Source organism: Mya arenaria, chromosome 7, assembly GCF_026914265.1.
Source record: "Mya arenaria isolate MELC-2E11 chromosome 7, ASM2691426v1".
Taxonomy (NCBI): Eukaryota; Metazoa; Mollusca; class Bivalvia; order Myida; family Myidae; genus Mya; species Mya arenaria.
This window is the reverse complement of record NC_069128.1, coordinates 44,955,526-45,099,704: the sequence shown is the minus strand read 5'-3', so window position 1 is coordinate 45,099,704 and position 144,179 is coordinate 44,955,526. Positions and strand designations below refer to the sequence as shown.

Below are 144,179 nucleotides of genomic sequence, written 5' to 3'. Positions count from 1 at the left end.
TATTTTACTTATGCTACCAGAAGCATGTGCATATTGAGGAAGATGGTATTCAAGGAAACATGAGACAAACAACACTCAAAATTTAAAACATTATAATCATACACATGAGCAGCTCGCCAAAACAAATAAGAAGGGTACTCGATTCATCGATAATAATAGCGCTTTACTCATTGACTTCGCTTAGTTCCGATTGTAACGATTGTCATAATCCTACGAACATTCAATTTTGTTTGAATGGCCGCGTTACGTCATCAGGAAATGACGATGTGTTCAAGTCCGTTTAATAAGTACCGTTTATCTTTGTTCTTTTTTGTGCTGTAACATTTCATAATTGTTTTGGTATTAGCACCATTTGATTATTTTTCTGATATATGAACACAACTATTCTTATTTTGCTCGATACAGTAAATTCTGTAACTTTTGACTTGTTTCGCTGGAGAAGCCACCCCTGACTTCGATATGCAAAAGTACGCTACATGCTTCACACGCACAAGTCATTGTATGTTAGGACATTTGACAGAGGTGAAGTTAAATAATTATATATTGAAACCGGAATATTAAAAGGAATTCATAGATAGGTATATAGTAAATTGAATTTTATTATATGATGCATTATGGGTGACCGGTTATACGTCCCCTTCAGGGAGTTACCATGTATTCGACTCGACCCGTCTCGACAGATGCGTGTTTGCACTATATTTCATTTCCTTATAATGCCTGATGTGATTTTAAATAGTTGCTGTACCTTAATATCGGAGTTTCAATCGTGCTTTTCGATGAAATACAGCGTTTTATCAGTTAAATAAACAACAGTAAAAATTTCACTGCAAAAAAAGTGAAAATATTAATTGTATCTTTTCTACGTAATATAAGAAAAGCATGGACTTAATATATTTGCCCGTTTTACTCAGACTTTTATAGTGTCATACATTTATTCCCCTACTTGTCAAAAAACTGTTATAGAACACTTACCCATTCTGATTTCTCTATGTCCTGTTTCACTTTCAGTAACTCTCGTTCGAACTGCATTCTTGTCTGAAAGCGGCAAAACGGCAGGATATTATTACGTTAGTAGTTTTAATTGGACTATCACAACCTAAAAGACAATGCAATGCGTCCCATCGAATTTTTCATATAAAATGACTTATTATTCATATAAACATTTGTTTCGTAATAAGGGTTTAATGATGTAAGAGGTTCACTATTCTGGCTTTCCCTGTAAATCTTAACGAAAATATTAAAAACAATGTTCGTAAAACTATTACCTTTTCTGAGAGATATAGGTCTTGTTTCACACGTTCCAGCTCATCACGCAGTTCCTTCTGTGTCTGGAACAGTGTTATATAACATATCAGTATGTATTGCGATAACTGTTTATATTGACTTCATTTAAAGCCTAATACTATGGCCAACAACTAGAACATATATTACCGCCTGAAACCAAAACATCATTTTTTTACAGTTACATTAAGAGTCAAATCGGGAGGCTAAAGGGCTTCAGCTTTTTGTTGTGGAAGTATCACGAGAAGAGCTACAACGATGTTTAATTCTAAGCGTTTTATAAAGGTCCAACTAGCGTGTTAATGTTTTTGACATAACGAACTATGAAATAAAATATTTACAATGGTAACGACAAATGTAACGGATAAGCATACACAATTAATATACATATATTATGCAAATAATTTATATAAAAGGGATAAATACAATGGCGGACAGTAAAACAGTTTATAAAATGTTCTTGGTTTGTAGTAAGCTTGAGAATCAACTTATATTGTAATGATAAAAAAAAACTCTCCAGAGAATACCCGCTTGTAACTATTTACATGTATTTACTGCACAAAGTCGCATTGCTTACTTACAGAATCTCCCAAGCCCTCTCGCATATTGATTTAGGGAACCTTTCTTTTCTAAGAGATAATATATATGCACACACTTATCAAACTACATGGTTAAAACGATAAAAAAATGCTTATGAAAATGAATCAGTGTTTACCTACTTGATATACACGATAACGACATACGTATGCAGACGTTTCATATGTCCTGCTACCCGTCAATCGTATTTGACAACTGGTTTACCCGTCAATCGTATTTGACAACTGGTCTACCCGTCAATCGTATTTGACAACTGGTTTTCCGTCAATCATATTTGACAACTGGTTTACCCGCCAATCGTATTTGAAAACTGGTTTACCCGTCAATCGTATTTGACAACTGGTTTTCATAATATCATAAAGGACAAAACGATGGCCTTTATCGAAACAAACCCGCTTGAAATGTTTTACTAAGTTATTTTCCGCTTTTCAATGCAAATGAATGATTGTTTTTTTAATAATACAAGAAAAGCAACCCAAACAAAACTAAATCTACAAAGAATCAGTTGAAAGGCAAAGGTTCAACAAATTTTAAACGAGATACGAGAAACACACATCGAGTATAACATCAAAGACATACCGTATATGTATACAGAAACTATTCAATTTAAAAGATGATTTCGCTGTGGGTTTAACCAGTTTATAATGATAAAGCTTTACTTTTGTTTCGACTTTATCAAAACATTGTTTACATATTTGATTAAATGACCACAATCGATGATACCACACACATAAACGCAAGGTGAATGTTCAACTTTTTTATTAAGCGAGAAACCATTAATTTCAGTTAACATGCTGTCTACTGAAATATATCAGGGTACCGCCTTTCATTAGTTCGTGATTACTTAACATTTCACTTGAACAAAGATGCTTCGATTAATGCAATATTAATATGAATACATAGATAGGTTTATAGTTTATGGAATATTATTATATGATGCATTACGGGTGACCGGTTATACGTCCCCTTCAGGGAGTTACCATGTATTCGACTCGACCTGTCTCGACGGATGCGTGTTTACACTATATTTAATTTCCTTATCATGTCTGATGTGAGTTTAAATAGTTGCTGTACCTTAATATCGGAGTTTCAATCGTGCTTTTCGATGAAATACAGCGTTTTATCAGTAATATAAACAACAGTAAAAATTTCACTGCAAAACAAAGTGAAAATATTAATTGTATCTTTTCTACTTAACATAAGAAAAGCATGGACTTAATTTATTTGCCCGTTTTACTCAGACTTTTATAGTGTCATACATTTATTCCCCTACTTATCAAAAAACTGTTATAAAACACTTACCCATTCTGATTTCTCTATGTCCTGTTTCACTTTCAGTAACTCTCGTTCGAACTGCATTCTTGTCTGAAAGCGGCAAAACGGCAGGATATTATTACGTTAGTAGTTTTAATTGGACTATCAGAATGTAAAGACAATGCAATGCGTCTTTAGAATTTTCTATATAGAATGACTTTATATGATATACATACAAACATTACATATACAAACATTATGTAAGAGGCTCACTATTCTGGCTTTCCCTATGTGTCTCTTTGCGAGAATATTCAAAACAAATAATTGGAAGAAGTTTTACCTTTTCTGAGTGATTTAGGTCATGTTCCACTCGTTCCAGCTCATCATGCAGTTTCTTCTGTGTCTGAAACCAAAACATGATTTTCTTACAGTTACATTAAGAGTCAAATCGGGAGGCTAAAGGGCTTCAGCTTTTTGTTGTGGAAGTATCACGAGAAGAGCTACAACGATGTTTAATTCTAAGCGTTTTATAAAGGTCCAACTAGCGTGTTAAAGTTTTTGACATAACGAACTATGAAATAAAATATTTCCAATGGTAACGACAAATGTAACGGATAAGCATACACAATTAATATACATATATTATGTAAATAATTTATATAAAAGGGACAATACAATGGCGGACAGTAAAACAGTTTATAAAATGTTCTTGGTTTGTAGTTAGCTTGAGAATCAACTTATATTGTAATGATAAAAAAAAAAGTTCTCCAAATAATACCCGTTTGTAACTATTTACATATAATTACTGCACAAATTCGCATTGCTTACTAACAGAATCTCTAAAGCCCTCTCGCATATTGATTTAGGGAACCTTTCTTTTCTAAGAGATAATAGGTGAAATTGGAAGCATAGTTGTATGTCCAGGACGATTTAAAACAAGATCTAAATAGTAATTTAACTCACAATTATATAGACTATCATGAATTAAACACAGTCAATTACTCAGACATACTGTCATTATCGGCACAATTTTACACGTGCAAATACCAGCCAAAATTAAACACACAAAATATCATTGTATACGATTATGTCGCTAGCCGTATATGTACACACTTATCAAACTACATGGTTAAAACGATAAAAAATATGCTTATGAAAATGAATCAGTGTTTACCTACTTAACCTACTTGATATAAAAGTTAATGACATATGTATACACACGTTTCATATGTCCTGCCGAATACAGCTGTTAATCATATTTGACAACTGGTTTACCCGTCAATCGTATTTGACAACTGGTTTTCATAATATCATAAGGGACAAAACGATGGCCTTTATCGAAACAAACCCGCTTGAAATGTTTTACTAAGTTATTTTCCGCTTTTCAATGCAAATGAATGATTGTTTTTTTTAATAATACAAGAAAAGCAACCCAAACAAAACTAAATCTACAAAGAATCAGTTAAAAGGCAAAGGTTCAACATTTTTTAAACGAGAAACGAGAAACACACATCGAGTATAACATCAAGACATACCGTTTATGTTTACAGAAACTATTAAATTTAAAAGATGATTTCGCTGTGGGTTTAACCAGTTTATAATGATAAAGCTTTACTTTTGTTTCGATTTATCAACACATTGTTTACATATTTGATAAAATGACCACAATCGATGATACCACACACATATAGGCAAGGTGAATGTTCAACTTTTTTAATAAGCGAGAAACCATTAATTTAAGTTAACATGCTGTCTACTGAAATATATCAGGGTATCGCCTTTCACTAGTTCATGATTACTTAACATTTCACTTGTACAAAGATGCTTCGATCAATGCAATATTAAGAAAATAAAAACCTTATCGAAGCCAGCATCAACTTAAAGACACCGCAAATCAAATACACTCAAAAAAGAGTTATATACAAAATACAAGTTCAACGATCATATAAAGATATTACATTTCATTACCTTAAAGTAATCCTAATTGTAATTAATATTGTAAAATAAGTGTGAAGCAGTGTGTTTTGTACGCTGTATATATGTCGATTAGTGTTTGATAGGCCTGCGAATTTTACTTGTGTCACGGTACCGAAACCGTGTGTAAGCGGTTGGTTAGCTCAGTCGGAAGAACTCTCGCCCAGATAGCGGGGGGGGGGGGGGTCCAGGTCCTGGTCTGGGTGCACACACTTCTCACATTTGGCGCCCAACGAGGGAGCGTGTTGGCATTGTTTGGCAGCAAAACGCGCTTTCAGTGTTAATTATGTATATTCCGTAGCCCTGGTGTTCGTCAAATTCGCGGACGAATTTCCAACTTGCGGTGAAGTATGTAACGGAACCGATACCTACACATGTGGTTTGGAGGGGTGTAAGCGGTCCGGTACTCAGTCGGTAGAGCACTCGCCCTGATAGCGGGAGGTCCCAGGTTCGAACCCCGGTCTGGCTGCACACATTTCTCACTCTTTGACGTTTACATTGCATACAGACATCTTTCAAAAATGTGTTATCATTATTGTTGGACTCAGTTTAAACATGAAGGGTGTAAAAAAAACGGTTAACGTAGTAATTTTCGATGTAACAAATACGTGTTATTATGCAGTCAAGGTGTTCATGCGAAGTTATAATGGCACTAATAATACGTTATCATATTTATTATGTATAATTTGTATCGTATTTTTAAGAACATGCTGCGTAATGCTTCATCAAAACAGACTTGTACAAACCTTTTCTGATTGTTCCGAATTGTGTTTGGCTTGATTCAACAGCTGCCTGAGTTCCCGCCGTGTCTAAAATCAATCATATAACCTAAAACATTATATGACCTTTAAGTATATTACACGTTTTAAAATGATTTTTCAATCGCTTAGTCAGATTTGGTTTTATTAGGATATTCTTATCAAAATAAGCAATGCAAATATATATAATTATACTTTAAGCCAAAATTAATAACCATTTCAATTTAATGCTTGATATCATTATAATTATTATTAATACGCTAATTGGATAATCATTGATGATTGAACAAGTAAACAACTTCGTTAATTTAACATTCGTCATATGTGTTGATAGTGATCTTGGAATTCAGATAAAATGTGACATTTTGTTGGTAAACATTTTTAGGGTATTTTGCACTTAATTAGCTGACAGCAAAATCGTTACCTGTTTTATTTCTATGGGTAATGGGGCATCATCGTCGGAATCGTCGCTTCCAGTTACTTCCTCCAAGTCCTCGAACAAACACTTTAGTATAACTTTGTTTTTTTTTAAAGTCAACCCGTTTAAAAATATGTTTGCTTTTTATTTCTGTAAGGTCAAATCTAGCGTCCGAAATATCTTTCTCGAAATGTCGTCCCATGAGGTACAAGTAACCAGCCATGTTGTTGTCAACAAAATCATCAATTTTATTTTCTTCATTGGCACACCACTTGTTTTTCTTATCACACGTTTTAGTAATAACGGAATGGGCACTGACGTTTTTGGCATGTCTAATGGCTATTCCGTCTCTAATATTACTGGTCAATTCATCTACACGTTGTTTTATTCTATCGCGTAATTCCATGCATTCCTCCACGCATTTTTCAGCATTATTCTTGTGATTCTCCTTACTGAGTTCTGCATCAACTTTCAACAGCAAAATTTCAACTTTTAACTCGTTGAACATTGATTTCATCGTGTTTACTTTATCGCAGTCAATTTTAATATCTTCGTGCAGCAGATCAACGACTTCCTGCACGCAATGAGGATGCTCTAAAAGGAGGCATATTCCACAAATCATCGATTCATGAGTTTTACAAAGAAAGATAGTTCTTTCCTTTGGATGTTTGTTACATCGCTCTTCAGTAATGTCAATCCTAATTGCTGCTTGGCCTTTCTTGTTAATAATGTGAGTTCGAAAAAATCTTCCTTTCTGATGAATACGTAAGCAAGCTTCACCGACAGGCCCACATGTATCGCAACTTCTCACAGCATTTTCCTCTAAGCACATTTCACACTGAATCGGTTGTAATGCCATATTTTATATGAAATGACTCTTAGTAGATTGAAACGTTCTTAAATGAGATGTGCACATACGATCATATGTTATCAGCATCGTCATATGAGTACATGTAGTACAGATAGTATCAGTATTTGAATAACAACGAAGATTATGAAGATAACTATATAATACGAAGAGAGTTATAAATCAAACTCTGTTAAGATAAATTTAAAGGAGTACTATTAAAGATTTCAACTACGAAGCACTCCGTGAACAGCAAATGACAACAAAGGCTCTTTCATCTCTTTTTTCAATTGACTGCATTTGATGCTATATGGGTAGCAACGTTCATGCTATCGGAATGGAACATACCATGTTAATTTTATGATGGAAAATTCACATATTATGTCCGGTCTTTACTTTCGAATTTAACTAAATAATCGAAATATAGTTTTTTCTAAACATGTACATGACCGGATATTTTGGAGAGAGTTCTGATACATATGTAGCACATAATTCTATACACATCCAATTATATCCTATAAAGGATACGATTTGTGTATATCAAAATATTAAAAAAAACAAGATGTGATTGATGCTTGACCATAGATGGCCAAGACCAAGATAATCACGCAATCATTGTTAAAGAGATTACGATGAAACCAACATGTTTGTTATATTTCTAAAAGAACATAACACAATTGAATACGGATGAATGTCCTTTCCTAAATGCCATGCTAGACATTGGCTGTAAAATACTTGACAGGTGTTAATGTAATCACTTGAAATTGAGGAAATATCGTATTATAATAGTCCTTAAATGACAACGAAGTTGTCAAGCATCCTATAATATGAACTAAGGCGCTGCCTCTACGGGCTTGAAGTGTTATTGCCGGACACATTAAGTTTACTTAATGACTAAGTGAAACATACTAGGAGTAAAAGGGAAACGTTTTTTTGTATATGTTAATAACACTTTTTAAATAACAAGCAGTTCTGTTGCTGTTAGCAATTTATTTAGTGTATACGCAACAATCTTCAATAATAGTGTAATATTATATATAATGCATTACTTTATATTTTATATGAAGTTTAGAGTTATTCTTCTTTATTAACTTAAATAAAGCTACTATGCATTTGAGATCAAGTACACAAACGCATTTGAGGAATATGTTACAAACAGAAAAAATAAAAACAATAGCTGTCACAGAGACAGAGCGCTCGACCATTCCGCTGCTTTTTGGTGTATGGACTGAAATGTTTTGGCGAAACATGCATTGATCACTGTTATATTAGATTGCAATGCAATAAATGATGTGCTGAGATTGACATAAATTGAATTGGAAAATATTTGAGGTGGTACGAAAACTTTAACATAAATTGTAAGTGGAAACAGGGGTATAATTTTGTACAAATGCTTGATAGAGTTACCTCCTCCTGTGTATAGGTTGGGGGCATTATGGTGAACAAGCGTGCAAAGTTTCAAAGCCAGATGTCAATGGACTTTGAAAATATATTAGGTGGTACGCAAACTTACACGTAAATTCTAAGTAAAAAAGGAGCATAATTCTGTCAAAATGATCGATACAGTGACCTTCTCCTGTTTACAGGTTTGGGGCAAGATGATGTACAAGCGTGCGAAGTTTCAAAACAATATTTCAATGGACTTTGAAAATATTTGAGGTGGTACGCAAACTTTAACATAAGTGGTAATGCTGACGCTGACACTCGGGTGATTACTAGGATAGCTCTCCTTAATCTTCGAATAGTCAAGCTAAAAATGATCACATATCACTAATGTTGCACTGAAGTATATTACAAGCAGGGGTAGTTATAATTTTAACTAGAATTGAATGGGCAAAAAATTATTTAAATATGATGGTAAAACATGGCAAAACATTTAATCAATTACTAATAATTATGATTGTATATGAACAATATGTAGCCAAGCAGCTCTGACAAATTGTCTGCAAAATATCTCAGTGAGAATACAGAATATATTCTTATTTGTTTGTTACAAAAACATACACCCCACCCCCGCCAAAAAAGTTGCAAAATGTTAATTATGAACTAATGTGTTGTTTAGATTTTAAGGGCAAATACAATTCTGCTTTAATTACAGATTTATCTAAACGATCCTTTCAATAAACTTTAAAATAATTTGTATTTGCAATGACAAATCTGACAAACGTCATGTCTAATGATCAAAATTATCTAAATTTCAATTAATGAATATTGTAAACAGCTTTGCTAAAATCAGGTATAAGCCAAAAGACCTGTGACAGTTAAATATGCAGCAAAACATGTACGTATTCTTTACAGATCACCAACAGTGACCTTTTTGTCCTGCTTTTTGATAAAAAGGTTGTTGTTTTTTTACATCTGGTGGGAAATAAAAGTGTATGAATAAATTAATGTTAAACTTTTCCAACTTTTAAAGGCCCAGTATGTTATGTCCTCTTATGAGGTTTATTCTAAATGAAGCATGAAAATAGTCAAAACCAATTGCTCATATCATGGGACTTTCAAGACCCAGTATATTAAAGTTTAAACTTATCAAGGTGTAATTACAAAGATAAGACTTCTAACCCTCACATAATTTTTAACCCACAGGGTGATTTAAAAAGAAATGATAAATTGCAATTACAATCAAAATTCAACAGAGCTGAAAATATATTCTAAATGTATCACCTATATAGAATATACAATAAAAATAATCAAGTCTGACAGTGATATTGTTTGAACACACCCAAATAAGAACTCAGTGAAAAACTGTCAGCTGAGCTCACTTAGTACTATTTCATATATTTGTTTATATTTGTTGAGTGTACCTGCCAAAAAAAGCAAGACCAAATTTCAGTTCTAAATCCATTTATATATGAAAACAATTGAAACAATTAAAATGATTATATTATATAATTTATACAGAATGACATCATAAGGCTATTAAACTATTCACATATGTTAATATGCACAAATTAAGGCTACAGTCATCTACTATTAATTTATATAGATTTATCTGAAAAAATGCTTGCAATATGTACAGTGTCAAATTATGTTGATAAAATTCAGTGTTCTCAAAAGCACAATCAATGTTTTCTGTGGTGACAGCTGGATCTTAAATGTTTAACATTTATATATATATCAGTTCAACAACATACAGTGATCTTGGATTCATTGACAGTTAAAACACCATAACTCCTATACAACGAACTGATGTTCTTGTTCAAAAAATCATGAATAAAAGAAACCGAACAAATTTTTTTATCTGGTTTTAAATGCCAAATATGGCACAAAATTAACAGAACAGAGTTTTGCAATTGTCTATACGTTACTCAATTATTACATATTTGCTGTAAATGTCACATTTTGTATTATTCACACACAAACAAGTTTGACAGGGGTGAATAACATCTGCATTCTCTTGAAATATGGGATTCTGTGCTGCATCCAGTTTCAAATTGTTTGACCACTTCAGGCTGCTGGCACATCCGAATCTGCAAATAACATAAATGCAATGTTTTTAACAGAATAAAAGTAGTCAGTACTAACTACTACTGTGAAGGTTAACCATTTAACAATCATTTGAGGCATACTCAATTCTTTATGTAGTCATAAATTTGATATAATCACATATGGTGATAATTAAAGAAGTCCAGCTTCAACACAAATTATTAATTTATGAAACAACGTTTCGGCCATTCGGCCTTCATCAGAATGTATGTATATAATAAACTGGAAATGACGTCAACATTCATAACGTTGATATAGTCACATATTGATAGTCATAGTGTAATTTGACGGATTCAAAGATTAAGACAAAATATGAAATATATTATGTTTGAATATTTTGCAATGAGTACCGGTATTAAACAACTCCAAGGTAATTGACTACAAAGAAGCATTTTAGAGGAGTCAGAAATGCACTTGCTTAGAATCTCTTCTTACTTGAAGACATTTTCCATTCTCTGGAGGTGGTATGGAATTTCAGACAGAACTATCTTGAACAGGATTTTTTGTCCATAAAGGTCCTCTCAAGCTTCAGCAACCAGGTGGCTATAAAAAAAGAACCAATACATTTGTGCTTTTACAGAATGTTGAAATGTATTAAGAAGTATTGAGGGATAAGTCAAAAACCTGAAATTTATAAAAAAAGCAAACAAAATAGTTTTAAAAAATTGACAAACACGCAGAGGTTGTTGTTTCAATAGAAAATGATATAATCTCATGGCCGTGACCGGAAATAATTTACAACCAGCATGAAACAATGTTATTTAGGAATGAAACAAACAGAAAAGATCAAATTAATAGATTCAAACCCGCTACTGTTTAGATACATTTTCATAAAGTGATTGTGAAATACTAATAAATTACCGCATGATGTCTACTCCAATTTAAGTTCGGCTGGCTGGTCTGTCACCATCCCCATCTCCAACCTGTTGCAAACAATAGCAAATTAATAATTAGTTATTAAGAAATTGGATTACTAAAAAATGTCCACTATACCTGGTTGATGTAATTACTAAAAATCATATTTTCAAAAGGACATTCACTAAAGGCTTTGAGTTGGCTTGGTGAAGCTGGCATTTATGCACCAGTCAATTGTAACCCCCCCCCCGGTCCGGGGAATAGCAGGGACTTTGACTTCCGGTCAAGCCAACCCTGGCTAAAATCTCCGCCCTGCGGGGACGAACAAATGGTAAAATCCCTGCCAAATGCCCCCGCACCCCAGGGACTCTTGGTAGGCCCGTTCCCCGCTATATTTTGCGCAAAGACAAAACCACCGCATTCATCCGGCACTGTGCAGTCAACTATTTGGAAAGCCAAACTATAAATAACAACTTTATTTTATAGACTATTGTCATTTTAATTTGCTAAAATAGTGTAATGATTCATGTACACTGAACTCCTTCTCATTGTGCTGTACCATATAAAGTTTTATTACATTCCATCCGGTAGATTTCAAGTTATGCTCCAGACAAGAAAAGGGTAACAAAGGGAAATAATTCTGTAATTGGCTGAAAAAGCATTGCGGTTCCTATAAACTGCACTTCCTCTCATTATGATCTATCACTGTATGAAGTTTTATTAAATTCCATCCAATAGTTTTCAAGTTATGCTCGGGACAAGAAAAAGTAACAAAGGGCAGTAACTCTGTAATTAGCTGAAATAGAATTGAGGTTCCTGTACACTGCACTTCCTCTCACTGTGCTTTACCATTGTATGAAGTTTCAATAAATTCCATACAGTAGTTTGCAAGTTTATGTCTGGGAAACAATTGACAGCAAAACAAGAAAAAAAGGCAATAACTCAGTAATTAGCTTATGTAATGTTATGGTTCTTGAACACTGCACTTCCTCTCATTGTGCTTTACCATTGTATGAATTTCTAATGAATTCCATCCAGTACTTTTTAAGTTATACCCCAGACAAAAAAAAGTAACAAAGGGCAATAACTCAGTAATAAGCAAGAATAGAGTTATAGTTTTTGTACAAAGCATTTCCTCTCATTATGCTCTACCATTGTATGAAGTTTAATCCAATTCTATCCAGTAGTTATGCTCTGGACAAAGTTGCAACAGACCGACCGACAAACCGACCGACAACAGGGAATACATATTATTAAAAGTTAGAAAAAACAACAACATGATAGTATTTAACAGCTTTTTTTCCATTGATTTTTTAATTGAATTGTCCCTGACATGAGGAAATAGTCACTAGAATATTTTTTACTTCTTATGCACCAGTCAATTGTAACCACGGCCCCCCCCCCCCCCCCCCCAGGTCCGGGGAATAGCCTGGACTTTGACTTTTGGTCCAGCCAACCCCGGGTAAAATCCCCGCCGGGCGGTGACGAACTGATGGTTAAACCCCGGCTAAATGCCCCCGTACCCCAGAGACTCTATATAAGGCCCAATCTCGGCTTAATATGGCGCTATGACAAAACAACCGCGGTCACCCGGTATACCCCCGGACCTGGGCTGGGGGGGGGGGGCGTGGTTACAATTGACTGGTGTATTATATTGATACTATTGTTCTGGGTGGTGCAAGTTATATTCACAGATTTCCTAAACAAAGACGAAGTTTACAAATGCAACCTCACATTTTACAGTTTAGACATTATTTAGTTTTTGTATTAGATGAAAGAATCAGCTGATTTTTGTATCATTACAAAAACAGATCTCAAGTGTATGAAAATGTCCCTTGAATTACATTTTTCCTAAAACATTATTAAGTAACAGGGCTTTTTCTGCCCAATTTGGGAAGAAGACCCAAGACATTTTGGATAATTTTGCATCGTGAAAATGCTGAAATTGGGAAATTTGACTGTTAAAAGAAAAAGCGGTCTAGTCTCATGCGAATTAGGAAATGATTTTATAGTAGTTTAATTCCCTTTAATAGAACCAAAATGGCTGAAATATCAATCCTTGGGTGTAAATATCTATTGCAATAAATCAATCATGACAGATAATATTTCATACAGATATATCTGAATGTGATGAAAATCAATGATTTCTGCGTACAATTATCAAAAAACTTTACATCACATAATTTATAAGGATGTTGAAAATGAACCAGTACATCTTAAAAGACTTTCTAAAAAAAGAAGATTTTTTTTTGTTTTATATTTTTGATTGGGATTTTTTTCTGAAGGTTGGGAAAAACATCTTATATTTTGCTTTGGGAATGGGTCAAATAAATTCCAATGAAACTGTCCAATATGTATCTAAAACTCACATTGGCAGCTTGATGGTTTATGAAAGGGCTAGACACCAGATGGTCCAAAAATCAGCAAATATATTACATCACAGTTCATATTGTGAATATTTAGCATGTAAAAGTGACTTGATAAGAACAGACTCATATACTGACAATTATTTTTAAATCAACCGGTATTTATATGGTACACCAACACAGTTAATTTTAAATTGGTAAACCACAAAAAAAAACAGCGAAAGAAACATTGCGCCATTAGCAAAGGTTTTCAATAATTCTTTTTTCTTGCAACTGTACAACTGTACAATCTGGTTTCCCATAAAGTTGCACTCCCACATATTTAACGTTTTGACAACTTTCTTATTTTTGTCTTTTAACAATCCAATTTTTGTGTAAATGCATGGAAACAAGTTATATAAGACTGCTGACAAACATTTTGATCGCAGATATGTATATCTTATTTAAAAAAAAATGATTTTTTTATTCATTTTTCTTAAACCGTTAGTAACGGTTTAAAAACATAAAACATTAATGCACCAGTCAATTGTAACCACGCCCCCCAGGTCCATGGAATACCGGGGACTTTGACTTTCGGTCCACCCAACCCCGGGTATAATTCCCACCCTGCGGGAACAAACTGGTGGTAAAACCCCGGCCAAATGTCCCCGCACCCCAGAGACTGAATATAAGGCCCAATCTCCGCTAAATTGAGCGCTAAGACAAAGCCACCGCGGTCACCCGGCCTTGTGGGGCCACCTGGAAAGTAAAAACACGGCCCTTTTCCCCGGCATACCCCCGGACCTGGGGGGGGGGAGGGGGCGTGGTTACAATTGACTTGTGCATAATTTAAAGGAAATATAAAAATCTGCAATCAGATCTTTTTTCAGCAATCTTTTATAATTCATTGGTTTGCAGATATTTACACAAAAAATTGCTCTTTCCAAGGCAAAATAAAATAAAATGTAAAAACGGTAAATCTGTGGGAGTGCAACTTTAAATTCAATCACTGAGAAATGAAAATACATGACATGAATAGGGTCATAGCTCCACCTGCTAAATTGTCATTATTTATTGTTAGAATTTGATTTATCCATTGAAGTACAATTGGGATAGAAAAATGTACAACAATTGCTGGCCTGGAACCCGGGACCCCTTTGCTAACAGGGCAAGTTCTTCACCAACTGAGCTACTGAGATGCATTCACATTTTCTGACAATCTAAATAAAGAGGATGGTACCATGCCATAACCTATGTGCAATAACTTAAAGAAAGAATAAATAGTGAATTTGTTTTGTTTTAGTGTAAAATCCTGATGTAAATGAATTTCACTGAGTGAGAATCAAAAGCTATATTTTAAGAGTAACGAACTGAAATATTTTGCATCTATCACAAACATAATAATTTAATTTTAGACCCTAAAAGTGTATAAAATGGGATTCAATTATAATTATTGAAGTAGGGCAACAAATTATAATTTGTATACAAAGGTTACATTATTTTGGTAGCTGGCTTTAGTTTCAAACAGTCAAAAATATATCAATATGTTTGAAACAGTGAAAGATTGTTTTTATTGTTGATAAATGTCTATAAATCACCACAAAGTATATATAATAAAAAAGTTTTGAAATTTGCTATGCCTATGCTTTACTATTTTAGAGCTGTCATTGTAAACGTCTTGTTAATTTTACACGAACAATATTGCTTTTTTAGTAGTTCATATAGACTGTGTTTTAAAAACAAATTGAGAAGAAAATATGTATCTACCATATTCTATCTCATGTCAAAACAACTGGAAGGAATAGTAAATTGCACACCTACAAGCATGTTAAAAACTTCTGAAATATATTGCAAAAACCGCCACTGTTTTTGTACTGAACTGATGACCCCGCATTTTCTGATTTTATGCAGGAGAAAAAAGGTTCTATCAACATTGCTTGTCGGGAGGGGAAACCCCTGCCGAACCCACCCCATTTATATAATTAATAACTTAACTGTCATTTTTTACTTAGTAGGAAAGAGTTTGTCTAAAACTGTCTTGCATGCTTATACATGCCTTCAGCTGAATAATTTTGAAAAGAGGTTAACTTAAAGAAATTCTATGCGGAAATGTGCCAGTTAAAGCACGACAACTTAAAGAAATTATATGCGGAAATATGTGCCAGTTTAAGCACGACATGTCAATACATTTCATCTCGCCTAAAGGTATCCTTCTGAAATCCTTTGTAAAAAAATCACCAGTAAGACACTGTAGCTCTAGTGTTATCATGTAATTCTGCCAAAAAGAAACACTGCCTTTTATGCTGAAACCTCCCCTGGGTTCATAATCTATAATACTCACATTATAATGCTTGTTGAAACCAGGTCAAACATGCCAAATTTGATGGTTGAACCCTCCCCTCTAAAACAAATTATGAATTACTAAACATTTGGTTTCATTATTTGTGCTGAAGTGTTTTTCGGTAATTTCATTTTTACATCTTTATCGCTTTAAGTATTCGCGAGTCATCTGCCCCATTCTGCCATGACAACATTTTTTATTCAATAAACATTTTAAATTTTTAAACTGGGTTGAAGTGTGTTTGGGTTAGGACCAGCTGGGTTAGCTCTGAGTAGCTATATAGAGTTCCGGCTGCAGTGTTGTGTTTAATCACCTCACTGGGCATAATTACACTCAGGTTACCCACAATCGTGGCATCAGTAAAAGAGCAGAAGTGCCTACGTGTCGGCCTAAATGGTTAAAGGGACTGTGTCACAGATCTATAAGCACCAAAAAAAGTTTTTTTCTGTAACGAATCTCAGGACAACGACTAGCTAATCACGCTTTAGGAATGAATTCTACCTGGTATTTTTTTTTAATGGAAAAATATGAAATATCTCCTGAACTTAAATAAATTGTAAACTATATGATACTTCAGTAAGTAAGTTTCAATGCATTGTACACATTGATGCCAAATTTATGATATTTTTCGACAATTTTCATTTTTTTCGCTATTTTATCATTTGTGAGACAGCCCCTTTAATGGGCGGACGAGTCTAGTCTGTGTGAGTTGAAACCAGCTGCCCATTTAACTCAGTTGGCAAGAGCGCCGTGCTAGTGTTTCTGCGGTCGCGAGTCTGAGCCCCACACCAGGCTCACTTTTCTTCTCAGGTTTACCATAAGCATGCACAATGATTTTTAATGAAAAAGGAATGGGTCTTTTTGTTTAGTTTTCACTACTTAAGTTTTAACATTTTTATTCAAAACTTTAATTTTACAATACAATAAACGAAGCACACAATCGCTATGTTAACAGTTAGTTTGGCATGTACAGTATAGTGATGAGTCATAAATCATGAAGTGAAGGTCATATCTGGATACCGGTTGCATCAACTTAGCTTGTTCATTATCGTAAAAACCAACGTTATGTCATTATGGTGTCCAAACAGTAACGTACGAACGATTGAATTTACAATAACAAGTATAATTCTTAATACAACTCACCGTGAAAGCAACGTTAAATCCGTTATTGCATCATGATGAAAGTTTCAATATAATAGATACATTGAAGGAAGACGTCACGAGCACCTGCAATATCATTGTTTACATCAGCTGTCGTAAAATGCGCATAAATACATTTAAATTAATTATTTAGATATCCAGTTTAAACGGTATTTTTTAAGATGTGGGGTAAAAAAACACAATTGTTATGACAAACCCTGTTCGTTTTGTATTATTATTGCAGAGTTACGAAATATAATTTCTGGTCAAAAGAAGTACTCTTTAGACGTGTATTCATTAGATGTGTTCTCCACTCCTTTTATGGAAGTGCCGAAGGTGGATTGTACATGTACCTCGGGTATTTCCGTATTTATTTTCATTGATTAACGGAGGTTAAACCCCGCCCTAAACATGTACAATTTGCTTGCCGGCATGCACGCGCTTTATATGAACAATGTATGACGAGCTTTTCTGGTTCTCATTTTCACGGTTCAGTGGTGCCCAAATTTTTTAATGCCTATCACTCCGGCAAAAAGGAAGTAGTCCCTTGCATACACGTACAAACCGTAAGAGGGCTTGTACATACAAACGCTTCGCGTTTGTCTTCAAGCCCGTATTATATCATCCTTTCTTTTCCTGACCTAACTTTTCTATGGGCATTCGTTCAAACCAACATGGTCGAATTATTTACGATTTGAAACCGTCACAATAATACAATGTAGTAAGCAAAACAAAATTACAATTTTGACAATATCATAAGGATGAAACTGGTGAAATAGAATACTAAGGATTTAAGAAACAAATACAATTAGAAGTAGCGTGTTGATGCCATAAATTTACTTGTTACTTGTCATACATTGTGCGACAAAAGGCATCCGTTATTAATAAAGATCATTATTAATTAAAATGAAACGATTGATTGTAAACAGACGGAAGTTCATAAATAGTGCATCATTACCCGCAGAAATTACTGTGTTCATTTTTTAAAACATATACATTATCTCTAACTGACTTTATACCACAAATCTATAGCGGCCAATGAAGGTCAGTCACACATGAATTAGTACTGGTTGCAAAATAATACAGTAGGAAGCTTAAACAATAAATGTATGAAATGCTGTGATTAGACGTTTTATTTATTTTGTAATTAACCCTTCAAAAGATATAAATTGAATAATACATCTCTTGTATGAACAGTTATGATGATAATTACAAACTTTATTCTTCTGTTCCAATGCTTCGCTCTGACTTGTTTAGAAGAGGAGAGATACATATAATGGCAAATACAATTGCCAATGTACTCATGCGCGTAATATAATTGATAATAAGGAATGTTATATGAGATGAAATGTCAGATAAAAATAAAGCTTAAAAGCCTTTGTGAACGGATTGCGCACAGTGTAGGATAATGTATTTTAGGTTAAATATTATAGAAATGGACAGAAATGTATTTGATCTTAACAGTGATAGATTATATCAAACTATTAACATTAATAAGTGTTTTGATTAGAATTTACTTTATTTAGCCAATAGATGAATCACTGAGGTTTGTTCAAGCTATATTAAATACTCACATTGGACGACCGTATTCTGGATAAAACAGACCTTGCGAGATGTAAAAAACGTGATAGATAAGGCAATATTTATGTAAACAAATGGTGATATTGTACATGACATTTCCGCTTATTATTGTTTTTAAATGATTATAAGTGTTAGAATAATGGTCAGAGGTTTTATCCAAAACAATGCACGCGATAGATCTCTGATTTGAACAGTACGAATAATTCAAATTCTCAAAAGAAAGGTTTATCTCATATTTTTCTGTGAAATTGTCACATTATTAGGATACAGTTTTGATATGTTCACATTATATGAACTGGATAAAATAGTTATGTGTACTAAGTATAGCAGTATACGTATACTAAATATTAGTGATCTGTGGATTTTTCTATACTTGTTGTGTAATAGTAATAGCCATTAGTGTATGAAGAAACATTTCAGCATTAAAAATAATTTCTTCAAATTAAGTAAACGAGGTCAAATATCAAGTACTTTATGCCTCAAATGGAATGCAAATAAGTCACGTTGGGCATACAGGATCTTCTTGGATTCCATGATCAGTGCTCTCCCCTGTTTTAAACGAATATAACTAGAGATTCTCAGATATTTATACGAATTCATAAAATGATTTGAAACATAAAAATTTGACTGACAGATAAACAAACTCCTGCATTCAGAACTTACTTTTTGACATTTACAAGCTCCAGTATTAAACAACTGTGTTTAATCCTGCCATTAAACGATAACTTACTAGTTTGAATGTGGTTCATGGCTTTAACACCAGGTTACTCATGTTTTAAGTCAAGAACTACAGTTATGTTGATGTATGTACCAAGATGTTTTTTTATGCTAAGTTTACTTATAATTCATTGCGTCAAACTATGTGCAACAAGAATGAATCTTACTTTTCTTGTCAAGATGGTAGTGGTTTTGTCTCGTTTGGCCTACTTTATCTGACGGTGATCCACAGTAATACTGCTCCGGATTGCGGTGTAGGAATAAGTATACTATATCGTGAATGAGTATGTCATGCATGACAATACGATTGAGTTATACGTTGCACATTGAATATTTCATATGATCATATTTAATTCTTGCACTTTTGAATTTTGTATATTTAGAATATTTTACAATTAATATTGTTACTTACTGTTACCTAGTGCATGCACTTATTTGTGGACCAAATGATTTTTATTCAGATTGTAAAAATCTATTGTGAGGGTCAATTCACTAACGAACTGTTTTTTATAAAATTGAATTGTATACTTATATTGAATCTTGTGCCAAAACGTATCATTAGAAACACGACACTACTTACCACGTGACTATTTTTCGTCAACCTGGTATTGTATATTAATAAAGATATTACCTCGAGAATTGTAAGTCAATTTTCTGTGTTTTTGTCATTGATAAACTCGCCTTTATAACATTGTTTTCTTTCTCGCGAGGTAATTTGTATTTGTAACATATTCATTGCTCCTATATGTCAGGAAGTATGTTCCAATAAAAGCTGTTTTTAAACACGTCATCAAAACTTACACCCGCAAAAGTTGATAAGAAGATTTTCATCTAATTTTGACGTAATTGACTCCAGGAACCTTGTTGTTTTTTATACTTCGGAACAGTTTTTTTAAGAAATTATTGAGAACAGGCCGTTATTTTCTTCTTTTTTAATCCCCGAGATGAGTTTGAGTGGCTGACGTGGGAAAATAGCGAACGAAATTAAATGGATAGTGGATGTCATGATAACAGCAGAACGAGACTTGATGATATATCGTGTTACCTTTTGAGATATAATCATTTTACATAAGAATATAGCGCCCTGCCGTTAATGTGCTGGGAAAGGAGGCTTTAAATGATGAATGGAATTTACTTCGTTTCACTATCATAAACTATTACTTACTTCACTATATACTTTGTAACTGTTAATAGGTAAAGAACGATAGTAAAAACAGGGAATATGGAATCTATTTCATTACATTAACTAGGAACATGGTTAGCACCAGTATACGTTATTGAACGTCCAAACACAGCGAATTACTAGTGTATATAGTGTTGTACCTGCTAACGCTATTTATATACAATCTCGATCAAACCGAGTCTGCTTTGTTTATCATAACCTGTTGTAATGTTTGTTTGTGTGAAGTATCAATCGACTAAAAAATTGCATTCATTTTAACCTATAATGATTACCATGTCATACCAACTTAAGAAAAGATGACGGCAATAAAACACATATCAATATTTTTGACAAAGAATAAATTCATACACTGTTGATGTCAGTGTAACCGAGGTGGACACGGTGCCTGTGTATATATGTACTACATATTAGGAAAGTAGTTCAACGTATAAAAGATATTTGTGTGACGATTATATGAAAACATATACAACTATTATTTACAAATAAATTGTTTGAATACGTTTAACACGCGCTTCATATAAAAAAAACTCGTTGCTTTAAATGGAATTTATTGATGAAAAATGTAATAAAAATACGTCAATAAACTGCGGTTTCCTTTAATCACAACAGAATATTATCAATTATGTATTGTTACCAGAGCAACCAAATTGAAATACCGTGATCGAACGATGAGGAATGTCATGATACATTTATAGCACATACTAGGATACACACGTTCGATGAAAAGTGCGATTGATGAATATTTAAATATCGAAATGAAGATGTGATCGATGGTTATTGGCAGCGGTAGATATATTGAATCATTCATTCATTGCTTAAGAGTCAACTAAGAAAACAAAGTGTAGACAAACATTCCATAAGGTGTTTACACAATTCAAAATGAATAGATGTTCTTCGGAAACCTTCCCCGAATGCCATGCGAGATATTGGCTGTGGAAAACTGTACCGGTTTTACTTTTTATCACTGGAACTTGTGAAAATTTCGTCAACATCATGGTCCTTAAACGGCCAAAAAACCGTAAATGTTCGACCAGTATCTATTTAATCTGTCTTTCGTTTTCTGACCTTACTTTTTTATGGTCGTCTGTTTTTACCAACATGATTGACTACACAACTACAATCCGAGTGAAAAACTTGCATACGGTGTTTTTTAAGACAGTAACATTGGTAACCTACGTGGCTTTAGGCTATTCCGTCTGGTTACTAGTCTTGTTAACGACGGAAAGGCTGTTGACGGTCAGATGCCCAGCTTGGGCTAAACGAAACTCACATAAAAGAATGCCGTGATTGCATCGATGATTTTGCTAGTGTAATGCTTCTTGTTCCCAGCTTGGTACACTGTTGGCTATGAACTAAAGACTATAGTAGTTGATAATGTCACTGACCTAAACTGTTTGTTCGCCTCTAAGGGATTTGAATAATTTTATTTGGTACAATGGAGGGCACTGATACTGATGGTTCTTACCATTATCTCAATGTTGATAATAGTTTCCGGAAATGTAACTATTATTGTTACATTATTTGTTCAAAGAAGGAAACTACGTCGGACGTATCCCCAGAATGCCAGCTCAATAAATATCACGACGTAGGATTAACTCGTTGACTAAGCTACTTCTCTTCGTAAGCGGATTTTTCGTCTTAACTACCCTACCATTCACTATTATACGGTGTGATAATAAATCGCCTGGATACGTCAACACCAAAAGCATTTGCAAGTAAGGGCCTATGGACTTCGGTGTTAGTCATGCTAGTGAACTGTAACTTCATTTTTAACTTTATATTCTATTTCATTAGTAGTTCAATGTGTAAGGAAGAGTTGAATGCTATGGTCAGGGAGATATTACAGTGTGTGTCTGACGTTTTGACCACAACAAACGACATGGCTACAGGTGAGGGGGCATCAATATCGCTGAACACGTTGCCAACAAACACACAGCGCAGTTCTCGCCACCAACATGAGGCATTGTTCTGAATACTTTACAACTTATCGGGCCGTTATGAGATACTCGGGTCAATTATAACGCATTGAACCGGCGCCAAAAAGGCATTCCTTGGAAGGAATGCGCTAGCGAGTGAGCAATGTCGATATTGGAATATAGAGTACGTTAAGTCTGGATAGATCGTACATGTAAAACATTAGTCGTTTAATCACTAGGTATCTTAACGTCTCACTTTGATATTCATGTACATATATGTCTTGCGTGACCAACCTTTTCTTGACATCTTATAACATCTGGTAAAAAGTGTGATTGGTTGAATATACATTTTGGCTACTTTTTGATATGCTTAGTTTAATTACGGCATTTTAATTGAAATACGTTACTACATTAAGACTTGTTTAAGGCATCGTTATTATGTTAAATTTTATTCTAAAGAAATTTTCATACTATGTACATCATATATGTTAAAACTATAGTCCGAAACCATGTAAAGAATAAAACAGTCTTTCAATCTCAATTTAATAGATCGTGGACTTTTCACCTTCAAGCCAAAACATCAAATGTCATTGAATTATGTTGCTTGATTGTCAAGCTTGAAATACTTATCATAGTTATTTAGTTATAATACAATTTTAAATGTCGTTTTACTATAAAGTAGTTGGTTTTCGATTCGTAAATAAGGATACCTCCTGTCACTTGCATACAAATCGATCCAGTAACAAGGTGCCGTGTAAATTTTGCTTTATTACGTTAGTTGACCACATGGTTGTTATCTACAGTAATTTTGTAATGTGACCACTATAACGGACTGCTCGTTAAATCTAAAATAGTGTAGTATTCTGTTAGTGGAAAAGAACAAGCATTGGTCCAGAATCATATTAATATTCCGCCAACAAATGGACTCAACAATTATTTGCTCCGAAAGTTTTATTACTCAGTAGTTGCATGATGCTGACACTGACAGACAAAATCGGCCAGAAAATTTACATTTACCCTAACCCCACCCACTTATGCTGAAGAAAATGTGAAGCGTTTAACGACAGTTGATTCTATTTCTGTGATAAATGGCAATATCTGACTTAAAACAAAAAAAAAATTATTTATTTTCTAGTGCAGTTCTAAACATCTCACATTTAATTATTTAAAATCACCATGAGTTAAATCAATTGAAATTGATGGCGATTGTTAACAAATTCGTGATCTTGACCTATGACTTGTGAAATTGTTATATGATGAAATTAGTGTTTGGTGACCGGTCCAGATTTATGTACTTTAAAGAGCTTTTATGTTTTGAATTGATATTGATTTACTAAAATACGTATACTTTGACTATAAATGTATAGAATATATTTGAATATAGTTGGTACTATTTTTGGCATACTTAAATACTGCATCAGTAGTGTCTTGATCTTAATAGCGAAAAAAAAACTGTTGCCCCCCTTTTTAATTATTTAAAGGTAATGGATGAGTTCTGTATAAACAAAGTTACATGATTAAAAGAATACTAGGTAAGTGGCTTGGATGAAGCATTTTTATCTGACTCAAATACGGAACTTGATGATAAATTCCCACGCCTTGCATGATAAACCTTCTTCATCAACGGTACTTACCTATTATTTGGCATTTACACGACACTTATAATCATTTTGCATTTTGTGTGTGTTGTTATAGTTATTTATGGCATAAATGTTTCGAGTTTTACTTTCAGATATTACATGTTTCGAACATGTTGCATGAGATGAGTCGGTTCCCAAAAAATATATATAATTATATAATCCTTTGTTTGTGCCTCAAATCCTGCGCTCCAAAAATACCAATTTGTTTCAATGCAATGAATAAATAACCTTTTTAAATGGTCAAAATTGTATAATAATATCTTAATGCCATGTGTTATTCGATGAATTGCAGGTCCCGATTAATGGTTTTACTCATTCGGAAACTCACATGGTGATCCACTAACGGTCTGCTACCATACCGTTATCCTCAAGTTTTTTTCCAGTGCACTATATTGTTACAAGTTATACCCCTACACCGAATATATTAGAATATAAACTATGTTTATACATACTTTCCTTTTTTCTTAACTGTTTTTGTCTTAGCGGTGTTTAAAAAGCCGACCCTTTAAATCCTTAAATTAGGCTCCGTATGATAATTTTGGATAAAGTAGTTTTCTACGATATAATAAAATGCATTTTTGGCTGTATACTGACATGTAAATTACAGCCAGTTTGTATGTTTTACTATCCTGTTTCATTTTTTTTTAAGTTTAAACTACATGACTAGCTTATTTTATTTTTATTTACTCAAGACAAATGAACATGTGCATAGGGATACGTGATGTTGTACAAATGAATGCTTATTTCAAACGGGGCTATTTGCTAGAAATTAAATGAACAAACATTAACAATGTGTGTGTGTGTGTGTGTGTGCGTGCGTGCGTACGGGCGTGCGTGCGCGCGCCTGTGTGTGTGAGCGTTCGTGAGTGCATGCTCGGGTGTGTGTCCGCGTATGTGGGTGCGAGCAGTAGTCATTCTATGCTACATCAATAAACATAAATAAAGTGTTTTTAATTGAAAGTATTCGCGTTCAAGCGCTTAATACATACAACGCCATCATATGTATAGCGCATAATAACAACACTACAATTGATTCGTGAACAACAATCTTCAAACGGGTAACGTGTTGCATAAGTTACCGTTTTGTTATATGTCTGGATTTTATTTTCTTCATCAAGAAAAGAAAACAAAGTATGAAAATAGCATGTGCCACTCATATCATAAGAGTACACGTGCTAAGACATGGAAACTGCAATTTAACAGTTCAGAAACAAACAGCAACACAACAGCATTCAAATTTTATAAACCAACTTTTGACTAAAGATGCAGTACATCATTCACATAATTACATAAAACATGCAAATCTTAGAATTGGATATTTGTGAAATATTGAATGGTCGTATTGAAAGTATAATGGTGTTGGCTAATTCAGACAATCCCTCTGATATTACGTCCATCCGGAGGCGTCTCTTAACAATCCAATCTGCCTTCAGTCGCATTCTCCATCGCCAAGTTACACAGAGAAGGCCGTTAAGTTCGAACGAGGAACACGAAAATGATGCTGATAAGCACGCCAGTTTACATCCGTCAGAGTCTAATCCATGTAGTGTCTCGTGGTCCTTGTAATTCAGCTTCATTTCTGTTATCTTCTGGAAAGTATCTGCGAACGTTTGGCAGACATCAACGCAGTTTTCTGTCTCATGGGAATAGCTTTGGTGGGTTGTCCCGCATCCACTGAAATTTCCCTCTGCTGAACAAGTCGTTAGGGTGGTTCAAGAGCCTTCCACACATTTCGTGTAATTTCCCCCATTCATTGTAAACCGAGATTCCCATTCCAGTTATATACAGGTCCCACTCAGGAAGTATGGTTGTGCTATCAGACGGGATGTATTTAAGTTGGTAACTATACCATTCTCAATCAAATTACAAAATTTACAATAGTAGTGTATCTAGAATGATTAAGTTCACACATGCATAATCACAAAAAACCAACACCGACCACTGACCATCTGTTAAACACTATACAGTCTATTTTCCGAAACCCGTAATTTTTCAGGATCACAAACTATTTTCCTAACTCCTCCAACACCAACTGAAATTTCATTCACACTAGCATTAGCGATATACGTTTCTGGAAAGATTGACAATCGGCTATGAGACTCCACAGAAGAGCCGTTAAGTGAAGATTTCAGTTTGCCCAAATGTTATCTCCGACTAAAATTGAGAGAAGTACACGCCTTTCTGAGTGTGCATTCCGTGATACACATTTGAAAAGAGACCGGATATAGTGTATTTATCAAGTGCCCTTCGAGACATTTTCCGAGTTGAAGTTCTGGTTGAATTTGACCTTGCACAGCGCAAAACAGTAGCAATGCGTGCAGTATCCATATTTTAATATATCCCCTCACAGTAGTGTTCATTACATATAAAGCCTATTAAAATTACCAATGTACTAATGCGCGTTATATAATTGGTAATACGAAATGTTATATTAAATGAAATGTCGGGTGAAAATAAAGATTAAAAACCGTTGTGAACGGATTAAGCACAGTGTAGGATTATGTATTTTAGGTTAAATATTATAGAAATGGACAGAAATGTATCTGATCTTAATAGTGGTAAATTATATCAAAACATTAGCATTAATAAGCGTTTTGATTGGAATTTACATTAATTGCCAATAGATGAAACGGAATCACTGAGGTTTGTTCAAGCTATATTAAATACTCACCTTGGATGACCGTATATTGGATACAGTAGCCCTAGCGAAAAGTAAACAACGCGATCTCAGATTTTTTTCTGTCAAAATTTCTCATTATTAGGAAACAGCTGTTATTTGTTCACATCATATGAACTAGGTATAGCAGTAAACCTGTACTTGAAAATAGTGATCTGTTGATATTCAAATACTTGTTGTGTAATAGCAAAGCCATTAGTGTATGAAGAAGCATTTCAACATTAAAAATAGTTTCTTCAAATTAAGAAAAAGAGGTCTAATATCAAAATGTAATGCAAATATATATTTCTAATTCATGTTGGGATTTGATGTGTTACACGGCCATACGGGATCTTCTTGGAATCCATAACTAGTGCTCTCCTCTGTTTCAAACGAATAAAACTACAGATTCTCAGATGTAAATACGATTTCTTAAAATTACAGGAAAACTTGACTGTCAAATACACAAACCCCTCCATACTTTTTGACATTCACAAGCTAAAGTATTAAAAAATTGTTTAATCCAGCCATTGAACAATAACTTACTAGTTTAACTGTGGCTTATGGCTTTAACACCAGGTTACTAATGCTTTAAGCCATGAACCACACTTGTGTTTATGTATGCATACCTAGATGTCTTTTTAATGCTATACTTATACTTCATTGTGTCAAACTTTGGTTATTTGCAACAAGAATCTTACCGCCAAGGTAAAGATGGTAGTGATTTTGTCTCATATGGGCTACTTTATCCGGTGGACGGTGATCCTCAGTGATACTGGTGCGGATCGCGTTATAACAATTTGTTTACTATATCGTGAATGAGTGTTACATGTATGATAATAAGATTGAGTTAAACGTTGTACATTGAATATTTCCCCTGATCATGTTTCATGCTTGCATTTTTGAATTTTAGTCTATAGAATATTATCCAATTTATATTGTTACTTACTGTTACCTAGTACATGCAATTATTTGTGGACCAATTGAATTTTATTCAGATTGTAAAAATATCGATTTATTGTGAGGGTCAATTCATTAACAAACTGTTTAAATTAAATTGAATTGTTTAATTATATTGAATCTTGTACCAAAACGTATCACTAGAAACACGACACTTTCCACGTGACTATTTTTCGTCAATCCGGTATTGTATATTAGGTATTACCTCGAAAACTGTAAGTTAGTTTTCAGTGTTTTTGTCATTGATAATCACGCCTTTATTACATTGTAATGTTGTTGTTTTTTCTCGCGAGGTAATTGGTATTTGCACAAAGGTTATAATAAACCTATACAATAAATGACGATTTATATGCATCGTTAAAAAACTTATCGCTTGGTTACAAATTCGCGACCTTACAAATTGCACTAGTTGTTAAATAATGCATTGCTCAAATATGTCAGGGCAAATGTTCGAATGAATAGCTGTTTTAAAACACGTCATTAGAACTTACACCTGTAATGTAGATTTGCATTTTATTTTTACGTAATTGACTCCAGGAGCCCAGGAGTAAGGTGATTCCATTTTATTCTTTTTATACTGGTGAACAGTTTTTTTTTTCAAAGACGTTTTTGGCAGCACGTCGTTTCCTTACTTCTTTTTTCATTCCCAAGATGAGTTGGAGATGCTGGTGGGAGAAAATAGCGAACGAAGTTACATGGCTATTGTTCAACAGCAGAACGAAACACGATGATATATCAAACAAACCGAGGCTACTGTACTCATCATACCTGGTTAAATTGTGTGAGTCCGAAGTATCAATCGACTGAAAAACTTCATTTATTTTAACCTATAATAAATATCATGTCATACTAACATAGGAAAAGATGTCGGCAACACAAATCAAGATTTTTTGACAAAAATTGAATTCGGACAATGTTGATGTCAGTGTACCAAAGGTGAGTGTTATGTGTGTGTTATATATGTATTACATAATAGGAAAGTATCCGCGCTGTCAGAAATCATACTTTAACGTATGACAAATATTTATGTGACGATAATATGAAAGCATAACAATTATTCACAAATAAACTATTTAAATACATTAACTACGCGCTGAATATAAAATAAACACGGTGCTTTAAATGGATTTTTTTATGAAAAATGTAAAACAAAATAGGTCAATAAATTGCTGTTTCCTTTAATTGCACTAAAATCCTATTAATTATGTATTGTTACCAGAGCAACCAAACTGAAATATCGTCGTGATAGAACGGTAAGAAATGTCCTAATACATATATAGCCCATACTGGGATACATCCGTTCCTTGAAAAGTGCGATAAATGAATATTCAAATATCAAAATGAAGATGTGATCGATAATAATTTGCAACGGTAGAAATATTGAATTATTCAGTCATTGCTTAAGATTCAACCAAGAAAACCAAGTGTAGACCAAACATTCCATAAGGAGTTTACACAATTCAAAATGGATAGATGTTCTTCGGAAACCTTCCCCGAATGCCATGCGAGATGTTGGCTGTGGAAAAACTGTACCAGTTTTACTTATTATCACTGGAACTTGTGGAAATATCGCCAACGTAATGGTCCTTAAACGGCCCAAAATCAGTAAGTTTTCGACAAGCATCTATTTAATCTGTCTTTTGTATTCTGACCTAACTTGTTCATGGTCGTCTGTTTTCACAACCAGGATTGACAACACAACTACAATCCGAGTGAAAAACCTGCATACGGTGTTTTGTAAGAGAGTGCCATGGATATAACCTACGTGGTTGCAGGCTATTCCGTCTGGTTACTGGTCTTGTTAACGACGGAAATACTTCTTATGGTCAGATGCCCAGTTTGGGCTAAAACGAAACTCACACAAAAAATGCCGTGATTGCATCGATGACTTTGCTGGTGTTATGCTTTTTGTTCCCCGCCTGGTACACTGTTGGCTATGAACCAAAGACTACAGTATATGATAATATCACTGTCCTGAACTGTTCGTTCGCCTCTAAGGGATTTGAAGAATTGTATTTGGTACAATGGAGAGCACTGATACTGATGGTTCTTATGGTAATCCCAATGTTGTTAATAATCTGCGGAAATGTAACTATAATTGTTCCATTATTTGTTCAAAAAAGGATTTTATGTCGGACGTATCCCCAGAACGCCAGCACAATACCGAATGAGAATGAAGAAATATCACGACGTAGTATGAAATCCTTGACTAAGTGACTTCTCTTCGTAAGCGGATTTTTCGTCTTACCTTCCCTACAATTCACTGTATACGGTGTGCTAAGAAATCGCTTTGATACGTCATCACCAAGAGCAATTGCAAGAAAAGGACCTATGGACTTCGGTGTTAGTCATGCTAGTGAACTGTAATTTCATTTTTAACCACATCTTCTATTTCATCAGTAGTTCAATGTTTAAGCAGGAGTGGAACGCTACCGTCAGGGAGATATTCCAGTGCGTGCTTGACGTTTTCACCACAAAAACAAACGACAAGGCTACAGTTGAGGGGGCATCAAGATCGCTAAACACGTTGCCTACAAACAGACAGCGCAGCTCACGCCACCAACATGATACATTGTTCTGAGTGATTTGGGCCAATTATAACGCATTGAACCGGCGCTAAAAAGACATTCCTTGGAAGGAAGGCGCTAGTGAGTGCGCAATGTTCATATTGGAATATAGAGTACGTGATGTCCGGATAGACCGTACATGTAAAACATTAGTCGTTTAGTCACTTGTATCTTGATATTCATGTATATGTCTTGCATGACCAACCTTTTTTTGCATATTATAACATCTTATAACATATGGTAACACGTGTGATTGGTTGAATATACTTTGCTCAGAAAGCTTCATTACACAGTATTTGCATGATACTGACACTGGCAGAAAAAACGGCCAGAAAAATTACATTTACCCTAACGCCACCCACTTATGCTGAAGAAAATATGAAGCATTTAACGACCGTTGATTCACTTCCTGTGATGAATGGCAACATCTCACTTCATTATTAATTTCCTATTGCAGTTCTAAACATCTCACATTTATTTCTATATTGCGATTAATAACACATTCATGATCTTGACCTATTACAAGTGAAATTGTTATATGATTAGATAAGTGTTCGGTGATCGATCAAGATGTATATACTTTATAGAGATTTTATGTTTTTAATTGATATTGAATACCTAAAATGCTAATACTTTGACTATAAATGTAATGAATAAATTTGCACATATTGGGTACTATTTGTGGCACACTTAAACACTGCATGAGTAGTGTCTTAGTAGTAACTCTTGCACCCCCCCCCCCTCCACCCTCTTTGTATTCTTAAAGGTAATGTGTAAGTTTGTAATAACAAAGAAACACGATTATTAGAATATTAAGTTAGTGACTTGGAGAAAGAAAATTTATCTGGCTGGAAAACGGAACTAGATAATAAGTTCCAAAGCCTTGCCTGATAACCTTTCTTAATCAACTGCACTATTCTAGTATTTTGCATTTACACGGCACTCATTATCATTTTTTAATTTTGTGTGTGTTGTAATATTCATTTCTTGAATTATTATTTTGAGTTTTACTTTTGATTAATACATGTATCGAGCTTTTTCCATGAAATAAGTCCGGTGCAAAAAATAGATATTTCATCCCTACTCTAATTTTGTGCTTCGAATCCTGCGCTGCAACAATACAAAATTGTTTCAATGCAATAATTAAATACCTTGTTTTAAAATGGTCAAAATTGTATATTAATATTTTATTGCCATGTGTTAGTCGTTGAATTTCAGTATCCAGATCATGGTTTAGTCCTTCGGAAGTTTTTCTTATGCACTAAAGTGTTTCAAATTATCTCCCAAAACCGGATTAATTGGAATTTAAGCTATGTTGAGACATACTTACCGTGTTGTTTTTTTTGGTTAAATGTGTTTTGTGTGAGCGGTCTTTGAACGCCGACCATTTGATTTCTTACATTAGGCTCTTTATAATATTTTTGGAATAACATATGTTTTCGTCGATATCCTAAGAGCATTTTGTAAAGATTTTCCTCTTGATCTTCCACACAAACTCAACCAAGCGTGCTAGTCATGCCGTCTGCTGTATTGGAGGTCCAGCTGCTGGAATAGCAGTCACTAACGTGTGTTAGTTTTTAGGTCTACTTCCTCTATTTCTGAGACCCAAGGTAGCGTCCCGTGGTGTTTCATTCTGTTCAATCTCCTATTGGTTGTATGCATTGATGAATGCCAATAATATATCAACGTATTTTATAACGATACACGTAGTTTTATCATAGTCATTTTTCCTCCCACTGCTGCTTTAAAACTACAAAGTTGTTTTAACTGATTGTACTTTTGTGCAGACAAATGGCTTATTTAATTTAAATAATCTACGCTGGCGCTCATTAACACAGTATGAACATTCTCGCTAACATAAATCACGTGTATATACCTTACGTAATTATAAATCAATACCCGACACGGCACCAACATCCCGAGTTAATGGTATTTAAGAGGACCACCTGTCGCAAACAACGTATCAGATTAACACCATGTTTCGAATTACAACGTTCGATAAGTAGCGAGCGGTATAAGTGATTATCTTTTGTCATTATCCGCCTTGTATTTGAAGTTTAGAATAAACCTTTCCATTATGATAGAAATTTTGTAGACAGAAACCTAGAAAACACTCTCAACATAAAACAAAACATGATTTCAAAAACGTGTATTTGCTTTAGGATATTAAAAAAAATCAACTCGTAAGATATATACATCACTTATTATCTGTTAATGCTAATCAGTTTTGAGCTTATCAGTTTGAACACATTTCGTATCTTCTAAAGAGAAAAAAAAAAAAGTCTACGACGCTCTGTCTAAGCAAGTTTGCTGCATTATAGCTTGACGCCACGGTGTAAGCATCCGACTTGAAGTATGTTATGAAAACACACAGATTATATCCCTTATACCAAAACAGTGAACATTTGTCCTATGTTAAATAAGTAACGTGCGCCAATTTCTACAATTAATGTTATGGCAAATTTGTACTCTGTTAAGCCTTTTACGAGTACGCAATTTTTAACCTCTGAAACCTAAATGAGTCGAACTTGATGTTACCCAGTAACGAGCACAGCAAGATTTACAACCTTACCTAATAAGATTAAAGTGAGTACACAAGCAAAATTGTCCTAGATTCTCCTAGATATTTGCCTCTAAATTATAGAGGCAAACCTGTCTTAGAAAAAACAACAGCCAGGTTTAGCCAGTAAAACAAGATACAGATCATTGACCTCTTGTAAGATAATGAGTGCAGAAATATTCCTATGATTATTAGTGGCATGGTTTACAATGTCACTTTCTTAAAACCAATATGGGGGCAAACACGAACTAGGTTAACTTTAAACATTATATAGTTTACCACTATTGTTCAGTAGAGTAGTAAACCGGTTCTTAGTCACACTCGTTGGCGCGATGTTGCGCGAGAATGTTGCTTGTTTGTGTGTGGAACCTGAAAACACAGGAAAATCCCTCTTTTCCGGCTTGGTGACCACTAACCAAACTTACATACGGAAAATCGAAAATTGGTAGCCTTGGTCAGAAGCGTGTGCGGACTCGATCCCGGCCTAGGCAAACCAGGTATGGCACTTTCTAAACACGTATGAGGGCAAATGTGATATACACATTTCCAGCTAAGCATGCTATGTCTACCCCCTCAACAAACACGTGCTGACGCATATTTAACCAATAACGAGTACGCTATGTTTAACAATGATGTTCTCTTATTTCAAAACGAGAGTTATATTGACCTGGGTTATGAACTTAACAATACTTCACGACTAACAATGTAACCTGTCAACAAAGCAAAACCGTTTAGATACAGAGCAAGGAAATGAGAAATATATATATATATATATATATATATATATATATATATATATATATATATATATATATATATATATATATATTTCAAATAGTTTGCAAAGAAAATGCAATTTCTATTTGAATGTAAACATGGTCAGCATTTTCGTCTTTATTTTCCGATTAAAATGTAGAGTTACAATACAAATTCAATACAATTTAATGTCTTTTATTTAAACAGTGACACAGTAATAATACGTTGATTTCTTCTGTACGATAACATATGATGTAAGGACAGAACGGACCATCACCTCGCGGGGCTACCAAACCTAAGTTAACAAGACAAGATAAGATAAGATACATGGTAGACGAAATATTAAGTGCGTGTTAATTAACGTTGTCTAGTTTTTTTAGCCAATGTACTGCGGACATTTAGAATAACATTACAATAAGCTATAATTTAACAAATTCCAAGAAATGTATGTATAACGCTTAAATACAACAAATAGTACACACATATCACAACAGAGTCATTGGTAAATATTTTAGTAATCGTCCTTACCCTTAGTAAAACGAAACTTAGTACATCCGAAACTGTACATACCGCGATATATAGCTCGCAAGCAAACAATTATAGATCTGTTGAAAAAGTTTACATTAACACCTTTGCATGTAACGTTTTAATACTGCAGTTTGCGCTAAAATTAAAATGAATCATTACTATATTTCTGAGACATTATTAAAAAATAATAAGACTTTATTGTAAATATAATAATTTGCTGTTTATGTTGCGAAAGACGTTTTACAACATAGACTGAAGTGTATTTATTTTCAAACTTGTGACCATCATCATTCACATGTAATACATTTTCCAATCGATTATGATATTGTTAGAAAAACGATACCAAACTGCTGAGCGTACGTTATAAAAAACGCCATGGGCAGTTTATGCTTGCCTTGTCTCCTTGATCAAATTACTACGACAGTTTGCTTCCATTTTACCTTCGCATTAAATATTACTATTCTGAATGTTTGTTGGTCGACAAATGCAATAATCACAAAATGCATTTATTTGTCACCGAGAAAAACAACAGTAAACATTATATGAAATAAGTATAAGTAAGACAACTCTGTACAATACAATATACAACAAGTGTGATATGTTTCAACATAAGGGTCATTGGAGAGGGAATATCAACAACAGGTACATAAGGAAATTTATGGCCAATGAACCGTAAACGTGTGTTTAAAATAATCCTTTCGAATGTACATACGGCTCTGTGATACTCTGTTAACTTCATTATCCGCACCTTTAGGAAAGTGCAGATTTGAGCCAAGATAAACCTGAAATAACAAACCGTATAAGGTGTATTGCAAACTGAAAGTATAATAAATGTACATAAACAATGCTCAATCCCCGTACTGAAAAGACACATTGTATTCTTTAAAGCGATATAAACGTTATAAACGCAACATGCTACTATATAGATGATGAAATAATGTGGTATTGATAAACACACCTAGTTATTTTATATAGTGTATATGCACTGTGATGTTTGTGCTGTTGTTCCATATTTCTTGTTTGTAATTTCTTTTTTTTTTCTCTTTTATGTCTGTGACGTTCTTTGTCATAAAACGGGGTTTATGTTAAAACTTTTGGCTACTGAGCTTGTTTCTGTAGTTTTTCATATGAATATGGAAATGTAATATTTTGCTGACGACAAATATTATGAAACAAAACCAACACGGTCAACAAAATTGCATTGGGTAATATTGATAATGTAGAACAGATTGAATACCTACATAACGTGTTTTGATAGTAATTCTGATTGTGTTTACATTAACCTTGAACAGAAATTGTATACACACATATTGTATATTCAAACAACTATGCACTATTATGATATGGAAATTTTATATACGTCGGCATGTAATATATAATACATTATACTTATAATTAGTGTAATCATTGATTTTGAAAGGGAACACATTTTGTGGCAGTAAATTCATTGGTTTTAATAAATTAAATAATATTAAGGACAAAGCAACAGAAAACAGCATTACGTTACTTGGAAAATTTAAACTGTTTATCCTTTATATGAAACAGTTGGAGACGTATATTGATATTTGAATTTTACATTTACTGTTCCCTTGTAATCATGCATCCAAACTGGAATTTAGTACGCATATCCGCAAATTAAATTAAAGTAGGAAAACGACAGTTGGGCATACCAATTCATATGCAACACCAGAATACATATCCTCAAAAGAGGAAGAATATCGACAACATAATACTAATAAAAGTCACTGACCATCGAGAGTGAACGTCTCTTCCAGCTTCTCTTTCTGATCTATGTCCGCCTCTGTGCTGCCTTTGGCAGCCAGTTCCGCTTTCAAAGTCCGTGTGTATTTAACGTATGAACTTTCCCACAACCTTTAACACATATAACTTTAACTTTCACTCGATGAATATCTTGCCTAAATACATATCATTCGTCAAATTTTATTTGTGTTAATATAAACAATAACACACTTTCTGCTAAGTTCAAAACATAATTTTATCATTAAGCTGAGATGATAATATACCCTCACATGCAGACGGTATAGAAACCTTATCATTATTAAACAAGAGAACTGTAATGGGATGATCTACGCTCGTCCGTTTGTGTTCACTGTATCAGAGGGCATGACTTAAACGCTGTAATCCCAAATGCCCTAGTTCGAAATGAACATGAACAATTATGGAGTTATAAGGTGTAGTATGTGAGTACTTTCAGTATCTATGTCGTTAAAGATATAATTAACCCATCTGGTATGTATCTTACTGTTGTTCTGGCACATTTTCCTTTAACACTGAAACTTGTATGATTCATATCAACGACAACGGAATCGGGGGACTGAAATATTCTACGTCAGGCGGAAAACCCAATTGTCTATACAATGACGAGCCAGTGAGAGTTAACGTAAAATTTGACCAACGGTATTTGCAATTTAACCGAGATTCATGATCTCCCATGGAGCACGTAAAAATACGTCATTTACGCAGAAAAATACATGTTAATTATTCCATTATAACGCATTGTATCATACCACCTGCTACTAAATAAACACTTTTTCTATGACCGTATATTAATTTCCAATTCCATTTATTACTTATGTCTTGATATTTAGGAGTTGACTGAAAACACACTCATTAATCTATGGCGTCAGTTGTATTACGTCATCACTTTCGAGTTTACCGTGCGTGTTTTTATTATATATGAGTTCATTGACTAAAATATATTAATTACAAAAAAAATCATTTTTGCTTCTCTTACTGATTCGTTTCGCGTCGTTATTACTATGAAAAGGGTGGAAAACAAGTCAAGATTGGTAATGCAGGATAATCAGGAAATGATTCTACTGACGTTACACACTGAATGTTACGTTACGGATATGGTCTTCATTTTAAACAAAGTATACAATAATTTTCAACCTCATGGACGGTGAAGTCGTGCTTCGTGATCCTCGTATATTGTTTTGTATACTATAGATTCCATTATAAACAAAACATGTTGAAAAAACATTGCATTCATCTACTAGATCATTTACGATCTGATTTTCGATAAAAATAATTATATTGTATGAATATTGTATGAATAATTGTATAACAGGTCCATTTATTACGTTAGTTTGTCATCATCCGCATAGTTATCGACATGAAATATATATGTCTAATACTGAATATTACATAAGAAATTGTTCAGTACGTTATTTTTATAAGAGCCGTAACTAGTATCCATAAGTATAAACATACTCGTATGTGATATCAATACTTCTAAACGCTTTATTCTATAGAAGAACTATACTGCATTTTTTAAGAATCCTTAGTATACCTTCTTTACCACGCTTCGTCGGTGAGATGAGTGAGTGGGGTATTTTAATTTATCACTCAATTGCTTTGTGCATTTCCCGGGAAGTTCGTATTACAAAGTAAAACAAACATGACAAAAGACTTTTGTTTATTGAATACATGCTAAAACAATAAAGCAATGTTCAACCAATCGTTTCCGTTGTTTTTTATGAAATGTTTTGAAACCAAAACGTTCGAGACTTGGAAATTGACATTTCCCTAATTAGCGATCAGTTGTGTTTGTTTTCTAAAAATACCTTTATTGAAACATATGCAATCTGTCTTTACGATAAATTATTATGTTTCGTGAGTTTCAGATTCTAAAGTGCCGTAATTATCCAGGGAAGTTGATACAATTGCTTTGAAAGTAGTTCTTGAATTTTGTTTTGTTACTCCTAAGCTTGAAATTCTATATCAAATCTATATTTCAACCGCAGTTCTTTCACTGATAAAACTCCTTATTTTACCGAAAACATGAAAAAAATCATACTCTGCTTTAGTTTTACGGCATCTAAACCTATCTAATTGTACTTATATTGAACTCCACCCCTGACCTATGAACACTTTATAGGCTATCAAAATTGGTTTACTGACTACCACTTATAACATGCTATATATATGTGATGAGTATAATTACTGTACATTAAAAATAATACTAGCCTAAAACGTTCATACATTGATACCGTAAAGAAACGAAATTCTTAACATATTTTATTTACTTCACAACAGTTAACACCTGTCATCTCCTGAACACCCTTAGCTGACGCTCATTATACATGTTATATTATTCTTACCGGTTCACTGAACCATCATACAATGAGACGCCATCCAGGACAACTTTTCCTTCCTTCCCCAAGATGAAAATCACCCCTTTTCTAAACGCCGCCTTAAACATCCGACATAGCAGCTCGCCCTCAGAGTTGCGTCGCAAACGTGCTGTGAACGTGCCGCCTTTAATCGGGTTTCCCGGGGACGGATGGTGCGACTGTAAGTAGGGTTGACAAACGTTGTATTAGACGTGATTTTATAATTTATTCAAACCAAAGTTAAAAATATAACTGGATTTAATAAGTATGCTAATGTGTGTTCTTTACTAAAAAGAACATAGATCGAGCTACATATTACAACAAAAGATTGCACTGTGCTACACTAACATGCAACAGAAAGAGTTTCTATGTTTATCTATACAACCGTTCGTACATAAACATATACGTATAAGCATGATTGCAACCTAATATTTTGAAATGAGCATGATGTAATCGCGATCTCCAAATTGGAACCTTTATATAAGAACGAAATGTTGTGTATGCCTTCAATACACTGTGATATAAACATCGTGAATATGATGCTTGTGCTGCTCAGAAATATAGCGAATAAATTTGTTGTGAATTTAGTCAAATATCTACTGCAACAAAGGTTTATACATTTATGAGTTTGATAAATATGTTCCCGTTGTTATACTTATTGGATTATATTTCAATCATTTTACCAAATAAAAATTGATATTCATGCTGTGTTAGGTTTAAGGAATATATACTAACATTCATTATGTAGTATTATGACGAACGTTTTCTACGTAGAACACCGCTATTTCGAACACCGATAAACCGAATTAATTGGTATTTCGAACTTTTCCTTTCGGTCCCGATTATTTTCCTTATTTATTCAAAGTAATAATTAATGTTTAAACCGAACATCACTATTTCGAATAAATCGATTTTTCGAACTAAATTGTCGGTCCCAATTACGTTTTTCACATGTATTTATCAATTTCGAATTCGAAACTGTGCACAAAAAATAGTCAATGTAATTATTGAATCCGCTAGCAGACGGCCCATGCTCCTCGCTTTGTTGTGATTTCACACCTACGATGACATCGGCGTGACACACCAATTAACGTTATAATAAGGTGCAATTATCGCGGTTTAAGGAATGCCTTGGGTTAATTGGCGCGTGTATGGAGCAAACAACGGTATCGAATACATAGAGTGATTAATGTTGAGTGATATTATTTGTATATAACGATGTTTTTTTCGGTAAAATCGTCATTCAGAATTTTATTAAACATCGCTTTTCATTGTGTAAAATACAATGGTATAATGCAGGCATTTGAAATTTTACGACACAAATATTTTGTGACGCCGGTAGAGTAGAATTCGGATGCGTCGGCTTTCGGAGACAATCGTTGGTGGCACTTCGGATTATTTCTCTCAATGTTTATTTCGAATAATCGTTATTTCGAAGTATTTAGCTGGGTCCCGACGACTTTGAAATAGCGGTGTTCTACTGCATATGCAAGTAAAACATGACAATTTAAATCTTCATAATCAGTATAATGTGTTTTATAAACATATTATGAGGAAAGCTTACAGCTATCTGAATGGCATTTAATTAATTAATGTTATTGCGAAAATATATCAATATTGGTTAAATTTGAACGGGTATACTTCCATATTCTTTTTATATTTTGTACTTTTGTCAACTTGTATTGATGTGGTTATGATATAATTTAAATATCTACGTTAAAGTGTTTGTGTATTAAGGAAATATATTAAATAATGTTAACAAAGTCAAGATTTGTATTAAATTCAATAAACAGCTACTACCAACAAATATTTTCAACTAAAATAACAGTATCACGCATGGAACAAAAAGTCCTTTTTTCTACGCCTATATCCAAAAATTCAACTAATTATTAATGGGAATCATGTCATTCATTTTGTTTGTGCATCGTAGTACATGCAAACCTAGCATTCACTCATTTCGAGTGACTTACAAATGGTTAATTATATTCTATGTAACAATACATTAATAGTATCAACTATCTTAATGCGGATTTCTACATGATATGTGACCTTCTTATGCATGTTAAATTTCCCGTGGCAAAAATAGTCGTATTGCATGTCAAATTATCGGCGTATATTTCCCCCCATCAGCGAATATGGTGAACGGTGTAAAATCGTATACGTGTGACATATACCATTCTTTGTGTTTTGTGTCGTCTAGTGTCTTCTTAGCGAATATGGTGAACGGTGAAAAATCGTATACGTGTGACATATTCCATTCTTTGTGTTTTGTGTCGTCTAGTGTCTTCTTAGTGTGACCTTTCACATTTTTTTAATATCTTCATTTATGATAATTCAATCAAAATTAGTTAATTGTAACAGATATATTCCGTTTATGCTTTCAATATAAGTATATAATTCATTTAGTATTAATGCAAATGTAATTGTCTGTATACCACAACAAAACACTTACATTGAAATTCGTTCAAGGATCATATTAATGATTTTTTTTTAATTTATAATTTCTTATAAAAACTATTTTCGGAGTGCTCCCGCTCCATTCTCCTACACCCGACTGACAGCCCTTTATGCTTGTGTTTTACATTAACCATTTTAAAAATAGTTTAAGACGTATAATGTTTGCGTGTCATCTAATTAAGATAACGAATATACTTAGGTTATGATCTAAAACACTTTTCTGTATATTTACCCATTAAAATACGTACGTTTGCGTTAAGGGTATTGTATAATGTATATATCCATGTTTGAATGCACTTAATGTTTTAAATGGAAATACACAAGTAATAACAATTTTGCCAACATCATATATTATATTCTACGTTGGAGTAAAATGAATTTGAAGAAAATTAGTTGCCCTTGTTTACAAAGGAATAACCGCCAGATGGAGTTTTATAAGCACGAATGATGCAAACGCACGAGTGTTTCGTGCGCATATGAATGTAAAGGCAATCAGCTTTTGGGAATCGACACGTTCAAGTCATTAGAATTGATTGATAAATTTGAGATCGTACCGGGCAGTAGGCAGGAGTCCGTGTTTACAGAAATGACCGGACAAAGCATGATTTTAATCCTCTTACAGGGGGTAAAACGTATTGAAAATATGATTGTTGTATTTATTTCAACTGACGAATACATGTATTATCATGATGATTCAAACTATGCAGTGGAGAAATGGAACATGTAGAAATTAGGAGTTAATTCAGTTCATACATAATTTGTAACCAGTGAGAAATGTTTCTTTTGTTTTTAAAGGCATCAATAAAAGTGTGTTAAAGGAAGTTATTTTCACCACTTTAATATTACGTGCTTTTAGTTTTACTTTGAAAGTGATTGTTTCGTTGAAATACTATTAAAGAATATATAGGTGACATTTTTTATTTTGTTTTGCGAGAATCACGTAGGAGAACGATTCAAAACATTGAGGTCGGTGCTACACGGAATCCGCGTTTCTACCACGTGGCTGGAACCACATGAGCTGTATCACAGATGTTCTTCGTTGACATCACTTCCTGTCCAAGTGCCTGTCAGCATCAGCCATAGTTTTAGCCATATAGTTAACATATAAAGATCAGTATTATAAATGAAATTTAATCGTATCTTTTAATTGAACGAGAAAGATTTGAAGCAATGCTGAATAATTCGGGATTTTTTTGGTTTAGAAGATTTCAAATTCAGAATGCATAAAAATACGTTTTTTTAAAGAATACTTATTTAAATATTTTATAAGTTGAGTTGTTAAGAAACTGAGAGATAAAAAAGAATGTCTTATGTAAGTTTCAAGGATTTGATCTGTATCTGCTAATGAATACAGATATTGTTTTTATACTTGTTTTATGATTGAAAGTACATTTGGCTAGGCTGCCATTTTACAGATGAATTGCCTGTCTTGGCTGACAAGCCGTTATAATATGTGTTCCTTAGAAAAAGTTGGGATTAGTAGATTGTGTTTAGTTTTGTAACATTTTGAATGCATTTGATCATTTCTTAGGATATTGTAAAGATGTGTTATTCAAAGATCGTTGTACACAATTATGATACGCTTAATGTCACTGCACTACATAATTCTTGCATTATTAAGGAAGATAATCTGAAGATCATATGAGCGGCATCGCTGATTCACGGCGGAAACGCCAGAAATGAATAAGTAATACTTAGATGATATGAAGTAAATTTGCAATGATTAAGAAGGGGCGGAGTGAGTTTCAATTCCATTGGTTTACCTATTGTCATTGCTGCAGGGAGTGTGTATTCAATGACCACCAGTTACGGTACTAGTAAATATTGTTATAAAGTTATAAAATTCGGCATTGATGATTTATGGCAGAATCGCCAGAGATGAATTATAATGTACACTGAACACGGTTGAATCACCAGTGCTAGTTTATTTATTATATTGTTACGAAGCGAAATTAAAATAGCGGCATCGCTCATTCATGGCGGAATTGCCAGAGATGAATCGTTAAAGTATACGGTGACATCACCAGTACTAGTTTAAATGCAAAATTGTTGTTTTATTGCATGATACGAATTTAATAATTCTTCGTCATAAGCAATGACTGTTAACCAAATTGATTTAAGTGAATACGTTATAAATGATGTTTTTTTGTAAAAACATGTTTGTGTATACTTTTATTTTTGCACACGCACAAAAAAGAAACTTTACCAGATGGATCGGCGGGCAAAGTGGACCTACTACAGAAGTGGAAGGCCACAAGTAGTATTTATCAATATGGAAGTAGTTATTTCAGTTAGAAAGTTGGGTTTATCTTACGGTGTAGGGAGAATGGATATTTTGCCTGCTAAAGTTTTTATACTTTTGCAATATATTTATTTTTATTAATACGAAGTGCTAAAAAGGTAAGTGTTTTGTGACTTTGCTGGTTTCATCTATCCTGGGTTTTGTATAGATTTTTTTAATGTTATGCAGTTGATACAAAGATATGAAACAAAAACAATTCTTACATATATAGAGACATTTCGATGATTATCATGGCTAGAATTTCCAAGTTGTGTCAAGTTTAAATAACGATTCATTTATCTTAAATCAAGGATGAGTGTATCCAAATTTATATTGTCTATACATGATTATGTATTAGTGTTTGTCCTACATTGTCAGTCTATGAGGGGCGCTAGTTCTTTAAAATGTTTCGTTTCATATTTGAAGAATCGTACTTATTTTTGAAGACGACTCTTCAAGATTAAGTCAATTACTATGAATGCGCATGCGTATATAATCACGCCTACTGTTTGCATATGCAATGGCGCATTTTCAGTGTCAACACTGATTTAAATGACGTCACAATATATGGAATTGATTGACAAGTCGTTTTGACAGGCGCACGGCTTAATTTTAAAGCTGATGCAATTTGGGAGAGGCTAACGCTAAGTCGGTTAAAATTTATGAAGTCATTTTTTCTTGAATAAAAATCCACGGTCGCTTCGCTGCGATCGGCTTCCTTGGGTTACTTATTCGCGAAGAAATCACTTAATAATCTCCAGCCTATACATAGATACAGTACGAGTTTTTCTTCAAAAGAGTCCTCTTATAAACGTAAGAAGCCGTTTCGCTAGGATATTGTCCGAGGAGAAGCCGTGGATAAAACTGGTGTTCTTCCAAGCGGAACAGTTCAAACGTCTGTAAGAGAACACTTTTGAAGAAAAAAACGAGTAACTGTATCTGACTTATACGACGATAAGTGTATTGCATATATTGCATGGATTCATGGATTGTGTTTAAGTGAATCTAGTGAAAATAGATATGTGTAAAGGTTTCTTTAATATTTGTCTTCGGCATTAAGGTATTAGCCATGTAATACAACTCGGGAAACATCGGGTAACATCGACATATATCGCCACTCGCCGTAACAGATCGCGACGAACATCGGGCGTATTCGGCCTGTACCGGATGTTGCTATTTTTAGAAACAGAAGGTATTTCCCGGCTATTCATAGGTCAATAATGGAATTTCTACATCGTAGGATTTGGAAACATTGTGATGTTTTTCTCATGAATATACGTTTAAAATAAATAAACACTAAAAATACACGCTGACAGTTGATTACGATACATCCAACAATTTGAGTCATTACAGTTAAACATGGATTATAAGTGAAATATACGCGTAAGAGAAGATTTTCTCTCGAAAAAACGAACTGTCAACAATCGGCATGGAACTGGGATATTCGTATCAAAGGGCTCTGAATGTAAGTATCCTTGAGAAGTTTTGTACGTTGATGTGTTCAAAAACGTTTGTTTTTTTAATTTATTTTTGGAATTCTTAAATCATTTTTATTAGCTAAATGTTTAGACAGCATGTTCATATTTTACATGTACTTATGTACATGTTACATATTTTTATATGTACTTATGTACATAACTTATGTTTAAGATATAATATGAGTATGTAATCTTTAAATTGATTGTTTTTTCTTAGAAAAATATTAGACTTAAATTTTTGTTTAAAAATGATGTGTTTTGGTACGTGACCTATTTCTAACATACCACAATACATGCACATACCCGTTATTTGTTTACAAAATGCATCTTTTCAAAATTAACCTGTGAAAAAAGTTGTATGTGGTTTGGGGCTTGAAGCCGCATCTGCTAGGACACTATTGACATTCATTGGCTTGGTGTAGGTCTCGTTAAAACCCCATACTGTTGTGAATCATTATCAACCATATGCACAACAACTACACATTTGTGCCTACCAACCCTTACTCTTGGCTAAAACAGATATTAGTGCAGAATGTATAATACTTGTGCATTTGTATTTTATGGTGGTAGTTTCTACTGGTTGATAATCAGAAGTCTAATTTCTTCCGCAGGAAAATGACTGAATATTACTTAGTCTACAACACTTGGTTATGAAGAATTCCAGCCTGCATTAAATACTCTGTTGGATCCTTGAGAGCGGATTTGACATCCATGTCCATCCACAAGGCAGTCGCATCTGATCGAGATGATGTGAGTGTTTCATATAAAACATATTTGACTTGGTTTTTGTTTTTATAAACCTACTGTATTCAATAATCAAGTGGTGGTGGTGGTGGTGGTGGTGATGGTGGTGGTGGTGGTGGTGGTGGTGGTGGTGGTGATGATGATGATGATGATGATGATGATGATGATGATGAATTTTATTGATAAATTTAATAATTTTCTTTATATATATACATGTATGTATCAGCTTGTTGTTGTTTTTTCAAAATAATGTCGAGAAATATTAAACTGTTTATATTTTATTTTGTATATGTATGGCAGTATAATTATCTATACTAATTAGTTAGAAAGGCTTTAAAGTACAACTTTTTTCCTTTACAGCACTAAACATTCTTGATGGGTAAAGTACCTGAAGGTGCATGAAAACCAAATCAGCATTGACTCAGCATTGAGTAGTTATCATCTGTGCACACACTACAAGTACAAAGCATGGGAACAGACCAAACTTCAAATGTTGAAGAGTGAAGAATTATTGTGAAAAAAACTAATTGTTAGAATACCAATGACAAAATAAAACAGATATACATCAAAATACCCACAGAGATTGTTTACATGTTATAATATTAAAAAAAAACATTAGTTGAGAACTTTCACTCTGATATTTTTGGAGGGGCGAGCCCACTTAGTGTTCTTGTTTCTTCACATATTTTAGTTTAAAAGTACACTCATTTGTTTTAAACTCTGTATTCTGAGTTAGTATCATAAGTAAATTTCATTTATTTGAAAGAGTACATTTTATGAATAAGTCCAATTAAGCTTTATATTTTTTTACAAGAAAAAGGTTGAATTTTAAGCATTTTATTAGCTATAAAAATGTATGGTAACATGACATTATGTATATTTTCTTCAAAACTGGACGATAAACTATCATAAATTGTCTTTTAAATTGTTCAATAGACATCATAGTTAATATCTAAAATGATTTCAGCAGCTTGCCTTATAGTTAACTATTTTTTATGAATTTTATTAAACTGCTATATATTTTCAAACATCGAAAAACTGCTCTTTTCCGAAGAATCATAAGATCAATCAAAATGATTTTTTTCCATGTGTATTAATAATGTGTTCGTTTGAACTTTAGTTTTCTGTTAACTGAAGTTTATTTTACCAGAAACTGTTGTGTTTATTTCATAATCTCTGATAATGCGGAAAAAAATTCAAATATAGACAAAATATTTACTTGTCGCTCTTTGTAGCCCTTTGAGTTTGGGGGTGGGTGTAATGAAACATAAATAACTTTTTTAATTCACGGTAAAAAATCTTCAAAATTTGGATAAAAGTCCCATAGTGTACCGTGATTATAACTATGTTGTCGGTTAAAGCTTTTAAAAAAGTGTGTATTACGCGGCTAATACCTTAAGTTTGTAAACAGTAGTTCAAAATGTCATCAACAATCAACAATGGGTAGATTTAAAAAAGATCATCATATTAAAATAATTGATTATTTATAGCGGAATTCCCGTTTTTTTAAATTTGATTGGTTTCCCAGGTGCTTCTCTGAGACTTCAAAAATAATAATATTGAAATAGTATTGTTGTTGTTGTTTTATATAGGAGGTTATATAATGGTATTCAGTGAAGTATAATGTTCTACTTTTGAAGAAACGAATTAGAAGAAAACTAATTGACCTTACGACAGGATTTGATTGACAGGTCCTATCAGCCAATCAGAATGCAGGGCTGATAAGCCGTGTTGCTATCCGCCATTTTGTCCGTCAAACTGACCAGAGTCCGTCATATACATGCGCTGGCAATTCCTCGCCTTTTTAAGTATTATGGTAAAAAGGTGTTGTCATGGCACTTGTAATTCGGATACAAGGTAGCCAGGCCGACTAAAGATGGCTTCCAATTCGTTCCGTATTCGAAACCAGCGAGTTATTTAGAAAAATACAAGTGCTGTATCAGACTCTGTGGAAGACCTCATCAACAGCTGAACTTGGAAATTTTGAAAGATCGTTCAAAGGCGAAACATCTATACGTCTGTACAAAAGTATTTTTTTGAACAAAACTACTTATTTCAATCCGCTCAAAATTTATTTAATACTGAAATTGTCCGTGCATGACCTAAATAAGTGTTACTATTTTTAAACTATAAACATCGTACATTTATGCTTTGGCTTGTGTTGTCAAATCGGCATTAATGGCCATTTAATATCAGGTTCAACATGGACACGATTGATTTCATTCAAGATAGAGGTAATTTTGTTGATACCGTTATGTAGTTTTTATAAACTGCTTTGCTTTCAAAGTAAATCAGGAAATATCGTAAATTAACTAAATTTTTGTCTGAACCATCGCATGCTTCCGAATCTCATCTACTCGTATGGTTCCTATGTAAACAATGGCTTTTGTAGCTGTCATTCCGACACATTTCATAGATTTCTTATTTTCATATCAGCACTTTGTCGACGGGAAATCCAATCAAGAAAACCCTGACCCTCAAGCAGCTACTGTATTTGACCAGCTCACACCAGCTAGGCCTCCTCCAAAACTCAGATAAATATTTGAGCCACCAAAAAAAAAACGAGAACAGATCGGTCTGAATCGTTAAGGTATTATTTTCTGTATAAAACAATTTATTTCACTGTCCATTTAAATCAATTATTATGTTCATTAGAACTTGATTCTGCCAAACATGTGCTGTAAAGACTTAGACTTATTATGAATAAAGAACAAGTCAAACATGTACATATTTTCATTGTTATTCTTATATTTTGGGCCATTTACGTAAATCTACAATATTTAATGATAGTTCATCCAATGTTCAGAGTCCGGATCACATGCACACTCGATTAACAGTATTCTTAAAGTTGCACTCTCACAGAATTCTAGTTTGACACTTTTTGTCTCAGAATCGGCTTATTTTGTCATTCTTTAAATTAAGAACTAATATATAAATCACAAAGCAAACTTCTCCGAGCCAAAATATGATAAATGCAATCAAATCCTGTGTAAGTTGTCAAAGTGATCAATCTGTGAAAGTGCAGCTTTAACAGTGAAAAATAACTTCTGCTAATGCTATATATTTTAAAATATATTTGCCATTGCAATAAAGAGATATTCACCTACAATATCATACATAAACACCAAAGAAATATCAAAGTTTAAGTAATGTTTGCAAAACAACAATGTATTTAATAAATCTGATATTAAATATGCAACAACTGGTGTTATAATCCAGAACTGAAGCTAACATCATAGAGGTACATCCTTCCAAGAATCCATCAAAACAACATGCTGAACAACTTCAAGAACTCTCTTCAAAAGACCACACTTTCCTGAAATAAATAAAAGATGCCAATATTAAAATAAATCAGTTACATGTATTGTTAAATATTTTAATACTAGCTGTAAATGCTACTGCCTTTGATGTTTGCTTCCTACATGTATATCATAATGAAATACTGACAAGATAATAGCTAATGTTTTGTGGTTGTTGTTTTTCTCTGGACAAATAGTCCATTACATTTGTACAGCAAAGTAAAACTAAATGTTATAAAAAGCTTTAAAATAGGTCCTACCGATTATTTGTAAAACTTGTCATCACTGGTTTTCTCTTGTGGTTGACATTGCCTGGACTGGCAAATATCGTGTGGGGGGGGCGGTTTCCGGTCTTATGCTAGGTCCCCTGTTGCGGTAGGCTTGTTGAAGACAATAATAAGGGGACTTCCTTATATTCATCAATCAGAATACTTTAATGGTGTCAACGGTAAAAAGCAGGAGACCCTCCACCAGCCTTAACCGGTGAATGGGTGGAGGGTAGTGTGTGTGGGTTAGAACCAGCTGCCCGGTCAGCTTTAATAGTTGGTTAGAGCGCCGGGCCAGTGTTCTGGTGGTTGTGAGTTCGAGCCCCACACCGGGGGCAATTTTCCTCCCAGGTCTTCTTTTACAGCCAGAGTGTGTGAACATGTTCCACAATTTCTGTAAGAACAAAAATCAAAGCATGTGAATGTTTGAGCAATGCAAAAGTTACAGATTGGTATCACCCACGATTGTCACTTGTCAACTATTACATTATTATTCATAAGGGGGAGTGTTCAATCGCTTAGAACTGGAACTTTGTATGCATAACTCCAATAAACCATTTCTGCTCATACTATAGAATACAAGGTTATACTGTATAGCTGGCATGTATAACTGTTATTTAATGACACTTCCGGGTTCCCCATTCGGGCCATTTATGATTTACTCATATTGTGCGATGATTTAATCTTTGTTTCAACAATACTGTAAGAAGGACCGGTGTTATTAAAAGTTAAACTTACCCTTGTTTGCATTTACAGTATCCGTCACACACACGCTTTTCCTTTGTATCGATGTCAATGTTGACAACATGGCGGCTATCCGATTTTCTCTGACTTGGATAGATTTCACCCCGTCAATGTTAGATATCGTCATTTTATAAAGATATATCGTGCCTTCCGATGTAGCAGCCAGTTACAAATTCCTTTGACTTCTATTTTTTTCGCATTGTAATGTCACATTTATGATAATTTGTCAGGAATATCGGAAAGCGAAACGACGCGAGACGCCATTACTTCCTCGTTTGTTTGACGGACATAGACAGAGTTCGCTCCCTTGATATCAGGGGGCGTGGCTTAGAAGCCGCTGTCGTAAGGTCAATTGTCCGTGTTTATAACGGAATAACCGACGTGGCGTTTTGTAAGCACGAGTGATTCATATGCAATACTTCGTGCGCATATGAATGTAAAGATATTCAGTATTGGGGAACCGATACGTTCACATCGATTCAAATTTTTTTTTATTTTATAAGAAAATGTTTAAGGTTAAAGTTGTCTGTTATTATGCAAATTATTATGTAAATGATATATTTGTTTTCACTTGTCTGCAACAAACAAAGCGATGTAATACACACTTGTACCACTTGATATAGTTCCTACACATGAGCATGTAAATGACATGTTTTCTATACATCAATTTAAAGGAGCTTATGGGTGATAAGGCCCGACATCTAGTGGTACAAGACAAAGTATGTAAATATGGATGCCAAACGGGCAGACGTTTCTGAGTTTTCCCTTGAAGGAGGGTTTTGTCTCCGTTTTCCCTCGGCCAGTCGACCACGTCTGTTTTATTGTTGTCAAGCATGTTGTTATCTAGAAATACTTTGCTTATGTTGCAAATCCATACTGTATGTGTTTATCGGTTGCCCAAGTGCTTCTCTGAGTCTTCCAAAATATTATCATTAAAATAGTATAAATTTCGTTTTCGATAGGAGGTTACAGAAATCAATAGTATTCAGGGACATGATTAATCGATTACACGTTAGTCCTTAAACCAATTTTAATATAAATCTATCTTACTGGAGATTTATGTCATTTCTACATTTTATACATTTATTGTTTTATGTTAAAAGGCTACTAGTACATTATACCGCATCCCATGCATGCACTGGCGGCTATCAACAGATGTGATTTAATAGATTATAGTGTTGTGTCTAATGTTATTTTTTTAAATAATCGACATATGTTTTCAAATAAAATGACACATTTAGAGGTGGCATTTTAACTACAAACATTTCTTTTTTTCAACTTACAACTACACAGGGCAGTTTGGTGATGTATACAGATGATTACGCGATTTCATTGTAAGATCGTATCTTATTTCTCATGTTTCATAGAAAACCATCTTTTCACTAGTGAAAAAATACAGTCTTATATTGAACTCTTAAAAAATATGTTTGTAATATTCATATCTGTAATTATGGTTATTTTTTGTAGTTTTATTGGTATTTTATTTATTTATATTTTTTTTCTAATTACTCCGTTTTCTATTAACCTTGTGCTACACCCCACGGACGTCCCTCACGCAAACCTTTGCTCGATAATGACATAGACGGTCAATCCTTTATAAACATTCATTAAATCAAATTTTAATGCATATATAATCATATTTATAACAGTTTATGCACGAATAACAAAGGGAAGGGACACGTTAACAACATAACAGAGGAAACCAATTATGAGTGGTTAAACATTAGATCAAAAGCCGTTCTACCAGTTGTATAGTTTGTTTCGTGATAGAACATGGGTTTATGATACGTAAATATCAACTCACAGTCATTTTCAAACATTATTCTTCTTCGTTTGTATAAGGGTCATTTCCAAGATGGGGTTAGTACCAGGCTTCATTGTTGACATGCCGTGTGGAGGCTATTCAAATGTATTAGTTAATTATTGTGTTAATTCCAATGGAGTTCGTTCAACAAAGTCAGACAGTTCGAAAACATAGTAAATACGTGCTAGACCATCGAATTTATGTTCAAACAAAAGTTTTCGTCCAATGTTTTGTACAAATATTTAAGAATTCAGCTACAAGAAAACGATTTAAAATGGAATTGCCATTTTCCTAATAAACGGTAAGTTTATTCCCAAAACAAATCTTTATGCAAAAGTATGCGATTTTTTTTTAAATCAAATTATTATTTAGCACATTGGATGGTAAAAATGACATATTCAGTTTTGTTCAAACGGAAGTAATATCAACGGTTCAAAAGCATATATTAAAGGTTATTGTTCAACTCAAAACAATTATTCATATACATATTTGTTATTGTTACTTTATTCGGTATAGTACAATTCAAGCTACTTAAACAAAATTGCACATCATTCTCTTAACTTAACCTTGATATTGTTTTATATATTTTGTCCCTTTATATATAGTCAACTATTTTTGAAAGGGAAGACATCTAATTTGTAATACATCAAGACATGTTTTCGTGTTCATAAATTTGTTAATCAATCGTCCATATAATGCAACCATAAACGCATATATACGCAATGTGTTTTGATAACTTTAACTGTAAATATTAAAAACTACAGTAGTATCATTTTACTAAGACTATACGTTTGGTTATTCATTTAACTTTTTCACAGGTTTAAGATTTCATGGTGGAATCTGTACATACGGTGATTACTGCAATTAATTTGAACTATTAACATCATTAAATTTCTATATTTCATATAAGCTTTTCGTTTACGTCGTTTACGAAACATTCCTCTTTATAGTGCAGGCCAAAAGTTATAATGTTAGATTTGATGGCCGGCATTTCGGTCGCAAAGGATATGTCGTTATCGCTATGCAATAAAGATAGGAATACAATTCTTTTGACTATGTAGCATGCATGTTCATTTAAATTTAATTTGTTTGTTCGTATATATTCAATCTAGAATACTTTAAAAACAAGTGGTGCAAATATTTTTATACTCTTCTACTGTTGTGCACAGTTCGATCAACGTGTGCTTTAAAGTGTATTTTAATTAACACAGTGCTGTTTTTATAGGGCATGATGCGCTAAAGTTAAATGGAACATGCCATTTACAATAAAGCATTCCAAATAGGTAAGCGGGGCTACTGGTAAAAATCTTCTTCAATATAATGTAATGCATAAATAATTGGACTTGAGATATACAGCTTCTTTTACTTATATACACATGTCGCAATCCTTTTTTGCCGAGTATAAAATATATATATATATACGTATCACATGTTATAACTTGTTGTTTCCCATTTCTTATTACCACCATTTCTGTTTTGTTTAAATCTTTTATAATCAAGCATGGCTCATTCTTCTGAAGGTAAAAATAATGAATAGCACTCCGCACGTTTTATAAATATACAATAGGACTGCTTTTGCATAATTGTCTCTATTTCAGAAAGTCATACCCTTATATCTCATTTTCGTAATTGATCAACATTTATTAAATAGAATGATTCATTTGTCATCTTAAAATAAATATATTGTTTGTTTTGTGACAAAAGTTTGAAACGTTTGGTACTTGATATACCTAAACAGGAAATGACGTCATGAACTTACACAAAGATTAGACGTCACTTTCTAAATGAAAGCAAATTTCGAGTGTTGAATTAAGATATTGACTGAATATCACTTAGTATGCATTATACATATAAGGGCAGTAAAATGATCGGATGAATCTAATGTATAATATGCATTTTTAAACATTACATGTCCAATCCTTGTATGCATAAATTAAAATAAGTCTTCGAAAGTACTCATATTACTTATCTCTAAAAGTGATTTACATACTTACATAAAGCTTTTCAATAAAAATCTGCTTAACAAAGACAATATAACACATTTTGTTGTTATATTATGTTGCTTAACATATACATTTATGTATTGCAAAATCCATCTATTGGTGTGTATGTTTTGAATGTTCGATACTGCTGTCTTTGAAATGTGTGATGTTTAATCCGTAAAAACGTTCACTTTACTAGGATTTCTATTTTGTATCATGTATGCACTGTATTACAAGACGTTCAAGTTTTCTTTTATAGCATATCAAATTATTAAAGCACATACCTTAAAAGGTAATCCTCACATGCTAGAATTACGATGTCATTTTAAATGTTTATTTGTATTTATTTGTGTTGTTTTTTTCTCACGGCTCATGTGACTTATTGAACCTGCATCCACAAATAAACTGTGTCAAGTTTCCTCAACTATTTGAATGAATTGTTACGTCTCGTGACAAAACTTTTAAATCAAAACCATTATCTAAGCACATATTCCTGTGTATGGCTGTATTGTTTTTGCATATTGAAGTGTTCAAACCAATAATATTACATTAAAATTACGTTTACAAATTGTAAATTGTATTATTAAAGTTAGGACATGACCCTGATTTGCACAATATTGTATCTTTGACATGTATAACTAAGGTTAGAATGTGCCTTTTATGATTTAACGCTAGTCGTGTTAGTTGAATTGTTCCCACTTCCCGGCATCTGCCTTGGTGCCAGCATTTGGCCGATCTTGTTTTTCGATCAAATTAACGCTTTCCTTAGTTTGGGATAACAATTAAATATATATATCATTTCATTTTCTGGCGTAGAGATTAATTCTGATAATGGCAGTATAACAATATAACGTAGATAAATGCTCACACGTATAGGATACTATATGTTAACAGTATTATGTTGTGATTGCATGAACTTCTTGTTAGCTTCAAACACGTGGTTATAAATAAAGAAATAATACACAAAATGAATACCGTTTGAATGCCATCTGGGAATGTAAAAATCAAATTGATGAAACCAAAAATCCCCTGACTGATCTTGACATCAACTGTTCCAGTTGGTTGAGTCCCTAAGAAACAAAATGACATAACACATGTTAGCTCAACAACGTATTTGATCAAATTCTGCTAGAAAGGAAATGTTTTTTAAGAAGCAACAGAAAACTTTCAACAACTCGGCCCGGGTGTTAATATACATCGCCAATTGTATTGTTTTAACATTGATCATATTATTGACCCACAGAACAACCCATTATCTAACTACTCGCAAAACGTTACACAAATGCATGCAATGAATAGAACGTAACAACGTTTTAAATATTTTCTTTGAAATAATCACTCTCTACATTTTGAAATGAACTGTCCAATCATTTTTGTTTTGTTACCCATTCAATACGCAGTTAATAAAAGATAACTTACGCTTGATATTGTCCTTCAGGGATGAAAGCTGTGAAGTAACAACCGCTCGTTCCTTAAAGCAGACAAAAATGGATGACTTAAACGTTTAATTAATGATATAAGCAACGCATTTTAATCAATATATATATACATTAGAAAAGGTATACTAAATATCACGCCTATGTTTCTGCTTTGGATTCGATACGAAAACGTCCCTAAAATAACAGACACCAGTGCGCCTACCACTTGCACAAAACCAACGCGACTAATCAAACATGTTCACCCTCAACATTACTACTAAAAAAGACCAATGGGCTTGATATCAAGCCTATTTAACCTCTCTCGGGGTTCAAACAACTAACCCTTCTAGAAGTACTTACACCGGTGAGCTAACATGATATCAAGCCTATTTAACCTCTCTCGGGGTTCAAACAACTAACCCTTCTAGAAGTACTTACACCGGTGAGCTAACATGAACGCTTTTTGAACAACTCATTGGTTCAAACACCTTTCCTTTATACAATAACCAACACTGGTGCGCTAACATAAACGCTTTTTTTACCTCCCGGATGTTCAAACACCTTACCTTTAGACAATTACTTACACCAGTGCGATACCAATCCCACCAAGTTAACTTCCCGGGAGTTCAAACACCTTACCATTATACAATTACTTTCAACATTGCGATAACAATTCCACCTATTTAACCTCCCGGGAGTTCAAACACCGAACCCGCCTTTGATTATTCAAACTACGTATTTGCTTTCACGCCTATATTCTCGCTCGGATTTTCGACGCCAATCTTTCACATAAATCGCAAACAAGTGCGCTTTTATGTCCCGCAGGTGGATTCGAACCCCAACTTCCATCAATTAAACAAAAACACAACGTTTTATGTCGCACCTTTGTCCCCGCACTTGACTGGCATCCAAGTGTTTTCTTAAACTATAGTGCAAAAGTAAAAGAAGATAATGATCGAGAGAGTATGTTCAATAGCAAGTCCTTCCATTGATTTAAAATTGAAAATATATACTGTGCAATTTTATTTCATAAGGACTAGTGGAGCACCTTCCGTTATAAACCAAAAAAAAAAAAAAAAACTGTCATTCATAATGCTAAAACTATATAGATAAATTATCTTTATATTTTTATTAAATCTTACAAATAAAGAAACATCAAATAAGAATAATAAATAATAAAAATTGGGGTATATAAGAAATGCCCGAATCCATTAATACACTTAACGGACAATTTTCTGTTATTTCTGGGTATGTCGTTCTTTATTATTTTATTTAAATACTGAAATATACAATTAAGCTAACAAAAACATTATCTGTTATTAGTAAATGTTTCTACAGAGGTTTTATTTAATTCATGAATACTTGTCTATTTAATGTTGTTCGTAAAAAAGTTGCTGTACTAAATATCACAGTAGTATGGCTACTTGCAATGTACATTGAATTACTTTGCAGTACAATGATGTTCTATATATTTATATAGATATAAACATATGATATAATATATATTGTCCAATAATATGAACCTCATATATGTAGGTTTATATTATTGGACAACTTATTGATTAATATATTGTTGTTGACTAATACCAGCATGTAAAGAAATCAACAACAACAACGAACACAACACTGTTTCTTCCAGATGAAATCAAACAGCCAAATTTTACGCCTGTCCTCTCCTTAAACATTTACTAAACCATTGTATATACGTCCCGCTTACAAGCACGCCTTTATTCTCAATTATAATGGAGGCTCTAGCCACAACCTCCACACAATTGCACAAAAAAACTCTAGTGCGCGTCCAAGTACACCTAAGTTCCCTGTCAGGTTTGGAGCACCAAACATCCAAACAATACACCAGAACAAGTGTGTCAATTACGCCGCGTATGTTCAACCACTCTGGGAGTTTCCCCCTCAAACAAGTCTCACAATAGTCAATGCGCTCACTGTCTCGCTCATCTTTTCATCAGCATTAATTTGTTTGCAATATTCATTTGATCTGCAGCAATGATTATACTATCACACAAAAACTTAATACTCTAACACAAGGACGATACTGAGTTTAAAAGTGCACTAAAGGGTCTGCTTGTCGCAATAGCTCAAAAGCTACGTCTGAATAATCAAAGATCAGATCGGTTACAAGCAGCAATATGATCCGCATGGTATGGAGAAAAGATCGTTGCTCAGTCAGTCATGCTTTACTTCTTATTGTCATTGAGGTCTTTATTTATACACAAATGTAAGTATTGTTCACATTCCTTGTGTTTCGTATTTTTAATGGGTTTGCCATTTGTTGGAATGCTTAACAGTTCAATCAGCTGCATTTAGTTAGTTATGTTACGTATTTTTTCGTGACATTTGCACTTATTGCATTGGTAGTTTTGTAATGATATGTTTGAGTCCAATTCCATAACTAACACATGTGGGATTATGTTAAATTTGATAATCAGCATGAATATAAAACAGCCACCGTGGGAGAGCGATTCGGATCTAAAGAGAGTTCAAATCCTTAAATGAACTAGACACGAGTTGTTACGCTTCATATATTTATCGACACTCAACTCGTGTCTTTAACATGTTAACAAAAACAACCTTTATGGCTTTCGTTAAAGAGAACAACATTGCTCAAACGCTAATTGACAGGTTATTTTGATTGAAACGATCACGTGAACTGCAAGGTGTTCGGAAAAAGACATACTGCGCAACGGTCAACCATTCCGCACAATTTGTTGAAAGGGAAAACTCAGCTGAGACAGCTTTAGAGTGACATTATTGTCTCTTTTTTATTAAAAGCATGTAAAATATGTATACTCGACCGCACATTAGCTCAAATTGACAATTATATGGTTATTATTGAGAAAATATTGTATTTGCCGATTTTAGGAACATCTATTGTCTAGTCCATTAAAACTGTGAAGACCAATATTTATGTAATTATTTGTTTAATGTATATTGTATTTTGATCAACCCATAATTTGAGATTGTTGACGATTTAAGAGTTTAAACTGAAAACACTAAATCGCCGAACGTATTTGTGTTGTATATTCGTGTTTCCATTCTTGCAGCGATGAATGGTATCCCAAACAAGATATGATTCTATAATTAATCTTGGCCTTTATCTTGATATTCACATACGTAAGAAAAATGTAGTTGCGTTTGTGCAATGATTTAGTTTAACAACAACTATCTCTATGAAAACCGCAACTCCTCTTCTGAGTTAAAAAAAAAATAAATAATAATAAAAAGCAGGTGAGTTTTAATTATATATACTTACGAACAAACTATCGTACAGAAACATGCAGACATTGCGTTGTGCCTTATATATCGTTCAAAATGGAATCGCAATATGTTTTGGTAAACATACATATTGGATATGTACTTTACGGATAAGCATTTGATCTACATGTTCAACAATGCATTTCAAATGCGCGGAATTGAAAATATATAATGTATAATGCTTATTCAAAAAATGAAGACAACAAACAACTTCTAGATAAATACCAATGTCGATAAACATAATATTTAGCAACAGTTCAAATTATTTCATATTCGGAATGACGTTTATACTGTATGAAAACACGAAACAATGAGAATTAATCTTAGTAAAAATATTTTCGAACCGTCCCACCTTTCCCGAATTATAACGGTCTTTTTAACGTTGTGTAGCTAATGGCAAGTAACTCATCTTAATGAAATAAGAAACATCATTTGCATATTTTTTTTTTATTTTGAAATAAAAAATTTCCAAAATTTTACAACAAGTACTTCCCCTATCTCCATGAACGCTTTGATTCATAAAACATTTTTGTAAATGTCTCACCCTGTTTATTCGTCAAGGTCATGTTTTACTTTTATCAGCTCATCAAATAGCTCGTTCCTTGTTTGAAAACGTGTCGGAATGTTCTAACATCCCTGATTCTCCTAAGTCAGGCTTATTAGCCTGTTCTGTTCGTTTTTGACTTGATATATGAATAGCAAGGATTTAAAAATATGCCCGTTTTACATAGGTTTCTATTATGTCATGTTTATGCAAATACATGTAAAAAACTTATATATGATAATAGATAACTGACCTTTTCAGATTTATCTATGTCCGGTTTTGTTTTTAGTAAATCGTGTTCGAATCCCTTCCTTGTCTGAAAGCAGCAGAACTGTAGGATAGTACCTAAATAGTTTTATTTCGATTATCAGACCAAAAAGACACAATACAACTTTATTACACTTTATTGGATTGGCTAACTGATTACTTAAAAGACCGAAACCAAAAGGTCTTCGTAAAATCATCCTTTTCAGAATCAAGAGTATTAGGAGGTGGTGTCCCTCAAGGATCCGTGTTAGGGCCTCTACTTTTTCTTATCTATGTAAATGACATAGCAGATTCTCTACTAAGCATAACTCGTCTTTTCGCAGACGACATTTCTTTAGCTGTTTCCTCCCGTGACGTAAATATGATAGAAGACACAATAAACCACGATCTAAATTTAATCTTAGCATGGTCTAAACAATGGTTGGTTAACTTTAATCCCGCTAAAACAGAAGCTATGTTTCTGACATACTGTCAAAGAAATAGTCCAAAACTTCTTTTCGATAACACCGTTGTTCAGTTTGTTGATCACCACAAGCATCTCGGCTTAACACTCAGTAACGATGGGTCTTGGCACCAACATATCACTAATATCATCGCAACAGCATCAAAAATTCTTGGAACAATGAAAATGATGAAATTCAAACTACACAGAAAAACACTTAACCACATATACCTATCATATCTCCGTCCGCATCTAGAATACGTATCACTTCTATGGGATAATTGTGCCCAATTCGACACTAGACAAAATTCAATATGACGCTGCTCGCGTAGTTACCGGTCTTACACGATCCGTATCAATAATCAATCTACTAAAAGAAATTGGCTGGGTGTCCCTTACGGATAGAAGAACAATTCAAAAGCTGACATTAGTATATAAATACAAACACAACATGTTACCACCATATCTCGAACAATTATTTCCTCCAAGTGTGCAAGCTTTCAGTAACAACACGTACTATTTACGAAACTCTGATAACTTTCAAACATTACCTAGAAGAACTCAAATTTATGCACAGTCTATACTTCCATCCGCATTGAGGATGTGGAACGATCTTGACAACTCAATTAAAAATGCAGTATCTTTGCCCGCGTTTAAAGGTAAAATGAAATCTATGTACACTGTTCCCAAAGTCCCTACATTTTATATCGAAGGCGAAAGATCCGCTTCAGTCCATCATGCTCGAATGCGTAACAATTGCAGCAACTTAAATTCTGATCTTTACAATAATCATATCGCAACGTCTCCTAACTGTGTTTGTGATACTGAAACCGAAGATGCTGAACACTTTCTTTTCAAATGTAGTCGTTTTACTACACAAAGGCGTCAGTTATTCCTTCAGACTAGGCAATATCACCCACTGAGTGCCTATAAATTACTACACGGCTACAGTAATTTAAGTGACGAACATAATTCATATATTTTTCAAAGAGTGCATACATATATTGTTGCATCTAAAAGATTTAAGACAACTGAAGTTCAATAGGATGCCTGTCTACTAAACACTTGTAGGTTTAGCCAAAGTCTCTCTCTCTCTTCCGCTTACCTATTTCTTAAACCAATCTCGTACTTATTCGAACTTTAAATATAGAACCATTATAAGTTACTTATGTATTCACATGCATATAGACATTGTCATAACTTTTCAATTCTAACAATAGTCTGACACATTTCGGGGAGGGCCAATTTTTAATGTTGTCATAACTTGTGGCCCAACCCAATTGTACAATAATATTGTTTGTCGAATATATGTATACCAATTGTGTTTATTATTTACAATAAAATACGATTAAACTAAACAATACAACGCATTAATCGAATTTTATATATAAGAACTATATACAATGTACTTTTAAACATTTGTTTCATAGTCAGGGTTTACAAATGCTATAGGCTCACTATTCTCGCTTTTCCTTTAAATCATTGCGAAGATATTCAAAACAAATGATTTTAAGAGGTTTTACCTTTTCTGAAAGATCTAGTTTAACTCGTTTCAGCTCATCACGCAGTTCCTTCTGTGTCTGGAATAGTGAATGAATTTGTAAGATTACATATCAGTATGTATAACGGTTACTATTTTTTATTGCATACAATTAAACCATAATATAGGGGGCCAGTTCCACGACAAAAATAAGACGAGAACATATCTGACCGTCTGAAGACATTACATATAATAAGAGTCCAATCATTTTTCTAAAATGGCTTCATTTCTCGCTTCGTAAGTATTCATATGTACCGCCGAGTATCGCTTGACTCATATCAACACAGGCTATGGATCAACATACTCTAAGCCAGAGACACACCATGTGTATAACACCACATACATACCGTATATGCAAACAGAAGTTTTTTTTTAAGATGATTTCGCTGTTGGAACTGGTTTATAATTATAAGGCATCACTTTGGTTTCGACTTTATCAACAAATTGTTTAGATATTCGATTAAATGGCCACAATCGAAGATACCACACACCTATACGTAATATAATTGTTCAACAATATATGAAGTGAGCAACCATTGATACTCAGTTTACATGCTGTCTTCTGAAACCTATTAGGGTATCGCCTTCCGACGGCCAAACAAGCACAATATTACACGGCGCTTGAAAAGACTTGCCATATCTCTATTCATCTACTTGTAAAATAACTTATATAGATAACCTACCTTTTCATAATTCACTATGTCCTGTTTCGCTTTCAGTAAATCTTGTTCGAACTGCTTTCTTGTCTGATGCGGCCAAACGGAAGGATATTACAACGTTAGCAGTTTAAATTGCACTATCAAAACAGAAAGGAAATGCAATGCGTCTATCGAATATTATATACAATAACTAAATATAGTATGCATCCTAAAAGCTGTTTTATCGTAAGGGTTTACTGATGTAAGAGGTGCACTAATCTGGCTTTCCCTAAAATTCCTTGCGAACATATTCAACAAATGATTAAAAAATCAAAAGGAAATCATAGTAAGGTATACATTAAATAGAAAATTATGATTTGACGCGCATTATTAGTGACCGGTTACAAGTCCCTTCCGAGGATTTAACACGTATTCGACTCGACTTGCAGTTTCGACGGATACGTGCTTACACACAGAACTCGATGTGAAACACGTCCTTAGAAAAGCGTCAAATTATAATTTCCATTATGTCTGTTGTCAGTTTAAATAGTTGCTGTACCTTAATATTGGAGTTTCATTCGTGCTTTTCGATGAAATATGACGTTTTATCAGTAAAATAAACAACAGTGAAAATTTCACTGCAAAATAAGAAGTGAACATTTTAATTGTACCTTTTCTACTTGACATTTGTATAGACTGGATTTAATTTTGTTTGCCCGTTTTACTCAGATTGTCATACATTTATTCACCTACTTGTCAGATAACTTTTATAGAAAACTTACATTTTCAGATTTCTGTATGTCCTGTTTCGCTCTCAGTAACTCTTGCTCGAACTGCTTTCTTGTCTGAAAGCGGTAAAACGGCATAATATTATTAGTTAGCAATTAAAATTGGAACTATCATAACAGAAAATATCAATGCAAAGCGTCTATCGAATTTAATTGTTTTGGTTTAACAATTTGTTTATTTTGCTGATATATAACAAAACAATCTTATTGTTTTGCCCAATAAAGTGAATTCTGTAACTTTTGATTTTTTCGCTTGAGAAGCCTCCCTTAACTTCAATCCACAAAAGTACGATACATCTTCATACGCACAAGCCATTACATATTTGGACATTTGAGGTAAATTTATATTATTACATATTGAAACCGATAAAATGAAAAGGAATTCACAGTAAGGTATACATATTAAATCGAACATTAGGATATGACGCATTACCCGTGATGGTCTATATGTCTAGTACGGGGAGTTAACACGTATTAGACTCGACCTGCGTGTCAAATTCAATGACATCAACTTGATGACGCCGCAAATCGTTTTAACTTATACAATGAATTACATGCAAAAATACAAGCACTCAACTATCAGATACAGAATTCATATTACATTACCTTAAAGTAAATCCTTACTGTACAAACTGTAAATATAGTTTGATGCAATGTTGTTTGTACGTTATGTATCTGCCGTTTAGTGCATGACTTGTCAAAGCATTGTGCCTTTACACAGGGCCTCTGTTAAACATTTAGCTATGTTCAGTGTAGCTTCCATTCATAGTAGGACAATGAGGTATATTGGACAAAGGGCGAAACAATAACTAAGACATTTTCTACAAATTAATTAAATGTATTCATATAGACATCTTTCAAAAAGGTACTATCACTAGTTTTTGATTCAGTTGAAACTATAAGATCCATTTTAAAAGGTTTATGTAGTAATGCGATGGAATTATTTTTTTTTGATCGGCTTCAATTGCTTACGAGAAGAAACAAAACAGTGTCATTCTTACCCCAACATTTGTTTGACGATAATATTGGTGTGATATTTAACCACAACGTGTTATTCTGTGTCTGTTAAAGTGATCATGCGAAGACAAAACGGCCCCGATGATACTTGATCATAGTTGCTACGTTATATTGTATCGTATTTAATACAATGTTGTGTAATGCTTTACACGATCAGATTTGTACAAACCTTTTCTGAGTTATCTAATTCGTCTTTGGCCTGATTCAAGAGTACAGTGAGCTCTCGCCGGGTCTGAAATCAAACATGAAAACCTTTAACATTAAAGAAATTACACGTTTGAAAAATGATTTTACTATCAGTCAAATTTAGTGAAATCAGAATATTCTTATACGTATTAGTACGATGCAATATGGTATGTTTTCACGGCCAAAATAAATGATAATTTAGATTTTATGAATGAGTTCATAGAACACTACATGTTTCAATAAGAAGACAATTTCGTGATGTAACGCTCAATAAAATTCGTTGATGTTACCATGCAACAGAGATAAAATGCGACATGTGGCTGGTAAAGATTTAACAGCAACCGACATCATACGAGATACCTTGTTTACTTTCGGGGTAAATGCGAAAACATCGTTGGCATTTCCATCGTCGCTCCCAGTAACTTCGTCTTGTTGTTCACAAACTTCATCCAAATCCTCAAACAGGCATTTAAGAATAACATTGTTTTCTTTGAAGTCGAAACCTTTAAAAGTATGTTTGTGTTTCATTTCTTTCAGGTGGGATCTGGCATCCGAAGCTTCTTTCTCAAAATGTCTGCTCATTAGGTACAAATGCCCAGCCAAATTATTGTCAACAAAATTATCAATTTTACTTTCCTCATCGTCACACCACTTGGTTTTCTCATCACACAGTTTAGTAATATGGGAATGAATGGTCAAGTTTTCGTTATGTTTGTCTATTATCCCGTCTCTAATGCCACTTGTTAGTTCATCTACCCGTCGTTTAATTGTATTACCTAACTCCATACAATCTTGCACACATTTATCTGCAGTTTTCTTGTAGTTGTCTTTGCTTTGTTCTGCCTCATTTTTCAAAAGAAGAATTTCATCTTTTACCTCCATCAACAATGACTTCATTGTGTTGACTCTCTCGCAGTCAATGGTAATTCCTTCCTTCAACAAGTCAACAACTTCTTTTACACAAGGAATATGTTCCGAATGAAGGCATCGGCCACATATCATGGACCCATGCACATTTCAAAGAAAAATAGCTCTCTCTGTCGGATGCTGCTTACATCTTTCTTCTGTGATGTCTTGCATAAAGATATTTGGTTTAACTCCACCATCCTCATGCATTTTTACAGCCTCATACAAAACGACAGTGTGAGTTTGAAACAACTTTCCTTTTTCGTGAATATCTACACAATTTTCTCTAACATCTCCGCAGGTTTTGCAATATCCAACTGCGTTTTCCTTAAAGCACATTTCACACTGATTCAGTTTTGATGCCATGTTATCTGTTAATGCAGCTATGGTGAAGATATAGTGAATAATACTAGAACGTCCTTTAATGCGCAGGAGCGATATTAGTGATGTTTTTGTGTAAATTTATGATTTTATTGTTGTCACAATATATTCATATGAGAACATCTGTCTCTGAAAATAGGAATATTTACATGTTAAACAAGATAAAAAGATAACAGTACTTTAATAACGAGTGTATTATAAAGCTGACGATCAGAAGCGTGGTTAATGACATATGTTTAAAAATGTTATTAAAAACCTTACCCCGTACCTATATGCGTATAAATCACAAATCATAAAGGCTTAATGCACATGCATGAGTTAAAATATTTAAATTGTGGGCTGTGTAACGACATATTCTTTCATATTTGAATGCGACATATATTAATACACAATGCATGATTTAAGAGAATCAGTTATGCTTTGAATAAAGAAATACAGTGTTTCGCACTCTAAAATGTCCTTAATAGATATCGCATCAACACTTAAAGCATCCTATAAACTGCAAGCTGATTGTTACAGATGAGGTCAATGGACAGAAAAAAAAGGATACTTAAGACTTAAAGAAACAGCTAAAAAATATACGTTCCCTTATATGTTTTAAGTAAATACGTGTTTTTGATCAAATGACTGTCAAAGATGGACATTCGTAATGGGGATACTAACATTGTCCCAATTGGACGTCTGAATCAAAGAATTATATAAATTGGGCATCAAATTAAGCTGATGATTTCGTACATATTTAATTTGGAATAGTTGTTTGAAATGTTGAGGTTTTAGGAGAGAACAATTCTTTTTTTTAAAAACCTCGCGGCTTTGTCAAAATACGTTAATTCAGGTTAAGTTTAAATAAAAAACGTGATGGGAACTTACGGTTAGTTGCATTATTTGTGTACATAAGATGTTGAATAATGTCATCACGAGGTAAGAGCTTTTCGCATTATTTTTTGTACGCATTTGTACAGAACATTTTGGTTAATTCAGAAATGAAATGAATGTTTACTATCAAATGAATGAGTGACACATGAGCCTATACCACGATAAGGAAAACAGATTTATTAGAATGCATTTTAAGGAGCACTTATTGAATATCAATCATAAAAAAAAATATTCTACACAATAGAATTAAAATGATTAACATCTAGACTTACATTTGAGAAACACTGTTCAGAGTATTTAACTATGACCTAACTTATTATTTAAAGTTGCACTATCACATATTGAACATGTTGACAACTTTTTTTATTTTTTGTATAAGACTGCTGGCAAAAAATAAGATCGCAGACTTTTATATTCAACTTCAAAAAATGATGTTTTATGCATTTTTGTTACGTATTGTACTGTGCTGACAATCATCGATATTGCTCAATGCACTGGCAAACAGGTCATATATCTCTATTACGTCATGTGTAAACATTATTTTCCTCTAGCTGGCAATATATCATGCCCTTTTAATCGAGTAGATGTTATTAATACGAAACGAACTAGTAATTGTCAATGTCAGTGTACTTAAGGTTTATAGTAAGAAATAATTATCGACATGTAAACCTTTTGCGTCGGTCTTATTTGATAAAGCAATAATTTTTCTAAAATTCAGACATATGCACGAGTCATTTCAGCCGTCACAGCTTAGTGAAATGTATTGTATTATGTAAATTAATGAATTTTATTAAAGGGTTGACTTCAAAATCATAATTTCACTTTATGTACTCACTAAAGAATGGGAAACAAACCAGCATTTTATTCAGCAAAAAAAAAATCCTTGTTTAAATTAGATCTCAATCTCAGCTTTCGTACGCTTAAAACATATTATCACCATTCAAAACACAATAATCCAAATATAGAACACTGTCCAAATGTGAATCTGTTTTCAACATATTGATAATAATTAAATCGGAAAGTCAAATGAAAGCATATCAAATTAACACTTATGCTAAGTCGATGCCAAAACTTACGCGTCAATCTTATCTTAAGTAACAATACCTTTACTAACATCCCACGTGAATTCAAGTGAATTTTGTCAGCTAAGCTAGGTAAAATACATTTTAAAGTATGAATCTAAAAAATCCAAAATTTGAATTCATGAAACGAATAGTGTAGATTAATCTGCATTGTATATAGAAGCAATTAACAATATTGTTTCAGTCAGATCTTCTTTATTGTTCTGTATCGCTTAAAGCACTTATTATGACCATTTAAAAACACATTTATCTAGATTTAAAACACGCTCCCAAATTACCTCTCTTTAAACCCTTATTTACAATTATCACAACGGTTAAACACAAGCAAGCTTAATCAATATAAACACCTGTCGTAGATTACGAAGGGAGCAGTCAAGAGTTTTGGTAAGAGTTGATAATTAGTGTCTTCTTGATATTAAAGCAACGCTTTAAGAAATGATTATAACCCCGATCGATAGTAAATTGCTTTATAAAAGGGAAGATCTAATAGTATGTAATCGTATTGTATAATCTTTAGGGGGAAAAGCCAGTAGGCAACTTAATGACAAAGACCCTTTCTAAAGAAGATCATGTATGAAGAAAAATATGTATAATGCAGACCCTCTATAACGAATACAATGAATAATGAAGACTCTGTATAACGAATACCATGTATAATGAAGACTCTCTATAACGAATACCATGAATAATGAAGACTCTTTATAACGAATACCATGTATAATGAAGACTCTGTATAACGAATACCATGTATAATGAAGACTCTGTATAACAAATACCATGTATAATGAAGACTCTGTATAACGAATACCATGTATAATGAAGACTCTGTATAACAAATACCATGTATAATGGAGACCCTGTATAACGAATACCATGAATAATGAAGACTCTGTATACCGAATACCATGTATAATGAAGACTCTGTATAACGAATACCATGTATAATGAAGACTCTGTATAACAAATACCATGTATAATGAAGACTCTGTATAACGAATATCATGTATAATGAATTCTCTGTATTGGTTTAGTATTTAACTGTCCGAGGTCGGAGGGTTTTTTTCATCGTTTTCACAACAGTTCACAGTGATCTACTTTCGAATTACAGTTTTACAACTTCATAACACTGATCTTTGGTAGGTGCCATAATGCTAATAAGCCCACATGAAATTACGTCATTGATGACGTCATGACGTTGCCATTTTCCAGTACTTTTACATTAACGAAAAAATATCATTCTATTGCCTAAAATGATGCTTTAGTAGTTTGATTATCATGTTAATTGGCAATACTATGACAATTTATTATGACAGATATAATGAAACACCCTGTGCCATCACAATACTCTTATCATAAAACTTCGACCGTTTGAACCTTAAATAGTGTTTAAAAGCCAAATAAAATTTGACTAGCTAGTTTAAACACTTTATATCTTACAACAATTGTGAAATTATTTTAACTTATATTAAATGAATATTGTTACGATATTACGCGAGGGTCAACACCATTTTGTCCAGCTTAGTGACCACTTATCAATCTCACATGCGCCCGTACAAACATTAAATCATTGAAATATTAATATCTCATTATAAAGAATAATCCAATCTAAAAAACAAATAAAACTGTGAATTCAACAAGGCACTTCCATGTTGAGTATAGACGGTCTCGTGAATTTGCTGTTTTGAATTGATGAACCTCTCTAGACGCTAGACGAAAGTACGATTGATACACAACTACAGTTCTTTAGATAATAAACATTTTTTGATGTACTGTATATATTCCATTTAACATTTTCATTGACATTAGTAATGCTAACTTAACTTGAAGGCTGACCACGGCCATCAAACTCGATCGTCCTTAGATGTCCTGATTGAAAACCTTGTAACCAATCTATAACGCCAATATCAAAGAACAATAATCACATTTTAATTATTCCGTTTGATACATTTTATTCATTTTTTTGTCTTACTACAAGTTAGATACTAGTATTTATCCTATATCGCAAAAAAGTGTTTATGTATTATTGGTACGAAAGACATACTGATTTTTTAATTAACAAAAAAGAATACAAAGTTTGACATCCATTAATATTTAAAATATATATGGATACAAAATGAGACGACTCCAAAAATGTTTAAATCGTTTACAGAATATAATCAATGTAGGGGCAACTGTGAACGCAGCAATACAAACTATAAGCCACAACATATATTGAGGCACAGGTAAAATGTCATGACGAGTGACCTCACAAATCAGTCCTGATGAAGTAATTGTTATTTAAAGCGAAGGATAATAATAAACAGTCGAAAGCAAAAAAAATGTATCAATTATCAAGATTTTTATTTTCTTCTGTTGTAAATCCGTAATAAATGATAAGAAATATATATGCAAGGAAAACATTATTTGATCTAATTAGAATAAATGAAAAAAATCTCAATTTGTGATGAACTTTGCTTTTATTCCTTTAGAAAAGAATCTATTAAAGCATTAAACTGGGTTACAACATTTCAATAACTGATATAATACTGATTATATAAGATAAGACTAAGCCCCTTTAATGAAACCGACACCTAAACTAAATCAACATGGTGTGTACTCAATACCGGTCTTAATTGGATATAGGAAGGATGTAACTAATCGGATTACTCGATATATAATGGAATTTAAGGTGAATGGAGTCAATGGTGATGACTATAAAACTGACTCAAGTTGCATATTGACTATTACCCCTAAAACAGCACTCCAAGGTAAATATGTTGCTCTTAAGGAAACATATGTTAATCGGGGAAGTCAAAATATGCTGAAGTAATGATAAACAGATACGCACAATGATTAATACTTATTAAATCTCGTTAATGCTAAAGGCTGGAAATTTGTAGTAATCCATGAACGTAATGTCACAACTACATGTACACAAAGTTAGAACTGGGATAGAGTTTTACTACGTGCGTTGAATATTTACATAAAAGTTTAAACCTTTTCAAATGGTGTTTAAGTATTTTAGTCGTATTTTAGGCAATTTAATTGTACATATTCTTGCAAAAGGGTTGATATTTAAATAACAATAAGATAGGTCATAAAGCTGTTTAACATAACTATTCACACAAATAAAACAGTCGTTTAATGAGTACGGTTGTCCTGTTTGTTCTCATATTTTAAAACCATTAATACATTAAACAATTCCTGTGTAACTGCAATAATTGCTTACATATTTAGATAAATATTCTTAAGATTGATATTATATGCATCAATATAATTATACTTATTTAAAGGTGTACACTCAAGTTCCTGGGTACAATGTAGTACAATAGTCGTTTACAAAGCGGAGGGAGTGGCGATTGAGCCAAGTATATATTGTGCGAGAAGCTGTCATGGTTATCAGCAAACCACGAGTACGACTTCACAAGACACTCAAGCATCAATCAGGATAACTTGCATGTATATGTATGAAATAATTATATAAACCCATTTTTTTTAAGAAACTTTTCATATAGCGTGTGCTTTCTTCACTAGACACTCAAGCATCAATCAGGATAACTAGCATGTTTATCAGCAAACCACTCGTACGACATTACTAGACACTCAAGCATCAATCAGGATAACGTGCATGGTTATCAGGAAACCGCTCGTACGACATCACTAGACACTCAAGCATCAATCAGGATAACTAGCATGTATATCAGCAAACCACTCGTACGACATCACTAGACACTCAAGCATCAAACAGGATAACGTGCATGTATATCAGCAAACCACTCGTACGACATCACTAAACACTAAAGCATCAATCAGGATAACTAGCGTGTATATCAGGAAACCGCTCGTACGACATCACTAGACACTCAAGCACCAATCAGGATAACTAGCATGTATATCAGCAAACCACTCGTACGACATTACTAGACACTCAAGCATCAATCAGGATAACTAGCGTGTATATCAGCAAACCGCTCGTACGACATCACTAGACACTCAAGCATCAATCAGGATAACTAGCGTGTATATCAGGAAACCGCTCGTACGACATCACTAGACACTCAAGCACCAATCAGGATAACTAGCATGCATATCAGCAAACCACTCGTACGACATTACTAGACACTCAAGCATCAATCAGGATAACTAGCGTGTATATCAGCAAACCGCTCGTACGACATCACTAGACACTCAAGCACCAATCAGGATAACTAGCGTTTATATCAGCAAACCGCTCGTACGACATCACTAGACACTCAAGCACCAATCAGGATAACTAGCATGTATATCAGCAAACCACTCGTACGACATCACTAGACACTCAAGCATCAATCAGGATAACTTGCATGTATATCAGCAAACCACTCATACTACATCACTAGACACTCAATCATCAATCAGGATAACTTGCATGTATATCAGCAAACCACTCGTACATCACTAGACACTCAAGCATCAATCCGGATAACTTGTATGTATATCAGCAAATCACTCGTACGACATCATTAGACACTCAAGCATCAATCAGGATAACATGCATGTTTATCAGCAAACCATTCATACGACATCACTAGACACTCAAGCATCAATCAGGATAACTTGCATGCATATCAGCAAATCACTCGTACGACATCACTAGACACTCAATCATCAATCAGGATAACTTGCATGTATATCAGCAAATCACTCGTACGACATCACTAGACACTCAAGCATCAATCAGTAAGTTGTTAGGGATTAGCCTATTTTACGTATGTCCAAAATAGAAACCCCATATGCTGTTGTTCAGATATAGCCGGTTGTTGATCCGGATATTGATTATCACTCTGGGTTGTGCCCCAAGTGACATTCTCTTTAACGTTTAGGCATAGACCCACTTGTTCTTAAAACATCCCTATGTGTTTCGAATTAATTAGGCTCGACACAACAAAAGTATAATACATCAAACAGGAGACATTGGAGGGGATTACCTGGCTTGTTATATTTTACACTCCTATAATAATGTACCGAATGAGTGGTGAAAATTGTTCTAGTTCTTACCAGTACCGAGTTCGCTCAGTTTTAGTATGCTGCATCGACAGCAAAAAGAGTGTAGTTTTATATTGACGTTGATACGAGCTGTTTTTGATTAGGAACTAAAACCTTTACCTTTGATATTGGACGCCTAACAACGTTGCAGCGCTTTCAAATCAAAATTGTTCAATGTAAGATAAGATATAAAAACAACATCAGATTGATCCTCAATAGATATTATTTATATCGTATTAAATTGCAAAGCAGTACGTCTGTTTTATATAACATATTTTGTCACGTTTTTTTTTTACATTTACTTCACAAATATTTACAAGTACGTATTGCTTCATAACTAGACTATTTGTTACCGTACAACGTGTGGACGTAGTTGGTATATCTTAAGTTTAACAATGTATTCTTGCGAACGTTAAAAAGACTCGTTTGATGTATCCAATCCAAATTAAAAGTGATGTACACGATAATAGATGCATTAAGTGTGTAAGAACTTTGTAAAATCACAGTGTTCAACGAAAATCTCTGACAAATATACATACTAGTATTGCTGTAATCTCTTACGTAACACATCTACACCTATGCATGTAGTGTGATACTACTGCAGATACGAGATACACAAATCATACCAACATCACAGTTTGACTAATTATGCATTTAAAACGTAACTGATACATGTTAGAATTACCGCTCTTGAACGGTCAAAAAGGCAAGATGACTGGGGATTTAAGCTTTCTCATGCGCACACAACCTACAATTTGAAACAACACGTATTATTACATATTAATTCAAAGCCCCACGCAAGTGGGGTAATACTTCAAAACACATTTTGTTTGAATCACTTGGTCGGGCATGTTACCTGGAACTATCGCACTCGATGTTGTATATCGTTTTGGTCAAGCATTTAAAATTTGGCCTGACCCCTTTCCGATAAACTCCTTTTTGCTGAAATTTTGAACAGATGTGAACCCATCATGTATTGATATTGAAATATGTATGTAAACAAAGCTAACTGCTGTTTTGTAGCGCTATGTTTATATGTTTTGAAACAAGGTCAAAGTTGAGGTATGGACTACTTCTCACGTGACTGTAGATTCCATTCAATCCCTGTTATTAAACAGTTTAGCTTTTTCTAAATGTGAGCATTCTAAGCAGGACAATCTAAGCATGTCCGATATGTTTGTGTGTATAAACGTCTTCTACGAGGGAAGAAAATGAGTTTTGTTATATTTATTCATGACTGTTAACATTAAAACATATTAACACGCACACATACGGCATGGGCAATCTTAAACATTCTACAATTAAATAATCATATAATCCTTTGTCAAAGACAAAATATAATACAAAATATAATTGAATACAACCATTAAGGAAAACACGGTTATTATAAGTTTTTATAAACTATAAACTATGGAGAGAAGATTGAACAACGACATAATGTATTGACGTATCAAAAATACAATGGAAACTACAAACGACTGTTTTCAAATTTTCTTTAGGTTCAACAAGCGCCTCTGTTATTCCCGTGTATGTCAACTTGCTTCATATCACCTGAAGTAATGAAACATTATAAATGAAATGCAAACATCAAAGTGAAAATCATGGACATGGTAGAAGCCTTGTCTGCTTACTGAACATCATATTGTATTTTCTATAACTGTTAACCGATAATAAGTCAAAGGTACTTCATTAACCATGAAATAATGTTTCGTGTTTAACACTTTTTGGACGATATGTATTCATACAATACATATATTTCACGATGTTGAAATTATTTAATGTAATCTGTAAAAACGTTTATTCGTTTGTATTGAAAAAAAAATCATGCCGTTATGTAAAGTTTAATAACCATTCCTACACCATAGTAGACAAACAGTTAACACGTAAACTCGATAAAGAGACAAAAGTGAAACAGATGGTAGATAGAAGGATTCCAGACCGGCAAACCATGCTATATACAACACAAAAATACATATGAAAGGGCATTATCATTCGTATAAGACCATCGGTATCATAAGACTAATATAAGTAACCGACCATCGGCAGTGAAGGTCTCTTCCAGCTTCTCTTCTTGATCTATGTCCGCCTCTGTGATGCCTTTGACTGCCAGTTCTGCTTTCAAGGTATGTATGTATTCATCGTAATCCGAGTGCTTTTCCCAATAGCCACCCCTAGAAATTAACAAAAACAATTGATGTGTTCAACGTAAGCTGAACTTTATCCGCAACTTAAAAAGATAGAAGGTAATTTTAACTATACAGACACAGTTGATTATTAAAAGAAAATTCTGAAGTCACCTCGTTGTGTCCGCTTAATTGAGGAAGGACTCGCGGGCCATATTAACTGGATAGTTTCGTTAATACCATACACGTACAAGTTACTGATACTCTCAATGTATTCTATTAAGATTTAAACGTATATGCAACGTATGAATAAAAAGATAATAGCAAACTGATTTTTATATACAAATATAGATTTTTTTCTTACTCCTGTAAATGTGACTACATTCTTTACAGTATGCATGTAGATGTGTAACTGGGTAAAAAGCTTTTACAATTATAATATGTGTTAATCTAGTTGAGCCTATCTAAGCACTTAGAAACATTATTTGGAGAACATTGAATTAAATTAAATTAAATCAGAGCTACGTTACGGTTTATTTATTCAGGGAAGTTTTTTAATTGGATTCTGCAGTGTTCAACAATGTTAACTGTCACACCAATTGCGTAAGGGAAATTTGTTTATCCACAATAAGATTAACTAAGATTCACAAAAAAGGTTCACATCATGCATGCATTAATTTGTCACGGTTTCAATCAAATTCATACATTTCTTATTTTTGGACTCGTTGTAAACGTTTCTATAGCGGCCTAAATTCGGACAATACAGAGTACTGTAATGGAATGCTCAACGCTCGTCCGTTTTTGATCACTGTAACAGAGGGCATAACTCAAACACAAAGTGGTGGTGGGACATCTAACACAAGTTAATAATGTTTATGTGAGTATGTGAAGAGTATTCATGCCCATAATTTCTGAAGTTTTGACTTACAATGAAATGTGCCTGTCAAATAGTTCTAAATTAATTATGGCACAGTTAGTACTAGAAAGAAATAGTGTAAACACTTCATTGCAATCAATCGTAATATGTAACATGAAATCAGACGCACACATGTTTTATGTTTGATATATGATTATCGAGTTGAACCAACATGATTGAAGAAGTGACATTGATTTTTTGTCAACAGTTTTTCTTGCTTATAAAACACTTTCCATATTTGCACATATTTTGTATTATCAGATCGTGCACCTGATCCTGGATAGTAACCCTGTGATTGTGTTAATTAAATTAATTCTGGTAGGGCTGTTCAATGCAATGAAAACTTGAAGATATAACAATCGAAAGAAACATAATATCTATTTGAACTTCAATAACGAATCATAGAGATGACGAATGTCTTTCTACTTATAAAACATGAACAATTATGGAGTCATAAGGTGTGGAATGTAAGGAATTTCACTATCTGTGTTCTGTCACATGTTCATGAAATATACTAAAATATGTTCGAAACCTGTATGAACGACGAGGAAGTGGAGGACGAAAATATTTACCCGACACTCTGTTCAATGATGAAGCAGGTTAACGTACGATTTGACCAACTGTATGTTCAATTTCAACATATATAATATAAGACAGCCCGCGAAGCACGGCAACATACTTCATGTATGTAGAAAGGAACATGTTAATTAATTTCACTCTTTCGCATTTAAGCTTAGTAGAAATATCATGGAAAAGAAAACTGATTTTAATGTAACGATATTTGTAAAACTGTGTATTTATTTCCAATTTCATTTTAAACAAATGTCTACATATTTAGGATCGGACTGCAAAATTATCTAGAATCAATGGTGTCAATTGTAAGGCGACATCACTGCCGTGTTTAACATGGGCCTTTGTATTATATATGCTGCAAATGTGAGTTTAAAAATAACAACATTTCATGGAGTGCTTTTCTCGTAAATACTTTGAAACGGGCGGAACACGTCAATATTGGTGGTGTAAGAAAATCAGTAAGCAATTCGACTGACATTTCAAACTGAATGTTACGTTAATAATATGGACTTTATTTTATACGAGCACATCCTCATGCATGTCGACGCTGTGCTCCGTGTACACTATATATGATTGTATTTCAAATATATTCCGTTATAAACAAAACATGTTGATAAAACTTTGCATACGTGTATTATACAATTTGCAATTTCGTCTTGGAACATACGAATAATATTGCAGGAATAATCATAATAAAAGTATAATCATTACCATAGTTTGTTATCATCCGTATACTTTCTGACATACATATTCTTTCTTTAATGCAGAATGTTACAGGCGAAGTCATTCAGCACGACACTTAAAATAAGAGACTTAACAAGTATCATTTTATGTAAAACTAATCTTAATTATTTCTGTAATGAGCAATATGATATCAAGAATTCTGAACACTGTATTTAAAGTAGAACTGCATTGCCTTCTTCACCGCGCATCGTCTGTGAGATGACGATTGGTGATGAGTGGGGTAGTTTAATCAATCAGTTAATTAGTTTTTAAAAGAAAACGTTTAAGAATTAGGATTGTCATTTCCGTAATTAGCGATCAGTTTTGTTTATTTCAAGGAACATATTTATTGAAACATCGTTACGATCAATTATTATCTGTCATAATTTACAGGTTCAAAAGTGCTGATTTCATTTGGGTTAAAGGGACGTTAATACATTTGCTTTTAAAGTAGTTCTTGATATTTTCGCTCCTTAGTTTAAAGTTTAATTTCAAATTTATATTTTAGCTGCTGTAAGTTTACCGATTAAACTCCTTATCATACCGAAAAACATAAAAGAAACATTCATACGCTGCTTGGGTTATACGTCATGTAAACTTAACTATCTTTACATATATTGAACTTAACCACTGGCCTACGAAAATGTTATATGCTATCACGGCTTACCGTGACTACCACCTATAAAATGCTATATAAATGTGATGTATATAATTACTGTACCTTAAAAAGTAATACTAGCCCAAAACGTTCATGCATGGTCCCTATAACGAAACGGCACTCAGAACATATCTCCCATACTTCACAACAGTAAACAATTATTCCCTCCTTTACACCCTAAGCTGACTCTTATTATATATATTATATATATATTCTTACCTCATAGAATACACTGGACCATCATACAATGACACGCAATCCAGGTCCACTTTTCCTTTCTTCCCCAAGATGAACATCAGTCCTCTTTTAAACGCCGCCTTTAACATCCTACATAGCAGCTCGCCCTCACGGACCCGCATCAAGCATCCTTTGAACGTGCCACCTTTTATCGGGTTTCCTGGAGACGGATTTTGTGTCTGCAAGTAGGGAAGACAAACGTTGTGATGGGCGTGATGGAATGAATATAACTACTAAGTACACATACACCATACCTTACATTGAACATGAACATTAATTGGACTGGAGAATATAATACCAGATACAACGGAACAAATTGGATCTTAATTAAAGTATCCATGATGTTTCTGTTCTCAAAGTATGCTGTTTTGGCATAAGCGTATCTCTAAACTGTACAGTTAAGGCGGGGTGATAAAAGGAAGAAAATAAATAATTTAATAAAGATATACACATAAAACGACCTCAAATTTATGTTTGCAAATCCTAGATTTCGCAAACTCAAGTACCCTTTAAATACGGTGTAATCGAATACTGGCCTATAATTTAGTTAGAAGGTTTCATTAAGTTATGATTTTGGTGTGTTTTGTTTGCGAAATGTTTTTGGAAGTTTGTCTAATTGACCCGCCAACTTCGGGCCCCAGCGGGGTTTTTGCAGAAAAACACGGGGGTTTTCACTATCCCGCGGGATTTTTCTCCCGTTTTTCAAAAGATTGGGAAAAATCCCGCGAGGTTTCAATAATACAATATTGAAGTTATTTAAGCTCAAAACAAAATCTTATATCAAAAGGAGCATTATGCTTCGACACCGGAGGTGAAATAACGCGAAACAAAAAAAAACCGCTTTTCAGTACGGGGTTTTTCTCCTGCGGGATAAAACTCCAAGATTTTACCGATAATGCAGAATCCATAAAAAAACATTTCTGAGCTAATATATTATTGTTATGATGTTAATTATCACCTTTTTAAGGATTTTGAAATACTTGCTTTTTATTTAAAGAACAACAGAAATTTTGTGTGTTTTACGGAAGAAAAACCCAGCAAAACCTGTTTTGACTATTTATGATTTAAAACGCAATTATTGCACTTCATTTAAAGCAAAAACAAATGTTACTACATATGTATCTTATACGTTTAATATAACAACCATGTTAGTTATGTAAATAATATTATTAAAGGTAATTTAACTAATTTCGAAACTTATGAAATAGTGTAATGTAACCTTTTTTAAAGATAATCTTCCTTTTTTAACCGACATTAAAAATACTGCAGGAATGAAAATTATAAGTGACGTTAACGAGTTTTAACGTTAAAATGTTAATATTGCTTAAAATTGTTTAATTATTGGTACTTGAATCTGACTTTAAACCGGTTTAACACAAATATACAATTACAATAATCAATACTTATCATATTTATTGCTGGAAAATTACGAATGTGTCAGACGAATTATTTTGTCTTTCATAGAAGATAATCAAAATCATCGAGCTTTGCAGAACGATGAATCAGAATGACTGAATGACACTAAGTTTTTTTTTCAAAATGGATATATCCCAAACTTCCATGGTAAGTCATATATTTTATTTATTTGCATTTTTGTTTGGTTTGTTGAATATGTATCAGCTAAGAATACAGGTAGATCTACTTGACATAAACATTTTTAATAAGAATATCTTAATACACATATCCCATATATATGGCGATTTTTGATTATGTGACTTGCGCCTGTGGCTAAGAAGTAGGACAACTCTTGGTTACGCACCAGTCAGTTGTAAACACTCCCCCCCCCCCGGTCCGGGGAATGGCGGTCAAGCCAAGCCCGGGCAAAGGCCCTTTTCCCCAGCTATCCCCGGTATACCCCCAGTCTCCGGTAATCACGGCCTCCCCAGTTCAGAATAGCGGGGACTTTGACGTTCTGTCCAGCCAAGCCCGGATAAAAACCTTGTCCTGCAGGGACGAACTGCTGGTAAAATCGCTGCCAAATGATCCCGTACCCCAAGGACCCTAGGTAAGACCTCCGGTAATCACGGCCTTCCCAGGTCCGGAGAATAACGGGGACTTTCTGTCCAGCCAAGCCTGGGTAAAATCCTTGTCCTGCGGGGACGAACTGCCAGTAAAATCCCTGCCAAATGATCCCGTACCCCAAGTAGTCCAAATAATTGTACGTTGACATATTTTTTTTACGATTTTTGATATGGCAAATCCTTCACGTAGAAATTGTTTTGTACCAAAAGTGGGTAGTTGTTCCGGGTTAAAGCATATTGCGTCCAAAAAATATCATATAAACAAGTAATATTACCAGATTATGTTGTTTTATATTAGTTCCGTACACAAAAAAGTATCCAACGAATACTTATGAGTTTGACAGGTTTTCTTCAATTTATTCTGTCAAAACATAACGACATATACATGAAGGGCACCTGCAAGGCTTCAGGGCACACTTTTAAAACAATCTGAACATTTCGGCCATGGCCGAGTTGTTACGATTGTATTTACGAGGTCTGATTGGGTCAAGTTGTTCCGCTTGGCATAATTGTTGTCTGTGTCAGTCAGTTTTCGTTTTATTGGAAAGGTAAATAATGTGTTTTAATGCATTAAATGCTTGTTTTGTGCAAATAACTTCTCTTTTACATGGTAAAATATGAATATAAACCTTTATGTTCAATTTCAACCATAAAATACTTCACTTAATACAATTTCAATATTTTTCAAACACCCCCGGTTTTTGCACAAACCAGTTTAGACGTTAGGGATTGTAAGAAACCCGTATAACACGTCTATGATATTAGACTAGTACCACAAGGACCCTAGATAAGGCCTCCGGTATTCACGGCCTCCCCACCCTTCTAAAAAACGTCGGGAAAAAGACACATTATTAAAAGTATTTATTCTTTTCATGAAAGTATATTGCCTGTAATTCCTCATTCAACATCCTAATGCAATATAAACTGTCATGATCTGCCCCCAGCTTTCAGATTTAGTTAGCTTCTTATGACACAGACAACAGTTTTGCCTGTATATGATCTGCAGGTTGGCGCATGATTATTAAATATTAATTGCTGACTGCAGTGGTCAAAATTGACACCAGTCCAAATTTTATGTAGCAGGGCTTGTTAAAAAAGATCATGCCAAGCATTAGTGTAAGAAGTCGGGCTTGTACCTCCAGAAGTCTAATTGGATGACTGTGACTCAGTTTGTGCATGTTTTGACATATTTTTGTTACTATTTGGACTTTCTGGTAGCATAGTTGTGCTTGTTAGATGTAAAATTATTCCCTCAAAAATTGTATCCATGGTGTGTATTTTTCCATGTAAATGTCCTTATAACTATCACTACAGTATATGTCACTGTTATGTTGGTCGTAATAACTGTTTCAAAGATATGATTACTGTCAATGTACCTGTCCTCAGAATTATTAATTTGTAAGTTGTATACATGAATGTAATGTCCGTCCGTGAATAACTGTTCCCATGGGGTGTATCTCTTCATTGCACTAAATGTCCTTATAATTCTTACCATAGTATATAAGTCAGTGTAATGTTCGTCCTTGAATAACTGACCCCATGGCACGTGTCTAGGTAATGTACCATACATTTTAGAATGACTATTATGATTATTACTATATATTGAAAGTCAAATGTAATGTCCGTCCCTGAATAAATGTCACTATAGTGTCGTTTTTTGTTAAATACATTTTAGAATAACTATATTATATGTAATTGTTATAATGCTTGACCCTGAATAACTGTCTCCATGGTGAGATTCTTTGTAAGGTACATTTCAGAATACAAATTTCTGGAGTGTGTATCAATGTTATGTCCCTGAATAACTGTCACCATTGGGTGTGTCATTACAATGTACATGTCAGAATTACTATTACTATAGTATAATGTAATTTAGTCAATGTATGTTTGTCCCTGAATAACTATCCCAATGGTTCAATTCTATGTAAAGTCAATGTCAGGATAATTATTAGTATATGGTTATTGTCAAGTGTGATGTCTGTCCATAAATAAGTCTCCTCATGGTGTGTGTCTTTGCAACGTTCATGTAAGAATAACTATTACTATAGTGTGTGTCAATTTAATCTAGTCAATGTAACATCCGTCCCTGAATAACTGTCCTCATGGCGCTTGTCTTAAAATGTTGATATGTGAAAATAACTAGTACTTAAGTGTATACATCAATGTAATGTCCGTCCCTGAATAACTGTCTCCATGGCATTTGTCGTTACAATGATAATGTCAGAATAACTATTTCTATAATGTATGTCAATGAAATGTCCATCCCTGAAATGTCCCCATGGTGTGTGTCTTCAATTTTCATATCAGAATAACTAGTTTTATAGTGTATGTCAATGTAATGTCCGTCCCTTATTAATTGTCCCCATGGGGTATGTCTTTGCAATGTTCATACATTTCAGAATAACTATTTCTATATTATAGTGTATGTCAATGTAGTGTGATGGTCCCTGATAAACTTTCCCCATAGTGCGTGTCTTTGCAATGTTCATTTCAGAATTACTATTTCTATAGTGCGTGTTAATGTAATGTCCGTCCCTGATTAACTGTCATCATGTAGGGATTCTATGTAAAGTACACATCAGGATAATTAATTACTGTATTGTATATCAGTGTTATGTCTCAATCATGAAATTAGACTTTTGGATGAACAAGCCCAAATTCATATACTAAAGCTTGGCATCAAATTTTTGAACAAGCACTGCTATATAAAATTCAGAATTTGAGCAAGCCATGAAGACATTTTACCAGTGCAGGGCTTGCGGGATTGTGTTAATTTCGACCGCTGATTTCTGTCCCTAATTAAGTCTCCCTAAGGGTTTCTGGTGTGTGTCTTTGCAATGTTCATGTCAGAAATACTATTAGTAATGTGTATGTAAATGTAATGTCCGTCCCAGAGTAATTGTCACCATGTAGCGATTCTGTGTAAAGTACATGTGAGGATAACTAATTATTATATGATTGTATGTCAATGTTATTTCCCTAAATAAGTCTCCCCACGGCTGTCTCTGCAATGTGTATGTCAGAATGACCATTACTTTAGTGTAGGTCAATGAACATTATGTTTGTCCCTGTATTAAATTGTCCTCATGGTGTGTGTCTTTTCAAAGTTATTTTCAGAAATTCTATTACAATTGTGTATGTCAATGTTATGTCCATTACCCTGAATAAATGTCCCCATGTAGCGATTCAATGTCAGTACATGTCAGGGTAACTAAATTCTATATTGTCAATGTTATGCACCAGTCAATTGTCAGCCCCCCCCCCCCCCCGCAGGTCCGGGGGGTATACCGGGGATAGCCGGGGAAAAGGGCTGTGTTTTTACTTTCAAGGTCGTCCCGCAGGGCCGGGTTACTGCGGTGGTTTTGTCATAGCGCCAAATTCAGCCGAGATTGGGCCTTATATAGAGTCTCTGGGGTGCTGGGCCATTTGGCCGGGGTTTAACCATCAGTTCGTCTCCGCAGGGCGGGGATTTTACCCTGGGTCGGCTGGACCGTAAGTCAATGTCACGGCTATTCCTCGGACCTGGGGGGGGATGTGGTTACAATTGACTGGTGCATTATAATGTCCATCCCTAAATAAGTATTCCCATTGGCGTGACTGTCATGGTAATGTATATGTACCCATAATTATTACTTAAGTATATTATTTTAAAACAAACAGAAGGATGTCAAAATGACTTAAGGCCAGAGTTTTTATAGTTTTCGTTTTACGGGAGCGCCGTACCTAAATATTGCAAAACCCAAAAAAGAAAAAGATTCAAATTCCTAACTTTATTTTTATTTTTTCCGATGCCCGTTTTTTCGATCTCCGATAAAAAATAAGATTTAGTGTTATTTAACCTACTGTAATGCTAATTTCACAACAACAAAAACTATCGCGCACAATTTCCAAGATGGCGGAAGCCGGCTGTTCGTGCTTATGATGTCAACTGAAATATGTTACATTGTTTTGTGATATCACATGCATATTATATGCCATGATGAAAAAAACAACTTGAAACTTGCTTATGATCATCATCTAAGCGCTTGTAAGGAAAATGGCCGCCTTTTACGAAAGGGGATTTAGTTTGAAGACTGATACACTGTTGTTCATAAAATCAGTGCGTTTGTCATTTTTTGATATTTCGGAACGGAATTGTATTTTCTTTTTACCAAAGCATAAAATTTCATAATTTTTTCTGTGTGTAGACCGGTTAACACGGGGATACACTGATAATTGGAATTTGCTGTACAGTTTCTGACAAAGTCAACAGAAAAAGACGAGAATGTGACATTGGATTTGGCTTGTTTGTCTAAAGACAATAAAGTTATACCAACATATTGCATACCATTTTAATGGGCATTGGCTCCTCTTTTCATGTCACCCATTTTAAAATGGATTGTTTGTATGTTGATTAAGAAACTATAAAAAATGGACTCTACTGTAAAATCAGGTAAGTTTGAGTTATATACCTTGTTTCTTTTCTTGTACCCTCAAGACATTAAATTTCTTCATATGTGTTGTTTATCTCAATAAACGGAACCAAAATTATATTAATCAACATTTTAGACACAAACAATATGCCAGATGCCTTATGTTTTGCTAGTGCGAGTTTCAGTGACTATTAAAAGCTCTACAAAAGTATAGATGCATACATGCCAAATCGCCCTGCGTGCGTAAAATCCCCCGGAATTTCTACCCATCCCATGGTCCCCTGCCGGATGATCCATATCCCCTGGAATTTATTTATTTTATTTTTTTCAAAACTAGCTTAAGGTTGACAGTGGAAAGCATCAACAATATTATGAGTGTGAAATTCCATGAAGGACCATGATGACTAAGTCCAAAAATAATTGTAATTTGTATGTATTTCTGTATTTATTCTTATATTATAAATGGATATATTGCGTAAATTTTCGTCGCGTAAAAATCCCCTGGTGTAATATCAGACCAAAATCCCCTGGGAAGCCTCTCAGAAATATGGCATGTATGTAGATGCTCATATTAAAATCATGCATATATAATAATTTATGTGTAATTTTTATTTAACCGTGCAGTGTTAAATTCTGTGGAGTTACAGTTGAAAAATATATTTTCATTGGTGTGAATCAGTTGACGTGTGGCGTTTAGGGAGTAAAATGAATATCCAAATGTTAAAAAAAGTTCCTTAAACATGCATTTTGCACCAGTCAATTGTAACCATGGCCCCCGAGGTCCTTGGGTATATAGGGGATAATGAAGGAAATTGGACGTGTTTTTACCTTCCATGTGGCTCCGCAGTGCCTAGTGAATGCGGTGGTTTTGTTTTTGCGCCGAATATAGAGGGTAAAGTGCCTAACCTCGAGGTGCGGGGGAATTTGGCGGGGATTTGACAAGTACTTTGTCTCTGCAGGGTGGGGATTTTACCAAGGATTGGCTGGAAGTCAAAGTCCCGCTATTCTCCGGACATGGGAGGAGGTGGCCTGGTTACAATTGAATGGTGCATTATTGTGGCTAATTGTGAAAATGACATCTTGTTTTGACTTTATTATACAGATCTATTGTATAACAGCCAGTATGGAGTACAAAACAAGTGTGCACAACTTCAAAACATACATTCTATAAATTTTTCCAAAAAAAGAAAAAAATACGGAAAATCCATTTTATTTTTATTTTTTTCCTCGACGCTCATTTTTGGACATCTTTTTTTATTTTTAATTTTATTCCCTCCTCCTGGCGCTTATTTTTGAAAAAAAATCCCGTAAAATGAGAAATAAAAAAACTCTGGCCTAATTAATTACACCATGATAAATGATAATTATATCATGAGTGGATGTTACTCTGAAATTGCAGACACTAATATTATTTTTTTAGTTGGAAGATTCTACTATTGTTAAAGTGTGGAATAAACAGAATTTATGATGAAATTGGTTTCATTTTCCTATATACCTTGGCGAAACAAAATAATTCGCTGAGTTCTCTCCGTTCCTTGAAGCTGTCAAATAATTTCACATATATTACATATGATTCGCGTCAGGAGAAAACCTGCTTTTATGACATTTTTAACGAAATTATTTTTTTACATATTTGGAACAAGTAATTATTTATGAGCTTAACCATATGAGTTTTATTTATATGCGCCTATTTTTTTCTTACTCAAAAACGCATTCAAATGAGCCAACCGTATAGCATTTTTCTGAGCGTTCTCTGTTCTACAACGTCACGTTCACGGCGTTAGATGTTCGGATTCTTTTCTTTTAATCAGGCAGAATTTTTTTTTTAAAATGTTGATCATTCATTCCATTACTATCGTAAAAGAATTGCACATTCAGTTCAAGTTTGATACATGTCAGTATGACGTCACTTGGGTTGCTAGCCAACTGTAGTTATTCTTTTTTCCTAAAGTGTAGTATTCCAACGGCATGCGCAGTTTTAAAATGTTTAATTTTAAAATAAATCAAACAAGATTCACAAGTAATATTCTTTAATTTAAAACAAAAGATTGAGATCACCGGTGACTGTCAATAAAATATATTACATTTGACACTAAAGTACAAGCATACATCTTAACATGAACGTTATATAATAATCATGTATGTGGTGTACCTACAATTATTTCGAAGTTAATTTTCTATCAATATTTTTCATGTAATGCGTGTCTTCAAAAGCATTGTTTAACGACTATGGATCATTCGACAACACATGTATATATGGAACAGTGTAAAAAAACAAGAATATTTTTTTATCATAAAACAGATAGAATAACATAATTGATAAATATTCAAGTGTCTCTTATAATCTGACCACTGCATATTACATGAACGTCTTTTAAGATGCAAACCCCGCGCAAAACTGTTCCCGCTTCTCTTCGGACACGGGTTTGCTGACACTCCGACGGAGATATTCCTTCCTGTTCAAGCTTAGACCAGCCGCTTGAGCCGGTTCCGGCCTGGTGTCCACTAAAAATCTGAAGGAGCGGTCCTTAAGGAGGTTGATATGTGTTTCTTTGCCGCCCATTTTTTCCATTACAATCACGATGCCCGGCAGACTGACTGTGAACCTGAAATGTTGGTATTTCTTGAAAAAGAATTAACTTAATAATAATTGAATAATTTGGTCTGTTATTAGGTAAAACGGGTCTCCATCGAAAATGCAATTCCTGTTATATAATATGGATCTACGCAGAAAAATATTTTAATATATTTAAAATAAATGTACAATACAGTAAACCTAAATCTCTATATTAACGTAAAAAACACAAATATTTACCGTATTCCTACAAATGACTTGAAATGCCTGGATAGGAACGATTTCCAATCCCTCCAGATTCACTGCGGGTAGCGGACCGATACGTTGGTCACAGACGACCGGTCAACCACTCCTGCCAACTCGTCAAGCGTCTCTGTATCATGACGTCTGCATGCCTTCTTCAGAGTCGCAAAGCCACTCCCCACAGGGCACCTGGCATGGCCTGCAAAATATTTAATTTATTTCCTGACTTTTAAACTAAAGCAAATGGAGAACTTAACTCGAAATTTCGTATGAATGTTGTTAAGGTTTTGATATGAAACAACGTACCTGGTATTTGCATCAAGAATTCGATCCCTGTCTACTGCCCGGTCATAACACTCCATAGGAAATAGCCAATGACGTACATATTTCTATTTTGCCCTGCAACAAGAAAACGTTATGACATGATTTTCATGAAAAAAAAATCTTTATCACGAATGAAATACGATACATAATTATATAAGTTTTTTTATGTTTTAATGTACATTACATAACATGAAGTTATTTTACCAAATAACTAAATTCATTCGAAATTATCAATGAAAAGTATTGCCCGGACAATTGTCGTCATGAATAGTGAACGTTTCGCCCGGGACACAGTGAGACTGGTTAATTGATTGCGCAGCAAATGTATAAGTTATGATATTTGTAATTCTGTAAACATTGCTGTACGGCATATAGCCTGTATATTTCAATATGACAACTTTGTCTATTAAACAATTTACGTGAATAAAAATACCACCACTTTATATATAAAAAATACCGTGTAGAATAGTTTTCTTACTTGAATATCTTTTAAACGAGTCATATTGTATGATAGCTTTCAGTCAAACACTTACTGTACCAATGTTAGTGTGTACCTGTTGAGCCTCAATGATATGGGCGCGTATCGCTCCTGTTGCCTCCATCTTCTCTTCCTCAGTGACGGCGTTGGCGATCTGCTGTCTCATTTTCTCGCATGTTGCGCACACGTCATCTCTTGGCTTTGCTATTTTAATATGGGGGACGCATGATGACCAGATTGTTTTAAATGCAGACAGTTTTACTTGCCGTACATTCTTCTCTGTGCAAATACTACAATAGTCTTTATGGAGAAGCAGCTTCGTGGCATCGGATGGCAAAAGTGTCGTTCATGTGCTGGATAATATTATTTAGCGTTGTCCGCTTCACATCATATAATAACTGGAATGTTTGCCTGCACACAGCACTGCCATTAACGTGGAACTTTGTTCTGGCACGCACCCGCTTTTTGCCTCGTTTCGTTTTTACAGAATCATACTTCTCGGCACTAAGAACGCCCATAATAAATTGTTCCTGTTCTTCTTTTGATTTCTCCTTACTTTCGAGAACAATGTTATAAGCCTCATCAAGTGTAAAGTTAGACTGACATTGTTTTTTGCATCCGCAGTCTTCCATGAAGCGTTTTGTGTTTAAATAGTCTTGGCAATCTGAATCATATGTACACTCGTCGCTGCTTTCACCACTCTCTGAATTTAGTGATAAAACCATTTCACGCATTCATGTTTGTACAAGTGGCCCTGCCTCTGCGTTATCCGGCGGCTCACATAGATCTTGATCATCTTCTTCTAACTCCTGAGATCCATGTGTTGTTCTCCCAAAGTACTCCAAAAGGATACTTTCAAGCTCCTGGAAAATATTAGTATTAAACTCGTTCAATTGAGGATTAATGCTATGAAATTATTATTGAACAAATTTGAATACACAATTTATAAACTTCTTTGTAATTTAGTAGAAAACAATACTTACTTATGCTTTTGTATCTCTTTCAATTTTTATAAAATTTTGTGCGAAGAAATATCAAATAAGAAACTGCCGGGGTCGAACCCGCAGTGTATGTATTGGTAGTCCAACGCTCTCCTAATTGAGCTTGACGGTCTTTCTGTTATTGTAAAAAATAGACATTATACAAATATTTTCTCCTTTTGTCACATCGTTTTTTTTCACATGAATTTTTTTTTCATTTCATGTTTCTTATCCTTTTCTCCATCATTTATAATAACTATGCAATGCTTGTAAGTTCGATATAGTTGACTATAGTGGCTACATGTGACAAGTATGTTAATGATAAACATTAAAGCTTTTTAGAAAATCAAATAATAATTATAAAGCGTTGTTGTTTTTTTTATAATATTTACATATTGTATAATAACTACGGAATGTCACTTAAAACTTATTAATCGGTTTTATCTTCTTGCAGATGTTAAATCAATAGGCTTTTAATTGCCTTAAATCTAAAAAAAACCGCCTGATTAATATTTGTTATTAGTTTAAACTGTCCGGAATTTTACCAAAAATATAACTGATTGAAGCAGTATCACTTAAAAAAAGATATATACGGAAAGAGAAAAGATTTACCTCTGATTCCTCCTCCAATTTGTCTCGGTTCCTCTTTCTTCTTTTGTTCACACTGGTAAACAACAAACACACAATGTGTGACACATAACCTTCAACACCGGATATCAGGTAAATACTCTGACGTCATTTCAACCATGTTTTCCGATGACGCTATCGATGTCATTAAGGCAGGTTTTCACATGACGCGATATATATATATATGTCTAATGTCTACACTCATGCACAATATTTTGCTAAGAATTGGGCGCTAGCCCGGTAACGCGTTCACAGGGGATACTTTGAATGACTGGGGAATAGCACAGTTACGAGCCCCTGTGCCTTCTTGTTTTCAGTCCCCACTGACAGATACTGTTGGTCAGCCTTAGAGTATTTGAGGTTGGCTGATGTAGTGTTTTCAACAGTCAGAGACTTCTGTTCAGGATTTCCATTCCTTTATTCTAAGGATAGTGTTCCTTTTAAATCAGCAATATACCAATAACACAATTGCAATTGCAAATCCAGTATGATTTAAGTTTCTTTCATGTATATAGTTATATGAATTTTTCATATGTGGGAGGTCTATTTTAAGAAGTTTTTTGTTTATAATTGTCACTGTGGCTGCATTTATGCCACCCTGATCCTGTTGCTGTTGAGATAATAAAGGTCTGCCCGTGCTCTATGATGGCTTGATCCCTTGACATACCCAAGTGTGACTGAACGAAATTTTTAAACCATTAAAGGGGGAGATTTTTACCCTCATCCGTTGTTGGAATTTTTGCTTAAGGAGTATTTTTGTACCCAAAATGCCGTGAAACCTGCAATGAATGACATCTAGAGTGGTCCCACAGCTCTGATACACCCTTAAAATTCTCTATTAACAAAAAGTCCACAATTAGAAAATAGTAGGAGAGAACATTATTAAACTGTTCAAATGAAAAAAATTCTTAATCAAGATATGATAAGGGCCCTTATAATAGCCAATTAAACTTAAAATTAAAAACAAACAGTAAGACTTGTTAATTACTCTAATATCTAGAGTGTTAGATGACCTTAAAGCTGCACGCTCACAGATATACCATTTTGACATTTTTCTTTGTTTGTCTTGGAAAGAGCAAATTTCTGCCTAGATATTTGCAAACAACTTTATGATATAAAGTTGCTGACACAATCAGATCATAGATGTTCAAATTTTACTGTTTGAAATGTTTTTTTTACGAAAAATGCATATTAAATCATTTTTGGAATTTTTGTTAGTAGTTTTATTTATATAACTGGTTCCATGGATTTTTGCAAAAATCCATGGAACCAGTACAAACAATAAAAAAGTTGTCGAAACGTTCAATCTGTGAGAGTGCAGCTTTAAGTACACCGTACAAAGAAAGATGATAAAAATATTGAATAAACACCTAAAGCCAAATTATGTTTAAAAAATTGCTCATAACAATAATTATAATAATTTTGTCTCGCTTTTCTTACTCAAATAGAAACTAATTTCTTAATCAAACAAAAGACATTAAAACTGCATTTCCAGAATATATATATTTTTCACCAAAAATTGTGAAGAGGCCTAACATTTTCATTTTGGGAAATTTAAACGCATGAAATTCTGCAGTTGGGATTTTTAAACGCTTAAACGTCTCAAATGGGAAATTCCACTTATGATGGTTGAAGACAACTAATATCTTCCTGTAAGTCTACTTCTAGCGTTTTTTTATGACCTGTTTAATATGAAATGTGTACAAACACTCCACAGAATCAAGCTTGAAAGGTCTGGGGGAGAAATCCTGTCTTTGACTTCGATTTTTTAACAGGACGCAATGACAAGGGAGGGAGAGAGATTAGTTTTAATCTTCATTATGAGAGTTGATTCTAAATCGAGGGGACAGAATTGATAACAATATATGGACTTAAATTGGTCATCGAATTACGTAAATATATTATACAGCATTCTTTTTATGCCAATTTCAAAGACAAAAAGAATAATTTACTCAAACAGAATAAACTTTTATTGTTAACTTTTGAAGTAAGATCTACCTTTTTGGGAAAAATATCTGGGAATTGTCTGGAAATTGGGAACATATGCCATTTTTCCCAATTGTTAAGTACTAGTCTAATTTCGGCCCCTAGCAAAGAAGGTGAAAAAGCCCTGCAAATGTACTAAAAAAATCTGAATTAATTAACAGTTAGCAATTTTAGCAAAATGAAGAATTATACCTTTAAGACATTCACATAAAATTCACCTCATTTTTCCTTTTCATATATAATTATATATATTTTTTTTTTATTTCCTCTTTGCTATTAGCCTAAATCAACATAACCATAAGCAAATATATTAATCAATTCTGTGAAAATGCTATATTAAATTTTATTTTGCCATTTTATACCATTTAAGGATATTAACTTGTTGCATGAAATTAATGTTTAATTCTAAATTGACAGTCATTTATTTCTTCCAATATTATAAGGATTTATATTTTAAGCATAAGGAACATGTATGTTGATCAATTAAAGTGCATAACTGCAGATTATGTTTATTATCTTAAATAAATTATAAGCCCATTCATAATCATATTTATAGCACCCTTTTCAGAATCATAATTGTCACATTATTAACAAGGCTTTTCCTGTATATAACTGTCATTCATAAAGAAACATTAAAAGGCACGTTAACTCAGCCAATCAGATGTCAAAATCAGAGAAAGGGGCAATGTCAAGTCCAGTGAAAGGGGCGGAGCTAAGAAATATACTGACATGAAATGTAGATGGATCTTACCAACTGAGGAACTGTTTTGTTTCTCCTCATTTTCTTGTAATAAAAAATAAATTTTATCATTGATACACTATAAAAGTGAATTATTTAAGCAAAATAATGACACCAAACATGACACATTCTTGCATAAAGATTAGCATTTTGATAAACTTCCTGAATTGTTATAATCAAAATACCTTGCACCAATATATCAAATCCTACTCCCACACAATGCAATGTAATAAAGTAAAAATATACAGTATGCAAAACTTAAATCCTTGATTAGGCCAAACAAAATATTCTTAGTTTCTACTAACATCCCCCAAAAAGGGTAGATAGGTAAAAAACAATATAAGAAGAAAACAATTAATTCAGATGGGTGTAAACAAAGATTTGTTAAGGCCTTATTATGTCCATGTTGTCATATCAGTAATCAAAATAATCACAAGCCCTGCAGTGTCAAGTTCTTTCTTCGATGTCAGGGGCCATTGGCTCTTGATTTATGTCAGGTTTTGTTGAAAGTGTTTGAAGCAAAATACTAATTTAAGAATATTGGCTTTAAAGGTCTCCATAGTAACACTTCTAAACCTAATAAATTGAGTGAATAAGGGGGTTAATTGGGGGTAATAAAACACATCTTGATAGTGACAATTTAAGTTTTAATCTTTCAAGTGGTGGTTCAACTAAGGAGGGATATACATATATATAAATATTCTGTAACATTCTAAACTTTAGCATCAAATGTTAACTTAAATTTAATAATGAAATCTATATGAAGCAAAAGCACGGGCATTGTTACATAAACAAAAATCTTTTTGCGTATATGGAATAAATTGCGATATCTACAGGTTTATTGTTTTAAGAAAAATACATGTACACAATCACATTACGTTACTGCATATAAGTTACATTGGTTAAATTCAATAACGAAAACAACGGAACTTGCCATTATGAATTACAAAGCCTTATTCATGGAAGCTTTTATGATAGAATCATATAATAAATTCGCCCATTCTTTGAGCGTATTATTTGGTCCTACGGAGAAATGTTATTATTTATTCCCGATTTTTTAATATAGTTTTACCAAAGTTAGAAAACAAAACTTCGGTAATTGAACATATATCGAGTAAAATCTATACAACAATAAATTGCACTGTGCTTCATTATCATGCGTTTGAAAAAGCTTACGGGTACATATATATATATATATAACATTACGTACAAGAACATATATACATTTTACATGTATATTTATAATAAACATAATAATTGCAACCTATTCTTTTTAAATGAGCACCTTTATATCACAGCGGAATATGATTGGTGCTTTCAATAAATTTTGTATTTTTGATTTTTTTCGTAAATATGATATTTATGCTGTTCAGAACTATAGCGGAAACAATTGTTCTAAATTTAATCCAATTTATATGCAACAAAGGATCAAACGTTAACGAGAAAGATTAATTCCTATGTTCCTGTTGTCATATTTGTACATTTTAATTATTTTACCAATTACAATTTGATATTCATGCCTTGTTAAGTTTAAGTGATGTACACTAGCATTCATTATGAAGTATTATTAAGAACCTTTTCTACGTTAATGCAAGTAAATATGCCCATTTAAACCTTCACAACCAGTTTAATGTGTTTTAACATGAGGAAAACTAACAGCTATCTGAATGACTTTTAATGAATGAAGGTTGTTGCGAAAAAGTATCAGTATCGGTTTAATTTTACATGGGCGCAAAATTGAACAAGGTATATTTCCATACTCACCTGTTTGTATGTTTCATATTATTGTCTAGTTTATATAATTTATATAAATACGTTTAAGCTTATGTTTATATAAAGAAAATAAATTTTATAATTTTATCAAAATCAAGATTTGTTTTTAATTCAATTAACAGCTACTACCGACAATTAATTCCAAGTAAAAACACATTATCATGTATGGAACAAAGATTCCTTTTTCTACTCAGATATCCAAATGTTCAACTTTAATGCAAGTAAAGTTTGTCAGTTTCACAGTCAGTTTATTATATTATTAGGAAAGCTAACAGCTACATGATTGATATTTTAATGAATCAATATTATTGCAAAAATATCAATATTGGTTAAATTCAACATGGACGCAATATTAACAGGGTATATTTTCATATTATTTTAACAATATATATATTATTTAAATACATATGTTTAAAATTTTGTTTATTAAGGAAAAATATTTTATAATTTTATCCAGATCAGGATTTGTTTTAAATTCAATAAACAGCTACTACCGACAATTATTTGTAACTAAAACACATTATTAGGCATGGAACAAAGAATCCTTTCTTCTACGCATATAGTATAATGTTTAATTTAATAGGAATCATGTCATTTATTTAGTTTGAGCATCGCAGTACATGCAAACCTAGCATTCACTCATTGTATCGAGGGACATTATAATTGGTTAATTATATTCTATGTATAATACATTACTATGATCAACTATTTTAATGCGGATTTCAACCTAATACGTGGCATTAATGTGCATGGTGAAATTTCCCGTGGCCAAAATAGTCGTATTGCATGTCAAGTTATCAAGGTATAGTTTCCCCCAAGAGCTTTAAATACAAAGCAATATAAAATTGGCACGCATGATTATGACGTACGGTGCAAAATAGTATACTTGTGACATAGAATTTTTTAGTGTCTGGTGTCTTAGTGTAACCGACCACATTTTGCTACATATCTTGATTTATGATAATTCAATCAAAATTAGTTTATTGTAACACATCTATTCCCTTTTTGCTTTCAATATAATCATATTATCCATTTATTATTATTGCTAATGTAATATTCTGTATACTACAACAATACACTTGACATACATAGATATTCGTTTGAGGATCATAATGATTGTTTTAATTTATAATTCCCCATTTCTTATAAACAAATATTTTCGAAAGGCTCCGACTCCATACTCGACATAAAGCGCTTTAACATTAGCCATTTAAAAAAATATACGATGTATCATGTTCGCGTGTCATCACATTAAGATGAAGACTATACTTATTTTAGCTTATGATTTAAAACACTTTTCTGTATGTTTAGACATTGAAATACGTACTTTTGCGTTCAGTGTATTGTATAATGTTGATATTCATGTTTTAATGCACATAATGTTTTAAATGGAAACAAACACCCATTTAATAACGATATTGCAAACACGGTATATAATTGTCTACGTTTAAGTTAAATGAATTAGAAGAAAATTAGTTTATCTTGTTTATAAAGGAATTATCTCCAGGTGGCGCTTTATAAGCACGAGTGATTCATACGCACGAGTATTTCGTGCTCATATGAATGTAAATGAAATCAGCTTTGGGGATTCGATACGTTCAAATCGATACAATTGATTGTTAAATTTGAGGTCGTACCGGGCAATAGGCAGAAGTCCGTGTTTACTGAAGTGAACGGACAAGGCATAAATTTAATCCTCATACAGAGGGTAAGTCATATTAAAAATATGTTTGTTGTATTTATTTGAAGCGACGCGTAACTTGAAGATTCAGATTCAGATTATGCATTGGAAATATGGGACATGTAGAAATTATGAGTTAATTCAGTTTAATTGTGTTAGAGGATTTTTTCGCCATTTTAATATCAAGTGCTTCTTGTTTTACTTAGAAAGAGAGTGTTTGGTTAATATACTATTAAAGAATATTTAGATGACTTTTTTATAAAAAAAAATGGGGGGGGGGGAGAGAAACACGTAGGAGAACAATGCAACACAATGAGATCGGGGTTACATGGATCCCGCGGTTCTACCAAGTGGCTGCGAACAGGTGAGCTGTTTCACCTCATGACAGCTGTTTTTCGTTGACGTCACTTCCTGTTCAAGTACCGCGCTCCGATGGTGTTCCCTCGCCTATTGTGTGTTCTGGTATAATTTTACCTGTCAGCGTTAGCCGTAGTTTTGGCCATATAGTCAATTATAAAGATAAGTAGTATAAATGAAATTTAATCTTTCCTGAATTGAACGAGAACGATTTGAAGCAATGCCGATTACTTCTGGATTTTTTGGTTTAGAAGATTTTAAATTCCGAATGTTTGTATTAAAGCTGCACTCTCACAGATATACCATATTTGCAACTTTTTTTTATTTTTTGTCTTGGAAAGAGCAAATTCTTATATAACTGGTTTCCATCGATTTTCGCAAAACTTGGCTCGTTCTAAGACAAAAAATAAAAAGTTGCCTAACGTTCAATCTGTGAGAGTGCAACTTTTAATTAAAAACAAATTCAAAAAATACTTCTTTAATTTTATTATAAGTTGAGCTGATAACAAACTGAGATTATAAGTAAGAATATTTTATGTAAGTTTCAGTGATTTGTTCTGTGTTCGCTAATAAATACAAATATTGTTTCTTAACTAGTTTCTGTAGTTAACTAAGTATATCTGCCTTGGCTGCCATTATATAATTGCTATACAGATGAATTGCCAATCTTGGCCGACACGCTATTATAACATGTGTTCCTTAGACACAAATGGGATGTGTGGATTGTGTTTAGTTCTGAAACAGTTTGAATGCATCGGATCATTTCTTAGGATATGTTCATTCATTGGCTGTGAATGTAATTTATTGGTTTGATTTGCAAACAGAAATTTTTTACACACCTTGCAGAAATAATTTTGAATAATTTGGTTTAGAAGATTTAAATATTCAGAATGTTCGAATTAAAATTAGTATTTTAAGAATATTAGTTTAATGATATCATATAAGTCGTGTTGCTAATAAACTGTGAGATGAGTAAAACTGTTGTGTGTAAGATTCAGTGATTTGCCCTGTATTTGCTTATAAATACAGATATTGTAATTTTTATAATTGAACATTTGGCTCAGCTGCCATTATAATTGCCAGACAGATGAGTTGCCTGTCTTGGCTGACTAGCCATTATCAAATGTGTTCCTTAGAAAAAAATGGGTTTTGTGGATTGTGTCTAGTTTTGTAAAAAATTGAATGCATCTGATCTGTCTTATGATATTGTAAAGATGTGTCATTATAAGATTGTTGTAAACAATTATGAAACGTTTAATGTTACTGCACTATAGAATTATTGCATTATTTAGGAAGATAATCTGAAGATCATATGAGCGGCATCGCTAATTCACGGCGGAAACGCCAGAGATGAATAAGTAATACTTAGATCATATGAAGAAAATTTTTAATGATTAAGAAGGAGCGTAGTGAGTTTCATCCTCATTTGTTGACTTATTGTCAATGCTGCAGGGAGTGTGTATTAAATGAGAGGTAGAAGGCGGACTTTTAAACACGCGGGAAAGTTGAAAATCTCAATAGTTAAGCGTAGCATTTAATGATTGCTTATCAACAGTTTCCTTTGATTGAAATCAAGGCTGTATTCTAATCATAGTATACGATGGCTTCACCAGTTAGTCAGTTACAGTACTAGTACATATGCAAATAGTATAATAAAGTTATAAAACTCGGCTTTGATGATTTATGGCGGACTCGCCAGACCTGAAATACAGTGTACAATGAACACGGTGCAATCACAAGTGCTAGTTTATATGTAAATATTGTTACGAAGTGAAGTTATAACAGGCTGATCCATAGCGGAATCGCCAAAGATCAATCGGTAAAGTTTACACTTACGTCTCCAGTACTTGTTCAAATGTAAAATTGTTGTTTTATTGATTCATACGAATGTAAAAAAATCTAAGTTATTAGCCATGACTGTTAACGGAATTGATTTATGTGAATACGTTATAAATAATGTTTTTGTAGAGACATTTTTGTGTATACGTCTATTATTGCAGACGCACAAGGATGACACTTTACCAGAAGGCTTGGCTGTTTAAGTGGATCTTCCTCCCGGACCTACTACAGAAGTGGATTGCCATCAATACGGAAGTAGTTCTTTGAATTAGAAAGTTGGATCTAACTTGCTATTTAGGGAGAAGTACATCGTTTTATGTGTGGATATATTGCTTTTACCAATTGAAGTGTTAGCAAAAAAAGGTTTTACTAAATGAAGTGTTAGAAAAAAAGGTTTACTAAATGAAGTATAAGAAGAAACGTTTTAAGGAGTATATTGTGTGTTCAAATCGTTAAATTAACTTTGTAACATTTACGAATCGTGAGTTGGTAATGAAATGTAGGTCATATTTAAATGATAGTTTAGTTTAACTTAGGAGGCTTATACAATCCGACATGAGTAATGTCCGATAAACAGTTGCATCGGTTGAAATGTTATATTAAGCACAAGCACACCCGTGGAGTTATGACATGACTCTGATTTGTACAATTTTATAACTTACAACTAAGCGTGGACAATGCCTCTTATGATTTATCGTCAGTAATTTTAGCTGAATTAATGTTAGCTGAATTGTTCCCACTGACTGTCTTTTTGCCTTAGTGCTAGCCTTTGGCAGATCTTTTTTTTTCTATCGGAATATTGCTTTCCTTAGTTAAGGAACAACATTAAAAATACAAAACAAACATTGCATTTTTTTAGTAGAGAATAAGTCTGATAAGGGCAGTATTTCGCCAAACCGTATGTAAATGTGTATACGTATACGGTCATTATAACAGTATCATACTTTTTTTTGCAAATACTTGTTAGCATCAAACACGTAATTATAAATTAGAAATTTACACAAAATGATTACCGTCAGAATGCCATCCGGGAATTTGAATACTAAGTCAATCGTACCGATGCCGAACGTGACATTAACAGTTCCCGTTGGTTGAGTCCCTGAGAAACAAAATTACATTGAGAAATGGTAGCTCCATAACGAATTTTAAAACGTATTTCTCTTACGGAAATGGTTTAATAGTAGCAACACAATGATTATTTAAACATTTTTTTTCTGGCGGTTGGATGCACCGCATCCCTTATAACTTGCATTGATTATATCAGTCGCATACTGAACAAAATATATCAGTTAACATTAAACTAAATATTCAAAACGAGTCACACTCATTCAAGCAATGCTTACTTCATACCCATGTAATAACTACTATCATTTTGTATTAGTAACTCTGGATGTTTTATAATGCGTTGTCAATTTATTCATATTTGGTACCTTTACAGTATTAAGTTATTAAAAGACAACTTACAGTTGATTCTGTCTTTTATTTGCGAACACTGTGCCTTGACTTCTGCTCTTTCCTTAAAACGACAATAAATCAATGACAAGAACCCATAATATATAGTTTATTTTATAAACAACAGAATGTGGTGTATAAAGTCTTACACAGTAATACCTAAAATGAACATTAAGCAACAATAGCCATGCCATCAAGGTAGGCCTTGATGGAAATGATTTGGATTTTGTAAACATGAAGAGCTTGGGTATTGAATCAGTTCAAACCTGAAGTGCTATTTTCCTTACACAAATAGTATGTCTGGGATAGGAACATACTTCAATGATAGAAAGAAACATCATTCGACGATATTGCGAAATAATTCTTTACTGCGAACTATATTGTTTAAACTTTAAAGCTGCGGTTTACTTAGAACTAAGTTTGATTATAATAACATGCATTGTTTCAAAGAAAGAAAGTAGTTTGAGTAAATAAATAATATTTATATATGGTTTATAAACTATACACATATTCCAAACGTCATTGTTTTAGCTTAGAAAATATGAAAGTCAATCAAAAGGGTCTGGGCTAGCTTAGAACCCAGGGGCATAATTTTTACGAACCTAGTAAAGGGCACATGTTGACACATAACAATTTCAAGGGTCGTGTCCTAGCAGTTTTAGACAAGAAAATTTCCATGATTTTCCTGTATATATATATAACCTGTATATAAGTAATTAGTGATCCCCGGGACGGCGCCAATTTCAAATCGAAGGGGCTAATTTGAACAAATTGGGATGAAAAACATTATATGATTTTTCATACAAAATACAACGGATCTTGGCCAAGTGATTTCAAACAATACTTTCAAACGTGATTGTCTCGAACAAATGTCCCAAATTTATAACATGTCCTAATTAACACTTGATAATACAACTATGTCATTCTTGCAGAATAATAATGAAGGTGTTTGTTTAAATAAATAGAATAATTCATGTAGAATGTAAGGAAATGTAAGCGATCTTTAAGAAGCTTTCTTCGTTACAATAAACCAAGAAACGGCTCTGTTCAACATTTATTCCGAATTTTAAAATATCTACGGGTCAATGTTATATCTTGTATCACAAGATGATTAAATTCTTCAACATTATCAACCATTTGTAATCAATAAAATGTTGAATCTTCGAATCTGTGTTGAGGTGTCCAACAACGAGGTTAGTACGAGATAAGTGTATAGTTCAACAGCGAGGTCTGTACGACAGTAGTGTAAAGTCCGTCAACAAGGTATATATACGCAAGTGTAATATAATCCAACAACAAGAAATGTACGAGAGTGGTGTATATTCTAACAACAAGGTATGAACGACAGTGGTTTATTTCAAACTACAAGGTATGTACGAGGTTAGTGTAGTCCAACAACAAGGTATGCATGAACGTGATGTAGTTCAACAACATAGTATATACGATAGTGGTGAAGGTCAACAACAAGGTATGTACGAGAGTGTTGTTGACCAACAACGAGGTCCCTTAAAAAGCAGAATAATCCAGCAACGAGGTATGTAGATAGTTGGGTAGCCAATCAACGAGGTATGTACGAGAGTGGTAAAGTTCAACAACGAGGTATGTACGAAAGTTGTGTAGTCCATCAATGAGGTATGTACGATAGTGCTGTAGTTTAACAATAAGGTATGTACGAAAGTTTTTTTACCAAAAACACAATGCGGTGTAGCCCAACAACGAGGTATATAAGAGAGCGTTGTAGCCCGACAAGGAGGTGTATACGAGAGCGTTGTAGCCCGACAAGGAGGTCTGTACGCGAGTGATTTAGTTCATCAACAAAGTTTACACGAGTGTGAAGCCAAACAACGAGGTATGTACGAGAGCGTTGTAGCCCGACAAGGAGGTCTGTACGCGAGCGATTTAGTTCATCAACAAGGTTTACACGAGTGTGAAGCCAAACAACGAGGTATGTACGAGAGCGTTGTAGCCCGACAAGGAGGTCTGTACGCGAGTGATTTAGTTCATCAACAAGGTTTACACGAGTGTGAAGCCAAACAACGAGGTATATACGAGAGCGTTGTAGCCCGACAAGGAGGTCTGTACGCGAGCGATTTAGTTCATCAACAAGGTTTACACGAGTGTGAAGCCAAACAACGAGGTATATACGAGAGCGTTGTAGCCCGAAACGGAGGTCTGTACGCGAGCGATTTAGTTCATCAACAAAGTTTACACGAGTGTGAAGCCAAACAACGAGGTATGTACGAGAGCGTTGTAGCCCGACAAGGAGGTCTGTACGCGAGTGATTTAGTTCATCAACAAGGTTTACACGAGTGTGAAGCCAAACAACGAGGTATGTACGAGAGCGTTGTAGCCCGACAAGGAGGTCTGTACGCGAGTGATTTAGTTCATCAACAAGGTTTACACGAGTGTGAAGCCAAACAACGAGGTATATACGAGAGCGTTGTAGCCCGACAAGGAGGTCTGTACGCGAGTGATTTAGTTCAAACACAAGGTTTACACGAGTGTGAAGCCAAACAACGAGGTATATACGAGAGCGTTGTAGCCCGACAAGGAGGTCTGTAAGCGAGTAATTTAGTTCATCAACAAGGTTTACACGAGTGTGAAGCCAAACAACGAGGTATGTACGAGAGCGTTGTAGCCCGACAAGGAGGTCTGTACGCGAGTGATTTAGTTCATCAACAAGGTTTACACGAGTGTGAAGCCAAACCACGAGGTATATACGAGAGCGTTGTAGCCCGACAAGGAGGTCTGTACGCGAGTGATTTAGTTCAAACACAAGGTTTACACGAGTGTGAAGCCAAACAACGAGGTATATACGAGAGCGTTGTAGCCCGACAAGGAGGTCTGTAAGCGAGTAATTTAGTTCATCAACAAGGTTTACACGAGTGTGAAGCCAAACAACGAGGTATGTACGAGAGCGTTGTAGCCCGACAAGGAGGTCTGTACGCGAGTGATTTAGTTCATCAACAAAGTTTACACGAGTGTGAAGCCAAACAACGAGGTATGTACGAGAGCGTTGTAGCCCGACAAGGAGGTCTGTAAGCGAGTGATTTAGTTCATCAACAAGGTTTACACGAGTGTGAAGCCAAACAACGAGGTATATACGAGAGCGTTGTAGCCCGACAAGGAGGTCTGTACGCGAGTGATTTAGTTCATCAACAAAGTTTACACGAGTGTGAAGCCAAATCACGAGGTATATACGAGAGCGTTGTAGCCCGACAAGGAGGTCTGTAAGCGAGTAATTTAGTTCATCAACAAGGTTTACACGAGTGTGAAGCCAAACAACGAGGTATATACGAGAGCGTTGTAGCCCGACAAGGAGGTCTGTACGCGAGCGATTTAGTTCATCAACAAGGTTTACACGAGTGTGAAGCCAAACAACGAGGTATGTACGAGAGCGTTGTAGCCCGACAAGGAGGTCTGTACGCGAGTGATTTAGTTCATCAACAAAGTTTACACGAGTGTGAAGCCAAACAACGAGGTATGTACGAGAGCGTTGTAGCCCGACAAGGAGGTCTGTAAGCGAGTAATTTAGTTCATCAACAAGGTTTACACGAGAGTGAAGCCAAACAACGAGGTATATACGAGAGCGTTGTAGCCCGACAAGGAGGTCTGTACGCGAGCGATTTAGTTCATCAACAAGGTTTACACGAGTGTGAAGCCAAACAACGAGGTATATACGAGAGCGTTGTAGCCCGACACGGAGGTCTGTACGCGAGCGATTTAGTTCATCAACAAGGTTTACATGAGTGTGAAGCCAAACAACGATGTATATACGAGAGCGTTGTAGCCCGACAAGGAGGTCTGTACGCGAGTGATTTAGTTCATCAACAAGGTTTACACGAGTGTGAAGCCAAACAACGAGGTATATACGAGAGCGTTGTAGCCCGACAAGGAGGTCTGTACGCGAGCGATTTAGTTCATCAACAAGGTTTACACGAGTGTGAAGCCAAACAACGAGGTATATACGAGAGCGTTGTAGCCCGAAACGGAGGTCTGTACGCGAGCGATTTAGTTCATCAACAAAGTTTACACGAGTGTGAAGCCAAACAACGAGGTATGTACGAGAGCGTTGTAGCCCGACAAGGAGGTCTGTACGCGAGTGATTTAGTTCATCAACAAGGTTTACACGAGTGTGAAGCCAAACAACGAGGTATGTACGAGAGCGTTGTAGCCCGACAAGGAGGTCTGTACGCGAGTGATTTAGTTCATCAACAAGGTTTACACGAGTGTGAAGCCAAACAACGAGGTATATACGAGAGCGTTGTAGCCCGACAAGGAGGTCTGTACGCGAGTGATTTAGTTCAAACACAAGGTTTACACGAGTGTGAAGCCAAACAACGAGGTATATACGAGAGCGTTGTAGCCCGACAAGGAGGTCTGTAAGCGAGTAATTTAGTTCATCAACAAGGTTTACACGAGTGTGAAGCCAAACAACGAGGTATGTACGAGAGCGTTGTAGCCCGACAAGGAGGTCTGTACGCGAGTGATTTAGTTCATCAACAAGGTTTACACGAGTGTGAAGCCAAACCACGAGGTATATACGAGAGCGTTGTAGCCCGACAAGGAGGTCTGTACGCGAGTGATTTAGTTCAAACACAAGGTTTACACGAGTGTGAAGCCAAACAACGAGGTATATACGAGAGCGTTGTAGCCCGACAAGGAGGTCTGTAAGCGAGTAATTTAGTTCATCAACAAGGTTTACACGAGTGTGAAGCCAAACAACGAGGTATGTACGAGAGCGTTGTAGCCCGACAAGGAGGTCTGTACGCGAGTGATTTAGTTCATCAACAAAGTTTACACGAGTGTGAAGCCAAACAACGAGGTATGTACGAGAGCGTTGTAGCCCGACAAGGAGGTCTGTAAGCGAGTGATTTAGTTCATCAACAAGGTTTACACGAGTGTGAAGCCAAACAACGAGGTATATACGAGAGCGTTGTAGCCCGACAAGGAGGTCTGTACGCGAGTGATTTAGTTCATCAACAAAGTTTACACGAGTGTGAAGCCAAATCACGAGGTATATACGAGAGCGTTGTAGCCCGACAAGGAGGTCTGTAAGCGAGTAATTTAGTTCATCAACAAGGTTTACACGAGTGTGAAGCCAAACAACGAGGTATATACGAGAGCGTTGTAGCCCGACAAGGAGGTCTGTACGCGAGCGATTTAGTTCATCAACAAGGTTTACACGAGTGTGAAGCCAAACAACGAGGTATGTACGAGAGCGTTGTAGCCCGACAAGGAGGTCTGTACGCGAGTGATTTAGTTCATCAACAAAGTTTACACGAGTGTGAAGCCAAACAACGAGGTATGTACGAGAGCGTTGTAGCCCGACAAGGAGGTCTGTAAGCGAGTAATTTAGTTCATCAACAAGGTTTACACGAGAGTGAAGCCAAACAACGAGGTATATACGAGAGCGTTGTAGCCCGACAAGGAGGTCTGTACGCGAGCGATTTAGTTCATCAACAAGGTTTACACGAGTGTGAAGCCAAACAACGAGGTATATACGAGAGCGTTGTAGCCCGACACGGAGGTCTGTACGCGAGCGATTTAGTTCATCAACAAGGTTTACATGAGTGTGAAGCCAAACAACGATGTATATACGAGAGCGTTGTAGCCCGACAAGGAGGTCTGTACGCGAGTGATTTAGTTCATCAACAAGGTTTACACGAGTGTGAAGCCAAACAACGAGGTATGTACGAGAGCGTTGTAGCCCGACAAGGAGGTCTGTACGCGAGCGATTTAGTTCATCAACAAAGTTTACACGAGTGTGAAGCCAAACAACGAGGTATGTACGAGAGCGTTGTAGCCCGACAAGGAGGTCTGTACGCGAGCGATTTAGTTCATCAACAAGGTTTACACGAGTGTGAAGCCAAACAACGAGGTATGTACGAGAGCGTTGTAGCCCGACAAGGAGGTCTGTACGCGAGCGATTTAGTTCATCAACAAGGTTTACACGAGTGTGAAGCCAAACAACGAGGTATGTACGAGAGCGTTGTAGCCCGACAAGGAGGTCTGTACGCGAGTGATTTAGTTCATCAACAAAGTTTACACGAGTGTGAAGCCAAACAACGAGGTATGTACGAGAGCGTTGTAGCCCGACAAAGAGGTCTGTACGCGAGTGATTTAGTTCATCAACAAAGTTAACACGAGTGTGAAGCCAAACAACGAGGTATGTACGAGAGCGTTGTAGCCCGACACGGAGGTCTGTACGCGAGTGATTTAGTTCATCAACAAAGTTTACACGAGTGTGAAGCCAAACAACGAGGTATGTACGAGAGCGTTGTAGCCCGACAAGGAGGTCTGTACGCGAGCGATTTAGTTCATCAACAAGGTTTACACGAGTGTGAAGCCAAACAACGAGGTATGTACGAGAGCGTTGTAGCCCGACAAGGAGGTCTGTACGCGAGTGATTAAGTTCATCAACAAGGTTTACACGAGTGTGAAGCCAAACAACGAGGTATGTACGAGAGCGTTGTAGCCCGACAAGGAGGTCTGTACGCGAGCGATTTAGTTCATCAACAAGGTTTACACGAGTGTGAAGCCAAACAACGAGGTATGCACGAGAGCGTTGTAGCCCGACAAGGAGGTCTGTACGCGAGTGATTTAGTTCATCAACAAGGTTTACACGAGTGTGAAGCCAAACAACGAGGTATGTACGAGAGCGTTGTAGCCCGACAAGGAGGTCTGTACGCGAGCGATTTAGTTCATCAACAAGGTTTACACGAGTGTGAAGCCAAACAACGAAATATCTACGAGAGCGTTGTAGCCCGACAAGGAGGTCTGTACGCGAGCGATTTAGTTCATCAACAAAGTTTACACGAGTGTGAAGCCAAACAACGAGGTATGTACGAGAGCGTTGTAGCCCGACAAGGAGGTCTGTACGCGAGTGATTTAGTTCATCAACAAGGTTTACACGAGTGTGAAGCCAAACAACGAGGTATGTACGAGAGCGTTGTAGCCCGACAAGGAGGTCTGTACGCGAGTGATTTAGTTCATCAACAAGGTTTACACGAGTGTGAAGCCAAACAACGAGGTATGTACGAGAGCGTTGTAGCCCGACAAGGAGGTCTGTAAGCGAGTAATTAAGTTCATCAACAAGGTTTACACGAGTGTGAAGCCAAACAACGATGTATATACGAGAGCGTTGTAGCCCGACAAGGAGGTCAGTAAGCGAGTAATTTAGTTCATCAACAAGGTTTACACGAGTGTGAAGCCAAACAACGAGGTATGTACGAGAGCGTTGTAGCCCGACACGGAGGTCTGTACGCGAGTGATTTAGTTCATCAACAAGGTTTACACGAGTGTGAAGCCAAACCACGAGGTATATACGAGAGCGTTGTAGCCCGACAAGGAGGTCTGTACGCGAGCGATTTAGTTCATCAACAAGGTTTACACGAGTGTGAAGCCAAACAACGAGGTATGTACGAGAGCGTTGTATCCCGACAAGGAGGTCTGTACGCGAGTGATTTAGTTCATCAACAAGGTTTACACGAGTGTGAAGCCAAACAACGAGGTATGTACGAGAGCGTTGTAGCCCGACACGGAGGTCTGTAAGCGAGCGATTTAGTTCATCAACAAAGTTTACACGAGTGTGAAGCCAAACCACGAGGTATATACGAGAGCGTTGTAGCCCGACACGGAGGTCTGTACGCGAGCGATTTAGTTCATCAACAAGGTTTACACGAGTGTGAAGCCAAACAACGAGGTATGTACGAGAGCGTTGTAGCCCGACAAGGAGGTCTGTAAGCGAGCGATTTAGTTCATCAACAAAGTTTACACGAGTGTGAAGCCAAACAACGAGGTATATACGAGAGCGTTGTAGCCCGACAAGGAGGTCTGTACGCGAGTGATTTAGTTCATCAACAAGGTTTACACGAGTGTGAAGCCAAACAACGAGGTATGTACGAGAGCGTTGTAGCCCGACAAGGAGGTCTGTACGCGAGCGATTTAGTTCATCAACAAGGTTTACACGAGTGTGAAGCCAAACAACGAGGTATGTACGAGAGCGTTGTAGCCCGACAAGGAGGTCTGTACGCGAGCGATTTAGTTCATCAACAAAGTTTACACGAGTGTGAAGCCAAACAACGAGGTATGTACGAGAGCGTTGTAGCCCGACAAGGAGGTCTGTACGCGAGCGATTTAGTTCATCAACAAGGTTTACACGAGTGTGAAGCCAAACAACGAGGTATGTACGAGAGCGTTGTAGCCCGACAAGGAGGTCTGTAAGCGAGTAATTAAGTTCATCAACAAGGTTTACACGAGTGTGAAGCCAAACAACGAGGTATGTACGAGAGCGTTGTAGCCCGACAAGGAGGTCTGTAAGCGAGTAATTTAGTTCATCAACAAGGTTTACACGAGTGTGAAGCCAAACAACGAGGTATGTACGAGAGCGTTGTAGCCCGACAAGGAGGTCTGTAAGCGAGTAATTAAGTTCATCAACAAGGTTTACACGAGTGTGAAGCCAAACAACGAGGTATGTACGAGAGCGTTGTAGCCCGACAAGGAGGTCTGTAAGCGAGTAATTAAGTTCATCAACAAGGTTTACACGAGTGTGAAGCCAAACAACGAGGTATGTACGAGAGCGTTGTAGCCCGACAAGGAGGTCTGTACGCGAGTGATTTAGTTCATCAACAAGGTTTACACGAGTGTGAAGCCAAACAACGAGGTATGTACGAGAGCGTTGTAGCCCGACAAGGAGGTCTGTAAGCGAGTAATTTAGTTCATCAACAAGGTTTACACGAGTGTGAAGCCAAACAACGAGGTATGTACGAGAGCGTTGTAGCCCGACAAGGAGGTCTGTAAGCGAGTAATTAAGTTCATCAACAAGGTTTACACGAGTGTGAAGCCAAACAACGAGGTATGTACGAGAGCGTTGTAGCCCGACAAGGAGGTCTGTAAGCGAGTAATTAAGTTCATCAACAAGGTTTACACGAGTGTGAAGCCAAACAACGAGGTATGTACGAGAGCGTTGTAGCCCGACAAGGAGGTCTGTACGCGAGTGATTTAGTTCATCAACAAGGTTTACACGAGTGTGAAGCCAAACAACGAGGTATGTACGAGAGCGTTGTAGCCCGACAAGGAGGTCTGTAAGCGAGTAATTTAGTTCATCAACAAGGTTTACACGAGTGTGAAGCCAAACAACGAGGTGTATACGAGAGCGTTGTAGCCCGACAAGGAGGTCTGTACGCGAGTGATTTAGTTCATCAACAAGGTTTACACGAGTGTGAAGCCAAACAACGAGGTATGTACGAGAGCGTTGTAGCCCGACAAGGAGGTCTGTAAGCGAGTAATTAAGTTCATCAACAAGGTTTACACGAGTGTGAAGCCAAACAACGAGGTATGTACGAGAGCGTTGTAGCCCGACAAGAAGGTCTGTACGCGAGCGATTTAGTTCATCAACAAAGTTTACACGAGTGTGAAGCCAAACAACGAGGTATGTACGAGAGCGTTGTAGCCCGACAAGGAGGTCTGTACGCGAGTGATTTAGTTCATCAACAAGGTTTACACGAGTGTGAAGCCAAACAACGAGGTATGTACGAGAGCGTTGTAGCCCGACAAGGAGGTCTGTAAGCGAGTGATTTAGTTCATCAACAAGGTTTACACGAGTGTGAAGCCAAACAACGAGGTATGTACGAGAGCGTTGTAGCCCGACAAGGAGGTCTGTAAGCGAGTAATTTAGTTCATCAACAAGGTTTACACGAGTGTGAAGCCAAACCACGAGGTATATACGAGAGCGTTGTAGCCCGACAAGGAGGTCTGTACGCGAGTGATTTAGTTCATCAACAAGGTTAACACGAGTGTGAAGCCAAACAACGAGGTATGTACGAGAGCGTTGTAGCCCGACAAGGAGGTCTGTACGCGAGTGATTTAGTTCATCAACAAGGTTTACACGAGTGTGAAGCCAAACAACGAGGTATATACGAGAGCGTTGTAGCCCGACAAGGAGGTCTGTAAGCGAGTGATTTAGTTCAAACACAAGGTTTACACGAGTGTGAAGCCAAACAACGAGGTGTATACGAGAGCGTTGTAGCCCGACAAGGAGGTCTGTACGCGAGTGATTTAGTTCATCAACAAGGTTTACACGAGTGTGAAGCCAAACAACGAGGTGTATACGAGAGCGTTGTAGCCCGACAAGGAGGTCTGTACGCGAGCGATTTAGTTCAAACACAAGGTTTACACGAGTGTGAAGCCAAACAACGAGGTATGTACGAGTGTTGTGTAGTTCAACAACGAGAGTGGTGTATCCTAACAGCAACATCTGCGCGAGAGTGGTGAACACCAATAAAGGAATACATACGAAAGAGGTGTATAGTCCAACAACAAGGTATGCTGTGTCGCTGTATGAGGCGACGTGTTTTTCTGTTATTTTAGATTATCAAGAAGTTTTGTGATTCTTATCTAGTTGATTTGATTATGATTTAACAAGTGTGAACATGAATATACAAGAAGGAATTTCTACATGTGTTTTTATTGGTTCTATATTTATTACAAACCTAGATTTTATTATATGAAAATTGTGATAGATATTTTTACTCAAAAGTGTGTATCAACTATGTATCAGACAGAAAACAACTCACCTGGGAAATACAGATACAATAGTGATCAAATACTGACTATTGGAGAAACGACAAAGAGGTAAACATGGAGAGAAAGCAAAATTTCTGTGGAAGCCTTGTGGTGCAAATCATCAAAACCTCATTTATCCAAAAAATCCAATAAATTAAAACATTTGAATGAACAGATACATTGCATCACTTTGAACTGCAGATCTGTTGTTAATAGGTTGCTGTTGTTGGACAATACTTACGAGATGAAAAGATTGAATTTGCTTTATTGACGGAAACATGGTTCACGGATGACAAATAACACCAACTTGAAACATCAGACCTTAACAAATTCAGCTACAAGTTGAGTGTTGTAAATAGACACAAGAAGAAAGGCGGTGGCATTACAATGCCATGTAGAACAATTATCAAAATGTCAAAACTTTCTAGTGGTTCATCTAAATGTTTTGAATATGGAATATGGCGACTGATACTTAAGAATATCACACTACATGTAATTTGTGGATACATGCCTCCATAAGCTTCAACTTACGGCCAGTTCGTTGTATACATTTTTTTATTTTATGGAACAAACTATGCCGAAATATTCCAACCTGTTAATCACGGGAGATTTCAATCTATATTTAAATGATGACAGCAATTGGGTTACTGATTTCAAAAGCTCTCTTTTTGATACGAGACTAGAGCGACACGTCGACTTCTACCCATACTGATGGAAACTGCTTACACCTGCTAATTACGGAAACAGTGAATGGTGTTGGGGTTCATTAATGAGAACCGGGTCCATATATCTCTGATCATTGTGTAGTGAAGTCAGTTCTTAGAATCCAAAAAGAAAGCATAACGAGCAAAACTGTATCCAGTAGAAACTTTCGGGAAATTAACCCATCAACTTTCTCCAATGACCTCAGCAAAATTAAAATATTCGACACTGGTATAAATTTGTTTTGACAAATTTGAACAAGAAATCATACAAGTATTGAACTGCCATGCACCACTTATTGGAAAAACTAAATTATGTAGAAAACAAAAACCATGGTTTAATGAACATATACAGTATCTCAAACAGCAGACCAGAAAGTTAGAGAGACTATGGTGCAAATACCGTTAAACTCAGCAGTTTGAAGCATTTAAAACATCAAAAAACAAACAGTTGTGAAATTAACAATGAAAAAAACCAGAGTTTATACCGAAAGGGTAATTAATGCAAAAGGGGACTCAAAGAAACTTTACTCCATGGTGTCTGAATTGACAGTAACTAAGTCTGAGAATCATATGACACAAGTGAATCTGACACTGTGCTTGCTGAAAATTTCGCTGACCTTTTCATAAATTTCTTTTATGAAATACGCAATTCGCTGAACAATGATGCTAGTTTCCAACCACAATGTAAGGATGTTGTGCATAGTGAACATTTTGAAGAGCCAAAATAAGATAAATAAGCTTATATGTGAACTCAACACATCATCATATGAATTAGATGTTCTGCCAACACACATCTTAAAGCAATACCTTAGTAACCTATTGCCAACTCTTAAACATGGTGTATTTCCGGCCAAATATAAACAGGCTATCGTAAGACCTCTTCTTAAGAAAACTGTACTTGATCAAGAATTTGCTAACTACAGACCAGTGAATAATCTATTATTTCTATCAAAACTTGTAGAAAAGGAAGTTCTGCTAAGACTCAACGCACACGCAGACAAATAAAACCTTTTACCAAAATATCAGTCAGCATACAGGCGACATCATTCTTGTGAATCGGCACTTCTGCGACTTGTCAATGATATTCTTGTCGGAATGGAAATACAAAAAGTCACCGCCTTGATCGCTATTGATCATAGTGCTGCTTTTGATACTGTTGATCACAACATTTTGATAGACGTACTTCATAATCAGTTTGGAATGTGTGGTACTGCGTTGAATTGGCTAGAGTCGTACCTAAGACCACGGAGTCAGTGTTAATACGTCTCTACCATCACCCCGTCCATTAGAATGTAGCCTTCCCCATGAAAGCTGTTTGGGTCTCTGGCTATACCTGACCTATGCTGGTACTCTGTTTGATGTCATTCCTCCGTCTATTTCGGTGTACGGGTTCGCTGATGATCATATCGCCCAAATAGTCTTTAGTCCGGCGTCTCCAATACATGAACAGCAAAATATTCATGAACTAGAAACATGTGCAGTTACAATCAACAAGTGGATGAACGCAAACAAACTAAAAAATGAACTCTTCCAAAACGGAAATCATTATGTTTGGCAGTAAAACTCAACTCAATAAATGTGTCACTACAAATATAGATAGTGCTGGTGATGCTGTACACCAAGAAAGCTGCATTAGATACTTAGGTGCCTTTCTTGACAAAACCTTATCCAATATAGATAGTGCTGGTGATGCTGTACACCATGAAAGATGCATTAGATACTTAGGTGCCTTTCTTGACAAAACCTTATCCTTTAAGGAACACTAGAAGCGTAAATGCCGCGCTGCAATGTTGAACATTTTCAGGTTGAAATGTATAAGATAATAATTTAACCAGAGCTGCAACCGAAATCCTATTACTTTTACTTGTTATCTCTCATTTGGACTACTGTAACCTTATATTGTATGGTATTTTTGAGATAGAGTTAACCAAAATGCAGCGCATCCAAAATATGTGCGCAAAATTAGTTCTTAATCTAGGCAATTATGGCGGGGCCAAGCACGCTCTCTATGATTTGCACTGGCTGCCAATAAAAGCTAGAATCAATTTCAAGATATTGAGAGTTATGTTCAACTGTGGTACTGGTAGGGCTCCTGCCTATTTGTCTAAGTAAATGTATGAGAGTGTTAGTCGTAGACAAGGAATAAGATCAGCTAGTGACCCTGGTATCAAGTTGATGTACCATTCAACAACAGAACAAGGTTTAACGAAATAATTTTTTGCACAATTGGACCATAACTATGGAATAATCTGTCATTGTATATTAAGCAGTCAGTGTATATAGATGTGTTCAAGAAAAACCTCAAAACTTAGTATTTTACACAGTTTTATGACTTGTTTTAAAACAGATTCGAATAAGAAATGTCTGATATTATACTTGATTTTTTAGCGTCTTAGAGTTTTTTTTACATTTTTTTATCGTTTGCTTTGACCAATCATGATTTTACTTGGTGTACATATATTACTACTTCAGTCACTTTTAATCTGATGAATGTTGCAAGTTTAAATATATTATTGTTTAATTGCTTTATATTGTTTTATATTAATATTTGGTCAAATGTCGGATATATAGAGTATGCATGTATTGTATAACACCATTGAATATAATGTATAGAAATAAACACGTTTAACGTTCAACGTTTACGAGAGTTTTATAGTCCAACAACGAGGTCTTTATGAGCGAAGTGTATAGTCCAATAACGAGCTCTGTACAATAGCAGTGTACCGTCCAACAATGTGATACGAACGAGTGTTGTGTACAGTCCAACAACGAGTTCAGTAAGAGTGCATCGTACAGTCCAACAACGTGTAATGCACGTGAGCAGTGTAAATATAACAACAAGGTATGTACGAGAGTAAGTATGTTCGAAAGTGGGGTTGTCAAACAACGAGGTCTCTTACGAAAGCAATATAGTCCAATAACGAGTTCTGTACGTGATGAATGTATAGTCAATCAACGAGGTCGATAGGTATGCAGTCTAGTCTAACAACCAGGGATGTATGTTAATGATGTATTATCCAACAAAGAGGTATTTACGAGAGCGGTCTGGCCCAACAACGAGATCATTACTAGAGTAGTGTATATTCCAACAACGAGGTATGTACTAGAATGGTGTAGCTCTACCAACGATTTCTGTACGAGAGTGGTGTGGCCGAATCACGAGGTCGGTACCAGAGTAGTGTACAGACCAACAACGAGGTACGCAAGAGAATGGTGTAGCCAAATATCCACTTCTGTTCGAGAGTGGTGTAGTCCAACAACGAAGTAGATTCGAGAACGGTGTAGTTCAGCAACGAAGTATGTACAAGAATTGTATTCTGAGGTCTTCTCGGGTTCTTTAGCATCATAAATAACTTGCATTTATTTGTCAAATATTTGATCTATACCTATGTTAATTACATTGTTTTCCCTACCCTTTTAGCTTCCTTAATGTCCTGATTTGCTTTCAATAGTTTTTGTTCGAGACCCCTCCTTGTCTGAAAGCATAAAGTCGAAATATGTTGGTAGTGGTTTGAATTATACTGTCAGTACACTAGAATAACGGCAATACTTTTTTCGAAAATGCACATAGTTTGACTGACTTGAAGGTACCCTTATACATTCGTTTTATGGCAAGGACTCATGTACAAGGTTGGTTTAAACAATACCTATGTTAAAAGAACATTTCAATGATTAACAAGGTAAGAGCATAATTTATAACTATAAAGGATTTCCTGAGGTAATAATACATGAAAGGTAAATAAGTGATGTATGCACAAAACAAAATAAATCTCGACAGAATTGAGAAAAGAAAAAAAGTTTATTAGCATATTATTGTACACGGTTTACTATATATGCTATACGTGTATATATGTATGTGTAACTGGTCTCACCTTTTCTGAATTATCGATATCTTGTTTCACTTTTTGCAGCTCACCACACAGTGCTTTCCTTGTCTGGAAACATTGGAAGTAATTTGATACATTTATTATATTTATCAATAACGATAATCAAATATCATCAACGTATATACAAATAAAGCTAAAGACCAGGCGTCAGTTTCAGGGACAATTTAAGACGAGCAACTTTCCGCGTTGATGAATTGGTATTGTGAACACGGGCCGAGAGTAAAATAGATGCTGCTTAATTAATTAATTTGAAACGTTGAATTCAGGTTAATTATATAAACCTATGTAATGATTGGAAATACCGACAATATAAATATAATTTGCAAAATAATGATGAAAAATGCACAGGTTAAGTAGAACATATTTTATACATTTTTTAACGATAAAATTATCTTTATTTAGAATATAAAAATCAGTTTAGAACGGAGACGCGTAATTTCATCATTTGTTGTGGCGGCCCTTTCGGAACAATTACTCATTATCGCATTAATACAAGACCTTATTTTGATAATACTAGATTAGAAGTGTTCAGTGCAATTGCAGCAAATGCAACAATTTAGTGAATATTACAGGCTACGGTAGTTTATTTGTTCAACCTTTTTTCATTCTTTGACTTTAGACAATAATGTGCCACATGCTTAATTACAAGTGGGACAATATTAGAAAATAAACTGGTTCGCTAGTACTACTTAATACAAATATAATTCGGAGCAAGATTGTATACACCGTTGTTGGGACATTATTTCACCAAGGATAAACATTTGTACTGATGTGAATTAAATTGTCATAAGGCATTGTTTTTCCCTTTTTTTATTCTTCAAACCCCTGTTTGTTGCAGCTCGTTTTAGAATGACATTCTTGTCTGAGACATAAAAGACAAAATAGAAGGCATATGGCAATAGCGCTCTTTAGCAAAAATCATTATATTGATTTGCATACAAAATAGTTGTAGATTTTAAGACATAAACTAACGCAGATCGACTACCAACTAAATAACTAAACTAAATCATACACTCGTACGCATATACACACATTTGCTTTTGCCAGGACTATTGCAAATACTGTGCCTGTATATATGTACGATACGAATCATAAATTATGATTGTGAAGTCTCAGTTTTCTACATTATGATTAATTTATGATTTTGTCTGAATATGTGTTCGAAGGATAGTTTTAAGTTATGTTTACCAAATTATTCTATCGGATTATAGACGTTGGGATCTGTTTTTTTTTAATATTGTCTGTTATACTCAGGTTCTTGAGCGTCATAAAGCGACGTCAATAACTTGTATTTGTCAAATATTTTATTAAATGGTGTAAAGGTTGTGTAAAACGTTTATAGTACCTTTTCAGAATCCTCTATGTCCTGTTTCGCTTTCTCTAATTCTTGTTCGAATATCTTCCTTTTCTGAAAGCATAATGGCGAAATATGTATTTGCTGGTTTAAGTTATTTTGCCGGTACACAATGAATGATGGCAATGCTTTTATTGAATTTTTTTATAAGTAGACGAAACATAATTTATCCAATAAATTTGTTTCATTGCAAGGACTACTGTTAATGGTTGACTAAACGTGTTATTTGTATATGTCAATGCTAAGAATCATAATTATCTTTATATAACTGGTCTCACCTTTTCGGAATTATCTTTGCTTTGTTTCACTTGTTTCAGCTCATCACTCAGTGCATTCCTTGCCTGTAAACATAGGAATAATTAGCTAAATTAACTATCAAGTATCAACAACGTTTACTATCATCATATAATATACAAATAAAGCTGAAGACTAATGACCAGTTCAAGCAACCAATAAAGACAAGCAACTTTCCAAGTCTTTCATTCTTAAATCCGATCAAGTAGAAATGATAACAGTTCAATATGGGAACAAAGAAGTCGTTAAATAGTTGTTGTTTATTGTGAAAATCGGCCAAGAACAACTAAGACGTTTGTTAAATTTAAACGTTCTATTATGGTTATTCAAACCTCTGAATTAATTGGAAATAGCGACATGATAAATCAAAGCTGCACAATTATGATTATAAATACACAAGTAAATTATAACATTTCAGTTAAGCGGCTAAAGTTTTTGTTCAATAGTATATTATCCAATAACCACAATAAATAACACACTTTACATACTATAACCAAATATCAATGCATGGGTATATTTAAAAAAAAATACATTATGATATACTGTTCCCTATAACATATTGGGAAAACAGTACTAATGCATTTTATGTACTGTGTTTTTCAAGAAAATATGTTTAAGTAGAATGCCGTGTTAAACTTTAACAAACCTTCTCTGACTGATCTAAGTCTTGCTTGATTTGATTCAACAGTGCAGTGTGCTCCCGCCGGGTCTGAAATTAAACATCCAAATATAGAACAGTATTTGGGCCTTTAAAAATAATGCACGGTTTATTTCCAACAGAAACAAATTTCAAATTGGTAAAAGTATGATATTATTATAAACAATGCTATACAGTTGCATTTAATTCGACATTCCTGACTTAATATTATAGTTTAATTGTATGAATAAATAAAGCATTTAGTGCAGAGTAATCGACATTTCAAGATTTAAAAATACTTCATTGATATACCGATTAACAATTATGTTGATGGTCAACTTGCATATTGGATGAAAAGCGACATGTTGCTAGTGAGAAATAGTTCATAACGGTTTAAAGCACAATGGCTCCTATCCCATATAAGGAATATACTACTTGTGTATTGAGTTCTATGTTATACATAACATGTGCGCGCGTTAATTTATACAAACCTTTTCTGATTTATCTAAGTCTTGCTTGATTTGATTCAACAGTGCAGTGAACTCCCGCCGGGTCTGAAATTAAACATCAAAATATAAAACAGTTTTTGGGCCTATTAATATGATGCTCGGTATAAATGTATTTTCCAAAAGAAACATATTTGGTTATTATATGATATTATCATAAAAAATGCTATAAAGTTGTATATAATTCGACATTCCCGACTTAATATCATAGTTGAATTGTATGAATCAATAAAGCATTGCGTGTAGACTAATTGATATTTAAAGACTTAGAAAATACTTCATTGATGTTACAATCAACACTCAACAGCGTTTTAATTAAAAGCGACCGACATCATACACTATACCTTGCATATTTTTGTAGGTGATGCGACAACATTGTCCAAATTGCCATCGTCACTTCCAGTAACTTCTTCTTGATGTTCACAAACTTCCTCCAAATCCTCAAACAGGCATTTTAGTATAACTTTATTTTCTTTACAGCCAAACCCTTTAAAGGTTTGTTTGTGTTTCATTTCTTTGAGATGGGATCTGGCATCCGAAACCTCTTTCTCAAAATGTCTGTGCATTAGGTACAAGTGCCCAGCCATATTATTGTCAACAAAATCATCAATTTTATTTTCTTCATCCTCACACCACTTGGTTTTCTCGTTACACGTCTGAGTAATACTGGAATGGGTACTCACGTTTATGTCATTTGTCTTTGTTATTCCGTGTATAATATCACTTGTCAATTCATCTACACGTCGTTTAATTTTATTTCCTAATTCCATACATTCTTGCATACATTTATCAGCGTGTTTTTTGTAGCTCTCCATGCTTTGTTCTACTTCATCTTTCAAAAACAGAATTTCATCTTTAACCTCCTTTAACACTGACTGCATTGTGTTGACTTTCTCGCAGTCAATGTTAACTACTTCATGCAACAAGTCAACAACTTCTTTTCCGCAAGAAAGATGTTCGGAATGAAGGCATCTGCCGCAAATCACGGAATCATGAATGTTACAAAGAAAGATAACTCTCTCAGTCGGATGCTGCTTACATCTTTCTTCTGTGATGTCCCGCAATATGACTTTTGGATTTTCAGTACCACCTTCATGCACTTTCACAGCCTCATGCATAATGAGAGTATGAGTTTGAAATATCTTTCCTATCTTGTGAATATTAACACATGTTTCTCCAAGGAATCCACACGTTTTGCAATATCCAACTGCATTTTCATTACAGCACATTTCACACCGAATCTGCTTTGATGCCATGTCAGATTCTCAAAAAAGTTCAAGATATAATCATAATAAACCAAAACCTTCTTCAATGTGATTATTCGAGTTGAGTTCTTGTTTTTAAGCAATCGAATAATTGATTATCATCACTATACCGTCATTTGATATTTTGTAGGTTATCGCCATCATTTGAGTGCAAGTGTTACTGAAAATAAGAACATGGAAATGACTATCAATGAGTTTATTTTAAAGCTAACTGCTACCTACGTTATCATTGGAAACAATTATTGTTAAGATCTCAACGCCATGCCAATGACAATACCAATCGCAAATCATAAAAACTTAATATGTGTTTCTGCGTTTCGTATTTTAGACTTTGTAACGTTCGATTCCCTCAAATTTGATATTATTATGCAAATATACACCCGTGTTTTAGATATTGGAATGATTCGTTTGAAAATGGCATGGTGGAAGGGTATCGGTAACAATTTGACTAGATCGATTGATACAGTTATGATTTATCTATAAATGTTATCTTGTCCCTGATATGTATCGAATAAACTCAACAAGCATCCTATTTAAGCTAATTGTATGTCAACGTCCCTTACAAATAGCGCATTAACCGTTAACATATTATTTACAGGAAGCTGATTGTGTGGTTACTCCATAACCAAGGAAAGGATAATCCATAACAGGATACTTACGAAACTCACAAGGCATCAACACTAAAAATACATATACTTATATATATTTAAGCTCGATAACTTCATTTCCAATCGCGTTTATATCCGAGTTAAAACGCATTTTGCATATAATTTTGACATGGCATGCGTACATTTTATTTGTATGAACAATAAGCAAAAAGGCAAGTTAGTTTGAATTGTACGTGTTTTAGGGGAGTAAAATGTTTGCAAACTGTATGGTAATAAGTATGCTAAGGGGCGAATAAAATGTTAATATTATTACAATATCCGCATTATGTGTGTGTAAATTTGGTGTCACGTAGGTCATAACGAGGTAATGGTAATTCGCATTTTTGCCCAGATTAAAATACATATTTAACATCGAATCGAAGGACTCCTTTTACACGAAGGGACATACAGTGATATTTTAGCAAAATAACTAGATGTATAATACAAACATGGATTTGATGGACAAATGTGTACGGATTATAAAATTATACAATGACTTATTATGCAAGCTTAATCTAATTTAACTGTGCTGACAATTTATCGATATTGTTGAATGCACTTTAAAACAAGTTATATAGATCTATCACATTATAAGTAAATGAAATATACTTCTGGCTGGCAAATGCGCATGTTATTTCAATCGATAAGTCGATAATATTCATATAACGACCTAGTTTTTATCCTACATGAACGATGGTTATGCACTTACTACAATATTGATTGAACAGCTCCCCACAAAGGACCAGTTCTCATACGTAAACAAAAGTGTTGTCTGCTTCGAGTCTATATTGGTGTAAATATTGATTTAATAGCGTTTTTCGTAATATTGTTATTGTTTTAAAGTGAGTTTGCTAGTAATAGTTTCAATTATATATGTTTGTTTAGTATAACAACGTTGATGAGTCTTTCACGAATTTGTTGTTGCGAAAACACTGTTAACGAAATATTGAAAGTAGAATTCATTTACAGCAAAATCGAAAAAATTATCGAAAGTAGACGTATTTTTGGAAAGTCCACATCAAAAAGGTCTCTTTTTAATTGTTATTCTTTATTTAACACATTAAACATATTGTTCATGGACTTAATTTGTTGAACTTCTTTTAATAATTATACATTGAAAACTACAGTGCGAATTGTTACTTCTCTTACTTCTAATTACATTCTGCTCCCTCAGTTTGGGCTCTTAATACTTCTGCAGAATGTTAAACATAATAATACATTATACTGTACATAGTAGTTCTTGAATAAATCTTAAATCGCGCGTTATCCGGAGATATTGGCGTCAACAGCGTAGCACGCTCTAAGAAGTGTCGTTATCAAACTGTTTAACCATAAATGGAAGGATAAATTTTCTAGGATATATTCTTTGCTCTTTTTGAATAAGTTTACAGACTCCACCATACCATGTCCGATCAGTCTACGAGATCAGGCGCTTAAGAACTTGTGCACAATATATTCATTCCGTATGATTAAGCATCACAGAAACAAGCCCTTAAAGGCACTGTACACCAGATTGGCACCAAACAAAAAAAAGTTTTTTTCTGTAACGAATCTCAAGACAATTATTTAATAAAATGTTGTATTCTTTGATATCATTATTGTAAAAAATACCAAAATGTAAAAAGAAATCGAGTCGAAGACCGGGTTCGAACCGGTGTCGCCAAAATTGCAGTCCATTGTTGTATCCACTGTCCTAAGAAGGCTTACACTAAACGACCGGAATATTCAAATTATATACCTAACTTGGTAATATCACGTGATAACCTCGATTAACCAATCACGCATAAGGAATGAATTCTACTAGGTATACATACCTAGTAATCTTTTCAGCGGTAATGAGAAAAATGCGTGTGTATAAATGAAGTTAAAATTATATGATAAACACGTTCATTTTATATTCATTTGAAGATAAGTTGCAAAACAATTACTAGGAAAACTTGTTGATATTTCCGATATCAAATTTATCAACTTTCGAATTACACGCCACAGTTCGTAGTCGATCGTAGCGAGCATCGGAGTTGCTCATTTGCATAATTTGCATAAAGCGCCCGTATGTAAACAACCGATATATAGCGTCTTCCTTTCAACTAGCGACTTGATCAAAATAAATGTCTTCTTCCAGTGACTCTGAGGTTTGTGCCCTATTTTATTTTTATAACTAAGCAATTATTAATTGCTAAGTTATCAAGGAACTTCCTTTTTATTCTTATATTTACTTGTTTCTACTATTATTCAAAATGGCAAGTCGAACTGAAGTGGGTGGGGTAAAATGGCGCTGATATTGAATCGCGTTCAACCTAGAACGTATTCGAGATTATGTTATTGTTTGGAGCCATGCATATAAGTTATTAAATGTCGATGTGTATTTTTGGAACATTAATATGATTGATTAACCTTTTGACTCGTGGAAAAGGCTGAAACTAAAACCATGTGATCTGGGGTAAAATGGATGTTTATAAACAACATGTACATTTTTTATTTCCTATTTTCAGACACCTCGAAGCAGTCCTTCATCCCAAATTGATGTAGAGGATATTGACGAGCCTGGTCCGTCGATTCAAAGACCACGACAGAGCCAAGCAGGAAAAAAAACGTAAGTTGATAATGTGATCACCATAGCTCATATTTTCTTTTATTAAATTGTAGCATTTAATATTAAAGCTGCCTTCCCACAGATTGACCAGTTTATTCATCGTAATGTATTGGAATGAGCCATCATATGCTCAAATGTCTAGAAACCAGTGAAATGAAATTGCTGAGACAAGATCACACATCAGTTTTTCATATTTAAAGTATAATTTACCTCTGAAAATTGATGGGAGTATTGCTAATGCATTAGAAATGCACCAGTCATTTGTAATCACCCCCCCCCCCGGTCCGGGAAATTTCGGGGACATTGACTTTCGGTCCACCCAAGCCTGGGCAAAGTTTCCCCCCTGCAGAGACAATCTGCTGGTAAAACCCCCGCCAAATGCCCCCGCACCCAAGGTACCCTAGATAAGGCCAATTTCCCGCTAAATTTGGCGTGAAGTCAAAACCACCGCAGTCACCCGAGGCTGCAGGGCCACCTGGAAAGTAAAAACACGGCGCATTTCCCCGGATATCCCAGGTATACCCCCGGACCTGGGAAGGGGGGGGGCGTGGCTACAACTGACTGGTGCATAACCTTGAGATAAGAATTAAAGTATTCAGCAATTTTCTTATTTGAGGACATATACGTTATAAAAATTCAAACAGTCAATCCGTGAGAGAGTGCCCCAGGAAAACTGCCATTGCAACTAAAAAAATGCACCCTTTTACAAGACATTTAACTTGAGTTGATAAGAGAGTTTAAGAAGGTGTTTATGGCATGACAGCACCTTGGTTATACTTATTATGTTCCCGTTTATTACATATGTAAATTATTATATCAATAAGCTGATAAGTTAATTATACAATATTCATGTTTATAACCAGGTACTGTTGCTAGGCGTGGCAAAGGCACAAGTGCTGGAAGAGCTGCCTACAAAGGTAAAAGGCAAGCCACTAGAACTCGCAGGTCCAAAACACCGGCGATAGGGAACAACAGCGAGAAAGTTTCAGCGAAGCAAAAAGAAGGGATGAAGGTATGTTATTTTTAATTTATAATGATAATTCATTACAGTACAGACAACTTATGGAACAACCTTCTTGCTGTTCAACAGAATGCATTTGTTTGGTGTTTATTATTTTCAAGTATTTTCCATATTTGCGATTGAAATATGAACATGTTAGCATTATTTTGGAATAAATGTAAAAAAGCTGAGCAATATTGCTTTTCAGCCAATCGCTATTTTACAGTTTCAACTTTTAATTGTGATTTTATTGAATTGAGATGGAGCCAGGGCTCATGCTGCTTGTTTTAGCAGCTCTAGCCCCTGGAGGCAACCCACCCGAAGGTGCTGGGCCTCAGCCCGAGGACGGGAATATAATTCCCAGCTGGTGTATGTGCGGAAACTGCCGGGACATGCCCACACAAAGGGAAAGAGTTTGTTGTGACCGGGAAGCTTGTCTTTCTCATACTGCTGTACGAATCATATGAAACTGAAATTCAACATAGATCTAAGACATGCGTGTAACTAATTGATAAAAAAGGTAGACAATTCATTAACATTTTTAAGCTTCATTTATACTTATGATGTTGTAAATTTTTCAATACTGCTATATTGAATTGCGGGCAGGTGAGAAATATGGGCAGTGTTCTTGTTTAAACAGTTGTTAGGTATTAAATGCTGGCAAAGTTTGTCTGTATACTCAGTAAGTAAGAGTACAAGTACTCTTGCTTAGGTGAGTACTGAGTTTTGCTGTCTGAGTACTAGAAAAGTTGTACTGAGTTAAGAATGGCTGATAATAACTTGTCCCTGCATATTTCTTATTTCAAATCTTAGCTTAAGTATCTGTGATTAATGCCGCTGACTTAGGATATACCTTTTCTCTTTCAGGACTTTGACCTCCTTGTCCTGAATGAGAGGGTTCTGGCCCTTGCCCGTCTAATGAGGCGAGACATCCTCGTTTTTATTGAGGAGGAGGACCTGCGGAGAGCCAACCGCCACCAGGCCTACAGGCAGTTCATTCTATGGACCCACGGATATTTGGGGGCTGGGGATAGAAGAGTCATTCCCTCATGCTGTGTTTGGAGGATCAGGGAAACCTTCCCGGATCCATATGGACAACATACTGGCGTTGTGCCAGGTAGGGTGCAGTAGGGCACACATTTGCGTGGAATCACAGTAATCACCAGGATGACAATTTTCCTCCTTTAGCCGTTTTCATCTTTATTGTATTCAGAAACTTAATATATATATTTTTTGCAGTTGATCTGTTCGATGTACAACTGAATTTATGTAAATAGTGTGATTGTGATATTACTGTTTTGTTAACTCTTGTCTTTTAGCGGGATTTTCATCAAATATTTTACTGTAAATTCAACAATTTCAATCCAATATTGATGAAACATGGTCAGAATGATTGTCTGCATTATTTCTTGCATATGTTTTAATATGGGTCAACCTGGGTCAAAATCTAGGTCACCAGGTCAAATCTTAGGAAAAATATTTCCACATCATAAATTCAACAGAATACTGAAAACTATGTACCAGTAAATCAGTTTATTTGATTTGTCATCTTTACTCAACGTCTTCTAACCGGTCCTTGCAACTTGGAACAGACAGGACACAGCAATATATCAACCAGACTATAGATGCATAATAGGGACAAGTTAAAGATGCAATCTTACTCCCAAATAAGATTTTACACAATTAATACAATTGTTTTGGTATGTTTGTAATATACGTGTATGTATTGATTTTCAATAATAGTGTCATTTAAAAATGAATGACAAAAAAAGAGATAATAACCAAAACACTGACATTTTCTGATGATTACAAATACATACTAGTTTTAAGGCACTTGACAAGTTATTGATAGGAACATGGAATCATGTGGTCAACATAGTAAAAAATCAACTGTATAATGTCAAAAGTATGGTGTAATAATTGACCCAAGATATACTCAGAACATTTCTAACAACACGCCTAGTATGACTACATCCTTTCCACGAAGAGATTGGAACAGGTCTTGTTGGTGAGTCTTCCAGTATCGGTCCACAGAAGGTACAAGGTATGTCCGCTGAATTCGGAAGAACTTTGAGGCTGATGGAAACTTCAGTTGCAGCATGTCTGCCCAAAGTTCCATCTTTCCAAAGTTGTTGCCTGAGAGGACTGTTGTTGCAGAGATAAGGAAGTCGCCGGAGAAAACCCCTCTGTTCAGTGTTGGTTGGGAGCACCAGCGTGTACTTCTGTGGCCTTCCTGACATACCTATCAGTAGATAAAAAAATGAATTCAAAAACTAATTTGGTGAGTATCATACTAGGGGTAAACTATTCAGTTACCTGCAATGACAGCTTCATAAATGATAGCAATGTACATAATCACAATAAATATAATTTTCAATACAGTGGTGGATCTTCAATTGGGATAGGGTTGTGCCCCCACCCCCAAAGATGAATGGCGAAATTACATTTGTAGATAAGTTAAAATATGTCCATTTAAACGATGCTGAAAACAATTATTAATAAGGATCAAAATTCACAAAATGTTTAAAACGTGTCATTTCAATTAATCAGTTAAAATAATGTCCAAGCCCATCCCCGTTATTTATTAATGGATATTCACTACTTTATCCTGTACACACATTACATAACTTGGCAATCTACTTATATAAGTCTTGAAGTTTGAAAATTCGAAACACCCTGTTTACCGCACTACCTCACAGGTATGCCGGCATGCCCCTTTCAATCAATAGGTCTTATCCATTCTATGATGGCTGCAGCTCCATTAAAGCTCTCCTGCATCTGGATGTCTTTGGAGCCACATATCTGACAAGTAGAAACTTTCATATCTGCCAAAGCTAGGAGCTACATAGCGCATCAATATCAGCTTCATTTACGATCTTTTTCTGGCCAACTGCAGGACTTGCTACCTCAGCTTCCTCACCATCACTTTCTGCAGCCTCTTCCTGACCAAATACTGCTTCTTCAAACGTCACATCAGGGAAGTTTTGGAGGTTCTCAGGCCTAAATAACACCAAATTATACAATCACAATTTTGTAGCAAGAAAGTGTATTGTAATGTTCTCTGTTTCACTTATTACTATCAAGCAGCATGATGCATAAAAAATGCACAAATCATCAAAGTCACCACTATTTCAAATCAGTCAGTCCCTTACAAGTTTGTGTTTAGAGCAACAGTCTCAAAATGTGTGGCATGGAAGGGTAAAATATATAAGATTACGTGAAATTTCAGATTGTCATTAAAAAGAATACTTTGTTTACATCAGCATTCTTTTTTAATAGAAACATGTCTAGGGTCAGATAGGGTCTAGTTGCTTGAAACACAGTACTATATGGAAAAAAACCACTCAAATTAAACCATTTCTGACACGACATCAATTTTTCGGTTGGGGGGGGGGGCTGAACCCCATCCGAAAAAAGGTTGTGCCTTTAAGTAGGGCCCCGTCTTACACGTCATACGTCTTGCACCTGATGCCACTACTCTACATATTTCAAAAATTGAATAATCAACATCTCTTTTACTTTCTCGTTTATGATCTTTAAAGCTGCATTTGCACAGCATGACTGAGAAGACTTTTTTTATTTTTTGCGTTGGAATTCAAGTCGAATTTTGACTTAATATTTGGAATATATATCTCATGAGAGTTTCCTAGCAATTGAGATTTGTTCTATGGCAAATTATCTTATATGACTCAAATGATGATATAATGTCAAAAAACAGCTGATCCTGGGACTTAAATTAATACTGTAAAATAAAAATGTAAAAACTGTCAATCTAACGAGTGCAGCTTTAAGCTGTTGTGAACATGTGTTCAAAGTAAATGAGTAAGACTTTGCTGTCTTTTATTACATATATTTGAACAGTTCAAGTTAATATCTTTTCATACTTTTCATGCAATAACTGTACTTACAGTACACTTGACATGTGGAAGTCGGGTTCAAAATCTGGATCATCATCAGCCTCCTCATCAGATTCTTGAAGTGTGATGTCAATAGTGATGCTGCAAACCAGAAATGCATCAATTTCTTTAAAAACTATTATTTCAATGCACTGGGTTATTCACTTCTAATAACCATTGATAAATGCAATTAAATACTAAAAAGAAATGTGGGTTCACAGTTCTATGTAAATAATGTATTATTATAAGATACATATTTATTAAATAGAGACTTTTTGAACATTGTTGCATCTGCTAAAAACTTACTCAAATGGGTCCAGGAAAGACAAAGATTCCTTCTTTTTCACATCTCTGAATGGCCTCATCACAGCCTTTGCAGGGGATTCTGGTGATTTCCTTCAAAGTAATATTACCAATTTCATCACAAAACTGATACCGATCCAAAAGTGACTAAATTTATGTATCCAAAATGAATACAACTTTAAAATCAAGAAGTTGTTCTATTATTCTAAGGTACCTGGTACAAGAAAAATCAGAATCATTTAATCATAATAAAATAATTTTGTTATTAAAAGTAACTCATCTAAAGATATGGTTTGTCAAGACTTGAACTTACTCAGCTGCACTCTGAAGACTTTAATTCCTCTAGCCCTGATGTAAGAATGTCCACTTCACTGAAATAGTTTAAACATTATTAACAATAAAATAACAGCCACACCCCTCCGGATTTTGATCACCAAAGCTAATAAGTAAGGAAAACTGCTAATTATCTATGATGAGTAATGAGTTCTAGTATTAAAACAACAAACTTGATGAAGGTGAAAACCCTAATCATTTATATTTATAACTTGTATATAGTTTTGTATATATACATCATTCACATTCTGTAAGTACAATACAAGATTACATATAATATAAATGTAAACACTAGTCATGTAAATATTTATTGTTAGATATCAATATTGTAGATTTGCTTTAACATGTAAAAAATGTATGAACTAATTAAATGTTTTGAAAATAAACATGTTCACTAAGCAGATGTGGCCCACATACACAGAAAGAGAAAGTTAAATATTAAAAGTTGTTTTTTTTTTAAAAAAAAACAGGCTATAATTCAGTCTGAAAGATCTTGTTTAGCATCAGTAATTTGATTAAACGTCATCGAATTTCTAAACAAAAAGCTAAGCATACAAAAAATATCATTTTTAATGGTTTCAATCTTTGTCAATGTTTTAGTTTAAACACATAATAAGATTTGATAGTGTGTTTTGGGCATTTCCATATAAAAATCTTTGATATTTGCATTTTCCTAATTCGGAAAAGATTCTCTTAGATTTAATTTCCTATATATACTGCTTGATGTCAGTTTTAAGATATATAATGAGTTTGGTGTCTTTAATGTCTATCAAAGGAATTGTTTACCTGCTGGCAATTTGTGATTCAGGAGCTGAGACTGAAGGGGTCTTTTCAACATCTATAAATGATGCACTCGCGGGGGTGGATGTTAGCTGTGTGCTTGTCATTTTACTCCTTGTATCAGCTTCAATTATACCGGCATAGCTAAAAGTATTATAATAGCATACTTGGTTAATATGAATCTGCAAATCATAAAAGGTTTCACACTTTAATATAAAAATATAGATGAAATTGTAAATTATAAAAAGAGTTTGCTTCAAAAGCATTCATTACCTTGAAATTCACACCAGAACTGCATATTGACAATTGGGAAGTTGGGTAAAATTTTGTGAATATAGTTTCATCAATTGGATAACAAAAGCATTGTTTTGAATGTGTTCTTGAGTTTTAAAATTCCTCCATAATTAACATTTTCTGGCTCGTCTACATTTATTTTTAGGTGAGCCATCCATCATTTAAATACTAGATATGTTAATGCATGTTTGACTAACATCAATTGAGATTATTTCTATGTTGAATTGTAATGATTGACCATTATAACTTTTGAATGGATTACATTTTATAATAAGGCCGTTTTGACATGATATAATATAATGATATATTTTAGGAAAGTAAAAACACCTAAATCATACCATGCTATGATTATATATATAAATTTAAGGAATAATTAACCTTCTTATGAAATTACACATTGCAATGCAAATAATAAATGCAATTTGTTCTTTTCATTTGACTTGCAGAACTTTGCAACATAGAAACATGTAAAAGAGATGTCATCTTTCGGGCGGGTATACGGACCCCATTCCCCAGAATAAAGGGTGCACTATTCCTCCAAAATGTTGGATAAAATTCTGTTCCATAATCCAAAATAATGGGGCAAAATGAAGTCACAATTTATAACCTTTCCAACAAGAGTTGTCACAGTGTGAGTGCACCGCTTTTTTAAGATTGAAACATACATGGATCACTGTGATTGTGATATCAAAATGTAAAACCTTAACCAGAATGTATATACTGTATACCCGCCCGAAAGTTTGCCGAAAGACAGCCAGAAATAAATAACTGAGGTTTACAAAATCGGTGACTAAAGTTAAAACACGAACCTGTCGAGAAGGTGTTTTGCTACATCGCCGTCAGTTTTCCATCCCATCGGAAGTTTCAAGGCTTTCCATCTACTTAAATGAATACCTAAATAAACTCTTGAAGATGACATTTATTTTACATTGTCCTGTCTTCGCCGTTTTCTGGTCGATTCAGTTAATCTTGGTCGTCCTCTCTTTCTCTTTTCCCCAACGTCCATCTTTGTTATAAAATGCTGACCTCATTATTTATAACTATCACGTGATTGTCTCCGTTGAATTCCGTAGGCTTTCGGAACTGCTCGCAATAACTCCGAGTAGGCCATAGCGGATTTTTTGGTAAAAAATAAATATGGTCTGATAATCGCGTTAATATCGAACCATCGGAGTGGAAAGACGAAATTTCGCACAACGCTAAATTAAGGATGCCTTTTCACGACAGTTGTGTTATTTTTGTGTTTTATAAACTAATTTCTCGCTGAACGTACAACTTTAATGGAAAAATATGAAAAAAACTCCTAAAACTATATTTATTGTAAACTATGTGGTACTTCAGTAAGAAAGTTTTAATGCATTGTACACATCGATACCAAATTTATGTCAGTTTTCGACAATTTTCTTTTTTTCCCGCTATTTCATCATACGGAGTACAGCCCCTTTGAAATGTAAAGCATGACAGTAAGTTACAGATAGCTCCTAGAACTGATATTCAAAAATATTACGCAACTTTAGCTTTTAAACGTAAAGCGTTTCCGTTTCATATTAATCAGGCTTTAGAACGTTACGAAATGGATGATTCTGGAAACTTTACGAAATGTTTTATAAAATTACGGACTTATAAGGTTACACAAGACAGTATTATACAACTGAGGTTTCAGAAAACCCCGTAAGACAATTCCATTGAGGCTTAAGAGTGTAACAAACAACATCCAGCTATGGAGTTTACGTTCTTTCAGTGCAATTAGAACATTTAAAAATATATTGCAAAAAGGTACATTATTTTTACTTTTTAAAATTATATTTTAAACCATTCAAACAGTCAACCGAAATCAATGTATACAAGGTAAAATGAATCGCCTCATAAATACATAAAGCCTTATTTCTACGCTATAACTTACAGCGAGACGATTTTATTTAAACTCTTTTTAGAGTATTCATCGGTCTGTGAATTGCAATACAAACAATTGATCAAGTACGGGTATAATAGTATCGCTCGGGTACACTTTTCAACACATTCAATAATTTGACAGGCAATCGATATGAGTGAAAGCTTGACATTGCATTAAAGAAAGTGCATGATTTTATTGTTGAGATATAAAAGCTTTTGGAAGAAATCAGCTGTGACGATTATTCAAATTTTTAAAGGTGAATGTATACGGTTGTTTTTAGTTAAATAATTTGCTTTATTCGTAATAATGGTCATCTACAATCAATTGTGATGATAAGTGAAAAGAAACACCTTTAACAATCAGTGTTTAACATGTTCGCCCTCTTGTCGCGAAAACGCTTATATTGAAATGGCAGAAGCAAGCCATGATACTTAACAGAGACATTTATATCAACAGAATGGCAACTAGCCACAAATTATCACGGTGATATGTTTCATTGATAAAAGCTTTTATTTACCATATTCAAAATCTGACGCGCCGTAATTGTGCACGTGTATTCATCACTATATTACATCTTTAAAAGTAAATAGTCGACGAAAAGTACATGCCAAGTGCATTATAAACCTCTAGTCAACTGAATTTATCACTTTTAAACTTTTAAAAAAAAATCACATTGTACGTCATTATTGGTCTGGGGATGATGTATTTTGTTGCTGAATCGGCAACTGTGTCGCTACTAATGTCATTATACCTATGTATCGTATTATCTGAACATGCATATAAGTGATACGTCTCCTGTCTATCCCCAGGCAAATGTTCAGTTCTGTTTTCAAATGCTACTGAGTTCCATTCCCTTGTTACTTCCATTTGTCCCTTTTTAAAACAGCGTGCTGGCCATATTATTGTTCAACGTCACAGCTCAGCCATTCATACATCTCTAATTAAAATATGCTACTAAAGTTTACCTTTTGTTTATTTTTCTATTTAAACGTAATATTGCCGTTTAATCTGTATCTATCTCAAAAAGATTAAGTATAGGTTATTGCTTAATATTGTCAGAACATTTATTTCTTTGATCTTATTGATTTAAAATAGAACCTGACACTTTACCTACAATCATATCGGTGTAGCCTGATACAGTTCAATTATCGACATCACAAGACTAAGATAAGTCGGTATGGTATAATGTTCAATAACTGACATAAAATACTTAAGATAAGTCTGTTTGGTCTTAAACAGTTCAATAACCGACATAACAAAGCTAAGGTAAGTCGGTATGGCTTTATACAGTTCAATAACAGACATACCGTAACCAATGTAAGTCGGTATGGCCTAATATAGTTATACAACCGACATAGCATACTTAAGGTAAGTCGGTATGGCCTAAAACAGTAAAATTACCGAAAAAAAACATATCCAAGCAAATATTATGTAAGAGAGCCTTACCATTATGTAAGCGATTCCAACTATCAGAAAAGATAATACTTGAAAAACCCCAAATTATATGTCAGAGACCCAAACGTTTAAGCCATGAACCTCAACTATTAGGTAATGGGACACAAGCTATTATGTCATTTACAACTTGTATGTCAGAGACCCAAACCATTAGGCTAGAGATCCCATCCTTTAAGCCAGAGACCACTTTTTTGTCAGAAACTAGTCTGTAAGATAAATTGAAAAACTATCATGTCAGAGACCACGACACTTATGTCCCAGACTCCATTTATGTTGTAAGACACTCCACATATCATATCAGAGTCCCCAAATATCATGCCAGAGAAAAAAATATGTAGTAGACTCCAAGTTTACGGCCAGAACTATCATGTCAGAAACCCAAACTATTTTGTCAGAGACATCAACTCTTATGTCCTAAGGACCCATCTTAAGGTCAGGTACCCATATTTTAGGCTAGAAACCCAAATATTAGGGCACAGACCCCAGTAATAATGTCAGAGACAAAAACAACTAGGTCAAATTCCTTAAGTATCATGACAGAGACCCTTAATATTAGTCTAGAAATCCTAAATATTTGGCCAGAAGCCACAACTGTAATGTCGGAGATCAAAACTGTTATGATAGAGACTCCGATTAATATGTAAGTTACCTCCAAAACACTTGATATACCACCACCAGTATGCATGTAACGTGATAAAATCTTGAGATACCCCAAAAAGTATGTAGGTAACTCGGAAAAAACTTGATACCACAAAAAGTTTGTATGTTACCTCCAAACAATACTTAAGAGATCACAACTTAAATGTGAGTTACCTCCAAAACCACTTGAGATGCCCAAATAAGTTTGTAAGTTACGTGATGAAACACGTGAGTTAACCGAACTATTAAGTCGGATAACCAAATGTATATATTAGTCACATCAAGAAATACTTAAGGGACCCAAACTAGTATTCATACTTCTCACCACGGGGTTTAACCTATTTCGGACATCGCCGCGATTATAATAACATTGGACGTTTTTAATATAATTTTCACTATACGCCGCGATTGAAGCGGAATGCCAACCTTGTTTTATCTCTAATTCCCCCCGCGTTCCATCGCGTCGAGTCACCGCGATACGCGGCGTTTCGAAATGTTAATTAACGGTTATTAAGATAGCTGTTCAATTTCTGAAGGCAGTTTTTTTAACCTCATACAAACTCATCCCGTTATCTACACATCATTGTTTGTACTCAAAACGTAGTTTAATCTCTAACAATAATGCTTTGAAACAGTGAAAGTATTCAGACGCTATTGTTGCCTTGTTCGAAACAATCTTAAATTTCGAATTCACTCGTTAAACGTGTGTGATTGTAAATAACCATAGATTGCTTTAATGGAATTATAAACATACTTTAACAAACACTCAATAGTCCAGCGACACAAGTGTGGATAATGAGATTGTTTACCCTCGCATTTGAGTGAAATCAATTTTGAGCACGGTTCAATTTATTTGTATACTATCTTAGCGATAGCAGCAGATCAGCGCGGCGATGACTCGCACCACAGCGTTTGTTACCGCGGAATATATCGCCGCGATTTTCAGAGATGACGCAATCCCTGCCGCGCAGGCAACGCGTGTTTTTGCTAAAAACGAGTTGTCGGTAGTGTAAGTAACCTCATAATGTATATAAATTTTGAAAGTAATGTTTTTTACCGAAAAAACCACCGACTTTATCGGTATTTACTTGTTCGCGGTAGACAATAGAAGTGGGTTTTAAGACTATTTGGGTATTTGTGATGTCTGATTACACTTTATTTTTAACATGAGTATCACCGTTTTTCAGTTTCCAAATACAGCTCTAAAGCATTGATTTATAGCGTCTGGTATAATCATTTGATATTCAAAACTCCACGAACTTCATCGTAACAATATTTATAGAGGGCTTTTAAATTATTAAAGGCAAAACGCAAAGTATTCCTCATATAAACATAAAATATAATGACAGACGTATTTCAAAATATAGTCAAGATACAATACATAGGCAGATCACGCAACCATATGATCACAATAATATGCCATACAGCATAAAGTCTTAAATGACATAAGTATTACCTGTAATACATCACAATTCTTCTCCTTAATTCCTAATATTTTAAACACATGAACAGCAATACTTTAATAGATATCAATATTTTCCGATTTGTTAATTTGTATTCTTTTGAAACCATTCAGGTCATACAATGAGGAAAAATCTCAGGTAAAGGAGATCAGCCGGTTGTGAACAATGCTAATGTAATATTATACCATTCTGTTGATTACATGTAAAACAAACTATATCTCAAGATCTTGTCCTTTTGTGCAAACTACAACCAAGCTTTTCATGATAAAAGACCTGACGGGTTTAATTACAATCTCAATTTAGTTTGGTACACTGGATTGAATTAAAACTCGTCATGCTGATACACTCCTACATTTCAGCTGATTAAACAATATCATTATTCGAATACAGTATATACTTACCGAGGTAATTTGTAAGTTTAAACATTACATATTTTACAACGATTATAAAGAAAGTTTTGATTGCTTATACTAAGTCACTCTCGTTGGCACAATGTTGCACGAGAGTGTGGTCTTGTGTTGGGGAAAACGGAGTACCCGGGGAAACCCACTTGTCCGGCTTGGTGACTACTAACCAAACTCAAGTGCGCCAAGTCCGGGAAACGAGCCCGGGTCGCCTTGGTGAGAAGCGAGTATTCTCACCACTGCACTAACTGGACAACCGTTATTTTATTTGAAAAGGGTCAATATGACCCATGATCAAACAATTTCACTAAATATACAATGCAAAAACATACGAAATCCAGCAAATAAATCGATATAAAATAGTGCATATGCTAAGAAAAACTTGATCAAATAATGAAAAATATGATGAACATAAATTAATCAAACAAGAGTGCTAAGATGACCTAAATTGCTCTCTTGAACGGACAGGGTTGATAATGTGACTTCTAAACGGCTAACAGACGGTCTGAACATGGCGTTCACGTTAATGAATGGTAACAAGTACTCGCCATTAGTATCAGTTTCTATTAAGCAAATATGATTATGTCAAATTAAAAACAGCACATGTCATACCCGTGAGTGCCAGGGAGCAGGTATTCTTTTTTTTTCTTACAGTGGTGCAAGCAAGCATTTATCTTACTTCAAACATTCAAATTCCTACCAATTACTTCAAAATGACCTTTCAAAATGGTCACAGGTTTTTACACAGGAAATTAAGATTATTCTATAAACTTTCCAAACTTAAATTAGTATAACCAAATCGCCTTATGTCATGACAGCGGCACGAAACATAGTGATTTATTGTCTATTGTTTGTGTTTGTCTAGTTTAAGGTTAAGACACGAATCACCCGAACAAATATGAGTCGAAATGTCTAACAAGAAAGTCACATTATAAGGTTTATAAAACATATTGCGTGATTGTCTGAGAGTAAATTCTGCCGCTGTTGATCAGTGATTATAATACGTGTCAGGAAACAACAATAAGTTTTCTTGACATCAATAGTTTGACCGCAGGTCTTTTGCTAAGCGCACCTTTCATTGCAAAGATGATTTAGAACGCCTACAGATGAATATCGAAAGCGGAGAGACAAATGGTTAATAGTTGCCCTGCCAACATTAGAACCTATTGACACACACAAGATGTTCATCTAATCAGAGACTGGACCGTGATAACGCATGTTAACCAAAGCAAATGTATGAACACGTTTAACTAGAAAGAAATGCATTAACTTATATTTTGATAAAGAATGTGTCGTTTTCTCAAAATTAAAATTTGACGATAATAGACCAATCAGGTTATTGTTTGTAACCTTTGAGTTCAAATGAGCTACAATTGTTATACGAAATGTTTTATTCCGTTATTTTTTTACAAACTGGTGCCTAATTCTTTTTTACTATTTTTTTTAAAGCAGCAGGCTGTTTACTTCCTCCATTTTCTGTCCAAAATGTTATTAGAGTTGCCGACGAAATAATGATAGCAAACGTGGATACAATGCTTATATATTTATTTGTTATTAAGTTATTTGTCCGAGGGCAAAAAAAACTCGTCCAATACTAATTCACCGAATTAATGATTATTTTATTAATTAACGATTTCGTATCCTACGATATTTTGATAAAACATTTTAATACCAAACGATACCTATTGAAGCTCATCTCTATTTTTCATTCATATATGTTGCTTTTCTAGACTGGATCTTGCTGATTTTGTCATGCATCTTTTATCGTGATATTGCACAGACTTATGTAGCCGCAAGCACTGTTCTTTTAAGAAAGTATATATTTTTGTGATTTTTTCGTTATTTGTTTGCCATGCTCAAAATGGTTTTCACCATCTTAGTCCATTTTGTCGGTTTTCGAATATAAAAGCCATAAAATTCACTAATAGGTTAAAAACCACTGTCAAAAAAACTCGTAGAAGAATGTAACAGGCTTGGAATTTTCGATGTGTTTTGATAATGGCACACACTTTTTAAACAGTTGGTAAAGCGAGAAAAAAATGCTGCTGAATTTAATGATTTACAGCATTCTCATATTAGGGTGACAGCCAATGAAAATGGTCCATTCCTCTTAATAGGGTGTATTTGGCGAAGTCAGTAGCCAATCAAAACTGTAGTATTAGCCAACCTTATCCTCTATTGGGGCCAGTTTTTGCATATATATATTGTCGATCATTATAATGTTTTAGTAATATGATTGTTCCAGTATCAAGTCAAATTCGTAATTGTACATCATATAAGTTATAACCATAGTCCCAAACCCTGTAAAGAATAAAACAGTCTTTCAATCTCAATAAATTATATCGTGCACTTTTTACTTTCAAACAAAAATATCAAATGTAATTAAGCATGCAAGACAGTTATAGACAAACTCTTTCCTACAAAGTAAAAAATGACAGTTAAGTTATTAATTATGTAAATGGTGTGGGTTCGGGAGGGGTTTCCTCTCCCGACAAGCAATGTTAATAAAACCTTTTTTCTCCTGCATATAATCAGAAAATGCGGGGTCATCAGTTCAGCACAAAAATAGTGGCGGTTTTTGCAATATTTTTCAGAAGTTTTTAACATGCTTGTAGGTGTGCAATTTACTCTTCCTAACAGCTGTTTTGACTTGAGATAGTATATGGTAGAGAAATATTTTCTTCTCAATTTGTTCTTAAAACAGTCTATATGAATTACTAAAAAAGCAATAATGTTCATGTAAAATTAACAAGACATTTACAATGCCAGCTCTAATATAGTAAAGCATAGGCATAGCAAAATTCAAAACATTTTTATTATATATGCTTTGTGGTGATAGACATTTATAAACAATAAAAACAATCTTTCACTGTTTCAAACATATTGATATATTTTTGACTGTTTGAAATTAAAGCCAGCTCTCAAATAGATATTGAATCCCATCATTTTATTTGGTTTGCCAGAAATGTGTTGATTGAGTATGTTGTATAGACTATAAGGGTGTCACTGATTGTATGTTCGAGAAGGTGTTGTGCGGTTATTTATTTTCATTTCTTATTATTTTAAACAGACCCGGGAGGAAACGATGATGAACCAGCCAGACAGCCCGCCCGCCACCCGGCCGAGCTGTACTTGGTGTATGCCAACATGCCGACATGCTAAAATTTGTTAGCACTTCAAGATCTTATAATGGAAAATTGTATCCAAACTGAAGTATAAAGTGAGTAAGTTTGGTCATATAAGACAATTGATACTGTTTGTTCCATTCCTAATGAATTTCTTTCATGTTGTTTGTCAATCATTTCTGGTGCGGCTTTGATAATTATAAATAATATTATTTTTTAATGTAACTGCTGACTTGTATTAGTCTTTGGTCTGTATTGTGCATCTATTTGCACATTTTGTTTGGACAAACTGATGGTTAAACCCCGGCCAAATGCCCCCCCCCCAACCTAGAGATTCAATATAAGGCCAAATCTCCGCAGTCACCTGGCCCTGCGGGGCCACCTGGAAAGTAAAAACACGGCCTTTTTCCCCGGTATACCCCCAGACCTGAGGGGGCCGTGGTTAAAATTGACTGGTGCATTAGTGTGCATATGATTTTCAGCTTATGGACAAGAAAACATCTACTTCAACAATCACAGCAACACAATGAGATCCCTATTTTAAAGAAATAATGCCACCTTTCATTAATTCATTAATTAATTCATATATATTCATTCATTTATTCAGTTTATACATTAATTTAGAAAAACAACCTTAATACATTATAAATGTCTTAAAAACCCTAATTTATTGCTTATTTCAATAGCCAGCCTAGTTGCTGTAGCCACAGAGGAATTTTCAAGGACAAGAACCAGTGCTGATCAAAATGTGGTCTCGTGTGGTTTTCCATACCGGTTCGCGGCAAGGATTTCCGAGAAAGGAATACTGTCTCCAAGTAAGAAGAAATCCTAAGCATGTCTGGTTTTAATGCTTTCAAAATGCATCTGGGTACTCAATAAGATGTGATTAACATTTGAGTTGTTAATAACTGATTGCAAAATGTCCAAAAGAGTATATATTTCATAAAATTATCCTGAAAATCCTTGAATTCATGAACTTTTCTGCATATTTATCACATTTATGATTCATAAAAGATTGTGTATGCCTCAAATGAGTGTTTACAGGCCTTTTTCAAACTTTAACAGTAGTGGCAGATAGTTTTATTAGTGTAAAACATTGCTTTTGTGTCTTGCTTGCAGATCATGATGTGCTAATAAGCTCCAGTTAGCTTCGGCTTTTCCCCTCCGGCGGTAGTCCTGCAATCTAAATCCAGGAGATGCAGCTCTGAATACAATATTTCAGAAGAATGAAGATGTTAGTCATTCCTGTAGTACTTGTTTATGTGTAAATGATTCCAAAGAGTGAGATTTATAGCAAATCAGGTGTAAATAAGCAACTTATAGACAATGGTGAAGTGCTGTACTCTGAATTAATAATGCCAAAACTAGCCTTCAAAACAGATACTTAAAGTATTTATTTTTTTTAAAATGGGCATAATAATGCTATCTCTGCATTTTCTACATCATGTAGCCACCTCATACATGAAAACACTAGCAGTTGTGATGAATCTTTCAGTTTTGGTGTTGTTTTGCCATTTCCTTTGTTGCGCCATTTGCCCCAGAAGCATACAATTTGGCATATAGTGGTGTTAAGACTGTCAAAAACACATAATCACTAAACTTCTTTTGTTAAACTGAACAGATCTGTTACCTTTGTATATAAGTGGACCAGAAAAGCAAAATTTTGACAAGTTGAAGCATTTCAGTTTGGCTCTTTGTCTTTTTTTATATAAAAACTAAGCCGATGAAGTGGAAAACCCTTATTATGCTTAGAAAAACATCTTAAAAGAGTAGGCAGGCCTGTGGTCTGTTCTATAGACACTATTGAAAGCTACAATGAAAACTTTACTTGGTCAAATTATTCCAATGCATAAGGAAATAATGGCTCTTCAAAGGTTTGCGGGTTACCATTTGAGGGAAATGGCTGTTTCTGCTTTTTTATGAAAATACCACAGGTGTTAATACTTGTCTCATTCATTTAGTGTTTAATTAATCATTGTTAAACTTTCAGTATGTGTTGCATATAGCCTGTATATAGCCTGAAGTTGACCTATAGGAGTTTTGAAGTATGTTTCTGAAAAAATGTTGCTTCAATAGGCTCAAGATCCGGATGTGAATACAGAAAAAAGAGTGCTTGTGTTTAAGTATCAATATTTTATTTAAGTTGAATGAAAGAGAAGAAACAGGTGGCATAGAGCTTAACATAATTTGACACTGTATTTAAAAAACTGAAAGTTTTCAGTGTAAAAAATGGAAAAATCAATGCCTGTGGAACTGTGAAAATTGCTTACATGTATCAAAATGTATTGTGAATCTGGTTACAACTGGTGTTTGCCTTATTTCTAAACGACATTTCCAAAAAAAAATGACAGCTAATGTAAACAAACAATAATTACAGAATGAATTGATTAAACTTGAAAGTTGTGTTATGTTAAAAATCTTATATATGTATATAAATGTAACTGTGTTCGGTATAATATAATAAATATTGCATGGCTTCCAGTGTGCCAGTACATATTGTCAACATTCGGGTAAATACAGTACTGTCACACTGGAAGCCATGCAATATTTATATAATGTCATATTTTGGGATATTACTCAGAACAAAAACATCAAGAAGACTTTATATCAAAGTAATAGCACTGTTTTTGTCATTGTTTAGGAATAGAGTTTCTATCCTATTTTTATCAGAAATTAAACAGCTTTTATGTAATTTATTTTCTGACATGTGTGATACCTGTTTTTTCCATTTATTGTGATATATGATGTTAAAGCTGCACTCTCACAGATTAACGTTTTGACAACTTTTTTATGTTTTGTCTTTGAACGAACAAGTTTTTGCATAAATATCTGCAAACGAATGATAAAATACTTCTGACAAAATATCAGATCGCAGCTTTTCTTATTTCCGTCCCAAAAACGATGTTTTATAAATTTTTATTAAACCGTTAGTAACGGTTTAAGTCATAAAACATTAAATTTGGAATGGAAATATGAAAGTGTGCGATCTGATCTTTTGCAAGCAGTCTTTTATCACTGGTAAACAAATATTTACCAAAAAAATCTAATTCCAAGACAAAGAATGAAAAAAGTTGTCAAAGCAGTAAATCTGTGAGAGTGCAGCTTTAAGTAACAGCAAAACTTTTATGGCATTTTGATATTTTCCTCCATAATCAAGTGTGTGCAGAAATGACAACCTCAAATTAGTGGATTTTTCTTTATTATATATCAATGCTTTAAAGGAAAACAATCAAGAGCAAAAAGTACTTGCTTTAGTTCATGTACAAACAGGAAAGTTATTAACAACTTCTAAACTTGACAAACATTTACATTACACTGCTTAATTAAGACCATGTAGTTACTTTCAATCCATTATTTTTCAATAGATTATCAGTTATTCTTAGTATAATCCTTAAATATATTTTAGCAATAACTTATTCATTCACTTATGTTGCCCTCCACATTCAAATGATAAAACATTTTTGTTGAAAATTGTAAGGCTCACTTTTGTTTCCATTTTCTATTAAAACAAATCCATGCATTTTTTCTGTTACTTTTTTATATATTTTTTCTAATTACAGACTTATTCTTCAATTATACTTACTTTAAACAAAACACTTATGTGATGGAAATATATTGCAGATATTGAAATGTGCTTTAAAAATATACTAGTTACTAGTTTTTGAAAATGGAAGTAAACCCCTTAAATCTTTTGGTTTGAAAAAATGAAGTTTTAATAAAAGTTGAGTAATGTTCTTATGTTTGACCTGAATGGGCAATTTATTGCATTCATATTTTTCCTTGACTATTATTTTATTTATTTTTATTTTCTGTGTAAACAATATAGTGTTTTTTTTTCAAATGTGATAATGCTTTTGACATGTGATATTAAAAAGAATTGTTTTTTTCACTGTTAATCAGGGATTATACTCATGCATTTGGTCAAAGGAATGTTTTACTGATGTTGCAGATAAATCGACATATTTTATGAAATGGATAGTGTTGAAGTTAAATCTTCAAATATGAGTATTGAATGTTATTGTTACAAGAATATGATAAATCACCTTAGTGCAATAACTCAATAACTGCATATAGATATAGAAGCAGATATTGATTTCTTGCACTAAGGTGACCATATACTCGTCTTTTACTGATTTTAAAAATGTCTTCAGTATCAGCTGTATGCTCATGTTTTATCCTCATTATACTTAAATGCTACCTAGTTCTTGTTTATAATAATTAATAATTTGTCTACTTCAACATAAATGTATGAATATAACATTCCTTATTTACAATGGCTTTGTGCATATTTATCTTATATTTTATAGCTTTAGTTTATAAATGTATGTAGATAGTGTATCTATGTAAATTAAGGACTCATAAATAAACTGTGAAATATTTACTGCTTGCTTTATGGAAGGTGTGAAAGACCAATACTTATAAGGATTTACATCTGGTAATAGGAACGATTTCCTTCACACTACTTAGCCGATTTCTTTCACTATGGTCTTAATTACTAATCAAAATACTGAGAGATCATGCAAAGTATGTGGCAAGGAAGATGGCGAACAATAGAGATATGCCTGTATTATCATACTAGTATTCATTAAATCATGGACAAATAATGGTCTTTATCTTTTTCTTCTTCAAACAAATGGTTTTCTGGTAACTGGAGTGTAGACCCGATATCAAAATAATTATACAGCTGAAAAGCACATTCAAAAAAGCCTCTTCGTCCTTGCCATATGAATATTCATAAATTAAGGTTCTGTGCTTAATTTTTTAAGAACATGTACTGAAAAGTTTTTCGACTTGTCTATATAAAACAGCTAGTTGTTCTTGATGGCCCGAGAGACCAAATATGCCGGCCATGTATTGTAGAACACGTGTTTCATAACAATAACTACGATTCCGGCAACAACACTTCAAGCCCGTAGAGGCAGCGCCTTAGTTCATATTATATATACTGTCATTAGCATTCAAATCGATCAAGTGACAAGGTGCCGTGTAAATATTGCTTTATTACGTTAGTTGACCACGTGGTTTTTATCTTCAGTAAATTGGTAATGTATCCAAGATATCGGAGAGGCCGTTTATTCTGAAAGAGTATAGTATCATGTCAGTGGAAAAGAACAAGCATCACTCCAGAATCATATCAATATTCCACCAACAAATGGCTCAACAATCCTTTGCTCAGAAAGTTTCATAACACAGTTTTTGCATGATACTGACACTGGCAGAGACAATCGGCCAGAATATTTACATTTACCCTAACCCTACCCACTAATGCTCAATAAAATATGCAGCAATTAACGACAGTTGATTCTATTTCTGTGATGAATGTTTCACTGCCTGTCACCCAAGTGGCTGTTCGTCTGTATTTTTTAAGGCGTTTGGCAACATCTCAATTATAACATAAATAAATTATTTCTTCTCTAGTGCAGTTCTAAACATCTCACATTTAATTCTTTAAAATCACCATGAATTATATCCATTTAATATATGGCGATTAATAACACATTCGTGATCTTGACCTATGACAAGTGTAATTGTTATATGATTAAATTGGTGTTTGGTGACGATCCAGATTTTTGTACGTTAAAGAGCTTTTTCTGTTTTGAATTGATATTGAATTACTGAAATGTTAATAATTTGACTATAAATGTATTAAATAAATTTGAAGATATTGGGTACATTTTTGGCTGCATGAGTAGTGTCTTGAACTCGATGGGGAAAGTAACTGTTTTCCCCCTTTTTGTTGATTTAAAGGTAATATATGTGTTTTGTATAAACAAAGTAACAAGATTATTATAATACAAGGTAAGTGACTTGGATGAAGGAATTTCATCTGGCTCGAATATGGAACCTGATGATAAATTCCGACGCCTTGCCCGATAAACCTTCTCCATAAACGGTACTAACCTAGTATTTGGAATTAACACGGCACCCATAATCATTTTTTTCTGTGTTGTAATATTTATTTCAGGCATAATTGTTTCGAGTTTTACTTTCAACTAATACATGTATCGAGATAATTCGGTTGCCAAACTAATAGATATTTAATACCTACTCTTAGTTTGTGCTTCGAAACCTTTTTTAAAATGGTCAAACTTTTATATTAATATTTTATTGCCATGTGTTATTCGATGAAATTCAGGTCCAAATTCATGGTTCTACTCATTCGGACACTCACATTCTGATGCACTAACCATCAGCTAGGTCATTCCTCATGTTTTTCAAATGCACTATAGTGTTACGAGTTATCTTTCTAAACCGGAACTATTGGAATTTAAGCTATGTTGAGACATACTTTTTTTCTTAAATAATTTTGTCTGAGCGGTTTTTAAAAAGCCGACCCTTTGATTCCTCTTTGATAATTTTGGATAAAAGTAGTACATACGTTGCATAAGTGACCGTTTTGTAATATGTCTAGATTTTATTTTTCATATAAAGAAAAGAAAACAAAGTATGAAAATACCATGTGGCACTTATATCGGCGAATAAGAGAACAAGTGCTAAGACATGGAAACTGCAATTTAACAGTTCAGAAACAAACAGTTCAGAAACAAACAGCAACAAAACAGTATTCAAACTTTATAAACCAACTTTTGACTAAAGATACAGTAAAGCATCCACATAATTAACTAAAACATACAAATCTTAGAACGGAGTATTTGTGAAATATTGAAAAGTCGTATTGAAAGAAACATAGTGTTTGCTAATTCAGACAATCCCTCTGATAGTAAGTCTATCCGGAGGCGTCTCGCAACCATCCGCCTTCATTCGCATTCTCAATCGCCAAATTAAACAAAGAAGAGCCGTCAAGTTCGAACGAGGAACACGAAAATGATGCTAATAAGCAAGCCAATTTACATCCGTCATAGTCTAATCCATGTAGTGTCTCGTGGTCGTTGAAATTCAGCATTATTTCTTTTATCTTCTGGAAAGTAGCTGCAAACGTTATGCATACATCAACGCAGTTCTCCGTCTTATGGGAAAAGCTTTAGTGGACCATCTGTCAAACATTATACAGTTTATTTTCTGAAACGTGTCATGTTGTCAGGTTGACAAGCTATTTTTCAAAATTACAAGCTTTAACTCCTCCAACACCAACTGAATTTCAATATACACTAGCTTAAGCGAAATACGTTTAATTATTGTTTTCACTAGAGCAAATCAACGTACGTAAAGCGTATTTCCATGTAAACATATTCTGGACGGATTGACAAACGGCTATGGGACTCAATAGAAGAGCCGTTAAGTGCAGAGTTCACTTGGTACAAATGAAACCACCTTTCTGAGTGTGCATTCCGTTATACACATTTGGTTAGAAGGGAGACCGGATATTGTGTACTTAGCTGGTGCCCTTCGAGACAGTATCCCTTTTGAAGGTCTGGGAAACAGCAAAACTGGAGCAATGCATGCAATGTCCATGTTTTGATAATTCGCCTTACAGTAGTGTTCATTGCATTTCTGATAATGACATACATTGTTTGCTTGCTTTAGGAATAAGGTTTATTTTTTTGAA

General features: G+C 34.5%; 5 protein-coding genes and 2 long non-coding RNA genes across 11 annotated transcripts in view; 2 read left to right on the top strand and 5 right to left on the bottom strand.

Moving 5' to 3' along the window:
• The window catches only part of LOC128241175 (coiled-coil domain-containing protein 39-like), an 11,801-nt gene extending 5,002 nt beyond the window's left edge, over positions 1–6,799 (bottom strand). Inside the window, exons 1-7 of the mRNA XM_052958138.1 lie at positions 6,602–6,799; positions 6,289–6,357; positions 5,853–5,915; positions 3,473–3,535; positions 3,181–3,243; positions 1,266–1,328; positions 973–1,035 (exon numbers count right to left, since the gene is read on the bottom strand). Of these exons, the coding sequence (XP_052814098.1) occupies positions 973–1,035; positions 1,266–1,328; positions 3,181–3,243; positions 3,473–3,535; positions 5,853–5,915; positions 6,289–6,357; positions 6,602–6,799 (582 nt within the window). The remainder of the gene's footprint in view (positions 1–972; positions 1,036–1,265; positions 1,329–3,180; positions 3,244–3,472; positions 3,536–5,852; positions 5,916–6,288; positions 6,358–6,601) is intronic.
• Positions 6,800–35,001: 28,202 nt separating this feature from the next.
• On the bottom strand, positions 35,002–65,071 carry LOC128240324 (uncharacterized). 2 transcript variants are annotated; one of them, XM_052956926.1, is made up of 11 exons: positions 64,028–65,071; positions 63,651–63,713; positions 62,459–62,521; positions 61,722–61,784; positions 61,022–61,078; positions 59,043–59,105; positions 54,974–55,025; positions 54,530–54,624; positions 38,488–38,678; positions 36,114–36,235; positions 35,002–35,145 (listed from the first exon to the last, which is right to left on the bottom strand). In XM_052956926.1, the coding sequence occupies exons 1-11, from the start codon at positions 64,667–64,669 to the stop codon at positions 35,114–35,116; spliced, it is 1,443 nt and encodes a 480-aa protein (XP_052812886.1). In that variant the 5' UTR covers positions 64,670–65,071; the 3' UTR covers positions 35,002–35,113. The 2 variants fall into 2 exon arrangements, with proteins under 2 accessions (XP_052812886.1, XP_052812887.1); XM_052956927.1 differs by lacking the exon at positions 59,043–59,105 and having other exon boundaries at positions 64,028–65,067.
• Positions 47,140–49,006, top strand: LOC128240328 (uncharacterized). The gene is made up of 3 exons (XR_008262144.1): positions 47,140–47,487; positions 47,896–48,049; positions 48,679–49,006. It is a non-coding gene; the product is annotated as an uncharacterized LOC128240328 (long non-coding RNA).
• Positions 48,514–50,102, bottom strand: LOC128240327 (uncharacterized). The gene is made up of 3 exons (XR_008262143.1): positions 49,763–50,102; positions 49,019–49,418; positions 48,514–48,775 (listed from the first exon to the last, which is right to left on the bottom strand). It is a non-coding gene; the product is annotated as an uncharacterized LOC128240327 (long non-coding RNA).
• Positions 65,072–73,184: 8,113 nt separating the features above from the next.
• Positions 73,185–133,276, bottom strand: LOC128240322 (myosin-11-like). 4 transcript variants are annotated; one of them, XM_052956917.1, is made up of 13 exons: positions 133,137–133,276; positions 116,926–118,006; positions 116,567–116,629; positions 116,085–116,147; positions 115,423–115,485; positions 115,136–115,198; positions 113,776–113,838; positions 113,317–113,379; positions 98,646–98,697; positions 98,195–98,280; positions 77,129–77,325; positions 73,954–74,087; positions 73,185–73,467 (listed from the first exon to the last, which is right to left on the bottom strand). In XM_052956917.1, exons 2-13 carry the CDS (start codon positions 117,835–117,837, stop codon positions 73,418–73,420), a joined length of 1,809 nt encoding a protein of 602 aa, XP_052812877.1. In that variant the 5' UTR covers positions 117,838–118,006; positions 133,137–133,276; the 3' UTR covers positions 73,185–73,417. The 4 variants fall into 4 exon arrangements, with proteins under 4 accessions (XP_052812877.1, XP_052812878.1, XP_052812880.1 ...); XM_052956918.1 differs by lacking the exons at positions 73,185–73,467; positions 73,954–74,087 and adding an exon at positions 88,792–88,843 and having other exon boundaries at positions 77,136–77,325; XM_052956920.1 differs by lacking the exons at positions 73,185–73,467; positions 73,954–74,087; positions 77,129–77,325 and adding an exon at positions 89,447–89,585.
• LOC128241174 (P2X purinoceptor 7-like) lies at positions 122,449–123,217 on the top strand. Its single transcript, XM_052958137.1, has 2 exons — positions 122,449–122,538; positions 122,954–123,217. The coding sequence occupies exons 1-2, from the start codon at positions 122,458–122,460 to the stop codon at positions 123,215–123,217; spliced, it is 345 nt and encodes a 114-aa protein (XP_052814097.1). The 5' UTR covers positions 122,449–122,457.
• LOC128241173 (uncharacterized) lies at positions 123,605–129,277 on the bottom strand. The gene is made up of 6 exons (XM_052958136.1): positions 128,621–129,277; positions 127,405–127,580; positions 126,289–126,378; positions 125,995–126,084; positions 125,007–125,086; positions 123,605–124,328 (listed from the first exon to the last, which is right to left on the bottom strand). Exons 1-6 carry the CDS (start codon positions 128,696–128,698, stop codon positions 123,973–123,975), a joined length of 870 nt encoding a protein of 289 aa, XP_052814096.1. The 5' UTR covers positions 128,699–129,277; the 3' UTR covers positions 123,605–123,972.
• Positions 133,277–144,179: the final 10,903 nt, after the last annotated feature.

What these genes read in the sequence shown, in the direction of transcription:
- LOC128240324 (XM_052956926.1), bottom strand. Translation starts at nt 64,669, where the DNA reads ATGATATGTGGCCGATGCCTTCATTCGGAACATATTCCTTGTGTAAAA. An exon ending in AATTAGATAACTCAGAAAAG is followed by an intron (nt 62,522 to 63,650) that starts GTTTGTACAAAT and finishes TACCGCTTTCAG; the next exon opens with ACAAGAAAGCAGTTCGAGCA. An exon ending in ACATACAGAAATCTGAAAAT is followed by an intron (nt 61,785 to 62,458) that starts GTAAGTTTTCTA and finishes TGGCCGCATCAG; the next exon opens with ACAAGAAAGCAGTTCGAACA.
- LOC128241173 (XM_052958136.1), bottom strand. Translation starts at nt 128,698, where the DNA reads ATGGACGTTGGGGAAAAGAGAAAGAGAGGACGACCAAGATTAACTGAA. An exon ending in TTCCACATGTCAAGTGTACT is followed by an intron (nt 125,087 to 125,994) that starts GTAAGTACAGTT and finishes GGTGTTATTTAG; the next exon opens with GCCTGAGAACCTCCAAAACT. An exon ending in AGAGGCTGCAGAAAGTGATG is followed by an intron (nt 124,329 to 125,006) that starts GTGAGGAAGCTG and finishes ATCTACTGATAG; the next exon opens with GTATGTCAGGAAGGCCACAG.
- LOC128240322 (XM_052956917.1), bottom strand. Translation starts at nt 117,837, where the DNA reads ATGGCATCAAAGCAGATTCGGTGTGAAATGTGCTGTAATGAAAATGCA. An exon ending in ATATCGATAATTCAGAAAAG is followed by an intron (nt 113,380 to 113,775) that starts GTGAGACCAGTT and finishes TTATGCTTTCAG; the next exon opens with ACAAGGAGGGGTCTCGAACA. An exon ending in AGAGACCTTCACTGCCGATG is followed by an intron (nt 73,468 to 73,953) that starts GTCGGTTACTTA and finishes TCATTACTTCAG; the next exon opens with GTGATATGAAGCAAGTTGAC.
- LOC128241174 (XM_052958137.1), top strand. Translation starts at nt 122,458, where the DNA reads ATGTGCGGAAACTGCCGGGACATGCCCACACAAAGGGAAAGAGTTTGT. An exon ending in CTTGTCTTTCTCATACTGCT is followed by an intron (nt 122,539 to 122,953) that starts GTACGAATCATA and finishes TTTCTCTTTCAG; the next exon opens with GACTTTGACCTCCTTGTCCT.